Below are 144179 nucleotides of genomic sequence, written 5' to 3' on the forward strand. Positions count from 1 at the left end.
TACTTATAAAAGTTTTCTGGTGGATTCTTTAGGGTTTTCTATATATAAAATCATGTCATCTGCAAATAGTGAGAGTTTCACTTCTTCCTTTCCAATTTGGATCCCTTTTATTTCTTTCTCCTGCCTGATTGCTCTGGCTAGGACTTCCAGTCCTATGTTAAATAGGAGTGGTGACAGTGGGCATCCTTGTCTGGTTCCTGTTCTTAGAGGGATAGGTTTCAGTTTTTCACGATTGGGGATGATATTAGCTGTGGGTTTCTCATATACGGTTTTTATTATGTTGAGGTACTTTCCTTCTATATCCATTTTATTCAGAGTTTTTATCATAAATGGATGCTGTATCTTGTCAAATGCTTCCTCTGCATCTATTGAAATGATCATGTGATTTTTATTCTTCATTTTATTAATGTGGTGTATCACGTTGATTGATTTGTGAATGTTAAACCATCCCTGCATCCCTGGAATAAATCCCACTTGATCATGGTGTATAATCTTTTTAACATATTGTTGTATGCGATTGCTAGTATTTGGTTGAGGATTTTTACATCGATGTTCATCAGTGATATTGGCCTGTAATTTTCTTTTTTTGTGTTGTCCTTGTCTGGTTTTGGTATCAGGGTAATGTCAGCTTCACAGAATGAGTTAGGGAGCTTCCTCTCCTCCTCAATTTTTTGGAAGAGTTTGAGAGGGATAGGTATTAAGTCTTCTTTGAATGTTTGGTAGAATTCACCAGGGAAGCCATCTGGTCCTGGACTTTTATTTTTGGGGAGGTTTGTGATTACTGTTTCGATCTCCTTACTGGTGATTTGTCTATTCAAATTCTCTACTTCTTCTTGATCCAGTTTTGGAAGGTTGTATGATTCTAAGAATTTATCCATTTCTTCCAGATTGTCGAATTGGTTGGCATATAGCTTTTCATAGTATTCTCTTATAATCTTTTGTATTTCTGAGGTGTCTGTTGTAATTTCTCCTCTGTCATTTCTGATTTTGCTTATTCGTGCCTTCTCTCTTTTTTTCTTGTGAGTCTAGCTAAAGGTTTGTCAATTTTGTTTATCCTCTCAAAGAACCAGCTCTTGGTTTTCTTAATTTTTTCTTTTTGTTGTGTCTCTATTTCATTTATTTCTGCTCTGATTTTTATTATTTCCCTTCTTCTACTGAGTTTGGGCTTTGTTTGTTCTTCTTTTTCCAGTTCCTTTACGTGCATTGTTATATTATTTATTAGAGATTTTTCTTGTTTGTTGAGATAAGCCTGTATTGCTATAAACTTCCCTCTTAGAATCACTTTTACTGTATCCCATAAATTCTGACATGTTGTATTTTCATTTTCATTTGTCTCTAGGTATGTTTTGATTTCTTCGCTGACCCAGTCGTTGTTCAGTAGCATTTTGTTTAATCTCCACGTATTTGTGGCTTTTCTGATTTTCTTCCTATAGTGGATTTCTAGTTTTATACCATTGTGTTCAGAAAAGATGCTTGGTATTATATAAATCTTCTTAAATTGATGGAGACTTGTTTTGTGGCCTAATACGTGATCAATCCTGGGGAATGTTCCATGTGCATTTGAAAAGAACGTGTATTCTTCGGTTTTTGGATGGAATGCTCTGTATATATCTACTAGGTCCATCTGTTCTAGAGTACCATTTAAGGCCAATGTTTCCTTATTGATCTTCTGTTTGGATGATCTATCCGTTGGTGTAAGTGGAGTGTTCAAGTCCCCTACTATTATTGTGTTACTGTCTATTTCTGTTTTTATGTCTGTTAATAATTGCTTTATATATTTAGGTGCACCTACATTGGGTGCGTAGATATTTACAAGTGTTATATCCTCTTGTTGGATTGTTCCCTTGATCATTATGTAATGCCCTTCTTTGTCTCGTTTTACAGTTTTTGTTTTAAAGTCTATTTTGTCTGATATGAGTACTGCTACCCCAGCTTTCTTTTCATTGCCATTTGCGTGGAGTATCTTTTTCCATCCCTTCACTTTCAGTTTGTGAGTGTCTTTAGGTCTGAAGTGTGTCTCTTGTATGCAGCATATATATGGGTCTTGTTTTTTTATCCAGTCTGCCACCCTGTGCCTTATAATTGGAGCATTTAGTCCATTGACGTTTAAAGTAGCTATTGATAAGTATGTACTTACTGCCATTTTCTACATTTTTTTTCTCAGTGTTTTAGTAGTCCTTCTCTGTTCCTTCCTTCTGCTACATAGAATTGATGGTCTCTTTAGTTTGACCTCTGTCTGAAAGCTCTACTCTTTAACTCCCCTCCTCCCTCCTTTTATGTTTTTGATATCATAACTAACCTCTTTTTTGTGCATTTGTATCCATTACTTTCTCATCATGGAAATAGATAATTTTTCCTATTTGTGGTCTTCTCTTTTCCCCTTAAATCAGTCCCTTTAACATTTCTTGTAGCACTGGTTTCTTGGTGACAAACTCTTTTAATTTTTGCTTGTCTGGGAAATTTTTGATCTCTCCTTCCATTGTGAATGATAACCTTGCTGGGTAGAGTATTCTTGGCTGTAAGTTTTTTCCTTTTAGCACTTTAAATATATTGTGCCATTCTCTTCTAGCCTGTAAGGTTTCTGCTGAGAAGTCAGCTGATAGCCTCATGGGGTTTCCTTTGTATGTAACTTGACTTTCTCCTTCAGCTTTTAGGATTCTCTCTTTATCTTTAATTCTGGACATTTTGATTATGATGTGTCTTGGTGTGGGCCTCTTTGGGTTTATCTTGTTTGGGGCTCTCTGTGCTTCCTGTACCTGGATGTCTGTTTCCTTCCTTAGGTTAGAGAAGTTTTCATCTATTATTTCTTGAAATAAATTCTCTGCCCCTTTGTCTTGTTCTTCTTCTTCCGGGACACCTATAACATGGATGTTAGTGCGCTTGATGTTGTCCCAGAGGTCCCTTAGACTGTCCTCACTCTTTTTAATTCTTTTCTCTTTTACCTGTTCAGCTTGGGTAATTTCTTCTAGTCTTTCATCCAGCTCACAGATTCGTTCTTCTGTATTCTCTACTCTGCTTTTGAGTCCCTCTAGTGAATTTTTCATTTCCAGTATTGTATTCTTCATTTCTGATTGGTTCTTTTTTATATCTTCCATTTCTTTGTTGACATTCTCACTGAGTTCATCTATTCTTCTCCCCACATCAGTAAGCATCCTTAACACTCTTTGTTTGAACTCTCTGTCAAGCAGGTTGCTCATTTCTGTTTCACTTAGTTCCTTTTCTGGGGTTTTGTCCTGTTCCCTTACTTGGAATGTATTCCTTTGCCTCCTCCTTTTGCCTCTTTCCCTGTGCTTGTGACTATGTATTAGGTAGGTCAGCTATGTCTCCTGCTCTTGGATAGGTGACCTTATGTAAGTGATGGCTTAGGAGGCCTGCCGTGTGCTTCCCTCAGTTCTCATTGTTCCAGGGGTGACCCCTATGTGGGCTACGTGTGTCCTTCTGTTGTGGCCTGTTTGCTCTCCCTGTAGGTGCCCAGGGAGGCCGAGTAATGCTCCTGGCCAGCTGTTGTAATGCTCAGCTGCTTGTAGTTGTTGTGGGCCCTTCAGTCTCTTTATCAGGTATGGGGAGCCCCAGCACAGTTGGCTGCAAGTTCTAATACCACATTTGTGTTGCAGTATTTCTTTTAAGTGAGTAGGCCTCCAGCATGGCAGGTTTTTATTCTCAGGGCCTTACAATTGCTATAAGCATCCAGCCTTTAGGTCTCTTGTCAGTTCTCTGAGGATTGCAGCTGGGTGGGGCTGGCCTCAGGCATGGGAGCACCCAATTGTTTCAGGCTTTGGAAGGTGGGGCAAACCCCTGTGTGGGTCTTTGAGAAGCACAAGTCTTCTGCAGCTGAGAAGCCCTGCTGCCCACAGGTCCAGACACAGAGTCAACACAGTCCTGCCCCGTGTGCGCGCCCCGACCTCCCGAAGCGGACCCAGTCTCTCCATGGCCGGAGCCCACACACTCCACCACCCCCCCACACTCCCCACCAGCTCCTTGTGCACGCCCCGCCCCACAGAAGTTGGTTCAGTTTCCAGGCTGCAGAGAATCCAGTCACTAATCTATGCAGGCCCACAAGTTGCCTGAGGGCTTGTTGTTGGGTGGGGCCAGTCTCTAGGGTGGGCTGCCTGCCCTGGCTGAGCTGGATTAAATCGGGTGCTCTAGTGGGTGGGGCAGACCCTGGGCTAGCAGGCTCAGGGAGAACTCCAATGGCGTCTGTGTCAGCACGCTCACACCAGGCCACAGCAATGGCCGCCACCAATGTCCCAGTCCCTGGAGAGGTCTCACCTCTCACCGAGATGCACTCAGGGCCTGTCAGGTGAGTCTCTTTTCATCAAAGCACTGTGCACCTTTCTTTCTGGTGATTTTCTGGTTGCTTTCTGTAACGGGTGAGTTTGCGGGTGGGCCCTTTAATAGCCGGTTTTAATGTCTTTGTGAACCAGCTTTTCTGGGGGTACTCCCCAATGTTTTAGTAGCAGGCAAAGTCAGATATTACGCCACTCGTCTCGATTGTGCTGGGTCCACAAAATGCCCCCAGCGGGGGCGCTCCCAGCTCAGGGCCCCGCTCCTCCAGGGAGGGCTGCTCCCGGAGGCCATGAAGCTGGCTGCTTGTGAAGGAGGCGTTTTTCCTCTCCAGAAGGGAGTCTCTGCCTCTTCCACCTCAGTTAGGATTGTCCATTGTTGCAGGAGTTCCTCTTATCCAGTTTTCAGTTCTGTCTCAGGGGTGGTTTTTCCACGAGTAGTTGTAAATTGGCTGTGTCTGCGGGAGGAGGTGAGTTCAGAGTCTGCCTACGCAGCCAGCTTGACTTCTCTCGAGATTTTTGGAGGGAGTGATGGAACTTTATTTTGATTGTGTGTATGGTTACATGACTTGGTACATTTATCAAAACTCAGAGAATTGCACACACATGTATACCAAAAAGAGTGAACTTTACATTACATAAACAGACACACAAAGAAATAAAGTATGCCCGTGATGTCCTTCCTGATTTCCTATTTTTGAAGAAAAAGCTGGAAATTATTTTTTTTTACCTGCTGATAAATAGTTATGGCTTATATTCTAAATACTCTGTAGACTAAACAAAATGCATCTACTGGTAAATGCAAAGTTCATGGGCCACTAAATTGTAACCTTCTTGTAGAGCCCTGTACTTCAATTGTTTCTACAAGGAACTGTCTTAAAATCAAATTTTATTTTTAAGACTGTGTTTTGTTCACTTTATGTCTTTCATATCTAACACAGTGCTTCAATAATTGTGCGTGAAGCACAGAGTGTGTGTATCTGAAGGATTCTTTGCTGACATGTGCATCGACTCTAGAAGTGTACACACAAAGGATTTTATCACATTGTTGCCACCAGGGAGAGGAGACTTGTGGTCAGATGAAAAGGGATGGAGGGGGACTTTTCACTTCATACTGTTCTGTGCATTTTAAATTTTGTAAGACATAATATGATTTAAAAAATCAATAGGATTTCAGTAAAAGAATGTAGTTGGAGTGGAACTTAATACAAATTGCAATTCTGATGCCATTTTAAACATATTGACCTGAGTCTTTAGAAATAAGACTACTAGTTTGCAAAAGTCTATACCTAAGAAATCTATATATGTCATCGAATACTACACTGTGTTGTATTTTTAGGGACTTTCCACTATAGAGGGATGATTAGTGGAAATCAAAGCATATTTTAATACAAGGATATGGAGACGGAAGCCAGATCACCAAGGGATTTGTATGCCATGCTAAGTTGTTTCTATTTCAGCTTGAAGTTAATAGGGCATCATTGAAACCTGTTAAATGAAAATGCCATGATCTGATTTGTCCTTAATAATGATCTATCCGCAGTGAAAAGGATGACTATATTATCGTAGCCCATGTGAGTGACAAGAAGACTAATTTAAAAGATATTGTAAAAGACCAGTCAAAACAAGATGAGAGCCTAAGTTATTAACTTGTCAATGTTACATATAATTATTTAATGTAATTACTTTAAGAAGTTTAAGTGTAATTATGAGACACGATACAGAAATACTTAAAAATTTTTAAGTAATGCCGGATTTGAGAACTACAGAAACACCTTAACTGAAATGTGAAGTCTATGAAGTAATAGTAATCCATTTATTCACAGAGTTTAGTTTTCCTTTATTCCTGAAATTCAACAGAATATGTTTAGAAGTATACTACTAAGTTATGCATGTCTACAACCATATATCATCTATGTCTAAATCATCTGAATTTACATCTATCCATATCTATATTTGTATCTACTTATGTACCTATATTTATATCTATATCTGTAGATATATATTTTAACAATCTGGTGATTCTTGTATTACCTCACATTTTCTTTTAAATGTTTTCTTTCTAAAAGTTCTGGAGAAATTTGCGAAAGTGAGCTTGAATCTATGGACTCACCTATTCTTCCCTTTCCCATTACCCTGTGTTTCTCCTACCATCCTCCCTTCTGTCATGCCCATATAGGTTTTATTTGGTGTATAAGCATAGATACAGCCATTAAAGTCCTAGGCAACCATTGACTGAGAAGCATTTCCATCAAGAATCATCTAAGGGAGTAATTTCTTCCATTTTTAGCAGTAGGTAGTTTTGTTTCCTGTCACATGTACCATCACCTTTTACAAATCTTACTAGACTGAGGGAATATAAATATAATTTTCAACATAAATATTCCAAATTTTCCTATGAGCATGATGTTCCCAGTAAATATGACATTTTCAATATTTTTCATGGCACAAATAGTCTAGGCCACTCCTATTGGGAAATCCTGGTTTCTAGAAGAAGACCTGTGCAGTGTTTCATATTAAACCACCCACTAAAGCTCTGCACACAATGAGACAATTGTTAGCATATGATTTAGGTACCAATAGTCATTGTACATGAGAGCACTTATCACTGTTGTACTTGGATGTCCTTCCGGGGCCTAGAAAACTCGGATCAGACTTTCTGCTGTATAAATCCTAGTAATGTCTAGTCGGACCGTAGAAGATCACAAATCGTCCGCAGAAAACAAACTTCAGCCTAAAATCTGAAGCACAACTACACGTGGAGCAAATTGCTTCTGAGGCCCTAATGTTTGATGTCTTTAATTATCAAGTATTTTCCTATTACACCTTTGATCAAGTTAAAGTTGGGAAAGAGAGAGGGAGAGAGAGAGACAGAGACTGACTTAATTTTAAAACTTTAGGTGCCTTGCCCTGAATATGTGTTCCTGTTTCTTAGTTTTGTTTGCATAAAACAGCTACCCTGTTGCACAAAGTTAATAGGTAATTTGATACTGTTTCCCAACAGTTGACAACTCATTTCATCTTGTTTGGAAATTGAAAATCTCTTTGATGTGTTTATATTTTCCTTTAATTAAAAAGTGTAATGATGAATTTTCAAATTTAGATATGAGTACTTCTAAATAAATGTAACTTACTAAATTCGACTACTGACTAGAAAGTAAACTAAAGAGGGAAAGACTGGATTCTCATTTATAAATATTTTTTCCATATTTTTGTTTTCTTGACATCGTATTTGCTCGGGTGCTCAAAATTTCACATCTTTATCGGAAAAATAGAGCTGGGTAGCTTTTTTTGTTTTAATAAAGGGAGAAATGACTAAATTGAATTTTATTTTAAAAGGACAAAAAGGGCGTGTCACAGAGGAATATTATAGAAGCCTAGGATGGGTTGTTTATGGGGATACAGGCAATGAGATATGAAGCAGAGGAGATGTTAAGAGAAAGCAATGAGAAAATGAACATAAATGAGAAAACTTGGAAGAGATTTTGGATGAAAAAGTAGGAAATTTTTTTTTTTTTTTTGAGAGAAAGATCAGCCCTGAACTAACATCCGATGCCGATCTTCCTCTTTTTGCTGAGGAAGACTGGCCCTGGGTTAACATCTGTGCCCATCTTCCTCTACTTTATGTGGGGCACCGCCACAGCATGGCCTGACAAGCAGTGTGTCGTCTGCACGCCTGGGATCCAAACCTCGGGCCGCCGCAGAGGACTGCGCCCACTTAACCGCTAAGCCACCAGGCCGGCCCAGTAGGAAAAATATTTTGAGGAGCAGATGCCATAATATTTGATGTTTAGGGAGACACAATGACTAGTAGGAAATCTAACTTTAGCTCTTTTTGGAAAAATTCAATAAAAATTTAAAATATGTACATATGTTTTGGATGACTGACAAGTGTCTAGATAATACCAAAATAAAGAGTTTCATATTTACTTTATTATATTTATTATATGATGTTTCAAGTCTTTGAATATCTTCAACAGCTACAAAAAAGCAAACATCGTCCTTGCTTTATTATCAATTATTATTTTGCAAAAATCTTTAGAAAGCTCCTCCTTCCCAAAGGCTCAACTGCTGAAATATTTTAAAATACAAATATAAGTAATTATAATTATATAAAAGTATATAACTATATATATATTTAACTACATATAAAACTACACACACATACATATATATATACGTATATATTTCTCTTCTACTCTCGAACTCGATATATTCCTGTATTCCTTCTGGTTTATTTTTTCTGTTGTTTCTGCTCACAGTGTCAAACACAAAATTCCATCAAATAAATATGTCTATTTCTACATGTTAGTGTTTCATGGCAATATATGTGATTGGCTCAAGATAATGTTTTATATTTGTGAGAAGACGTATTTGAAAAATATTCATTATGAGCATTGTAATGGTTTGAGCCTATCAGGCTTATGTTTTCTAATATTAATTATTTTCAGATGTAAATGACTTATTATCTAAAGTTCATTTACACATATTAAGATACGTTCAAAGAGTAAATAATTTAACTTTATTATTTTTGCTTGATAAGGTCAAAATGAAAGCATCTGGTACAACTTTTGTCTCCTTAAAACAATATATTTTATTAATCATAATTTCAATATGTTGGCAAAATTTAGATTATTGATGACATAATTTTTTTAAATTTAAAGCAAGTTTTCAAAAGTATGTGAATGACAAAGCGGCAAGTACATACTCTCAAATTAATTGTGAAAATTCAAAAATCAAAAGAAGGAAAGCTTCTTCTAGTGAACCTTTGAGTGGCACATGAATATATGATCATACATAACATTCAACACTTTTAACTCTGTTAATTAGTTCATGGACACGTGATTTTCGGGGCTTTATTTTACCTTTCCTGGCGAAAAAGATCGTTCACATCAAACTGAAGAATGACTTCTACACAGAACCCTTACTCTTAGTTTAGGTCAATCACAGTATTATAAATTCTCATAAAAACCATATTACTTTCCTTTAGAGCTCACAATATCAATTGTAATTTTTAATTTATTTGCTATGTATCTCCCAATTAAACTCCACGAGTTCAGTGAAAAAAATCTAAGATCTGGCACATAGTAAGAACTTTATTTATATAAAGTATATATTTTTTTAAATTAAATTTTGGTATAAGGAAGGATTATTTGAAGAATATTTCATGACCACCTGCAAAATGTTATTTTTCATTGTGCCTACGCTATTGCTTACTGTTTCTTATGATGTAGAATGGAAAACCAATGTCTAGGAGTTTAGTGTTGTGAAAATATCTCCCCAGATAAAACTGTGGGCTTCCTTTTAACATAACTATATAATATTGCTTTTAACCTTAGCCTTGGCTACTAGGAAGCTGGGAGATAAAATAAGGGTTTAACTACAGTAATGATCTCATCCTAGGTATGAATACAATTATTTTTTCTCCCTTAAATAGGTTTTTTAACCTTAATTTTAATGATATGTATTTAAATCATATTTACATGTTATTTTGAAGAGCAAAAAAATTAAAGTGTCCATATGAGTCAGTACCAGAAAAGTGTTTATGTTGTTTTCCGCAAAGGATGGGAGCACGCAAGTCACTACAGAGGAAAAGGGATAAAACCAACTATATTTCAGTAGTATTTATCATAATTTCTAGTGAATCCTGTTATATAATAGAGAATTTGATATGTTGCCTAAAAATATTTAAAACATGCAGATTCCAGTTAGCTATGTTTGATAAAGTATTATAAAAAAAGATGTTACAAGGAGGAGAGAAATTCAGAAAAGAATTAACTAGTCTGCAAGCATACACCAAACTGAATAAAGGCACTACCTGATTTCAGTTAGTTGTAGGACTGGAAGAGGCAACAGACTCTTGTCTTCGAATATCAAAATATAAACTTGAAAATGCTTTGAGTGACAAAGACTGATTGATTCTCAATCTCTTCACAAAGAACAGAGCAATTTTGTGGTTGGCATATCTATTTTTAAAATCTCTGAATGAATTAAGTTGTCTCAGAATAAAAGTTTAATTTAGAGTAAGGACCCAAAGAAACTATTCCAACTGTATTAAATAGTTTAGGGAAATTCTAACGGCGTAGCTATCTTACCTAGGCTTGATAGAGTCTGATTTCCCGAATTAATGTGCGATAGAAAAAGAATTGCATGGGGAAAGAAACCAAGAAAATACAGCAAAAATAAAGTTTTATCTAGCAAAGAAGCATAGGTATGGCTATTACAAATAAAGCTGAGTGAAATTTCATGGATAAAAAGCTATGTTTTGGAGAGTTGTATACTCTCAAGGGAATATCTGTGACTTTACAAGACTATAATGACCCTTGGTCAACAATCATATATAGGCAGCAAGCAGACTGAGAAAACTGCCCAATTATGAAAGAAGGAGAATCACTTGATCTGAAGGAAGAAAGTGTGCTTATCTCAGATGTGTCCAGGGAAGTAAAAGAGAATGAAGGTCTCAGAGGTCAGAACAAGACCATGAAGAATATTAACTGGGGAGTTGATTCACAACCCAATCAAGAAACATTCTCTCCTCGCATATAGGAGAGTCCTCAACGGCCCTAGGAAGACATTTCACCCCTGCATTTCCAGTCTCCTCCACTGGAGAAAAATGTGCTTATTGTGGATAAACTTTGCATATTGCAAGAGTGGGGCAGGCAACTTTCCCAAGTATTTGTTGGACCTCATGAAGAAATCGCTGTGCATTAGCCAAAGATTTTAGATTTTGATCTGGTTGGAGAAAATGAATGCGACTTCTAATTATCTCATTTGAGACAAGAGAGAATGTATTGTGCAGTACATTAGTCAGAGTTCTCTAGAGAAACAGAACCAATAGATTGTATACCTATATATAGAAAGAGAAGTATTACGAGGAATTGACTCACGTGATCGTGGAGGCTGAGAAGTCCCAAGATCTGCAGGGTGAATTGGCAATCTGGAGACACGAGAGAGCTGATGCTGCAGTTCAGTCCAAGGCTGAAAATATGAGAACCAATAGAGTTGGTGGTGTAGTTCCAATTTGAGACTGAAGGCCTAAACCAGGAGAGCTGATGGTGTAAATTCCACTCTAAAAGCTGGCAGGATAGAGACTTAAGAAGAGCAGATGTTTCAGTTTGAGTCCAAAGGCAGGAAAAGTCTGATGTCCCAGCTCAATGCAGTCAGGCAGAAGGAGTTCCCTCCTACTTGAGGCAGATCAGCCTTTTTCTCCTATTCTGTTCTTCAACTGATTGGATGAGGCTCAACCACTTAAGGGAGTTCAATCTGCTTTACCCATCTACCAATTCAATTGCATCTAAAAAAAACCCTCTCACAGATACATCCAAATGTTTGACCAACTGTCTGGGCACCTCATGGCCCAGTCAGGTTGACACATGTTGATATGAAAATTAAATATTGGAAGGGTTAGCCACATTGACTAAGTTATTTTGGTTGGTACATATTAACACTTGAATGGGTCCCAGGCATTTGAAAACCAGAGTCCACGGATTAACAATTACAACACTTTCCATGTTGAAGAATACATGCACCTTTACCAATTTATTATTATATCATGACATCGCATATTTTTAAACATAATTTAGGATAAGGCATAATAAATACCATGAATTCAAGTATTTGCCTTTATTTTTAAATACATTCACTTTTTTTGTGTGTGTGTGAGGAAGATCAGCCCTGAGCTAACATCCATGCTAATCCTCCTCTTTTTGCTGAGGAAGACCGGCTCTGAGCTAACACCTATTGCCAATCCTCCTCCCTTTTTTCCCCCAAAGCCCCAGTAGATAGCTGTATGTCATAGCTGCACATCCTTCTAGTTGCTGTATGTGGGACGTGGCCTCAGCGTGGCCAGAGAAGCGGTGCACCAGTGCACGCCCCGGATCCAAACCCGGGCTGCCGGTAGCGGAGCGCACGCACTTAACCGCTAAGCCACGGGGCCGGCCCCATACATTCACTTTTGATAGGGAAAGTGTCAATAGAATGAAACATGTATATACTGAGACTCAAATATAAAATTTAGGAAAGAGCAAAGCAGGCATAACAGTTTTATTTATATGATCAGACTAATAATTATTTAATTTGAGGTTATCACATAAAATGAGGTATGAGACTCTGACATCACATATTTATCACGTGTCATGATACAATAAAAATACTTAAATTGCAATTTAGATGGCTCATAGTAGCTGTTCTATTTCATATTCTGAAAGAAAAAAATGAAATTGGTGGAGGTAATTTCATCATGACATGTACCTTCCCAATATTCATTGGAAAAAGGTATTTTTAGCCAAGTTTTTCAGTTGCCTTTGATTACCCAATTCAGATAATAGAAAATTTAATTGAGCCATGAGTATAATTTTCTGTTAAAGTAGTTGTGGTTGTTACTACACTTAATACACTCTCAATCTGAAATTCTTCTATTTTTCAAATTTGGCACCACTATAAATTGTACTCATTTGGATTTTCTAATATTTCACTTCTAAATATAATTAAGAGGTAATGAGGAAGAAGACAGACGTACTCTTAAGAAGACATCCTGTTAAAGATCAAAATAACATAAAGAATTCACATTTTTCAAGTCACTTCAGACTCTATATAGTTTTAGCAGCAACATTTAAAACATAAGCTTCTGTAAAATAGTCATAAAAGTAATAAAAGGGATTAATCTGATAAAAGAAACTCAAAAGCTCACAAAAAGTGACAAATTCATCACAATTCTGAAACTATCTCTATATTCATTATTCAATATCTCAATTTTCACTTACCCGTAATTACTCAATGCATTCCATGTGCTATGTTTTATGTCAGGAGAGAAACCATTGTAAATATTAAACAAATTATACATGTAAAAACTTTGCATATTGTAAGAGTGGGGCAGGCAACTTTCCTGAGTATTTGTTGGACCTCATGTAGAAATCGCTGTGCATTAGCCAAAGATTTTAGATTTTGATCTGGTTGGAGAAAATGAATGCGGCTTCTAATGGAAATACTTTTCCATAGCTGTTATGAGACATACAAGGGAATGTAGTCTAGATTTCAAAGATGTGCTGGATACCCTGAAGAAGGGATCCTTAAGCCAGGACTAGAATAATGAAGAGAAATAAGACAAAGAGACAAGCAGAGGGAAGAACATGCCCAAGGCCTAGGAGAGATGAACAAATGTGGTTCCTATGAGCAGCTGAGCCATAAGAAGTGTGTTTCGAGTGTATCTGATGAGGGCAAGGGTGGGATGAGCCTCCAGACTGAATGTGCAGAGTTTTAGCTTTATCCTAAAAACAACAGGCAGCCATTGAAGTGTTGTTATCTAATTAACAACTTGGCATTTTTAACATAATTCTGCTTTTTGGTTGGGAATGCCTTTGAAAAGGTCAAAAGCAAAAACATAGATACCTGTTACAGAAATACGTGTATAGTTCAGATGGCTTGAACTAATTTGGTAGCAGAGATAATGTAGAGTGATTTAGGGACCAAGTTAGAATGAGTAATTAATTGTGTATCTTTCAAGTGAAAGTGGGAGGTAAGGATGAGGGAGGTAAGAAAAAGTTTTGGGGTGAACTTTCCAGCTTTCTAGTTAGGCTTCCTAAGAAGAGAGTTATAAAACAGGGATTATTTTAGGAGGAGCAGTCTTGCAGTTGTGGAAGATCTAGAATTCTGTTGTTGTATCTCTCTATCCATGTTCAATCTTAGAAGCATTTAGATCATTCACTTAGTATTTTTAATTAGGATGGTGGATATAATTGTTTTGATCCTAGAAGATAGACGTAATCTGAAGAAATGCATTTGGAAAATTGGGTACATTAATAGCATTTGAATTCATGGGAATTGATAAAATGACCTAGGGTAAAGAAAGTACAGTGAGAATTGTAAGACAAAGTTTAAAATTTTAATGATCTCCAGCAATTGAAATTGAGTGGGTGAGGAAGAACTTATATAACTGGTTACAAAAAAAAAAAAAATGCCTGGTCAGAGATATAAAAAGAAACTCAGGGGAACAAAATGTTATGTGAAACAAAGATAATTTTTATTAAGGAGAAAGCTGCCCATTGTGTCAAAAGCTGGTGAAATGTCAGGGGGGATAAAGATTGAAACATTTCTATTGAATTTAGCAATGGGAAGATTTTGGATAATCTTGTTTTCTGCAGCTTCAGTGAATTGAAGAAAAGGGAGGTTCCTGGGAGACATGTTTGAACTAGTAAGAAGTTCTTTAAATGAGTTGTCTAAAAGAACAACACTGAATATTTTGTTCATATTCTGGACCAAGAATTTATGCAAACGTTGGGACTGTCTCTATTTGCAATAACAGAACGCCCTCAAGCTGATTTGCACAAAGAACGTTATATGTCTCATTGGGCTGTTCTGGTGAACAACCCTACTGCCACTATTTGCAGTCTAGAACTGATCAGGCTCAGAATCAAATGGACACCAGATCCTTTGCTGCTTTTGGAAAATCAAATGATTTTACAATTATGCTTGTTGCAAAACTGGTGGCTCAGGTGCAGTCATCTCCTCATGTTGACAGCTTTAGCCTCCACATTTCACATGGGTGTGTGGAAATGAGGGTCCTAACTAAATGTAAACCTTGAAACTATCGGCATGAGTACTGAGAAAGCCAAAATGCAGTTTCTCCACAGAGGTCCTGGTAGAAGCCACATTCTAGGAGAAATTGGGAGTATTTGGGAGAAATGAATTATAAGAAATTGGAGAGGAATATTTTGAATTAAGAATTGACCCAAGTTATTACAATACCAGTAAATTCCTGAGGCAGAGATATGACGTTGACAGGCCATCCCGGAGACTACATGTTGAGGGTTTCAAATGGGTCAATGTGTTTGGCCAGCTGTACCATGAGTCCAAAATAATGTGGTGAATTCCAAGGATATACCATTTGAAAGACAAAGATCTTGAATTGTAGTGATAATTAGATATTTTGCAATAAGAAATTTAGACTATGGTTTTAGACTCAGAAGAACAACTGGTTAGTGGTGCTAATTATACTAAAATTCTTCAAAAATCGAGATAGGTATTTCTGTTTATGAGATTCAATAATGAAGAGAAAGGGGAGGAGGGAAAGGGAATGACACTAACCACTCAATGAATAGCAGAGAACAACAGAGTCAGAAATATCAAATCAAAACCCACTTGGGGTTGGAAGTTGATGTTGGAGTGGTGAAGCCACTGGAAGTCAAGTTTACAACATGAGTGGTAGTAAGCTTATTGCACCTAAACCTATGTGTATCCCCAAAACAAGCTGGCCTCGAATCTTATTGATCAAATAAATGCACCTGCAAAATTGCTAACGGTTGAGCTATACAATCACAAACAGATTAGCTATAATCTGTTCAACTAAGTATACCCCATTGTAGGGTAAACATGCTCTATAGGAGACAGGTCCAGAAAAAGGCATAAGAAGACATTAATTCAGAATATTGTTGTAGCAATCGAGGGGGACCTCACACCATGGAATGACAATTTCCCAGAGCCATATAATAAGCAGTTATGAGGTTGGACATTGGGGCTCAGTGAAGCAGAAGTTCTCACTCTTGGTTTTAATTGTGATGTAAAGGGACTTTTTTCCTAAGCAATCTGCACCCATGCTATAGTACAGGCATACGTCAGCAATATTACAAGTTTGGTTCCAGACCACCACAATAAAGGGAACATCTCAATAAAGTAGTCATCCAAATTTTTTGGTTTCCCCAGTGCACATAAAAGTTATGTTTACACATAATATAGCCTATTAAGCATGCAATAGCATCATGTCTTAAAAAAATGTACCTATCTTAATTTAAAAATATGGCTAAAGACTGCTAACCATCATCTGAGCTTTCAGTGAGTCATAATCTTTTTGCTGATGGAGGGTCTTGCCTCAGTGTTGATAGCTGCTGACTGATCAGGGTGGTGGTTCCTGGAGGCTGGGGTAGCTGTGACAATTTCTTAAAATAAGACAACAATGAATTTTGCGGCATCGATCGACTCTTCTTTCACAAATGATTTCTCTGTGGCATGCGATACTGTTCGATAGCATTTTACTCACAGTAGAACTTATTTCAAAATCGGAGTCAATCCTGTCAAACCCTGCTGCTGTTTTATCAGCTAAGTTTATGTGACATTCTAAATCCTTTGTTGTAATTTCAATAGTCTTCACAGCATCTTCACCAGGAGTAGATTTCATCTCAAGAAACCACTTTCTTTGCTCATCCATGAGAAGCAACTCCTCATCCATTAAAGTTTTATCACAAGATTGCAGAAATTCAGCCACATCTTCAGGCTCCACTTCTAATTCTAGTTCTTTTGCTATTTCTACCACATCAACAGTTACTTCCTCCACTGAAGCCTTGAACTCCTCAAAGTCATCCAGGAGGGTTGGAATCACTTTCTTCCAACTCTTGTTAATGTTGATATGTTGACCTCTTCCTATGAATCCTGAATGTTATTAATGGAGTCAAAAATGGTGAATCTGGTGTAGCGGTTAAGTGCGTGAGCTCCGCTGCTGGCAACTTGGGTTCGGATCCCAGGCGCGCACGGATGCACAACTTGTCAAGCCATGCAGTGGCAGCGTCCCATATAAAAGTGAGCACGGATGTTAGCCCGGGGCCAGACTTCCTCAGCAAAAAGAGGAGGATTGGCATGGACGTTAGCTCAGGGCTGATCTTCCTCACACACACAAAAAAATAAGCTGAGTCTTCTCCGGAAGGTTTTCAATTTACTTTGCCCAGATCCATCAGAGGAATCCCTATCTATGGCAGCCCTAGCCTTACAAAATGTATTTTTTACACAATAAGACTTGAAAGTCAAAATTACTTCTTGATCCATGGGCTGCAGAACAGATGCTGTGTTAGCAGGCATGAAAACAACTTAAATCTTATAGTACATCGCCATGAGAGCACATGGGTGACCAGGTGCATTATCAACGAGCAGTCAGATTTTGAAAGGAATCTCTTTTTCTGAGCAGTAGGTTTCAACAGTGGGCTTAAAATTTTCAGTAAACCATTTTGTAAACAAATGTGCTGTCATCAAGGCTTTGTTGTTCCATTTACAGAGCATAGGCAGAGTAGAGGATTTTTGGAATGATCAGTGAGCATTGACTTCAACTTAAAGTCACCAGCTGCATTAGCCCTTGACAAGAGAGTCAGCCTGTCCTTTGTAGCTTTGAAGACAGGCATAGACTTTTCCTCTCTACCTGTGAAAGTCCTAGATGGCATCTTCTTCCAATAGAAGGCTGTTTTGTCTACATTGAAAATCTATTGTTTGAGGCTGGCCCAGAAGCATAGTGGTTAAGTTCGTGCACTCTGCTTCGGCAGCGCAAGGTTCGCAGGTTCAGAACCCTGGGCATGGACCTACGCACCACGTATCAAGCCATGCTGTGGTGGTGTCCCACATATAAAATAGAGGAAGATGGGCACAGATGTTAGCTCAGGGCCCATCTTCCTCAGCAAGAAGAGGAGAACTGACAACAGATGCTAGCTCGGGGCTAATCTTCCTCACCAAAAAAAATAATAATAATAAAAAAGGAAAATCTGTTGTTTAGTGTAGCCACCTCCATTAATTATCTTAACTAGATCTTCCAGATAACTTGCTGCAGCTTCTACATCAGCACCTGCTGCTTCACCTCACACTGGTGTGTTACGGAGACGGCTTCTTTCCTTAAACCTCATGAACCAACCTCTGCTAGCTTCAAACTTGTCTTCTGTGGCTTCCTAACCTCTCTCAGAATTGAGAAAAGTTGGGGACTTGCTCTGGATTAGGCTTTGGCTCAAGGGAATGTTGTGGCTGGTTTGATCTTCCATCCAGACTACTAAAACTTTCTCCGTATCAGCAATAAGGCTGTTTCGCTTTCTTATTATTCACACGTTCACGGGAGTAGCACTTTTAATTTCCTTCAAGAGCTTTTTCTTTGTTTTCACAACTCGGCTCACTGTTCGGCACGAAAGGCCTGGCTGTCAACCTGTCTTAGCTTTTGGCCTATGGCTTCCTCACTAAGCTTAATCATTCCTAGCGTTTGATTTAAAATGAGAGACGTGTGACTCTTCCTTCCACTTGAACACTTAGAGGCCATTGTAGGGTTATTAATTAGCCTAATTCCAATATTGGTGTGTCTCAGGGAATAGGGAGGCCCATGGAGAGGAAGAGAGTGGGAGGGAACAGCTGGTCAGTGGAGCAGTCAGAACATACACGTTTATCCATTAAATACACTGTCTTATAAGGGCACGGTTCATGGCCCCCCAAAATAATTATAATAATAACCACAAAGATCACTGATCACAGATCATCATAACAAATATATTAATAATTTTAAAAAGTTTGGAATATTGCAAGAATTACCAAAATGTGACACAGAGACATGAAGTGAGAAAACGCTGTTGGAAAAATGATGCCGATAGACTTGCTCGATGCAGAGTTGCCACAAAACTTCAATTTGTAAAAAATGCAGTATCTGTGAAGCGCAAGAAAGCACAGCACAATAAAATGAGATACGCTTGTATCTGCTGTGACAACGCCTGTCTGAGGAGTATAGAGAAGAGATGTGGCCTAGAAGACAAGAAATCCTTACGACGTAATTGAATATGCTGAGTTGTCAGTGATATTCCTCTTTCCACAGAGACTGACATCATAGAATGAGGAGATAAGATTGGACAAAACCCAATCTCATGATATCCTTTCCTTAGTTTGAGGATTAAAGAATACAGGTTGGGCTCTACCTATGAAGGTGAAGGATTTTGGTGGGAATACCCATTCCTAAACTGTTATGCAGCTGTTTTTCGTTTCTTTGCCTGTTTTAGTCAAAGGCAGCTTCCTATATCTATATAAATTAAGATTTGCTAAGAGTGTCTCCTGAAATAAGGGGAACTAAGACTAAATCAGTGTTCCCAGAGTGTTATCGAGAACTGCTAATACAGTGTTGACCTAAGTAAGAGAGGCCAAGGCTAAGGTGCAAGATGACCATATCTGTGAAGTTAGCTTGAAAATTCTTCTTTGGTGAAAGGAGAGTCGCTGTCCTCTTTCTTCAACCATGTTTTTAAGTCTCTTCACTTTATAGGACTTTGCCCTTTGCTGAGAATCTGCAGGCTGAAAGGAAATGAAATGCTCCATGCGCGTTCAGTTATCGCACCACAGCTCCTTATCGATTCAAAATTAAATATGTGATTCAATTTTATATATTTTTAACTAAGATTTCCCTCCAAAAATTGCTCTGGGGTTAGGAGAAAAGGAGAATCTTGAGACCCTTTGATGAGGCAAAGTGTCTTGTGACACAGAGTACAGTAAAACTTATTTATACTTTAGAGACATCAGAAAAGTAGCAGATCTTTCTTTAAAGAAGTGAGCCCTACTAGGCTCCTTATAAGAAACAAGGATTACCTTTGACAGTAGTTACTGTGTTTGTAGAGTTGAACGTTAATAATTGATCCCATTCTCTCTTGCTTTCCCAAGAACCTCAAGGTTAATCATCTCTTTTCTGTCATAATTCAACCACTCACTTCCAACAAAGCCATCTTATTAGCTTTTAAATACATTTATGTTTATTCTAATATGTAATTTTTTTTCTTTTTTTTGCTGAGGAAGATTCACCCTGAGCTAACATCCATTGCCAATCTTCCTTTTTTTGTGTGTGAGCTGCCACAACAGCATGGCCGCTGACAGATGAGTGGTGTAGGTCTGTGGCCAGGAACTGAACCCAGGCCGCCAAAGTGGGGCATGCTGAACTTAACCACTAGGCCACTGGGGCTCGCCCCTAATACGTTATTTTTGCATATACAACTTTTTCTCACATTCCATTGGCTAAAGCTGTTTAAATGAAGACTGGTTGTCTTCTTAGCAGTGAATTTTATGAAAAATATAATCACCTTTTTGACCAATTTGATTTCAGTTGCCTTCCTTCACTAATGAGTATACTCACAATTATTTTCCATACATGAGACCTTATTCTCTAGACTTTATTCCTCATAGCTTAACAGCCATCAGCCAACCTCTAGAACTTTCTTTGAGCTATTTGTTTTCCAACTAAAAGATACAATGTGAGTGCTTTAATCCATGCATAATTTATAAGGCTTGTTGACAATTTACCTTTGTTTTGCACTATTCAATTTATCTTTCTTTAGTAGTAAATGAAAAATAGTTATATCTTTTCAATCTGCAATTTCTGGAATTTAGAGAATTCCTCTTTTATCTTTGATTGTACAGCAACCAAATCTTATTGGTACTGAATTCCTTCTTTCATTTTCTTAGTAAACCTAGCCTATAGACACTAAGGCATGCTTGAAACAGTCTTCTTAAAGCTCTTTAATAAACTACAGGCTCAATTGTTGCAGTCGGTGACTCTCCAGTTATCATAAAAATTTTAACAGATGCCTTGGGCTTGGGCATAACATGATTCTCTATGTCCAACCTCCAGTAACAGTTTTCTTGCTATCTGCTGCCTGGTCCTGAAGCCAATGTCCTCCTATTAGGTTTTAGTGACTATACCACTACACTCCTTATACAATTTTCATACTTTTAAACTCTTACTAGATTATGCTATTGTAACAAATAACCTCAAAATCTCAGAGGCTTAAAACAAGTGGGTTATTTCTCACCTGTGCTATGTTTCAACTGCAAATTGACTTTGGCTCTGCTCTTTGCTGCTCAGTTCTGCTCCATGTATCTTCTTTATTCAAGAACCCAGACTGACAGAAGAGCCCAACACTATGCCATGCTGTTATTGTGGTGGAGTGGATAAAGCCATGGTAGAACCATAAAAAAGATTTTAAAATTTCTTTCAGAGTAATACATATTTATTGTTTTTATATTTCATTGGCCAAAGCAAGCCATAAGGTCAAACAATGTTAACAAGGGAGGGAGATAAGTTCCTGCCATAGAGAATCCGTGCAGGTGACATGGAATTTAGTGGAGAAGTGTAACTATCCTATACAGAGAGTTGTCAATAACTGGGAACAATAACATAATTAGCTATAGCAGGTGTCCATTTAATGTGTTACTGCTAGTCATACTTTGAGTCTTATTGTAAACTTTCAGTAAAACAATAAAGAGTGAATATTTTCATCTCAACTTTCATTGAAGAAGCCACTGTTTCTGCCAAACCAGAAAATAGCATGTCTTTATTCTTCCTTCCCTCATGCCCACCCACTTTTCCTCTGCCTGTCCTTTCTTCTTTCCTTCTCTCTCCTGTTGTCACCGACGATGTGCCTTGAGAAACTCAAAGGTGGGTTTGGAGGCAATTAACTGTTTTTCCAGGCTGTTTCTTTTCCTTTTGTGTGTTAAGGAGATGTAACCACCAGCCATCCTGAAACTGACCAAGCCTCACCACAAGAGCTATGCCCATGACCTTTGCCTTATCTTTAATGCAAAGATCTCTCCAGGAGGAGCTTAGGCCTCATTATGTGGAAGCATGTTCTCCAACTGAGCCTGTGCAAGCGAATACCCACCTCTCCCTTTTGAATATTCATTGACCAACCAAATAAAAGTTCCTGCTTTCCTTTGTTCTGGGATGCCATGACTTTGGAAATGATTCCTCATGGCCTTCTATTTGCTGCAAATACACTTTACTATGTGAGACAACTCCCACTGGTGTAGAGTCTTCTTTAACTCACCAGGAGGGGAGCCCACTTGGTTCGGTATCACTGTCTTTCTTTATTAAGTGTCAAACACTTGAGCCAAGTACATGTAAAAATGATTCAAACATAGAGGAATTCATAGTTTAAGGAGAAAGAAAGCCGCATAACCATGGAATTATATGGACTTTCCAGAGAGGCAAATTATTTAAAAGAACTCTGTAGAGAATATTGTGAGGAAGTTACCTTCCTAGATACACCACTGATGTTTTCTTGATGTACTTGAGAAACTGAACTGAAGAAAATCTTCTAGTATTTTCAAAGGACATTATAAAGACAAATATATCCCAATGAGGAACTGCATATGATCATAAAAATGCAGATTAAACAATAGGACTAGACAACAAAAGAAAAATTCAAAACAGGCCAGAAAAAGACTCTCAACTAAAAATTTTCACCAATTAATAGTGTAAAGGAATGGATATTAACATTAGAAACTCATTGTATAATAGAATTTATCTTTTTCTATAGCAATTTGTTACATTAAGGGTTAGCAAACTATAACCCATGGGCCAAGACAAGCTATCTGCCTATTGTTGATATAAAGTGTTATTGGAAGACAGCCATGCTTATTTATTCATGTATTATCTGTGGATGTTTCCATGCTGAAATAGCAGAATTGAATGGATGCAACAGAGACTGTATGGCCACAGAGCCTAAAACATTTGCTGCCTGGCCTTTTACAGAAAAAGTTTGCTAACCCCAGGTTTATATGACTACATATTCATATGTTCTTATTCCAAAAATAAATTATCAACAGAGTTCTTTTTTTTGCATTATTAACAAATAATTTATTTATCTTAATGAAGTCTGAGAATAAAAAATAACCAAAAATCAAAATTCAATTATTCTTAAAGATAATTTCTTAACCAAATCTAAATATTGCTTTTAAATTCTGATTTGCGAAGAGGACAACCTAAAAAGCCAAAGCTGCATATGTAATGTCAGTTTATACAAGATTGTCTTTGTCTTATGCTACAGACTACTCAGTAGTTAACCAATGAATTTACATGATATTTGACACCACAAGTGAAATTTTGAAAAAAAAATTGAATACAAAGTAGCGTGGGAAATCTGAATGTGATACAGGTTTGAATATCACCAAAAAGATAGTCTAGTAAAGAGGATAAGACCAATACACCAATAGCAAGTAAATATTTGTACATGTTTTTTAAATATATAGATACGTGAAGGAAATCTAGTAATTGGTGGGATTAGCGATACATTTTTTTTTAACATCTTAATGTTGGAGCTGTCATTTGGAATGAGTTCAGCGCTCTGCTTAGAGGGTCAATTAAAAAATATGATTTTATTTGCAAGGGAAAATGATAAAATAGGAAAATTATAGCATTTTTCTCATTTTTTTACCAGTAAAATTCAAGACACTGTCATAAGTTTGCAAGCTGTTTTCATACTGATTGCTCTATATTGCATCATCTAAATTATACTGAATTTCCAACCCATTCTCAACAGGAGTTCTTCTGGCCAGAAAAGACTCTGAAAATAGATTACTGATAGAAAACAGCAATCAATATTAACTGTTGAATGTGTAGAAACATGGAAAGATTTTATATTTTTAAAATGCATTCATTGGTTAACTAAAATAAACATCTGCTAAGAAATTAGCAGATGTTTAGTCATTAAATATTTCAAGGTAGTTTTCAATCCAAACATTAGTAAAATAATGCTAATATTTCATTTTTAAAAGGAATGTCTTTGAAAAGGTTTGTCTAGCATATTTTAAATCTATATGTATACACACAGAAAAAAATAAGAAGTCTGGCATTTCCCTGTCACAGAGAATGAGTGTGCTTAACTAGATGTGTGCTGCCTTGAAGAGATCCTGTGTTTTGTGAGATATCTAAGCTTACCAACTGCTCATAAACAAATCTACCCTGCGTGTGGGTTTTCTTAAACTGTGAAAGATCCTTTCCACCATGAAGATTTAATCGCATTTTAAAATGCCAACCTTAGCCAATGTAGTTAGTTAGGCATATTTAGACTTTCAGAGAGTGAAAACGAAGTTAAAAAGAAAAAAAAACTTTCTGCTGTTGTCTGAGGGCATTAAAACTTCAGTGACAGGACCAAAGACTAAGGAGTGTGACACCAAAATATGCATTTCTGACTTTAGATTCGGGTCAGCATACTTCAAAAGAGACTTAATAATGTAGCAATTTCTTGGATGACATAGGCATGCACCCCAGTCTTTGGTTCACAGGATTTGTGAGAATTGAGGTGATAACCCAGCAGGAAATAGAAGAAACAAAGTCAGAAGCCCTGAAACTGTTTATTCAGAATGCTTCTCTTCTACTTGCAAGTTTCTTTTCTATAAGAAAAAAAAACTACTTTGCTTCCTGATTGGGAGTGTAGTATGTGATGACTATAAATAATTTGAAAAGTAAAAAAATGTATTCTAAAAATATAAAATCTTTCCATGTTTCTACACATTCAACAGTTAATATTGATTGCTGTTTTCTATCAGTAATCTATTTTCTCCCATTAAATGTAATGGTAATGAGTACAGGAAAAAGATTTTCCACTTTCATTTAATTTTTTTTTTTTTTTACAAATGACACTAAGCTCCATCTCTGTCTCTCAGTCTCTCTGGAGTAAAACTTTGAAATGTCTGTGACAAGATGTTAATTTGGAAATTTCCTGTGAATGTCTTACATAGCATAGGTACCAGATTCCAAAGTGACTTGGGAGACTGGCCAAATTCAAATTTCCAAGGAAACAGCAAAATATTTTATTTTCCCACACTTTTGAAAATCGTCACTTAGATTATGGATAAGATCAAGAAGGGATTTTAAAACTGTGCGGTTCTGAAGATATGTCCTTGAAGAAAATTATTGCCATTTTCTGAAAGTCCCTCCAAACCCCAAATCAACAGTCAGCCCCAAGAAATGAAGGATGAAGGTGTCGTCTGACCCCAAGCTTGATGAGAGCGCCTTCAGGGCGATCACTCAGAAAATGGGAAGGTTATGCCGTGCAGTCATGTGTTTACCCAGGAATGATTTCGGACACTTGCCTGAGAAATCTAAAGGTACCAATCTGTGGCTACCTGCATGTTGGGTAGAGAAGAGAGGAGAGAAAGAATGCAGGCTATGAGGGGGTTGTTGCTGACTTCATAAATAACTGCTCCTCATTCTAACAACTATAAACAGTAACTGAAACATGAAACCCAGGGATTAGTTATGGAACTCAATCTAGCTATGTATGATAAGGGGCATTTTCAAAGGGATCTTGCCTCAGACTGTCTGCTAGGCCAGGATGGCAGGACTATACAGCAGGTCTGTGTGAGGCAGACTGTAAGCAAATCACTTATTCAGAGGGGAGCAGGAGAAGCCACTTGAAGGAGAGGCACTACTTCAGAGTGAGGAGCCTCTGAAGTGCCCACTAGAAAGAGCAGAGGCAAAATGAAAACGTGGCTAAATGCTTTTCTCCTCCCACTTACCATCACCATCTTTGAACTCTGGCGTGGTATGAAACAGCTTTAGTGGGTGGAGGAGGAGGTGGGCAAGAAAGAGGGAAGAAGGACCATATTCCCTGTAGGGAGTGCAAGTGGAACCCTCCAGCTTCTGGAGGTGAAGTGAGAAATCGCACCATTGATCAAGGACTGAAGTATAATTAACATAATGGACGAACATGCTCATTTTTTGGAGAGTGTGTTTTTAAACTTAAATGATCTGTAAGTCTATTCTATAGTCTAATATTGATCAAAAAGCCTTTGGCCTGCTGGAGTTTTCATCCAGTGGCATTGAAGGAGTGAGGAGGCAAATAGGTTTTAATGGTGTTCTTTGGTCAACTCATACAGCCTATCAATCACCATATATACATTTATATATATATATATATATATATATATATATATATATATATATAACTTACTGAAGCCAAGTTTGATGAGCAGATAATTGTTCTCATAGGTTAGCTATGTGATCATCTTCCTATGTGGAGACAGTAACCACTTTCAGGATTTTTGTTGTTAGTGACATAGAGTGAATTCTGACTCCTAGTGACCCTGTGTACAGCAGAGTGGAACTCTGCCTGGTCTCTTTGCGTCATCCTCTCACCTTTGGTGCTATATCACACGATGCTCCCCTGCTATTTGTAGGGTTTTCATGGCCAATTTTTTTGGAAGCGGGTGGCCAGGTTCTTCTTCCTAGTCTGTCTTAGTCTAGAAGCTCTGCTAAAGCCTGTCCACCATGGGTGACCCTGCTGGTGTTTGAAATCTCGGTGACATAGCTTTCAGCATCTCAGCAACACACAGCCACCACAGTATGACAACTGACAGACGGGTAGTGTGCTTTCCTAACTGCGAAATAAACCTGGATCCAGGCGGTAAGAGTGTGGAATCTTCACCGCTAGACTACTATTCTTGGTATATTAAGCATTTTTATCATGAATAACTGTTGAATTTTTGCAAAATTTTTTTCTACCTATATTAAAAGGATCATATCCTTTTTCTTTTCCCTGTTCACATGGTAAATTACGTTGTGTTTGCCAAATGTTAGACTCCTTTTCACTCCTGGAAAAATACTACCCTAGAAAAATACTTCACTCCTAAAATAAATACTACTCAGTCCTGATGTCTTCTTCATTTTACCTTTATCGTCAAGTTCAATGTTTCAATTTTTTAATTTTTTAAAGGATTTTTTTCTTCTATGAAGCATACTGATCTGTAATCTCTCTCTCTCTCTTTTTTTTCCTCTCTCTCGCTCTTTCGCCATCTATGACTCTCCCCTTATCCTCCTCCTCCTCCTTTTCAATATCTTTGTCAGTTCTCAGTATTAGGGTAATGTTAGCCTTCAAAGAAAAAAAGAATCGTTGCGATGTGATACTTTATCTTCTAGTTGCTGAAGAATCTTACGTTAAGATGGTGTTATTTTTTCCTGTAATATTTCAATAGAATTTACCATTGATATCATCTGGACCAGTAATTTTTTTTAAAAGCTTTTGATAACGTAATCTGTTTTCTATTATTAAGATTTAATGTCAATTATGGTAAACTGTATTTTTGAGGACATTCGTTCATTTCATCTACAATGTTGAATTTGTTGGTGTACATTTGTTCATACTGTTTTCTGGCTAATCTTTTAATGTCTGCAGAATCTGTGATAATCTCTTTCTCATTCCTGAGAATGACAGTTTATGTTCTCTCTCTCTCTTTTTTTTTTTCTTTTTGAAGAAGATTGGCCCTGAGCTAACATCTGTTGCCAATCTTCCTTTTTTTTTTCTTTTTTCTCCCCAAAGCCCCAGTACATGGTTGTATATCCTAGTCATAGGTCCTTCTAGTTCTTCTATGTGGGATGCTTCCTCAGCATGGCTTGATGAGCAGTGAGTAGGTCTGTACCCCAGGATCCAAACTGGCAAACCCCAGGCCAAGCAGAACATGGGAACTTTACTGCCATGCCATCGGGCAGACCCCTCTCTCTCTTTTTTTCTTCATCAGTTTAGCTAGAGGTTAGTCAAACTCCAAATCACCAGTTTTGACTTTAATTATCTCTGTTGTCTCTCTGTTTTTAATTTCATAGATTTCTGCTCTTATTTTTAATTTCCTGCCTTCTACTTAGTATATATATCCTGTGCACTTGAAAAAAGATGTATTTTGCTCTTTCAGAATGGAGCAAAGTGGTTGATAATGTTTTCTCTTCTGTATTGATTGTTTTGTCCAGTTTTTTTCTCAATTACTGAGAGGGGTATTGAAATCTCTTACTTATAGTGAAGAAGTATCTATTTTTATGTATTTTGAGGCTACCTTGTCAGACACACACATTTATAATTATGTTTTTCTGATAAATTGTCCCTTTCATCGTTATGGAGTGCCCCTTTCCCTTTCTGGTAATACAGTCGTCCGTCAGTGTCCGCGGGGGATTGGTTTCAGGACACTCCTCCCTCCTACTTGCCATCTGCGGATGAGGAACCCACGATTACAGAGGGCCAACTGTACTCTTAAATTGAAATTTGTGTTGTTACATATTAAATTTTACACTCTAATCTTCTTAAATTGTTTACATGATGCATCGTTTTTTGCCTACTTACTTTCTACTCGTCTATGTCTTTAAAGTGTACTTATTGTGGTCGGTACATAGTCGAATCATGCATTTTAAAAGTCAAATATGTCAACATCTGCATTTTAATTGAAGTGTCTAGGCTATTAATATTTAATAGCCTAATTGACTAATTTGGTTAGATTTACTAACCAATATTACGAAGTAGCTAGATTAAGGAGTATCATTTTATTTTTGCTTTCTGTTTGTTGCCTCTGTTTTTTTAGTTGTTGATTATGTTTTTTGTTCTTCTGTTCCCCTTTCCTGCCTTTATTATTATTTGAATATGAATATGAATATATATATATTTTTTTTACTTTGGGAATTCACTGCTTTGATAGATATTAGTACCACCTGGTAAGATCCTCTCAGTAGGATTTGAAGGCAGTCTTTCTCACATGTCTTTTCCAGAAGAGGTTTGAAGTTATCTGAGACTTGACTCATTTTGGTTTAGGTTTCTATTTTTTATTTGTTTTGTTTGTTTTTTACCTTTCCTGTAAATTGGGGCAATATGGATGAGGAAGTTGCTGAGTAAATCTCAAGTCTTAGTGATGCTCTTCAATGCGTGCCCTGTGGAAGAATGGTTAGGTTGCAATTTCCCACATAAAATCAAGAAATTTTTCATACTGTCAATGCCAGAGACTTCTAGCAAGGAAGATAGTCAACTCATAATGAGAATAAATACGTGTTAACCACACCATATTTAAAACCATTGTAGGCTGCGGTTGTATGAAATCCATTTGGAAGTCTTCAAAAGCGAGAGGTTTGCTTGGGTTCTTGTCCAAATTTTGTTATGATAATTTTACCAGCATTATGCTGGCGACGTCTGAGGCATGATCCAGAGACACCCTCGCTAAGTCTGTAAGAATTTCCCACCAGTGTTGTTCGAGCATAGTGGCCAATTTGACTTTGCTGTAATGGACAAATTTATGAGAAATTTTAAAGATTTCTGTTTGAGATCCTCTGGTGCCATCACATGGCCACATTGAGATTGTTAGGGATCATCCTTATATAATTTGCACCCAGATATTGTTTTTTTTTTTATTCTGGAATTGATTAATGGCTTTCCATGACCTTTTTGAAATCCTCAAAATATGAAGTTTTGGGGTAACACAGGGGCCGCGATTTTAGTGAGAGTTGTCTCTTTGACATAGCTAGGGCCCTTTCTACTTCTCCGTGTTACATCTCCGTTCCCCTGCCCTCACACACAGCATGGTTGTTCTTTATAATAGCCACCTCCTTGGGAAATATTAGTATATTTTAGACTTTTTAATCAGTTGAATATTTTAAATTGGGGTTCCCACTGAAGTGAAAAAACTCCCTTGTTTTCAAAGCTTTCCAAAATTCTTATTTACACCCAAAATACATATTTTTCTTCAAATTTTTGGCAATTTCTTATGAATGGAATAACTTACAAGTTTTATATCAGGTCTTATTCTAAGGATGAGTTGAGACATACTATGGTGTAACCAACCTGATAATATCTTATTTCAGTCATAAGATAAGACCCATCAATAAAAAAAAAAGATAATAGATTTTTTAGAAGATGTCCAATAAATATGTTTAGTGTGTGGATAGCTCTTAGACAGAGGGTAAGTAGTCATGAATTTCATACCAGTATTTAAAACATTAAAATAATGGGTAGAAATGTGTGAAGGAGACTTATAATTGAATTCCATTGGAGATAAGTTTACTTGATGAGAATGTAGCCTCTTATCAGTGAGCAATGAAGATTGCACAGTGTAAGGGACCATCAAGTTTGAGGGATGCCTTAAAACCAAGTTGGCAGAGGATTGCATTAATTTCGCTATAGCTGCTCTTTTCCTAAGACAAGGTCAGTAGACTTTTGCCAGAAGGTCAAGAGAAAGAGTGTAAAAAGCTTTTGGTCTCTGATGACTTCCATGAAGTGAGAGTACCAAGGGATTATCCAGGATATTCATAAACAACAACAAATTAACTTTCATGATAGTTACTCAGGCCCAGGGGGGAAGATTGTTTAGAGCTAATTTTAAATCACAAAATATCTCTCTGATGTTCAGGCAGCAAATATACATCTCGATCTGTTTTCTAAGAGTCGAATATTTTATATCCTAATGCGGAGATTCCAGGTTTTATTGAATTTTAATAAAAACAGATTGGCAGAGTTAGTAATTGATTCCCCCAATATCCATCCACCTTACGTAGCAATAACACAGTTTGAGGAATTGAAATTTGCTCAAGGGTTGGGACTAATTTGTCTGCTATTGCCACAACTGGTTCAGGATGGTGGGCAATAGCTGGCATTTCATTAATTAATTTTACATGTCATTAAGTACAATTCATTAATTCTTGAATTTCATTAAATGCAAGAAAGGTTTACTTAAGTGTTTTGTTCATTTTCTTTTTGGAAATCTTTTAATTGAAAGATTAGGGAAGGAAAACCAGATATTGCTACCTACAGAGCAACATAATCAAGCATTTATTTCTATTTATTCAAGTAAGACTACAAAACAGAATGCTTTTCCTCATCCATCAAAATAGGGTTTTGTGGAGTTTTTTTCTAATTTCTGAGACAAAAATCAATAACATTATAAGAATACTGGAAGACTGACTTTGTCAATTGCAAGTTTATCTATGCTGGGAGAAATACAAATGTGTATTTCAGGACCAAACCCCTTGCTTTCTACTTGACACTTTGTTTCTAATACTTATTTGTGTTTTCTTAATATTTATACCTCAGAAGAGTAGAGACTCATCATCTCCTGATGAAGAGCAGCCTTGGTAAAAGTCACTCCTTTACCCAAAGAAGAAGACAGAGAAAATGTTTAACATTGCTGTTAAGGCTGCAAGCCATTTTCTGTTTTCAAGATGTGAAGGCTAGAAATCAGCTTTGATATTCTTTCTCTTTGTAAAGCCACTAAATGTGCCTTTTATCTATGCAAATATAAAACAAATGTTCTCTTCTGAAATGGACTTATTGTATAAAACTGGGGCGTGTTGGAGTAAAAACTGCTTCCGTGAAATTGGAGATAATTTTTCATACTGAAAAATGAGTTACTTCTCTTGGAATCGTTATTCATTTTGGGACTATATACATATTTATATATACATATGTACCTCTCTACACACATATATATGTATATTTATATATACATATTTTCGTGGTACCATGTTACAACTTATTATTTCTGCTTGCCTATGGGGTATGGGTATCATTGTGTGTATTTGCAATTCCTCATATGATACGGAAGAGTTACTGTCATGAAGCTATGGGCAAAAGCTATACTGTTGAAGTGCAGGTTAAGGAGAAGAGATTTAGAACATTCTGAATAGAATTGAGAAATGCACTGATATTTAAAGAATGGAAACATTGGGAGATTGCACTTGTAGTGTAGACTTTGGCTTTTATTAGCTTTCGTTATGTGGTTTCTCAGGCATTGAAACTTCAAGGAATTTGAAGTAGAAGGAACTATATGGTGATGTAACATAAGAGAGAGCATATACAAAAACAAGAAAGCACTTTTGTAGTGTTTTCTAGAAATAGTGGACTTTATGAACAAAGGAGATTCTCACAGGTACAGAACAGAGAATATTGAGTGTACCAGTGTGAATATTGCATAATTTATAGCAAAAGAGTCAGAAGGTCTTGAAGTATTTGGGATAAGAGGAAGTATATGACTAACCTGCATAAAAAATATTTTGCAATTCTGAGCCTATTTCTTAGAGTTATCACAATATGCCTTTGTTGACATTGTCATTAATTTCATATCAAAGTAAGAATGATGAAAATTATATGCCCTCTATGTTATATTTTCTTGAATCTCATGATTTCTAGGTCCACCACTCACTAAGATATGTCCATAGTGAAATTAGCTAAGTATTATCAGACTCAGTGTCTGAGCCTGTAAAATGGGACTAATGTACCTACCTCATAAATTTGTCATAAAGAATAAATATGACAGTATCTGTAATAAGCTTAGCAGAGTGCCTTTTTATGGTTCATTTTGTTATTTTTCTTGTGTTATTATTTTTAAATGATTTATCTATACCTGAGAGGATAGCTTGAAAGTAAAAACAAATAACCAATTATATAGGGGTTCTAAGATACGGTACAAAGATAAATAAAAATAGTTTGTCTCTACTTGTGTCTGAATGATTATGAAATATGACATTGATGGACCATAAGAAGACAGAATTGGGCAGGAGTAAGGCACAGTGAGAATTTTCAAATGATACTTCCCACCATGTCAAAGACCTCACACAATGGAAGCCTCATTTTAAGTCTATTCTGGGAACTGTGCCCAGCACACATAACTCACACACACAAGCTTTCTTACAACTCCCTTTCCATTGAACAAAGGCTGCCAGGGGATTTTCCACTCCACGGAGTTCTGTTGAGTTTTTACCTATAACTATGCATTATGTCAGTCTCTTCGCAGGTCAACTGAAGAGTCCTGGGAAGCTTTTTCTATACCCTGTGTGGTCTAATTCTGTAACATTTGCTGAGTGACACACAGGTCTAAAAATTGAGTATTAATAGCGCAAATGAACAGCTCTTCTACAGCTGTCAGTGATAACCACACTTTAAAGAGTTTTGTTTTTTTCTGTCCACAGTCTTAAGAAAAGCCAGCTAATCAGTTAGATGATAGGGTTCAGGAAAGACGAAACTGTGGACTAAGATCTCATGTAGCCATTAAGGACCTTTTTGGTCCCCGCTGCTATCTCACGTCTGTCTATGTAATACCATATATAGCAACATTAAAATAAAAATGATTTGATTAAAATGTGTAGTAATCAAGAAATAGCAAGCTGTTGCATTCACAGCATGTTGTGATAGCTAAGTAAACGCACGTTTGCCCATTCTTTTTAAAAACAATAGGTTTTATGCCATTAAGTTCTACTAAAGCTGTGGGTCATCTTAATGCTCTTTCAAAATGGGAATTCTATAACAGTCATCTACCTTTACTTTCACAAGAACCTCGATATCTAAGAGTTAGCATATTGTCTGTGTATTTAAAGAGTTTCCAAGAATGGAAGATAAATTGATCATTATTTTATAATCATTTTATGCCTGCCTCCACTTAAATAAGACAAAGGATCTTGCTGCTTGATAAACATGTTGTTAATACATAGAATGTCATGGTCATGTTCTACAAAGAAGAGACACAGTATTTATTGGACGGACAAATCTTATATATTTCCCCATATATTTAAGTAAAAGTTAATACTACCAGTGAAATAAAGTGTTGTAAAATGGCTGTGCATTTGATGTGAGGATTTTTAAGAGCATGATTTTAAAAAAATGTCAAATAAGGCTCTTAGAAAGGAGTGAAGACCATCAGGCAAAGATTCCATTCAAATCCTAGCTTGTGAAATGTAAATTAACCAGAATCTGGCACTTCTTAATGTGGGACTCAGGACAATTTACTTAACTCACTTTGAAAAACATGTTCCTAATAATTAAGTAGGTGTGATGACATTAATGTCTTTCTTACAGAGATGTTTTGAGATTTAAATGTTACAAAGTTCATATAAGTACCTGTTAGAGTAACTAATACATTGTAAATACTCAATATATATTGTCTATTTTTGCAACTACCTAGCTCTTCTATTCAGGTAAACCTCTTCAGTTCCTCAGCTCTCCATTTTGTCAGATGTGAAACGAGGAAGTTGATCTACATGATCTCTGAGGTCTCTCTCATTTCAACTATAAAGTTCCAATTTATATTACTTATCTACAAATGAAGTATTCTATTAATAGTCCTAACTTCATTTACTGGTAGAACGTGTCTGTGTGTGTTTGTGTGTGTGTGCTTTTACCAACATATTTTAAGATAGTGTTTCAGGTAAAATTAGAACTGATACTCCTGTTATAAAGAGTTTCTCATCTTTCATGTTATAAACCCTCAAGACAGATTTGTAGGGGAAAATAGACCCAATTCTGTGATATCACATGATCAGAATTTCCAGGAAAATATTTTCTTATCATTGGGGTTGCATGAAAGTTTCACATCTTATATGGAAACAAAAATTATAATCCTGGGCTATTAATCTAGATCCTCAGAGAAGCATGCCAAGAAGTAATTAAATGTTCAAAGAATTTATCAAAAGAAATACCTGTATGAAGGAGACTAAGGTGGGGACCTTCAGATTACACAATGCAATTCTGACCCCAAGTAAGGGAGAAAAACAAAACAAAAGTAGTATAGACTACCTTTCATTCTAAGGAGGGTTCTTCAAAGTCAGGAAATACTCAAGCCAAATTCAGTTTACAAAGTAGTCTTTACTTTTATAGGAGAGGTCTGCTTTAGGATCTCCACTGCACTTCATTACGGGTATTGTGGCCTTAGCACAAACATGGAAACTGATTTTAAAGTATAAGCCAGGGCCCTTGATCAACTGTACTCCTTATTGGAAGATGTCTGTTAGTGTGCTCACACGGCCATCATGCCTGTTGTTACTGCTTTCCAGAACTCTCTTATTGGTAGCAAGAGGCTCGCAGGATCTGAGAGTAGTGATGAAGTCGGAGACTGGCCTGTGTCACTCTGTATCATGAAAATTTGTTCAACTTCTGTGAAAACTACTATTGTCCACTGGCATCATGGGAGTAAGATACATGCCACTTTAAACCTAATTCAAGGAGTGAGAACTTTCTCTGAAACTTTCTATAAATATTATTAAGATTAAGATATTTTCCCATGAAACTTCCTCAATAATTTAGCCCATCCTGTCACTATAGCAACTCATATTTTAAAAAAATCAAAACTAGCTTTGCTGCCTTTTAAATAGCTCGCTATTCCACTATAACTATGGCTAAAATATTTTTATATCACTCTGATATTCTGTTTATAATATTTTAGTGTTATACCACTTCATTTATATATGTGACTTTCCATCAATATCCAATAATCAGGAAATCCCACACTGACTAACTTTAGCAGCTATCATTTGTCAGACACTATAGTAGGAACAGTTACTAAAAGGATACATAATGTACCTGTCAGCCCTCCAAATGTTTCCATTTGTGTTGATTACAGAGATCTACCAAATCCCTTCAAATCTGTTTTTTTCTTGTTTTCTTCCTAAATCTTAATATTTTAGAATTAACATATTTTGCCAGAAATGCCTCTTTCTTTTTGAATTGATTGTATTCAAAGATGGCAAATATTTGATATAATTGGACTAGAAACATTTAGAACATTTAGACACTTGATTAGACTTAGAAGCAGCTATGATTTATAAATTTGAAGTGTGATACAGGATATTCATAAGTGTAGCATAATATTTTCAAATGGAATTCTTTTCATTATCAGTTTATTTTCATTATAGAATTTATTCCACACAATGTTTGCAAGAGCTATTATGAACTATAATTTACCCAGGGTACTGAAGTGAAAGTCGCATAAATAGTAAAATATAATGGAATAAGCCAATATATCTTTTTTATGCCAGAAGATTCCCTTTACATTGATGTTCAATTTCTTCTTGCTCTGGTGCTTGGTCTTTAGGAATTTTACCACTATTAAGTAAATAGATCTGAAATCCATGCACATATCGTGTAAGCCTTGCTTATTAACTATTAGTACAACAACGTATATACACAGTGAATTGGCAAGTTTGCTATATCGTTAACTGTAGCTGTGAGAGAACAATATTAGCTAATTCATAATAGCCATCTCAAAAAGTCTCAGTCTTTCAAGTCTTAATTTCTTAGTAACCTGACATCGGAGAAAAATTCCATTACGTAATGAAAATAATTATTTATCACACGTTTAAAAACCAATAGCCTGTAGCTAGTGTGAAATATATAATATAAATTCTAGAAAAACACAATATAAGATTAAATTGGAATACATAGAATAATGGCATTCAGGCTCTTCTAAAAACCAAGTCAAAAAGAGAACACACAAATAACAATGAACTCCTTAAATATAGACTTCCATGTAAAATTAAATATAAACTATATAGAAAATGAAAGCACAGTTGGTGCAATTTATTTCAGCCTTGCACATAGGTTTGTATTAATTTCCCTTTTGCTCCCGCCTTCTCACTGGTGCCTGTTTCATGGGTGGTTTATAATTCATCATTACGTTCAGTGAAGCATATGTTTCCTTCTACATGCACGAAATGAAATGCCTGTTTGGGGACTACAGAACTAAATATGGGCCTTTCCTTACTATCAGGGTATTATTTTCAGAAATCTCTGTGAGCCTGCAGCTGCAGCCACGTCTTTCACAGATCATCAACACTGTCAAATGCATTTAGGAAAACAGTCAAGTGGGCATAGGCAATTTCAGCAACATGGTAAGAGTTTTGTCTGATTTTTAACTGCTAGAAAAAAACTGCAGGATATTTTAGTAGTGAAGAAATCACCAAAGTGGTATACACTTCATTTTCCCACTTCTCTGGGTTCAATATGCCACAAGGAAGAAATATGATTCTACGTTCTCCATCTTGTAACAATCAGCATGGGGAAGATATTAAACTTACTATGAAAAGAATAAGATTGCATGTTGTGTATGTAAATATTCCCAACTCAATGCTGAACACAAGAGACATACATAAAAGGAAGTGATTCTGTAAAGTTGTATGTAAAGTCATGGACAGAATGATATGAGGTAAGTCTAAGCAAAACTGAAGCATGAATCATAATTTTGTTATCAGATAAGGTGGAAGCATAAAATAAGACAAATCGTTAAATATGAAAAAGGCATTTTCTAAAGTTAACAGGTGTAATTTAAAATAAAATACAATAATTTAAATTATTTATGAGTCAAAGAACATAGCAACATTAATTTCATAAGTTATAAAGGAAAATAGAAACATTCAAGTAGTTAAATTCAATTTATTTTTTAAATTGAGGCATATTTTACATGCTGTGAAATTGATGTTTTGTGTTTATAGTTCTATGAGTTTTCACAAATGTATCCAGTCATGTAACTACCAGCTCAATCAAGATACAGAACAGTTCCTGACCAACCCCTCTCTGTTCCCTCATGTTACTTTGTACTAAAGCCCTCCCCACGACCCCAGTCCTTGGCAAACACTGATCTGTTTTCTGACTCTATAAATTTGCGTTGTCGTGAATGTCGTGTAAATGGAATCATATAGTATGTGGCCTTTTGAGTTGGGCTTCTTTCATTTAGGAGAGAAGATGCCTTGAGATTCAGCCATGCTGTTGCCTGCACGTAGTTGCCGCTGAGGACGCTGATCTTATATACATGGATTCCATAAATTCATTCAGAGATTTTTATTCTGTAGGTTGAAGTTGGGGCATGAGACTATATTTTTAATAAATGGACTGAGATTATTTGATACAAGAGGGCTTTGGAATATACTGTGAGAAGTCCTGCACTAGGCAAGGGTCAACTACCCAAACTAATTTAGAAGACTGCAGGTAGAGTTAAAGGGGTAGAGACTTAAGGCTCCTGGCACTCTACCGATCCCAAAGCTAACAGGGCCTTGAGGGAGCATGGACCCTAGTCTGATTGATAAAATGCTCTTGCACTAATAAGATACCCCACTCTAGAAGAGAGGGTGCATCATTAAATCACAAATCTTACATGTGGCAAAATATAATTGTCTCTGCAAAAAGGCTGAGTTTATTGTTACAAGCAATAGGAATGCCTGTTATTAGAGAAGTAAAGGAAGTGTATTAGAATTACTTTATTTGTAATAAACTAGCTAAACAAAAAATATAATTTATCACTTCTTGTATCTGGGGTGTTTGGGATTAGGATTGGCAAAAGGCACAATGGGACCTGGAGATTCAAATATTTCTTCTTTTTTTCTTCCTCTTCCTCTCCTTGCCCCATATGATGGGTAGGATTGTGCCCCTGCCCCCTAAAGAAAACAGAAATGTTGAAGTCCTGACCCACAGTACCTCAGAATGTGAGTTTATTTGGAAATAGGGTCATTTCAGATGTAACAAGTTAAGAGAGGTCCTACTGAAGCAGAATGAGTCCCTATTCCAATATGACTGGTGTCCTTATACGAAGATGACCATGTGAAGGCAATGGCACACGGAAAGCACCACGTGATAATGAGAGCAGAGGCTGGAGCTGTGTAGCTGCAAGCAAAGGAACGCCAGAGATTGCTAGGAAACTAGAAGCGAGGAAGAGGAAAGGAAGGATTCCCCTATAGGTTTCAAGAAAAGCACAGCCTTCAGAACACCTCGATTTCAGACTTCTCGTCTCCAGAACCGTGTGAAAATAAATTTCTCTTGTTTTAAGCCCCCAGTTTGTGGTATTTTGTTACAGCAGCCATAGGAAACTAACATATCCCAATACAGATAACCTGGGCTATTTTCTATCAATGTTAGCTTTATTTTCATGGTTTCCTTCTGAATAACAGAGAATGGGGAAGCAGGAGGAATGATCACAGAATGTTCCAGGTTTATATCACTTTTGTTTTTTGTTTTGCTTTTGTTTTTCTTTTTGTTTTGTTTTGTTGTGGTCCCCAGAGAGGAGTGAGAATTTCCTGCATCTAGTCTCTGCATATAAAATTCAAGGAAAGAACCAAGATTGGTCAATCAAGGTGATTGTGATGAAGGGGTATTATTATCCACAGACTGAGACATTTGTTCTCCCCTGTAACAAGAAGAGGAGAAAGGTAGAGTTATTTCCAGCTCCTCTAGAACCACATGGAATAGAGGTCTGTAATCATATGGGTAAATTTTGAGTGGGACTTATGGAAAATTACATTCTTGATTCAGAAGTCTTATTGAACGTTCAAAGTATAGCTATATAACTAGATAGATAGATAGATAGAGAATAGATAGACGGATAGATATGTATATCTACATAGACATACATGTACACACACATACACAACAGTGAAACAAATGCATTTTTACTCAAATTCTAGGTTACTATACACATTGCTGTCTGTTATCGTTTGATCAAGAGAGTGGATGACCAAATGTATCATTATTTACATTTTACAGATAAACTCAATTGAGGCATATAGTGAGGATTCTCTTTTGCCCTAAGAGCAGAGCCTAGTTATGACAAGCTTTGAAGTCGGAGAGACTTCAATTCTAATCCCAGCTCTTGTCATCTGTGTGGTCTTCCATGAGTAACTCACCCTCTTAGAACTTCAGTGTCTTCTCCATGGTTATCGGGAATATTCAATAAGGTACCTAAAGTATTTAGCAGAGTGTAAGTGGTTAGCAAACGTCAGCTAAATTTTTTATCATTTTAATTTCCCATTTCCAGATGAGACAATTGCTCCGGATTGGATTATGTTCTTATTTTTTTTGGTCATGTGTATCTGAAGTCAGAGCACGGAAGTGAGGAGACAAACCTGAGGGGGAGGAATTTGTCTCAAATTTGGAATAATGCGAAAATACTACCATGAGTGCTGAGACTGATGGTATAGAGCTGTTCTCTTAACTTTGTAGAATTTTGGTCAATTATGGTTCAGATCATTCTTGGTAGAACCAGAGAGCTGAATTTTGTAAAGCACAATTTCATGTCACAGTAAGTTCTCTTATTGACTCTTAGCATCAGAAGCCATTGTAGAAATGGAAATTTAAGTAGCTTGTGCGCTCTGCTGTCTCCAAAGAGCTCCCAAAGTCCAAGAGGAGACAACATTCACTTGAACTACCCATTCCTGCTGACCATGGGTGATGTTGTGATGCCATGGGAATCCAGAAGCAAAGGGCTAAATAAAGCAAAATCTCTTTAAATCTCCAGAGGGGAACTTGGGCTTCTATCACAAAAACCTTTAAGTCTGTACCCACAGACATCTGAAGCTTCTCCCTTTGCCTTTTTTTTTTTTTTAATGAAGTTTTATTTTATTCATTTATTTTTTTTTGTGAGCAAGATCAGCCCTGAGCTAACATCCATGCCAATCCTCCTTTTGTTTCCTGAGGAAGACCGGCCCTGAGCTAACATCTATTGCCAGTCCTCCTCCTTTTTTTTCCCTTTTTTCTCCCCAAAGCCCCAGGAGATAGTTGTGTGTCATAGTTGCACATCCTTCTAGTTGCTGTATGTGGGACGCGGCCTCAGCATGGCCAGAGAAGAGGTGCATGGGTGCGCGCTGGGATCCGAACCCGGGCGCCAGTAGCGGAGCGCGCGCACTTAACCACTAAGCCACCGGGCCGGCGCCTCCCCCTTGCCTTTTTATTTAAAGAGTCAATACATTTTCTCTTTTGCTTAAACTCTAGATGACCCTATTGACTATAAGATGATAATAACAAGGTATGCGCATGTTTATAATTATGATAAAATCATATGTGTTAAGGGAATAAACATTCATCACTCTTCATGTTTCCATATGGAGAAATTTTCCTTAGATAGCCTCTCTTTCCTCTCCTCTTAATTGCTCTGAAATGTGAAGATGCTTATCAAATCTGTGTTTTTAATAAATTACCTGGTTAAAAAAATGTTGTTTTTTTTTTTTTGCTATGAAGATCAGCCCTGAGCTAACATCCATGCTAATCCTCCTCTTTTTGCTGAGGAAGACCGGCTCTGAGCTAACATCTATTGCCAATCTTCCACCTTTTTTTCCCCTGAGAGCCCCAGTAGATAGTTGTATGTCATAACTGCACATCCTTCTAGTTGCTGTATGTGGGACGCAGCCTCAGCATGGCTGGAGAAGCGGTGCGTCGGTGTGCACCCCGGATCTGAACCCCGGGCAGCCAGTAGTGGAGCACGCCTACTTAACCGCTAAGCCACAGGGTCGGCCCCCCAAAAAATGTTTCTAAATAAGAAAAATTATTGAATATTTAGGGGCAGACCTGGTGGCATAGTGGTTAATTTCATGTGCTCCGCTTTGGCTGCCCAGGATTCGTGGGTTCGGATCCCAGGCGCAGACCTACACACCACTTGTCAAGCCATACTGTGGAGGCATCCCACATACAAAATACAGGAAGATTGGCATGGATGTTAGCTCAGGGGCAATTTTCCTCAAGTGAAAAGAGCACGATTGGCGACAGACATTAGCTCAGGGCCAATCTCCCTCACCAAAAAAAAAAAAAAAAAAAAAAAAATTGAATATTTAGAGACACCTACAACTTGTGTTCTTAGCTCTAGTTCTTGTTTAAATATTAATTTTATTGATTTGAGAGTACACTTGGAAAAGACATTATAAATTTGGTCTTATATATAAATATTTATTTGCTTAATTTTTTATATTAAATTTATTTGTATGTTTCCAGTGGATTTAAAATAGTCTATTGAGCCATTCATATTTCCCCCATAAGAAACTCCATTTGAATTCAAAGCAAGCGTGAATGATGTAAAATTTATTCCTGCAGATATTATAAATATATACATTGTAAAAAGAAAATGAGCCCATTCTCACTTAAATCTTATTTTTCCTCATTTGCACGTATCCTTCTTTGCCTTCTTCTTCCATTTTTAATCTTCCTCTCCTGTCCTCACTTATGCAACTTAAAGTTTGACACACACGTAAAGAGGACTTACAAAAAAAAAACTAAGAGTAAGAATAGCATATGTGTAAAAGAATGGCTTTTTAAACTAGACTGAGGATCTTAGCTCTAACACTTCTGGCTGAAAAATTTTAGCCAATTTTCTTAATTTCTCCATGACTCAATTTGTTTTGACAATTGAGTTAATATGTGTTCACTTAGAAGAGTGTCTGAGATATAGTAAGTGTTAAATAAGTGGTAACTCTTATTTAGCGGGATTAAAGATTAACATCAAGAAATATGAGAAGATGGGCTTAATTTTGAAAATTACCATAATTAAATGAAACATTAATTCACACACAGTAATATATTTGCATATATCATTACGGTATCATCAATTCATTGGTAGCAAATAAAAATTAATTTAGAAAATGTTTTGCATAAATATATAAGAACAGTTTCATAAATGTTGCAAAAATAAATGAGAGTCAATGAGATACCACTAATCACTCATTTAAAATGGTTGTAATTATAACCATTGACAATATCAAGTGTAAGAGAGTTTGTGAAGGCACAAGAACTCTCACACACTGCTGGTGGGATTGAAAATGGTGCAACCACTTGACAACTGCTTGTCAGTTTCTATCAAGTTAAATATACCCTTATTACATGATACTGTAATTCCACTCCTAGGTGTTTAACAAAGAGAAATGAAAATATATGCCCGCAAAATAATTTGTACATGAAAGTTCACAAAACTTTATTCATAACAATCAAAAACTGGAAATAACACAAATCCCTATCAGTATGAGAATAGATAAATTGTAACGAATTTCTTTAAAGGAAATACTTCTCAGCGATAATATGACATGAACTATTGATGCACTCAATATGAATGAATATCAAAAACATTTGCTGACAATGACAAAAATGTCATACATTTTTATTTCACTTATATAAAATTACAAAACACGCAAAACCAATCTATAGTGACGAAAAGAAGTTCACTGGTAGCCAGGCCCCAGAGTGGGGGTGTATTACTGCAAATAGGAGTGCAATAATGGGAAAGTTCTATATTCTATATTAAGATCATTGCAGTGGTTACATGCGTGTATGCATTTGACAAAACTCATTGACCTGTACGCTTAAAGTGGGTGCACTGTATTGTATACAATTTAAACCTCAACAAATGACAAAAAAAGTAGGACTATACTCAATATTAAAGATTATAAGGCAAACAAATATGACTTTTTAAATTTATTTGTGCTATGATGGGCAAGAAATGAACTGGGCTTGAAGATAGTGATTCTGACTCAATAGAGAAATCATTGTATTAGGCAAATTAGGAATACAGAAGGCTTCATTTGCTTTATTAGTAAAAATCACCTGGCCTCATAGCATTTTCCAAGTATTTCTGAACATGTTTTCCAAAATTTTTTAATATTTTAAGAATTGACCCATATTGTTTTCCGTTCCCTGCTTTTCTTGATTCACCACACTACTCTTTCTCTTGATGGTGGTTATGAGATTACCACTCCGTGTGGAGCACAGTAATCGTCTCAGGATTGACCTTGCAGCATCCTTTCTGCCTGAGAGGGAAGAATGCTGACTGCATATCTCTGTCACTACTCCATTTCATGTATATGGCAAAACAGTTTTCATTCCTCCTAGGAAAGTAGAAAACAGCTTATATCCTCTATTGAGAAGGCTAAGTAATTATGGCAATGACGTTCCATATCGAGTAAATTCCGAGGGCTGGGGATCCTTAGGGATCCCTCAATACAGAGCATTTCTGTTTTCTCCTCAGATCCTGACCAAGCTGAGATATGAAATACTGAGTAAATATTAAGGCCAGAATATTACCGTTATTATGGATAGACCCAGATAAGAGGACATAGATTAGCATAAAAACAAAATGGACCCTCTAACGCAGAACTGGGGAGACTTAGCTAGGCTGTCAGAGGTAGTACTGGGGATCAGTGAGGCTTAGAGACCAGCATATCAAACAGAGAAGACATATTTTCTGTGGGCAAGCTGAATCCCCAGAAAAAAAAGCATCAGTTATTCATTTGAAATTTCCAAATCATTTCCAATCATTTCTTTCCACCACACAAAGGACAGAGTAGAGAAAAAGGAAAGTGAAAGAAAACATTCAGAGTGGTTAAATAGTATTTCTCCCATGGAGAATATTTTCATTTCCCCCTCAAGATCCAGTCTCCACTCTTCTCCATCTAGATGAATCTTCCAGGAGGCTGAATTTATGGACTAAATCGACAAGATTCCTTGATCTCTGGACCCACGGGGTTTGGCTAACGGGAGACACTGGCAGGAGACAGGAGGGCAGATACAGCGTGAGAGTGGCTGATGGCTTCATTTCTCTACAGAAATCTAAAGCTCTTACCTGTTGCCCTTTCTAAAGCTCCAGCTCCAATTCTTTCTCTGTATTAAACCGTATTTTACCCCTTGACCCTTCTTTCCTACAGATAGTAACATCTCTCCCGGTTTGCCATAACCCTGGCCATTCAGTTAAATAATCCCTTGTTTAAACTCTTCATGATTTCCTGTTAGACTGCCATTTTTCTTTTGGTTTGTTTATTTTGTTTTGTTGCCAGCTACTATATTAAAATGGCAGTTTATTCCTGGTTCTCCTCATTACAACACAATCAAATCATAACATCCGGTCCTTTCAGGATCCTCTTATTATTCATATGACAGAGAGAAATTTAGATGTCACCATGACTAGCAAACACAATAGAAATTTGAATACTTGACAGAACATAATGATATGCCAATGGAGACCTGGTTATAAATATGAGTAATTTATTAAGTATCTGGCATCAAATAAGGAAAATGTAAATTTCTTTTTAAATGTCAGTTTGGTCTTCTTACAGCTGGCCTGTAGCCATGATATGCTGATAACTGATAATAGCCGTAGACTACACCAGTGTTTTCTGGATGCTTTAATTTAGCCAGTGCTGTAAAAAGAAATCAATGCAACTTCGGAGAGCATTCTATATTCATTATTTTCTGGTCCAAGAAATGTGAACATCACTCACTTAAGCCCACAAATTCATCAACTTACATTTTTCTTTGAAACAGTTTATAGAAATTTGCATAGAAAATGTCATTTCGGGCCGGCCCTGTGGCTTGGTGGTTAAGTGCGCGCGCTGCGATGCTGGTGGCCCGGGTTCGGATCCCGGGTGCGCATCGAGGCACCACTTCTCCGTTCATCCTGAGGCCGAGTCCCACATACAGCAACTAGAAGGATGTGCAGCTACGACACACAACTATCCACTGGGGCTTTGGGGGGAAAAATAAAATAAAAAAAAATTTTTTTTTAAAAAAAAAAAAAAAAGAAAATGTCATTTCATGTGATACTTTGCAGTTCCTCAGTCACGATATCTTATCACTTTAAAATATCCATTCTTTTTATCAGATGTTGCTACATGAAAAAAAAAACATTTGATATACACAGACAGAAGGCCAATAAAACAATATCTCTTGTCTTTGCCACACCGATTACAATATGGTTAGAATGATTAAAACTTCATTCCAAATACAGATAAAAGTAAAGAACATTTTTATTCACAAAAAGACATTTTAAGTCCTTTGTAAATTTTAAACATTAGATGATGTCAATTTCCATACCCTTAAGGCAGTTTCAGTATGAACATTATCAAGTCATGCAGGTTGTGTCTCCCTTCTAGAAAGAAGTTAAATAAACTCGTTTCATTACCATATTCACCGCTAAATTCCATGAAACATTAGCATCTGTTCAGAAGTGAAGCTTTCCCTGGGGCCATGTGCTGGAGAACTCTGTGTGCCCCAGCGAATCTGAGAGAAGACTTCAGAACTCCAAAATGTCTCCAAAGTAATTTCCTTTTTAGCAGTGGGAAGCCTTGGTCTGAGGAAGAGAGCTCTTTGAAAAAATTTCAGTTTAATTACAAAGATTAGTTATTTTCATCCAAGTCACCATTTAGAGCAGCATTTTTTCTGTTCTATAATTGCATCCCCTAATGATTCACTTAATAGGTGAGATAGATTGAATGTGTGTGTTCAATGAACAACTTATCAGAAGAGATCAAAGCAGTGGTGTAGAGACTAAATTTAACAATTTTTGCTGAAAATTTAATATTAAAAAAGACAGTAACCTGGAGAACTGTGTGGAAGCGCTAAATATTTGCTAAAAGAAACTTAAAAAAGTAGCAGATAGACAGCTGGCTGAAACAAGGAAACATTGAAATTGAAATCAGAAAAGCAGAGTTTCTTATAAGGCCAATATTAACTGATAACATAATTTTTGGTGAGTTGATTTTTGTATTCTCTGACTCTGCTTTCTCATCTACGTGAAGAGGAACTGTTCTAGATTATTTCTCAGGTTCTGCTCAGCACTTACATTCTGTAATTCTACTGGTAATTAAGTTATAAAGAGACAACATACTTAATTTAATAATATAGTCTCTATCCCACAGTTCTCTTTCTCTTTTTGCTTTCATTTTCATGGGAATCGATAGTGATGGAAATGTGTAAAGGAAATGATGATAGGGTATAAAAAATTTTAAAACTTGAGGACATATGGTTAAGTTTTTAGTCCATTGTTCATTGAATATAATCAATTGGTCCAGCCACATTGGTTGCTTTCTGGTTCTGGGGAAGTGTGATGTTCACCCACTTACCTAAGAGCACTCAAACTATTTCTAGAGTAAATTCTCTCCAACCCTTCTTCACCTGAAAGTACCCCACATTTAAACTATAAGTCTAAATGTCACTTATTCAGGAAGAATGCAGACACCACCATCCCCTTCCCACTGTTTGTACTAGTTAATTCACTCATATATTTATCATATATTTTTAAGGAAAATTTAATAATGTGTGTATGAGTTTCCTATTGATGCCTTAGCAAATTATCACAAACTTAGTGGCTTCGAACAGCATAAATGTATTATCTCACAGCTCTGTAGGTCAGAAGTCTGATACAGGTTTCTTAGGACTAAATCACGTGTCTACAGGGTTATGTTCCTTTCTAGAGGCTCTAGGTTAGGAACTATTTTCTTGCCCATCAAAGTCATTGACAGAACTTGGTTCTTTCATCAGACTTAAATCCCCATTTCCTTGCTAGCTATCAGCAGAGAAGAGTTTCCAGCTTCTAGAGACCACTCACATTCCTTAGCTCCTGTCATCCTTTCTCCATTCTCCATCATGAAAGCCAGCAACTATGGGGCCAGTTTCTCTCTTACTTCAAATCCCTCTTTTTTCCACCTCATCTTTCTCACTCACTCAAGAAAGATTCTCAGTTTTAAGGACACAAGTGATTAGATTAGGCCAACCTAGATCATCCAGGATAATCTTCCCTCTCAAGGTCCTTAACCTTAATCACATCTATCAAGTCCCTTTTGCATTATAAAGTAACATTCTCACAGGTTCTTAGGACCTATAATGTCTCCCAGGACATCTTAGTACATGCATTAATCTGGTTACTACACTTTGGAATAAGCAAAAAAGATTACTTGGTATTCTTTCAATAGAATGCTGTATACTTTAGGGACTTTCTAAACCTATAGGGATATGTTATTTCCCCTAATATCATAATTTATAACAATCTAGCTCAGATTAATAGTAATTTCAATAATATTTAAAAGTTTGCTCTCCTATAGAGCTCTGTTCCACACTCCTTTACGCTATTTTTAATAAGTCATGTCTTTATACGTTGTGTGCACATCAACATAGATTTGTAATGATTACTTTATGAAGTTTTCTTTAGAAAAATAGGAGTACTCTTTAAAAATGAAAACAGTGAAGCCTAGAGAGATATAACTTGTCACAGTTTAGGGGAAAGAGCTATGGAACTTAATGTTTTTATACCTAAAATGATTGAATTTCTAGATTGAAAAAAATCTACTAACTGCTAAGGAAAATGGATGAAAATAGATCTATATGTAGAAAATTATGATATTTCACAGCATGGGAAACTATGGCTTTGGGAGTGGGAGACAGAGAGAGAAAGAATAAGAGATAGGGAAAGCAAGAGAGAGAGAAGACACATACGATGTATAATAAACAGAATGGCTTCAGCCTTTCCTGGGAAACTCTGGAGGTCAACAACCAAGCAATGTCCTCAAAGTTAAAGAAAAGAAAGAACATTTGGGTTAAAATTCAACACCCAAGCAAACAGGCAATCCAAAATGAGAATTAAGAGAACATAACCTAAAAAATATTACCTCTTATGCATTCTTTCTCAAGACGCTGGTAATGGAAGCACCAAAATGAGGAAGGCAAAGAAAAAGGAAAAAGAACATTCTATCCAAGACAGACATGAATAGAGTCGCCAAAATGGCAGTAATGCACAAGACCCAGCTAACTACCAGCCCAGATTAGAAGATTAGAGCTGATAGAGATGCTTCTTCATGTATTTAAAACTGATAGATTATTTGATGCTAAATAACTTTACAGAAAGTTGATATTATTGGTGAAGAAGTTGAAAGTCTCTGTCTGTGGGAAGGGAGAAATGGTTGAAGTAAGGAAAGGAAGCCATTGTTTTCATAACAAACCTGTTGAGCCATCTGTCTCTTAAATTAATGTACATGTGTAAATATAAAAAAATGAAATGAAATAAAATGGGAGAGAAGAAAACAACATAAGACTTAAAATAAGAAATTGTTAGTGTGACCTTTTCTTCAGTTGAGTACATTAAATTTGTAATTGTAAAGTTAATATATTCATATTTTAAAACAAAATACTGAAGTACTTAAGTAATTCTTATTTTCTCACAGTTAAGTAAAATTTTGGGATGATATTGCTTGTAAAAAATAAATATAGCCTTACACAGAGTGATTCTACCCTCAATTCTGGCTATTGAATGAAAACTCCTTAATTGTATGTACATTATTTGCAATTTTTGAGGCAAAATATTAATGAATACATAATCCTTATGTCAACTTGACAAAAACAGCTGAACTGAATGGTCTCCTCAGGCTTATTATACTATAATTCAATGAAAATTACCAAAAAGTGTTTAGAATAATTTTTGAGTAACAATTCTTAGACATTTGGATAAAATAGGCAAAGGTTTTCCTTTGATTTTAAAAAGTGAAATATTGAAACATTTATAATCAGAAGAGTTTGCTGAAATAACGTGTTTTGGTTAGCTGTCCAAAATTTTATTTATGCATAGTACTCATTCTCTTTATTCTATGAAAAAATTTTTCTTCCAAAAAGATTCTCCTAGCGAGCTTGTGGAATCTTAAATCATGTTAATGATTTAATAAACATTCAAAATATTTTTCTTATACCAAAAGTTCTTTTTTCAATACAGAGTTGTATCTCTCCTTGAGATTTAAAAACATACTCAGAAAAATGTTGCTGGGAACCACGATGAATTTTCCACTTCTCTTGAGTTGCCAAGAAATTTAGCCAAGAAATTTTTGGTCTTCTTTGCAGTTAAACTTCTTTCTTTGCCCAATGTTGTTTCCACCTTTTTCCTTTCATAGATATTGATTCATACTAAACATTTTATACTCCAAAATCTGTTTCTAAGTCTGCTTCTGGAGAATCTGATCTATGAAACTATCCTATCAAAAGTAGTACCTTCTGGCACTTTCTATCTCTGCAAATATTTATTTCCATTTTTAGTGTATATCACAAACAGAAGCACCGTCTACTAAAATATCTGTGGTTCGTTGCTGTCTTTAATTCTATTTGTCCATATTATTTGGGCTGTGAAAATTTTTCATTTGACTGAAAAGAATCTGTTAGCTTTATGAACCTTTTGTCACTTTCAATAAATTAGTACATGTGTAAATTATTTTCTCTTATATAAAATAAACTAATATACACTATTCTCCTTCAGATGTTTTTGATGCTATAACATGCCCAAAAAGCAGTTTTTAAGAATCCATTTGAGCTTTTTGGTTCACACCAAATTTTTTGTGAGACCATGAAACAAATTAATGTAGACATTAACCAATTTTATGGAGATTTTATGGAATTGAGTTATTGAGAACTATTATACACTGTGCGTTCCATTCTAAGAAAGTAATTACCAACCTCATAGTATTTTAGTATTCTGGATTTCTTAAATTTAACTACTGTTAATTAGTTAAAGTTAGAAATTAGCTTGTAAATTACAGTGAATTTCCTGAATGTTTCTCAATTTGTTGGATTTGTTTATTAATCTCAAAACAGTTGTCCGTCTCTATAATGGAGAACATGTTTCCGATCTGACACAATTCTCAATTTTGATAGGCAGATTACTCTTTGCTATCACCCAAACCTGACTTCTGTAGAACATTCATTATCCTGATTCCTCTAATAAGGGGTCTGCAAATGTTTTCTTAAAGAACCAGAAAGTAAATATTTTAGGCTTGTTAGCCAAGAGGAAATATTTAAGATATTATGTAGGTACTTATATAACCATTTGTAACGTAACCAATTAAAATTATTTTTAAAAAATCATTTTTTATTTTTGCAGACTGTACAAAAACAGGTGTTGGGACAGATTTGGCCATCAGGCCATCACTTGGTGAACACCACTTAGATAAGAGTGAGCTGTTTTGGGGTATCCACTATGTGTTAAGATCAGAATCTATTTTGAAGAGGAAACGAAATATAGGTTTTTGTGGATCAGAAAATGTAAACTATTATACAGGCTGTGCCTCTGAATACTTATCCTCTCCTTTCTCTTTGTTGTCCAAGTACAATATTCTTTTAGTCAATTGTTGAACCTCCTGGATTCTTTCTTAAATTTTATTTTTCTATTTTCTGAATCTTTTGTCCTTTTTTCTCTAGTTTATGAGAAACACATTTAACTACATTTTCCAAAAACTCAGATTAATTTTTCTTTAGTCTACTGTATTTTTAAAACCTTATTTTGAAATAAGTAGAGATTTATGAAAACTTTTTAAAAAAAAGGTACAGAGAGGTTTCATGCATCCTTCACCTAGCTTCTCCCAGTGGTAACATCTTGCATAAGTATAGTTCTGTATCAAAACTGGTACATTGTCATATACACAATCCACAAAGTTTATTCATATTTCACCAGTTTTACAAGCACTTGTGTGTATATCTGTGTGTGCACATGCGTGTGTGTAGTTCTATACAATTTTATCACATCTGTAACTTTGTATAACCACTATCACAATCAAGAAATAGAACTGCTCCATCAACACAAGCCTCCTCTGTGCTATCTTTTTATAACCATACTCATCCCCTCTTCTCCCATCACTAACCTTGACAGGCACTAATCTGTCTCCATCTCTATAATGCTATTTCATGAACACTGTATAAATAGTCACACAGTACATAACCTCTTGAGATGCCTTTTTTTACTCAGAATAATTCTCTTGAGATTATCCAAGATGTTATATGTATTAATAGATTGTTCTTTTTTTTTGTTGCCTAATAGTATTCCAAGGCATGAATATGCCACTGTTTGTTTTGTCACTCACCTGTTGAAGGACATTTGGCCTGTTTCAGTGTTTGGTTATTACAAATAGAGCTGGTATGAACATTTGTATACACATTTTTGCTGGAACATAAGTTTGCATTTATCTGGGATAAATGCCCAAGAGTGGTAGGCTATCATATTTCTAATATCTAAGAACTTGTTTTATTCTCTTAATCTATCCATTGTCTGACATACTGTTTTTTTTTTTTTTTCTCATGGATTATATTTTTTCTCTGATAACATAAGTGATACAATTATGGAAGTCTCCTTCTAACAGGATCTCTTTTCCTTCAAGTCCGTTTTATTCGTTCACTTGTTTGATCTCTTTCTTGCTTGTAGCTTTCCAAAGATATCTGCTGATGCTTGTATTTACGGGTGGGTTTCTACAAGCCTAATAGAAAGCTCTGTACCCACACTTTTTGCACACTGGCTATAATATTTATGGCAATTCATCAACTATTACTATCTTTAGTTATTTCCTGTTGAACTTGGTAGATTCCCAAGAGTATTTTCTGCTAATTCTTTGCCTGTAGAATATATAGAACTGCCTGTTAATAGCTATGGAAACTAAGTATGGGGAGAGGGTTGGATGTCTCACCGTTAACTATGTAAGTATTCCTTAAATCCAAACTTTCCAAGAATTTATTTATTTTTGCTCAAAATATATAGGGATCCCTCTGTTCAGAGAATTCTAATCTTTTTTTTTTTTTTGGCGTGATGTTGCCAGAAGTTTTTCCATTTTATTGGCTTTTACCAAGCTTCAATTTTAGCTTTACTTTGCTAACTCTCATTATTTTACTTTTATTTCCTATTTTATTTTTAAGACAAAAGTATATAATGATCACTGCCCTGTGATGTGGCCATATTGGCTCTATTTCAGTTGGACCATCCAGAGAGAGTGGCAGAAATCTGAAGGATTATTTTTCAGTTTTAGCAATTACCATCAGAGAGAAGGGTGGGTACTGTACCAGGACATATATGAAGGTTGGCATGTAAACTATGATTTTGCTCCTGGTTTGGCTCAGGGCTCCATATTGTTCCTTTACATTAAAAAAAGATGAATAAAGTCATGTAATTTGAATGAATATTACAGGAAAATTAGTGAATGAATATTCAGTGTGTTCTTTAAAAACTTATATCACGCAAGTGGCAACTGATAATTAATGTCTCAGTTGTATCAGTGCTAATAATTGTATGACTTGACTCTCTTTTAATGAACCACAGCTTTTAAAAATAAATAAGTCCTTATTAAGCTTACAAACCTAAACTTTTAGTATATCTTGGAAATAATTAAGTTTAGTAATATACACTCTGTAAAAGGTAAAAAAGTAAAATGGCACGTTTATCTTTATATCCATCAGTGATTTAAATTTTAGTTAACACATTTATACATTCTTTTTGGTATTAATAGAAATTAATAGTTAATAAGTTGAATCCAGAGGAATGCAATCCAAAAGGATACAATTGTTATTACTAAGAAAATAAATTATTTATATATCAAACATTAACTAGCATGATGTATTATTAGATTGAATATATATATATCAGTTAATAAAATGTGTGTCTTTCTTAATTCACTAGCCAAAATATCCAACAATACAATTATTAGATTTTTGCAATCTATTAAAACTATTAAATAGATATATTGAAAAATACAGCTATATGACAAGTCAGTGTTCTGAGTTTTAAAAATCAGAGCATATTAAAAACTGAAACATTTGATGACAGAAAGAACAATAGCTACTTTGCAATCACAGCTTTTGTCAAAAAGTAGCTCCCTAGCGTTAAAGGCAATTTTGTTCATTTAAATATTTTCTCTTTTCTCAAATCCAAAAGTCACTCAGTATGTTCAGAATTAGTAGAGGCTTTGTCTGAAAATATTAATTAGTTGCTTAGAGCATTTTATTGCAACTTGCTAAATATAATCAAACTGTCTAGAAACTGAATAATAAAATAAAATTGAATTGAAATTGTTAATTTAACCAATTAGATAATTTTTTATGATGTGTTTATGAGGCAATGTTTTTCATATGACTAGATTTTAGCTTGGCCTTTTGGATAAGCTTTTTAAAAATCTGTTGGTTCTTGAATTGTAAATTATTGGATTGTACATATAAATTATTTATAAGACTTAAAATCATGTTATGCAAATAATCACGTCTAGATTTAATTCATTTAATTAAGCCTAAAAAAAAGTCAATTTTGGAAATGTTAAAATTTTTCCAGTTTCATGGTTCCTTTTTTATTTTTTTTAAGCCAGAACAGCTTGTATTTACATATAAATTATGTAAGCATAAGTTATAAAATATGCTTGCTAGAATTTGATAATATGTGGAATAGAAACCATTTCTGGCACAATGCTTTCTTTTATTCTCATCTATCTTTAAGAACCAGGACAACAGAGATCTTTTGTGTTTTACTAATTTCTGCATAAGTTGGGGTTCACACAGCACCCAAAAATAGTACACAATGGAATAAACATTTGTTCAATGAACAAATGATCTCAAATATCCACAGATTCTCTCTTCCTCAACTAAGAATTCAAATATTCTAAAGTTAAACTTTTCCTGAAAGGGGCACCTAAGCAATAAGACCTTTAAAAAAATTCTATACAAACCGAAATATGGGATGAGTTTTCCTCTGTGATTTTGTTGCTTCTGGAGCTAAACAGTTTTATTATTTATTTATTTGTTTGTTTATTTTACTTAATTAGTAAGGGAAAACAAATCACAGTAGTTTGTTGACTTCCTGGACAAATCACAAAGTTCAATACCCTTATTCAACTTATCTGTATTTCTTAAGTGCAAACTTGATGCATATCATTGACATAATATTCAATCGCACTGCTGAGATTAGATAGGAAAATGCTAGAGAAGGAGCTTTTAAAACATTGTATTAATGAAAAAGGTAAAGAAACTCTGTTAATAGTAGCTTCAGTCATGCCCCCATCCCTTTGTATGATGTGTTGTTTTAAATTCTATGCTAGCTTACCAATTTTCTCCTACATACATTTGGACTGCATTAATTAAACTACATCACAGAGAACTTACTTATAATACATGATAAGAACTTAACTACATACTAACTAATATTCCTGGTATTTCAGGTATTATGATGTAATGAGGGACAAATGCTCAATAGCATTTATCGAACAATTTTTAGTGGCTTAAAACTCTAACAGGAATTATATATGAAAAGATATAAAATGCAAAGTGCACATGAATATTTATATAATACAATTTTGATATTTTTCGTAAGTTCAATGATATAATCAAGTACAAATTTCTTTGGGACATTAGAGGAGATGTGGGACAACCTGATTCTGAATTCTAGTTCCCAAATTTTAGTGTGGTCTTGGAGTAAAAGAGGGGGTATTAATTGCTCTTCTATGATAACAGCAAACATAATAATAGCAGCATTATATGGTTGATATCTACTATAAGTGTAGCATGAATACTAGCTGAGCCCTTGTTGGTCTCTAGACACTAATGAGGCTCAAGAATCTCCCCCATAATGACTTTAGCCACACATTGCATCGATGCTTATTTTTACCTCTTTGGTTCTATACCAGAGCATGTTGTCTCTGTTACTTTTCATTAAATTAAATTTCAAATTAAACCCTTTCATTGATTTCCATAAGGAATCTACTTCCATAAAGCATAGAGCAGTGTTTGGAAAATTTTTCTCACAAATAAGGACAATTTCCGCTTCTATTTCTTCCATGGGATCTGATGAATCTCATATTACTTTTTTGATAAAAGTTAAATGTACTACATTTATCTTAGCATAAAAGCTTTTATAATAAGTACTATGACCATTTAAAGATATCACAATGAATATATTAAATTAAATAACTCATTACTTAGTATATAGCATTAATTATTTAAACAGTGATTCTGAATTCAGAAGTTAAAATATGTCGATTAGGGCCAGCCCTGGTGGCCTAGTGGTTAAGTTTGGCACTCTCTGCTTCAGCGGTCTGGGTTCAGTTGCCAGGTGTGGACCTACACCACTCATCTATCAGTGGCCATGCTGTGGCGGCAACCCATGTACAAAATAGAGGAAGATTGGCAACACATGTTAGCTCAGGGTGAATCTTCCTCAGCAAAAAAAAATATACATATATATGTCAATTATACCGTATAAAAAATATTTTTTCAAAATGCCTTATGAACCTAGCCATTAAAAGTAAAATTCTGAGGCCAGCTCTGTGGCCTAGAGGTTAAGCTTGTGCACTCTGCTTCAGTGGCCCGGGGTATGCCAGTTTGGATCCTGGGCACAGACCTACACACAGCTCATCAGGCCATGCTGAGGTGGCGTCCCACAGAGAGCAAGTAGAAGGATATACACTTATGACATACAACTATCTACTGAGGCTTTGGGGAGGAAAAAAGGAAAAAAATGGGAGAAGATTGGCAACAGATGTTAGCTCAGGGCCAATCTTCCTCAACAACAACAAAAAAAAGATGAAAAATTTTGGCATATTAGGTAAACTAACATCAAGAAGGAACATCACAAAATTGGAAAATAACAGAAGAAAATGGCTGACAAACTAAGTAAATTTAATAAAGACGAGAAGGCAGAGGAAGAGGGCAGAGGAGAGCAGGAATGGTGTGGAGGAGGTAGTGTCACTACCAGAAAGCAGAGATGTGCCAGGTGTTTCTTTCAACCAATTAAACATGCATAGATCTCTGAGACAAAAAGGCAAAAGCAGCAACATTTGGGCCGTGTGTATTTATAGAATATATTCTGAATCGATCAGTGAGTTTAAACATTCAATCAATTTGATAAATTAGCCATTCTTTTTATTGACATCATCAGTTACAAAAAGCAAAACAATGGAACCAACTAGACCTAAAAATATAGATACAGGAGCATGAAGATCATGATCATATGTTGATTGACTAAATGTCTGTCATTATTTATATTTTGTGTTATTTAATTGGCCTGAGTATTTTTCTTCATTCTTGTATCTGCTTATCAAGTTACAAAGATACTTTTCTGCTTTGCTTTCGCACTGTTTTCATTAGAAATTAGAAGATCTTTGAAGGCCCTCTTTGTAGTACAGACATGAGATAATTCTGTGGATTGAGGGCAACTTTTATTTTTTTTGACTTTTTGTAATCAGAGATCTCATTAGTGTAAGAGATGAATGAGGCAAAATTCTTTTTTTGTAATCATTTCTTTCTCCTTTTTTGTTTTTCTTTATCAGCACATACATAACTTTGAAAATACTAGCTCTTTTTGCTGGCAATTTATTCCAACGAATTATGATGTTGTATCTAATAACTAAGTGAATAGTATTCCACCTGCTGCTATCAAAGATGCCCAGACCATTCTAATTCGCTATGGATAGTATGATGTTGCTGATGTTATGTAACAGCTCTTGGAAATTTGTTCAGTTGACATCTCTTCCAGCTGTTAACCATTTTTAAGATGGCTAACAGAAGAATTATATCATTTCCTCTATGAAAAAGCTAACTTTTGTGCTTTGGTTCTTTGTTCATTTCATATTTGTATAAAACCGCCAGTCCCAATTATACTTAATTAAGCACAAGTCTATGGCATGCCCCCCTGCTGGACAGTTGTCCTGGCCATAAGAAACAATGTCAAAGGAATATAACTATCTCAATGTTGCAGGGAAGATATAATTATTTTTACTTCATTTCATCACCACCTAATATAGAAGCAAATTTATTTTGAATAAACACTAAGATTTTACGTAAACCTTTAGAAAGGAATGGTTTAGAAATGGTATAGAAATGTATACTTTCAGAATAGACTTGAATCAGAGGTATGGTAAAACACAAGCTCACGAAGTTTTGTCATCTAGTGTATTGCTCTCATCCATGGAGTTAGAAGATTTCTAAGCAGATAGGTAAAGGAGTTCTGTAATTTCCTTTTAAATTGCTATCAAAATTCTGGGAAAGAATTATTCCTACTAAATATACCCAAATCTCAGGTTATTTGAGAAAGTATTAGAGACATATCATTTCTTAGATTGAAACAGTTAAAAAAGAAACTCTCCCCATATTTACACTCTCTGTTTAATTTCTAAGACTATACTCATTAAAATAGTCATAGGTGAACAAAAAATTACATCCACAAAGTGATGTTGTTATCTCTTCTATTAGAGATGTTTCTTCATCAATCCAGCCACTTCAAAATAAAACAGATATTAGATTTCCACAAATAAGCTTTACACAGAAAGAAATGCTCAGTCCTAAAGCCATAACAAAGTATATGTCATTACTGCTCAAATTGTCATAAGATTCAGTACCTCCCATAATTATGCATGCCCTTATTGAAATAATAGCAAATGCTTATTAATGAATATTGATTATGGTTTAAATCAGTAGTCAGAGTTTATTAAGCCATAAACATTGAAGGAGAAAGTCACTGCAAAATTAATAAGAATTACTCTAATGTGCATGAGCAAAAGAGTAGAGACAAGGACTGAATGTAGAATGCTCAATATACTTGAACCTTCCATTTTAGGTACATATGGCTTTCCAATAGATCTTTGGTATTAGATGCATTGTCCAATATTTGAGATAAGGTAAATGTTAGTGGGGCCATTCGTGGATCTCAAGAAAGCAGAATGGGCTACATGCTGGAGACATAGTAATAATTTGACTAGTGATGGATTGTTTTCAATTTTCTTGTTATTTATTTTTTTAAACGATAAAATATAATGTTTGAGATTGGGTTGATTTGATAAAGTCTATTTGTGGAAGTTCTCTCTCTTTTTTTAACTATAATTTTCTCTTTGAGATAGAAAGCACGATCTTAATTTGAGCATATGTTTGGTAGGATGTTGCAGTGATGTGCCCCAGTTTGTTCATACCTCTCTGTATCCACACTCTTAGTCAATCACACCCACAGTGAATAGGCTGGAATTTACTTACTTGGTCCAGTGGTATAACAGCAAACACAACACAATCAGAAACTGGAGAAAAATGCTAGGACAATGGAGTTGGATCTCCCTCTTGCTGTTCTTAGGATCTCTGACACTACTTCCATGAGCAGAATCCTATGACATCATTACAGAAACGTAACCCAGTTGACTGAGGTACCCTAACTGACAGCTAACAATTACCAGAAGCATGGTCAGCTCACAGTTGGCCACAGACCAAAGACACGGAAATAAACCCACCCAAGAGAAGACCTCACCAGTTAAGCCCAATCCAAATTGCCAAACTGAGAGAATCTTGATCAAAACCAATGGTTGTTGTTTTAAGCCACTAAATTTTGGGGGTAGTTTGTTATGTAACCTTAGACCATTGACATGGAAATGGGTACCTAGAAGTTAGGTGCTATTTTAACATAACCTAAAATGAGTGACGTTGTCTTTGCTATAAGGTGGCAAAATATTGAAGTGACTGCCATAGTAAGCAGGTAAAATGTCAACTACTAATACATAGTGGTGGAACAACTAGAAAACCATTTGCCTCTGAAACATGGAAGATAAAAAATGGACCACCGAGTCTAGGCAATGACATCTCCAGACAAAATGTTCAAGAGGTAGGCTGGTTGCTTTTAAATACATCTATCTGGGGGCCGGCCTGGTGGCTTAGCGGTTAAGTGCACACGCTCCACTGCTGGCGGCCTGGGTTCGGATCCCGGGCGTGCACCGACGCACTGCTTCTCTGGCCATGCTGAGGCCGCGTCCCACATACAGCAAAAGGATGTGCAACTATGACATACAACTATCTACTGGGGTTTTGGGGGAGAAAAAAAAAAAAGGAGGAGGATTGGCAACAGATGTTAGCTCAGAGCCAGTCTTCCTCAGCAAAAAGAGGAGGATTAGCATGGATGGTAGCTCAGGGCTGATCTTCCTCACACACACACACACACACACACACACAAAAATATATATATATATATATATATATATAAATACATCTATCTGATAAAGTACAAAAAAGGAGATAAGCTAAGGTAAGTAGTGACCAGTTAGCAAGTAAGATTTTAAGGGAATATAGAGGGGATAGGGCATGACTGGTTGAAAAATAAAATTCTTTCTTCTGTCCAGTTTATCTAGCCTGAAGATTGTTATGGCTGAATCGTGTCGCCTCCAAATTGACATGTTGAAGTCCTAACCCCCAGTACCTCAGAATGTGACTGAATTTGACGATAGGGTCTTTAAAGAGGTAATTAAGTTCAAATGAAGGCATTGTGATGGGCACTAATCCAATATGACTGGTATCCCTATAAAAAGGGGACATTTAAATACAGACAGGTATAGAGAGAAAACCATGTGAAGAAATAGGGAAAAGATGGCTATCTACAAACCAAGGAGAGAGCCTCAGAAGAAATCAACCCTCCTGACATCTTAATCTTAGATTTTTAGCCTCCAGGAGTGTGAGAAAATCAATTTCTGTTGTTTAGACCACCCAGTCTGTGGTGCATCCTTATGGCAGCTCTAGCAAACTAATATAAAGATAAATAAATAAATAAAAGATTCTTAGAGCAAAATATAATCTAGAGGAGCACATCTAATCAATGGCTTGGCTGTGAGATCCTTTGTTAGGACTTCCAAAAGAAGAAAATCGGTGCTTCTTAGTTACTCTCAATCAGAGGGTAACTCTCTAGAGCTCTTGAGAGATTTGATCCACTGCAGCCTAAATCACCAGTGTACCAGTCAGTAAATCTGGAAAAAGAGGAAATTCTCCAAAAGGATTTTCAATGTGGCCTTTGAGTTACAGAATCTTAGAATTCAAATTAATAAAAACCCCACCAAGTTTTCAATGGGGTTATGCAACAAACATATTAACAGTCTCTATTAAAAGATAGTGAGACTATTCAAAATCCAAAAATCCTCTTAAATTGCTCTAAGGGACTGTTTTCCAATGACCTCTCCAGAAATAGCTAAGGAGAGTGAAAAAGAAAAGACATGTTAGAGATTAGAACCAGGAACTGTGAAAAAAATATGGAGAGTCACTCCCTGGAAACAGAATAGGGTCTGGTCAAGGAGCATCTTTTTCCCTGAATAGACAGCTATGACTTATTTGCCCAATTTGATTTCAGAATTGCTATGGGTCAGAGAATGCGTATGGTTCTTTTTTTTTTCTTCTCCTCAAATAGGAGCATTTCCTGTGGTTGTTCTATTTTTGTATCACCATCATAAATTGAATTTGCATAGAGCAGGTAACATGTCTTTTCAATGTGGTGTCTTATTCACTTTCATTATAACAGTGTGTTATGAGATTCAGGACTTGAAGCCTGATGCTTTGATTAAATGAGAATTTTGGTGGTGTTGTGAGAGAGTGAGTATACTTCACATGTGGCAGACAGGTAAATCCTTGGTGCTAGAGGCAGACTAAGCTAGATTTTTGCAGTATTAGCCCCCAGTTTATTAATGGCTTTTGTATCTTCTATGTGGGTTGAGCCCTGACATGTTGATTACAGGCTTTTCCATCTCATGTGATTTGGACAATGAGACAATAGGAAACACAGCATAAGCAAAGACTTGAGCATTGCTTGTGTGTTGGGGCTTGTCCTATCTCTTGATGTTCTTAAAACCTGCCCCATGACGACTATGTGATGAAAACTGCGGTAATTTGCTAGATGAAAAGAGAACATTGGTCCAGTAACTCTTGTCGTTTCAGCCAAACCTAGAAATTGAGCCCTTTCATTAACCAGCACCTTACCACTTGTATGTGAGCCCAGCTGAGATAGACGCCAAATTGCCAAACCACAAAATTGTAAATGAATTAATTAATTAATGTTATTTCAAGGCACTAAATTTTGGTGGGATACATCATAGGTAAGGGAGAAGAGGTGATCAAATTTGAAGGAGAGATGATATAAAGCACTTTTCTTATTTATTAAATAAATTATTTTTATTAAATTGAATAATGTATTATTTTTAATTGGGGAAAGCAAAAATGTAAGTGGGAAAATAAGCTTTATTCTGAAAAAAAATTGGGCAAAGTAAACATTTGTCTTCATAATACATCTTGAGTGTCATTAAAGATTAAATTAGCATTGTAATAAACTCCTTAAAATAATCTGTTTTAAATATAGTTAGTTTAAAAGCATTTCTTTGTATAACATCATCTTAAAAATGATAAAATCCATTTTCTTAAGGAGGTTTAAAATATTACATATCATTGTGAAAAGATTTTATTAAGTCAAAAAATATATTCAGGAAGAGTGCAGAAGATATATTCTATTCAAAGCTCTGCATTTAAACTGTCTATATTTGTTCATCTGTAAATGAGGTGATTGAAGTAGATTTTCAATGTTTATTCTTGGACGTAATATTTTATGATTTTAAATACCTTTAAGGTATTTGTATTCAGTCACATGATAAAATGTGCCATCAAAAACTAGGAGACTTATAAGGAATTTTACAACAAACGTCATTAAAATAGCATAATTGTTCTTTAACATTCTTATTGGCTTTTTTCTCTACATACAAAAGGACTCACTGGTAATTTATTATTTCTTTTATATCTAATCCATTCTAATATAACAGAAAATATCTATTCTTCAGAACATCAAAATAAATCCTATTTTCCTAGCATTATATTTCTTATATCTTTTTTTAAATTAAATGATCAAATCATGTTTATCTTAAGTATATTAGAATGTTAAAAAAGAAACATTGTAAGTAAATATACCATATTAGCTTATGGAAAACAAGTATATTCAAACAACCGCTAAGTATTCATTCATGGTTGGTAAATAACTTTGTAAAACAAATTAACAGAAAAATAGGCTGTAGGGAGAGATAATCATTTCTACTTGTTTCAGTTTTTAATTAACCACAATAATGGTAAAAGAGCTCTTCACCCTTATTATTGTAGTACCTCCCCACCCACACAATCACACGTGCACAAATATACATAGACACACACAAAGCCAAGTGAACGATAAGAATAATTAACCAAGTCTAAGACAGTTTAATTAATGTGCCTATGTCTCAGCACCACCTCTGAAAATTAATCAATAGATGGATCCACAGTGTGACTTGTTCCTTGATATTTTCTTTAAAGGGACAAACCATGAAAGTCCACTTACCTTCTGTTCTACTCTATGTCTCATTAATTTGGTTGCACAATGGATATATCCCCATACTTTCTATAAAGATGTACTTCTATATATCTATGTTTAGTTAACTTGAATAAATATTTAATGTTCCTGTGCACTTAAAAAGAAATAGGCCAACTTGAAATAAATCCTAAACAATTCTGTCCTGTTCTTTAAAAGAAGTGTCTAAATGTGAAGTTCAAAAAATGCACATTGTTATGTGTGCATAACCATTTACAATAGATATTACATCTATGCTGTCTCTTATTTTCACTTTATGGATAAGATCCTAGGATCCTAGAGAAGGTTGCCCAACTCTAGATAAGATCCAAGGTTATCCATCTCGTAATTGGCAGGACTAGGTCTGTTCATGGCTTTCTGAATCAGTTTGTATTGCCCGTTTTCTCTATGTAATGGGAACAATATAGATATATATGACATTTGCCTACCAAATTAAATAAGCAGAATTTTCAAGCTAGAAAGATGCAATACTAATAATGCATTAATTTGCAATATTTCCTTGTTTGTAATGAGTCCATCTAGGAACTCATTTGTATTTCACACTCAAATACAAGTATTTTATTTGCATAACTTTTCATTTGTAAAACGATTTTCACAACTCATTTCTTCATTCTCTTTAAGGCATCTGACACATCTTGATGTCCTAACACAAAGCTGTGATTAACTGATACTGCTAATTACAGAGAGGTAAGTGATAGATATTTTCTAGGCATGGGTCTTACGAAGCCTCTCAGATTATACTACAGAGTCCCATTTATTTAACCTATATGTGAAGATTTATTTTTACTGATTCCCAGTTAAAATTCGTATAAAGAATCACAAGGAGAACAGACCTAAAATTCCCAATGACTTTTGTGAAAATTTTGTGACCATTGGTTTTAGATCTTAAATTAGTTCCCTCTGTAAAAGGGACTCAATCACCAGAGCTCTATCCAGATAATAACAGCCATCATTCATACAGTGATTACTGTGTTCCTAGTAGTAAATACGATTGTGACAAGACATGACTCACTGCCTTCCAAATATCAGTTCTCTCCTTCCTCCCTGTCTGATTTGGTTTAGGAAGGACCATGGACTCATCTAAAACTATTCACATGCCTGGCTGTATCACAGATAATGGTGCGTTTGCTGTGTGCACAGTTCTGGTTGAGGAGCTAAATGGTTTCTGAGAGAGCTTTTGCCTTCCTGATACGGGCACTTTTGTCTCTTTCTCCAACATGAAGATGCTATAGCCATCCTGAAATCATGAGTTAATGATCCTAAGTACGAAAGTGAACCGAGAAAGATGAAAAATGGAGCTAGAGCCCAATTTTATAGTGTTTGTAGCATTTCACAGTGTCTGTAGGGTTTTCTGTTATTTGTAGCTAATTAATAGAGCTGGGGATACGTTGCTACATTTATCCTCACAATCACAAGATGAATTAGATATTATATTACCAGTAATTTGCATATTAAAAAAAGGAATAAGTCAAAGAAAAGTTAATTAATGGTTCAAGTTGCCCCCAAGAAGTGCCAGAAATGGAAATTTTATATGTTTTTATATATTTATACAGAAATACATAAACATATTTATAAATGTATTATATTTATGTATAAATTTATATACACACACACATAAACACACACACACATAACATTATGATTCCAAACGCAAGTCAACTGATTTCCACAGGTTTTTCTCCATTTGTGTCCCAAAAAGAAGAAAAAGCTTTGTGGTCTTTAATGCAAAGGATATGTGAAAGCAAGAGGTTAGGAGAATCATAGAATTGTATGATTATAGAACTAGGAAATACAAACTCTAGGCAGGGCCAAATAACATAAAGAGAAAAATCAAACAAACATCCAAGAGAGCTGACATGAGAAGGTTTATGCTTAAATGTCTGTGTGCCCCTTCCTCCTAACTAGCTCACAAATTGGAAAGTATATAGAGTTGGTAGCACCACAGGCTCAGAAGCTAGATTGGCTTTGTTTTAATTCTATCCTACAGAGTATCCTCTCGATTTAACCTCAGTAAGTTACACACTACTTAATCACTTTCGCTCTCAGATTCCTCATACGTAAAATGGAAATAATTAGAATATCCACCACATGGCTGTTGGGAAGAGTAAAATGAGCCCACATATGTAAAGAGGACATATTAAAACCTATACAATTATTATAGATTGAAAATTTTCATTTATCTATATATTTCACAACATATTCTACAAAACTCTAGGATTTCTAATGTTAACAAATGCTGCAATTAAAAAGAAATTAAAAAGAATTCTGGGGCAAAACGAAGACAGAAATTTAAGAAGAAACAAAGTTAAGTATGTGTAGTTTATGGTGTTGCCCCCAAATGATTTGATTGCACATTTGTTTTTATGCTATTGGAGACATCAAGGAGCACAGGTATTTCTTCAGAAAGTAAAGGTTCATTGAATGGGAGAATATGGTAAAAAGTACTGTAAGGAATGTTTCCAAGTATGTAACAGAACACAATGTTGGTCAAATTATTCTTCCCAAGGTCCCCTTTCAAAGGAAGATAGAGTACTTCTCTACAAGGCTCCCAAAAATGTTTAAGAATGAATCTTTCCTGCCTTGTATGAACTGAAATTGTGGTAACAGTGCAGGAAATGTTTGATTTACCTCCATGTAAAGTGTTTTAGCTCTATTTTAAACATTAACTGTCAAAGCATGTATTATTTGGTTGGATGTCAATTTCAAAATGAATGCCTAAGTTACTCAAATGAACAATTCAAGCATATTGTTTGAATAACAAGAGCTTTAAAAACAATCAAGTTCAGGACAAAGGCATTGTTTTAATCATTTATTTCATCAAGTCATCCATTGTCTCAGAGAGGGAGCCAATTAAATGTGAAGTAGCCATTTGGCAGGCAGAAAATTAAGTTTATGAATGTGTTACTGAACCAGGTGGGCTCGCCTCCTGGTGAGTTAAATAAGACTCTACACCAGTGGAAGTTGTCTCAAAGCAAAGTATATTTGCAGCAAACAAGAGGCCATGAGGAATAATTTGCAAAATCATGGCGTCCCAGAACAAAGGGAAGGAGGAACTTTTATTTAGTTAGGGAATGAGTATTCAAAAGGGAGAGGTAAGTACACTGCAGTTTATGGTAATGAGGCTTAATCTCCAATTAAGGAGACCTTCAAATTAAAAATAAGGTAATGTCATGGGTGTCATGGGTGCAGCTCTTGTAGGGAGGCTTGGTTAGCTTCAGGATGGCTACTGGTTATCTTCTTAACATGACAACAGTTAAATGCTTCCAAACTCACCCTTGAGTCCCTAGGGGCTCTAGTCAGTAACAAATGCATTTTACAGTATTTATTTTTGATTATAACAAAACATGAGTTTTTTTAAAAAAATAGGCTGGGAGATCACTTATGATTTTCAGTATCAAAATCCATGTTAAATATTTCTAGAGAAAAAATTTCTCTAAAAACTTAAAAAGATTATAAAATTAAAAAAAAATGAAGTTCATTTAAATTTCTGCATGGCATGATTTTTTTTTCTGTTCTGCCAATTTAAATAATGTAAAATAAATAATATAAGGAATAAAAATTAAGATTTCCCTCCAAATGATGCACTACAAGTTATTATCAATTGGTTTTATGTAGCTTTGGTCTTCATAATGGATCATTAGATAAATTTGCATTGAATTCAATTTATAATCACACACATTCTCATTTGTTTTTAGCATCACTTACAAGCCTTCAAATCAGTGCAGATTCACGTTACACCCATTTACTAGGTGTGTGAGAGTAGTAACTATAATTATACCATCAACAAAAGATCATTATAACATATTTATATAACTTAATATAATGTAAAGATTCTATACTCTTAATTCCAAAATGGGTTTCCAGAATCCTAGAGATCCATGAATATAGCAACTCTTCAAGCTACTCAATATTTCTGTATTAAAACAATCCAATGAAGATGTTTACTAAACAAGACTTCTGATCAGTTTGTGATAATTGATGAAATTACACTGAAATGTAAAATTCTAACCAAAAGCAAATAAAAAACAAACTTGCAATTTCAGTGTACAGATATATAATATATATCCTAATTCATTGGAAAAGAATAATTTGATTATTCTTAAATTCTGAAGTAAAATTTGTGATTATTTGGTACCTTAAGAAAGAATGGATTTAGATTAGTTTTCATAACTATTGTGAAGTTTTCTGAACTCAAGAAATAATCATATTTAAAATTGCTAACTTTCTGGGAAAAAAGTAATTTTATTTTTCCCCCAAATGGCAGGGTATGTATCAGCAATTTCTGAAAGCTTAAACTGCAACAGTTAGTAAAAAAATTACCTGTGACATTTTCTCTGAGTCAGGGTTTTTCAGCTATAAAATACTTACCTGTCAGTGCTATGACATTGGAAATGGTTTACCCTAGGGGAAAGAGCAAAGAAATTGTTATCTTTTTGAAAACCTTAAGACTAATCTTAAAGATATCCTTGTTACCTCAGAACACATCATTGTGTGAAATTTAAACAAAAGGTGAAAGTCGCATTTTACCAGTGTGGCTTCCTTTGGATAAAAATGTAACTATGAAACACTGATTCTATATATCAATACCATCCCAGTTGATGGTGAGTTAAGCTTTCAAATTTAGTTGATTATCCTATTAAAACCAAAGACCATCAGAAACATATTGAAAAGTAATTGGATTATTGAGCTTGATGCAGCAAGAGAGGATGCTCTGTGAGGAACTCTGGGCAACACTACAAGGTTTAGTGGCAAGGAGTTGTAATCTTTAAAGAAGGCAAGTTTCTGTAGAACCAGATTGCCAGTGGTTTTATTTGGAACACACCAGTGTGAAAGATCTGGTTTTAAGAGTTCAAGCTTAGATACTCCATGACACTGTAGGGGGAAGAGGGAGTATCTCCCTCTGCCCTTTTTTTTAAGGTTCTTATGGCTGGTCAAATAATTAACAAGACAGGTTAGCAGGAGAAAATAATACCAAGTTTAATAACATGTATACATGGGAGAAAGCAGGGACACTGCGTTTCTCAACACAATAGCAGAAATTCTCGTCTTAAATACCATGTTCAGCCAATGACAAAGGAGGATTTTGGGGGTGGGGGGAGTCAGTTACAGGAGATTACCACTAAAGCACAGTAAACAAGAGTAAGGTTATTATGCAGCTTTAAGGCCTCACCTTCCACATTGATAAGCCTCTAGAAATGAGGCCATCCCCCTCTCTTCTCAAAACAGAGAGGGAGATACCTTTACAAATGGAGATTTCCCTTATAAATGTAAATGATTGTCTGGCAACTCCTCGCAGGGTCATCCAGAGAATGTGGCCAGAGAGACAGAACTTCTGATAAGAGGGGCTTGTTGGTGCCTTTTCTATTGTAACCTCTATCCTACATTATCTTTACAGCCATCATGATAGATCTGTTCCAGGAAGGAGTTACTATGTCAAATTCTTTAGGCAGTTAGTGGGGGAGGTCAAAGGTCCCTAGAGAAAACAACCAAGGTAAAGAGATAGATTTCAGGGTGGCCAAATCTTGATCTCCCACAATACACATCATGAATTACTTTGTTTTGGTTTATCTCTTTTGAGAGTCAGGATGTAGTTCAATTTGAAAATTGTGGTTTTTAATTTAATCCTCGGTTACCTTTCACAGTCTTGTTGGCTGCAGATCCGCTTTTGACTTTTTCCTGCCACCATCTTCCATAATTCTTTAACCTAAGCTGAAGGATAGATCATTATCTTTTGAAGCCCGGACAAATCCAGATCTGCACTGCAATGCAATGTTCATAATCATGTACCATGTCTTTAATGGATGTTGTTTTGACTATTATCAGCACCTGCCCTTATTTTTCTTTCCATTGGAGGGTCATATGTTGAATTATCTGACTTGATAGCAGTTGCTTGTCACTCAAACAAGGATTATTATTTAAGTTTGAAACATGGTACATATGTCCTATAATCTGCTTAGATCTTCTTTATATTCAAGTGATGTTTAATTTGATATCAGTTGTTTCTTGCCAGTATCTGAAGAAATAGGCCCAATCTCATGATTGCCAACCGTAAGGGTCTTGGCAGTTCCATGAGTAAAGGACAGGTATGTCAGCTGATATTACAGAACCTTGAAGTAGTAGATGAAATGGTATAAAGGGCAAACAACAATGAGGAAAAATAGAGAAGTGATCTGAGTCTTTTCTCAATGACCTTGGGTGAAGCAGTCTACCTCACCCACTGTTTGTTCCCCCTCGCCAAAGATCTAGGGTTAGTTGTCTATGTTTGTGAAACGTTAGCTTCTAGAGATTTCCTAGAAAAAATTGAGCTTATAGGTTCTAATATTTACAAAATTTCCAATTTTTATTGGAGAATGTTATTTTAGCATAGAAACACGTTTTCCAGGATCAATCCCTTAGAGTTTTACTGTTCAAATGTTAGCATTCCTTGATAAGGTTCTCTCCATTGAATTTCAAGTTCATTTTTTCTTAGAGTTATTTCCAAAGGACTCAACGGCCAAGTCAAAGACCATGTAAGAGCTGATTAGGCTTGTGAAGGAAGGTGATCCATACCTCTTGATAAGTGGTAAGTCTGAACAGCTTTAGGTATTTAATTGCTAACCACTTTGTCAGAATGGAGAACTGAATCCTCTACTGAAGTATCACATAATTTATAAGATTAAACCTCTAGACATTTAATCTATTGCACAAACTAAACTATGAATGTCCCTAATTTATAAGCATATTTAATCCGGAGTATTTTTAGATAGTATTGAACCTGACTTTGCATACAAAATTGATTATGTTTCATTTAGCCAAAGGACATGTTTTAACTAACCTTTGGTTAAGTTTTCCTTTAACTGAAGGACACAATCATTGCAACATAGTTATATTCATGTGTTTTATATATACATAAATGATCTTGCATTTTCTGTTTCAGTGTGTTGGGGTTTTTCCCTTTCTTTTATCATAAGTTAGTAAAATAAAGGAATCCTCAAAATACCGTCTGTTTTTTTGAGATAATTAAAACTTGGAGAATGCCAAGCAATTTTAATCATTCTTGATACCATTCTTTTTATAAATTAAAGTGACAAAACTTTATTTTGTCTAATATCTATTCAGGAAACTCAAAGATTTTTGGATGTGAAAGATGTACTGACATTTTCATTATTCTGCATTTAGGGCTTGAATCTGGGAAAGGCAAAATCAAGACGGATAGTAGTAGGGGCCGGCCCGGTGGCGCAAGCGGTTAAGTGCGCGCGCTCCGCTGCGGCCCGGGGTTCGCTGGTTCGGATCCCGGGCGCGCACCGACGCACTGCTTGGCAAGCCATGCTGTGGCGGCGTCCCATATAAAGTGGAGGAAGATGGGCACAGATGTTAGCCCAGGGCCATCTTCCTCAGCAAAAAAAAAAGAGGAGGATTGGCGGATGTTAGCACAGGGCTGATCTCCTCACAAAAAAAAAAATAAAAATAAAAAAATAAAAAAAATAAAAAAATAAAAAAGACGGATAGTAGTCAGAGGAGATATGCTTAAGGCAAAAGTTACAATGTGATACTTTTAAAACACAGCTGTAAATGACAATGACTGCTAGAAAATGTAACTTTAAAATAAGGAACTTTTATAAAAAATTAATTTAAATTATATAAAAAAGCAGAAAGTGTTAATAGCACATTTCAGTGATTAAAAGAACTGCTTCTCCCTGGGTACAGAATGACTTGTTCATTTTTAACAGGAAAAAAACCCAGTTTTACACTTTTTCATTACCATCCATACTCACTATTTAAAGTATTTATAAGCCTTTCTTCCTTATGAAAAACTCATCACAATTAACTATATTTTTAATTTAACACATTTAATTGCACCTTGCAAACTCAGTATTTGCAGGTATTACAAAAGTAAGCAAATTAGTACACTTCCTTTCAGATATTATACCTTAATATACACTTTCCAATATATCTTTTAATGTCTTCTTTCATATTCTAGAACAATGAAGACATTTCTTACTTTAAGAAAATCATTTCTCATTTTTTAATGAACAAAAATAAGAAACATTCATTATTCTATTATTATAATGTTCATTTTTACTTTCCTTTAAATAAGAATATATGCATTAACATAACTTGAAGTTACTTACACATCTGTCCACACAAAGAAAGAGATAAACTCAGGGAAGCTCAAAATTTTCAAAGAAAGATGAATTTATTACAGAATAGCAGAGGAATTACAATTCAGGAAAGGCATGCTATAGCAAGCTACAGGTGAGTTCACTGAGGATTTGGAATAGGCTGTATTTATGGGCAAGGACCATAAGGAGGGGAGAGTTCAGTCAGAGTCTGTTAAAATCAAAAAGACACTGGCTCTGAAAATTCCCCAAGCAGAGAAAACCAGTCCAGTCATATAAACAAAGCTCAATTCAGCTTATTGTATGAGACCAGCACAACCTGGGTCATTTCTTGTTCACACCTCTGGAAACCATAAGAAAAATTTTCCAAGGCTTATGTAAGGCAACCCCCAGACAACTCCTTATCATTTAAGAAAATTCCAATAGTATCAGTTTTTCTGTAGATCAAGCATATAAGGGAAATTAGTCTATCAGTCCTTAAGTTTTATTTTTCTGAGAGCACGTGCATGAGATTTTCCATTTTATATCCTCCAGTTCCATTTTAGATTGAAATTCTTTCACACATTCATTTCATATAATGTATTAAATGAGAGTACAGGAATATAAAAATTATGTTGTCCAAATATCCAAAAGTAAATTATCAATTAATATAATATTAGTTAAAGGTCTTAAAGTTAGCTAAATATCTTGAAATTACTATTTAAGGTGACATTAAGTCCTACTTGTTTGTAGTGTTATATGAATTTATTTTTTTAAATGTTGCTATTCTAAGTCATTTGCATTTTAATATAAATTTTAAGAATCACCTTGCCAAGTTCCAACACTTCTGCTGTAATTTTGATTGAGAAGCATTAACTCTTTAGGTCTATTTGGGAACATATGACATCTTAATGAATTTGAGTCTTCCAATCTTAAAACAAGGCATATCTCTAAATATTTACTCTTCTATAATATTCTTCAGCAATATTTTGCAATTTTCAGTGTACAGGTCTCGCGAATGTTTTATTAAATTCATCTCAAAATAGTCCATGCTCTTGGAGATTCTATTTTAAATGCAATTGAATTATTAATTTTGTTTTTAGATTGCTTATTGCTACTTTATAGAAATGCAATCAATTTGTATATATGAATGTGCATCCAATCACTTGCTTAATTCACTCATTAGTTCTGGTAGCTTATCTAACTAGATTTCTCAGGATTCTACATAAATGATAATGTTCTTTGAGGATAGGGACAGTTTTGGTTAAACCTTTCCAATAGTTTTGCCTTTGATTTGCACTGGATAAGAACTCTAGAATAGTGAGAAATGAAGTGGTGAGAGTTGTACTACTTCTTGTTCCCAATCTTAGGATTTCAACATTAGTCTCATTAGTCAACAATGAGTCTTTCAACATTAAGTACAATATTAGCAGGTTTTTCACGGGTGTCCTTTATGTGGTTGAAGAAAGTCCCTTTTATTCTTAGTGTTCTCAAATTTTTACCACGAATGAGTTTTGAATTTTTCAAATACATGTTTTCTCATCTTTTTTCTTGATCAGTTTAGACAGTTTTGTAACTTTTATTGATCCTTTCATAAAACCTGTGATATAAGTATTGGAAGCTGTAAGTTTATATTTAAGCATGTTTTAGCTCCCTCCTGTTAATTTTGATATATCAAGTTTTCATTGTCATTCAGTTCAATATTTTCTACTTTCCCTTGTGATTTCTTCATTTACCCTTAAGTTGCCAAGAAGTGAATTGTTTAATTTTTAAATATTCAGGACTTTTCTTTAGATGTTGTTAGCATATATAATTTCATTGTAATCAAGGAACATATTCTGAAATATTTTACTGTTATGAAATCTATTGAGCCTTGTCTTATGGCCCACGATGGACTTTTATAGTGAACATTTTATGTGCATTTTTTAAAAAGTGTAATCAGCTGTAATTGGGTGTTGTGTTACATATGTCAAGTTATTTAAATTTTCTGTAATGTTTCTGAATTTTTGTCCGATTATTGTATCCGTATTTGGGATGAGGTATGAAAACCTTCATCTAAGTTTGCATATTTTTCCCTTTAATTCTGTCATTTTTCTTCATACACTTTGAAGTGTTTATTAGGTGCACACACGTTTATAACTGTTATATATTCCTAATGTATTGACACTTTTATTGTGATTAAGTGCCTTTCTCTGTCTCTCTTACTACTTCTACCTTAATGACAATTTTTCCTGATGTTAATAAAGCCATTCCAGCTATGATATGATTCATAGTTAATGGTATATCTTTTTCCTTTCTTCTGCTTTCACCCTATTTGTGACATTTATTTAGTGTTTGTGTGCATCTTACAGACAGCATATAGTTGAGTCTTGTTCTTTTTGGGTTCTGATAATCTCTGCCTTTAACATAATGTTTATTCTGTTTACACTTAATGAAATCTGTGACATGGCAGTATTTAAGTTTGTCATTTGCCTATTTGCTTTCAATTTATTTTATCTGTTTTTGTTTGTTTGCTCATTTGTTTGTTTCAACTGTCTCCTTTCTTAGTTTTTATTACTTGAATATTTTATTTGTATTCTATTTTGATTTGTTCCTTGGTTTTGTTTTAGCTTATTATTATTTAGTCATTACTCTAAAAATTACAAATTTAATGGGAGGCAATATTATTATATTTAATGTATTACTTTGGTTTAAAATGGGAAACTTGATAATTTATAATTTTATTTATAAACCACCTTTATTCTGTGCTCTTATATCACATATATTAATTCTACAAATGTTATAAACCCCACAACAAGTTGCTATAATTTTTGCCTTAAACAGCCATATGGCTTTTAAAGAATTTAATGACAGCAAAGACGAATCTGTGTGTTCATGCATACTTTCTAGTTTACCCACATATTTACTACTTCTTTGGCTCTTCATTCTTTCATTCTCCACCATAGATTCATGGTGCCAATCAGTGTCCTTTCCCTTCAGCTTGAAGATCTTCTGTCATTTCTTGTAGGCCAGGTATGCTTGCTACAAAACCTCTCAGGTTTTATCTGAAAATTTCTATAATTTTCTTCATTTTTTATGGATAGTTTCAGTGGATATAAAATTTTTGTTTGCAGCTTGTTGTTCTAATGCCTCTGGTCTCTATTCTTACTGTTGTGTATGCCATCTCCAAACTGCTGTTGAGACAATCTAGTGAATTTTTCAATTTTGTTAGTGTATATTTCAACTATAGTGCTTCCATTTTTTATAGTTTATATTTCTTTATTGACGTTGCCTATCTGTAACTCTTTAAGACTGTTTTTCTTTTAATCATTTGACCACATTTTTCCTTCATTTTTTGAATGTGTTTATAATAACTGCTTTGGTATTTTTGTTAAATCAAATACCTGTTCCTGCGCAGACGTGTTTTCCACTGATGTCATTTTTTTTTTCCCTAGATCATGGATCACATTTTCCTAATTTTTTGCCTGTCTGGTAATTTTTGGTTGAAAACTGGCCATTGTGAATAATATATTTCTGACAGTCTGGTTTACATTATGTTCTTCAGAGCATTTTTTGTTGTTCTTACAACTTCCAGAGGCAAATATACCTTTTTAGCCTTCGTCCTGATGCTCCTCTCTGTGTATGTGTAGTTTGGCTACATAGTCAAGGATTGGACAGAGTATATGCTCAGTAATTCCCTTGCTTATAGAGAGTCCACATAATTTTTGGCTCCTCTCCCAGTATCAGGTTCTGTCTTCTAGCACATCAATAGATCAAGGTCTCAGCTTTCAGTCCCCTGAGCTGAACACTAACTGGGGACCCATTCAGTTTAAAATAACAACAAAGACCCACCGGTATTACCAGGTACCACTCTGTCAGTGGCAATTTCTTGTCTGGTCCTACTTTTTGCCCTGAGCCCCTGGCAACCACTCTGTGTGTGTACTTTAGTGGCCATATATGGATGTAGGCAGAGTTTATATTCAGAATTTGGATATCATGTCTTCTGAAAGGTGTCTCATTTCTAGACTTTTACTTTTTCAGCTGCTTTTCATCCTCAAACTATGTTCTCTGCTGACTCTTGCTAGTTAGGCTGTGATTTTTTGCCGTTCTGGTGATTATGGTCAAAGTACCCTGAGGCAAGTAAACCACAGACAGACCATTCTTGTTGCAATATTTCAAGAGAAACTCTTCTCTGTTTTTAGTCTGCTTTAGGGACATTTATTAATATTTTTAAATATGTTTTATATTTATACTCAGATTTCATAATTATGATCTGTAGGAGGGTTCATGTAACCACTTTACTCTCTTTTGTTTTGCTACAACTGACATTGACTCTTTCTAACATTTGGGGAAAAAACCCTATAAAATTAGCTCAGCAATTCTCTAGACTGAACTCTCCATATTCTAATAGGTCAACCAACAACTACAAAACTAATATTTTGTTTATATTCTATGTAAACAAATATAGATTCCTTATAAATCTGAGCCCCTTAATTGTCTATCTTTTTATCTCAATACACTTAATTTCACAAGGATGCTCTGAAATTAGTTTTGAGTGTCACAAATAGTTCTATATTTTTTAATTTTGCATTTCAAATATCACTTGACCTATTTTGACTTCATGCTTTTTGGTTCTTGATTTCCGCTTATTCCACTTATTTTATGTAATAAGTTTTTGTTAATTTATTAATACACATTGTTCATGCTTCTTCATTACTTCCCAAGAAACAGATAATTTTACTTACTTATCATCCTTACACTATACAACCAGAGGAAGGAATAATTGAAAATTTCTGTCCTGAGACACGAGCCAGAGAGGGCAATCGTCTACAGAAAGTAGATGAAATTCCATCCATATTACCCATGAATATTGGAAAGAAGGAATCACTTGGCCCAGTCCTGTTTCCATCATATAGATTCATTCATACTTTGGTTTCTAACATGCCAGATATCTTCCACACGTTCTGGTTTCTTGACAGGGAAAATCCTTAATCTTAGAATAGGAAGAAAGGAAAGACTTTTCAAGCACTTTCCTGTGGTGTCATCAATTTTTTTCTTCCTCACTGTGCTATTTTCTAGAGAATCATTACTCAAATTCTCTTTCCAAACACACATCACAAATGTAGATTTCAGATTCAGTGGTCAGCTGAATATCAATGATTGCTTGGGATATTTATTGAAAAACAAAACAAAATAAAACAAAAAACAATTATTGATCCATACAAGAGCATCTTTATTCAGTGTTCAAGTATTTGAAGAGCAGAACCCAAGAAACTAGAGTTCCAGGGAGGTGAAATTACTTGTTCTACATCACAAGATTATAGGATTTATTTAGTAGAAGAGTCAAAAGAGTTTCCAGATATCTGCATGAACTACATCAAGTTGTTGATTTTCTCAGTGCTACATTACATCTCATTAGAGACCACTGCTCACAATTTTATGCTTTACTTTTTAAACAACAACAAAATGAATGGGTGCTTCTAACCAGCAAAACATTCCAGAAACTAGGATTGACTTTTGAAATGTATATTTCAAATAGTTCAGCTTTATCTGCATAACTCCCTCCTTTTTCACACACACACAAAATCTTATTTTTATATATCCAGATGAAAAACGCCGTATATAACACATGGTCCATTGTTAATAACATCATATAGCCTGAAATTAAAGTGGCAGTCAATGTATGTTACCAAATTATACAACTAAACACATTTAAAATGAAAATATGTAGTAATGAAATAAAATAGTTTATTCTGTGATGACACAAGATAAACAATATTGATTCAAAAGCTAAAGAATAGTGTGTACATTTTGTTTTATACTTGCACTCTTTTTCTGTAACACTAGCTGATAATAAAATAATAATAATAATGATATATTTATAAAGCACCTTATAATTTTATACGGATTGCCTTAATTAATGAAATTTCTTTGCAAGGAAAATTAATACTAAATTAAGGGTCTAAACATAGCCTAAATATTTAGCTTGAAAATTAATACTTTATGCGGTCTTAAATTACCTTATAAAATCCATATTGGCAAGTTACAAGCAACACCTTATTTAATGGAAATGAACCAGTGACATACTATTTTCTATGCTATTCATTTTCTAGGGTGATTTACTTCTAATGTATAACCACAGATATTATTTTTCATAGAATTACAGAGGGACTCTTAAGATGCATTAACCTAAAGTGAACTAATCAAGCTTTACCATCTCTAATTTATGTGAAGCAATTCATCTTCTTGAATATTTTACAGTCGCTGCTGTTCAGTACGCATTATCTAATTGTGCCTACCAGATGCAGAAAAGGATAAAGCGTATGCTGAAGATAAAAACCGTGTATTATACTAATTGTAATCTAATTTTTAAACTATAACAAAACCAGAGATCTTCACATAAGAAAGTCTGATTTAAACTTGTTTCCTGAGCATGTTATATATTTTAAAATAATGGATATAACTGATTTGGGAAATATAATTTCAAGGCCTTGGGGTCCCTGTTAACAGAAACCGTATCATTTAGAATAATTTTCAGCATGAAAAAACATTTGCGGAAAAAATTATAAAAGAAATAAATCAGATTTAAATTACCCAAAATTGCAAAGCTGTAATTTTGTGTGCTCACATCTTTTATTCTTCTCCAGCTCTGACAGAGTAATCTCCTGATAATATTTTAATAGATAGATTTCTAAGCCAGTTTGGAGCAGAAAGTCAAAATTCATTTTGTGAATCAGATGCATTATAGTTTAAACCCTTGGAGCCTTTAATTATTCTCTTTTTGCTAAAAATCTGCATTTTTCCTTTTTGTTTCCATTTCATTATGGTATTAAAAGGGAAACTCTGGATAAGCCACTATTTGTATGAATACTAACTTACCCAGAAAGTATTTTTACGTTTAAATAAAATTCATTAGGTACTTTGGAAACAACAATAAAATCTTTTTTACTGGGCATGCACTCTTCCTTGATAATTTTACATTTGTTCTAAAATTTTGATTTGGAAAACTACAAAACTCACTAATTAACAATATCATTTGTATAACAAAATACTTTGACATGTAATTCTGTTATTAATGTGTTTTCACGTTGTTTACTCTTATGTTTTGCAATTTTGTATACATTCTTTTTACCTTTTTTTCTAGTCTAGCAAATTCTATAACACTATATGGACTTTGAAGCACAGTAGAAGAGGAACATTCTTATTTCATGTAATGAAAGATATTTGATACTTCTTATCTTACTTTCCCTGTCTTTATCAATGGCTCCACTAAATGGTCCATGATAGAACCTGAGGATTATTTTTAGCTCTTTCTTCTCATTTATTCCTAGCATCAAATTGGTTACCAAATCTTGCAGATCCCAGCTCTTTAATAAATAAAAAACTCAAAGTCTCTTTTTCATTTCTACTGCTATTGCCTTGGTCCTAACCCTCATCACTTTATCCTGCATGACTGCAATAGCTATTCATCTCTTCTGGCCTCTAGTCTTGTCACCATCCATGAATTCCTCTATATTGCTGCCAAAGGTAATTCTAAAATGCACCTACAACCATCTCACTTCATTGATATCATCTTGATGAATCTTATTAGCACCTTATTATATTCAGGTCAAAAGTCCAAACCCTTTACCTATTACACAACAACCTTCACATTTTACCCTGTACCTGATTTCGTAGCCTTATCTTCTGTCAGGTTCTCAGGTGTACTCAGGACTCTAACCACATTAATAATTTCTTGTCGTGTTTCTTATTTGCTTTAAGGAATTGAGAGCCCTCTGCTATATTCGCATAGAATATGCTAAAGAAATGTTAAATGAAATTATTGTCAAAATACTTATTCAAAATTACCCTTTGAAATAAATGTGTTTAGTATTTTTTTTCCCTGATTACAAACTTCTGTCCCATGTCTACTTCACTTTTCTGTAGTAAAGGGTTGGTTATTTATGGTTCTTCCACTGGAGCATTGATGTTGCAAGAGCCATAAATCCAGATGGATAGGAAGCATCATGAGCACAGACTCAGCATCACAAGACACAGAACAGGATTTAAACAAAGAAAATATCATGGTAGAAGCATGGGGTCAGATCTGTCCAATAACAGAGTGAAGAAAGAAGCAAAGTCAAAGGAATTAGTTATTATATCCAGAAGATATAGCAAACATATCAGCAGGTGTATTATTGTGCTAGGGCTGCCACAGCAAAATACCACAGACTATGTGGTCTCAACAACAGAGATGTTTTTCTCACAGTTCTGGAGGCTAAAAGTCCAAGATCAAGGTTTTGGCAAGATGGGGGTTCTCCTGAGGACTCTCTCTTTGGCTTGAGGATGGCCATCTTCTTGCTACATCCTTACACACCATTTTCTCTGTGTGCACACATCCCTGGTGTCTTTTCCTGTTCTTATAAGGAAACCAGGTCTGTTAGATTAGGACGCCACCCTTGTGACCTCATTTAACCTTAATTAAATTAAACCTTAACCTTTTAAAAGCCCAAATATAGTCCAAATATAGTCACATGGGGAGTTAGGGCTTCAACATGTGAATGTGTGGGGAGACATAACTTAGTCTATAACAGTAGGTTATGGTAGAGAGTACAATATGTTCTAGAACATTCTCAATTATTATCTGGCTCAGTGATCTTAGTCAAGTACTTCTTGTATTTGATATCAATTTCTTCAATTATAAATAAGAGGCTCGAACCAGATCATTTCCCAACTCCTTTCACTTGCAAGGATTAAATTAGAAATTAGAATTGGTTGAAGCATAAGAATTTAAGCTTTATTTATTCATTTATTTCCTTTTGTGAGTAGCATCTTAAAGCTGGGCATCTAAGCTTTAGATGTTCTCTCTGTGGTAAATGGTCAAGCTTCTATAGGACTAAAAGCATCTCTCTTTCACTATGGACTGCTATTGAGACATCTGCCTCAATGGACGGAGTTGGCACAGATCTAATACCAGCGAGCCTGTGTTGGTTTAGTGACTGCATAGTAAGCATTATCATTTAAATCCATTGCTCATGATATTCTGTCGTTGTATAAATATTCCAAGAAAATCTTAGATTTCAAGAGAACATTACAATAAAATGTTAGAACATAAACATCTGCTGGTGCATTGACAAATATCCATAAATTTATTTATGTTATGGGTTTAAGACTTGGAAATTGTGTTTAATAAGACAACAATTATTCAAAGAAAAATGTCCCTATGCTCAAGACATTGAGAAATCTGAAATAATGAAATATGCATTAATCAAAGAGGTACACATTGTGATGTTCACATGTGATAAAATAATTTTCACTTTGGAAAATAATTCAGACTCATTTACAGTGTACATTCCCTTATGGCATGTAAATTTTTTTCAGGAATTTTATATACACATAATTTATCACGAACTTATCTGTTAAGTAAAGTGAAACATGTTTCTACTGTTACAAATTTCCCTGTGAGGGCTTGACAGGGTTTTTGCTATAAATCACTTTTTAATGTAAGTAATCACTAAATAATTTAAATACTTTTTGGATTTTAACAATCAGAGAATATTCAGTGCACATATCATTTTGTTAATGAGAGTATTGATGGAATAAGCTATTATACTGTTAATAACTGCAGTAATTCTCACAGGAGACAAACTGATTTTATACAACATAGGCTATTTTATTTGTATAATTATGAATTTATATCTTTCAAAGGTTAAGTATATTGTCTAAGTATGACAGTTTTTCATGTAAATATTTCTATATATTTCATCTTTAAAATTGCTTTGCGTTATATGCGCTGACTTACCTGACTCTTTGCTGTTATAGTTGGAAAGCATGCAATTTACTTTAAAAACTACAAATGTGATGGCACAGATGGATGCTTTAATTTCCTAAGCTGTATAATTAATCAAGACTTTTCCAATTACATTGTTAACTGGTTAACATAAACATTGTTAAATTCTTTTCTAAATCTTAATCACTATTTATCTGGCCAATACACATATGGCATACAGGAAAATTTGCATCACACATATGCTGAATAGTTGATAAACAGTAGTTGTAAAAATTAGTAACCATAATTTTGAAGTCAATTTTCTTTTTGGTTTTTGTTTGTTTGTTTTATTTCTCTCTGTTTTGTTTCTTTTGTAAGCCAATACCATTATACCAAAATACTAAAATGCCTCTGTCTTACTTTAGGAATTCTGTGATATTAATATTTTATGTGTTATGTTACAGATCTGTTTTATACAGTTGCTTTACTTCCTGCTATTGCTAAGAATAAGGGTTAATAGTTAAACTTTAGGACGAGAAAACTGTCTTTGAAGCCCTGCTGCTCTATTAAGTTACTCTTTTGCATCTTTAGGCAAGTTATACGCTACAGGCATATCTCATTTTATTGAATTTTGCTTTATTGTGCTTCACAGATATTGTGTTTTTTACAAATTAAAATTCTGTGGCAAACCTGCTTCAAACAAATCTATCAGTGCCATTTTTCCAACCGCATTTGCTCCCTTTGTGTCCTTGTGTCATATTTTGGTAACTCTTGCAACATTTCAAACGTTGTAATTATTATTATATTTGTTATGGTGACCTGTGATCAGTGATCTCTGATGTTATTGTTGTAATTGTCTTGGGGTGCCACCAACTGTACCCATATAAGACAATGAACTTACACTGATAAACGTCATGTGTGTTCTGACTGCTCTACCAATTAGCTGTTCCCCGTCTCTCTCTTTATTCTTGGGCCTCCCTGTTTCCTGAGACACAATAATATTGAAATTAGGCAGGTGAATAACCCTATCATGGCCTGTAAGTGTTCAAGTGAAAGGAAGAGGTGCATGTCTCTTGCTTTGAATCAAAGCTGGAAATAATTAAGCTTAGTGAGGAAGGCATGTTGAAAGCTGACACAGGCCGAAAGCTAGGCCTCTTGCACCAAACAGTTAGCTAAGTTGTGAATGCAAAGGAAAAGTTCTTGAAAGAAATTAAAATTACTACTCCAGTGACCATATGAATGAGAAGAAAGGGAAACAGCCTTATAGCTGATATGGAGACAGTTTTAGTGGTCTGGATAGAAGATCAGACCAGCCACAGCACTCCCTTAAGCCAAAGGCTAGTCCAGAGCAAGGCCCTAACTCTCTTCAATTCTGTGGAGGCTGAGAGAGGTGAGGAAGCTGCAGAAGAAAAGTTTCAAGCTAGCAAAGATTGGTTCATGAGGTTTAAGGAAAGAAGCCGTCTCCATAACATAAAGTGCAAGGGGAAGCAGCAAGTGCTGATGCAGAAGCTGCAGCAAGCTATCCAGAAGATTTAGCTAAAATAATTAATGAAGATGATTACACTAAACAATAGATTTTCAATGTATATAGAACAGCCTTCTATAGGATGAAGATGCCATCTAGGACTTTCATAGCTAGAGAGGAGAAGTCAATGCCTAGCTTCAAGGCTTCAAAGCTTCAAAGGACAGGCTGCCTCTCTTGTTAGGGGCTAACGCAGGTGGTGACTTTAAGTTGAAGCCAATGCTCATTTAGCATTCCAAAAATTCTCTGCTCTGCCTGCGCTCTGTAAACAGAGCAACAGATCTTAGACGACAGCATATCTGCTTACAACACGGTTTACTGAATATTTTAAGCCCACTGTTGCGACCTACTGCTCAGAAAAGATTCCTTTAGAAATATTACTGCTTATTGACAATGCACCTGGTCACCCAAGAGCTCTGATGGAGATGTACAGTGAGATTAATATTGTTTTTATGCTTTCCAACACAACATTCATTCTGCAGCACATGGATCAAGGAGTAATTTCTTCTTTCAGGTCTTATTATTTAAGAAATCCATTTGCTAAGGCTATAGCTGCCAAATATAGTGATTCCTCTGAGGGATCTGAGAAGTGTAAATTGGAAACTTTCTGGAAAAAACTTAGCATTCTAGATGCCATTAAGAACATTTGTGATTCATGAGAAGAGGTCAGAACATCAACATTAACAGGAGTTTGGAAGAAGTGGATTCCAATCCTCATGGATAAGTTTGAGGGGTTCAAGACTTCAGTGGAGAAGGTAACTACAGATATGGTAGAAATAGCAAGAGAACTAGAATTGAAGTGAAGCCTGAACATGTGACTGAATTGCTGCAATCTCATGATAAACCTTTAACGGATGAGGAGTTGCTTTTTATGGATGCACAAAGAAAGTGGTTAAGTGATTTCTTGAGATGTAATCTACTCCTGGTGAAGATGCTGTGAAGATTGTTGAAATTACAACAAAGGATGTAGAATATTACGTAAACTTCATTGTTCCAACAGAAGCACGGTTTGAGAGGATTAATTCTTTCCAATTTTGAAAGAAGTTCCACATGTGGGTAAAATGCTATCAAACAGCATTGCATGCTACAGAGAAATTGGTTGTGAAAGGAAGAGTCTATCAGTGCGGCAAACTTTATTATTGTTTTATTTTAAGAATTTGCCACAGCCACTTCAACCTTTGGCAACCACCACCCTGGTCAATCAACAGCCATCAACATCGAGGCAAGACCCTCCACCAGCAAAAAGATTACCACTTGCCGAAGGCTTAGATGATGATTAGCATTTTTTAGCAATAAAATATTTTTTTTATTTAAGGTATATACATTGTTTTTTAAGACATAAGGCTATGGCACACTTAATAGACTACAGTATAGTGTAAACATAACTTTTATACCCACTGGGAAACCAAAAATTTGTATGACTCACTTCATTAAAATATTTGCTTTATTTTGGTGGTCTTAAACCAATCCACACTATTTCTAAGGTATGCATCTACACATGCTGTTTTGTAATCTGTTTGTATCCGTGTAAAAGACTATCATTGAAAAATTTCCCCGTTAATGAATGAACATATCAGTACCATCATTTAGTGGTCACATAACCTCTCTGGCATGGTTAAACATAATATTCTAATCACTATTCTATTGTTGGACATTGTAGAGTATTTGAAACTTGGCACCTTTTAAATAGTATTGTCATTTTGTTGGTCTTATTTTCTTGGATATTTAAAAATATTTTTTCTTATGTATTGTATAGCAATTAATCCTGCTGTGACATATAAATTTTCAGATATTTTTCTAATACTACGTTTGCCTTTCAATTAGTTAATATTCTTGTTTTTGAAATACACCTAGTTTATTAAATTTTTCAATTATTTATATTTTAGTCAAATCTATCATATTTTTCTTTGAAATTTTCTGATATTGGTTTATTGTTTAAAATATGTGTGTTCCAAAATTACATATAAAAGACATCCACTTAAATTTTTCCTCCTTTTCATTAATGATTTTCTGTTTTTCCTTTTTTGTTACAAGGGCATTAGGAACATGCTTGTTACTATGGTACTTGGGATAACATGTGCTATGGACTGAATGTTTGGGTCTTCTCAAAATTCAGATGTTGAAAACCTAATACCCAAGGTGATGGTATTAGGAGTTGAGGCCTTTGGAACATGATACGGTCATGAGCATGGAGCCCACATGATGGGATTAGTGCCCTTACAAGAAGAGAGACAGAGTGATGAACTCTTTTTCTGCCATAAGCTGTGACTATTTGGGGTCATTTGCCCCATTTGTGATTTTGTACTTATATTTGATTGACTTTAATTTGTAATTTGTTTTTGCTGAGGCTTCTTGCCAGAAATTACTTTAACCTAAGTACTTAGATGGAGATTGTCCAGATTCCACGTATAGTGTGAATCCAAATCCCCAAGTGTGCATAAGGGCACAGCTATTGTTACAAATTCTCATGGGAGATGTTTTTCAACCTTGGGTTAAGATCAAGAAAGACACATTGCCTTGATTACTATCTTTAAGGAGTGGATTTTTTTACCCTACCATTTTACTGTGTATGTAGATCTTTAAGTTCTCCCACCTGTGCTTCGTAATGTGTCTTAGTTTCACTCCCTTAGCTTATGGGAACACAATTTGTTTCTTATATCCTGGGCTGCTGTAAACTCTGATATTGTCAAATCTCTTTGGGTTTTGACCAGTTTTAGCTCATGCACATGATCTTCATTTTGTACTCTCCTTATTTTCAGTTTTATGAATTTATTTCTGTAAGCTTAGGCTAACTATATATTTAATAGGTTATTTGTTGCATTTTGTACAGCATGCTAAATGTTTTTAAGAGGAATCTTCTTTTGAAATATATAAATGGCCATAATGCCAAAGGATGAATTCTTTTCTTTTTAAAAAGATTTCTCTTTTTTTCCCCATTTAAATTCCTCCTCAAATGAGTTTTGGCTTTTAAATAATGATACATTTGAAATAATGGTGCCAAACCTCTTAATCTCAAGTTTGTGTGCCTGATGTGCAGTAAGGTAATCACTGAGACACCAGTGTTTGGAGATAGAGACAGTTTCATTCAAATTGGCCACAACAAGAAGGTAGGAGGATAAATCTCTCAAATCTGCCTTAACGAAAGAAGAAAGCAGAGGGTTTTATAGAGCTAAGGGGCTTGGGAGGAGGAGTTTTGGAGAAACAAAAGGAAAAATCCATATTTCTTTCACTCCAGATAAGCCCTTGGGCAACCAGGCTTCTGGGTGTCAATGGGAGCTGGGGCTGGTTGTCTGGTGATTGTAAGTTCCTTAAAGGCATCCTTTTTCTTCTGTAAAACAAGCTCATAAACCCTTGTGACCCTGGAGTCACTCCCCAAGTTAAACAAGAAAACAGCAAATTAACAACATTAATTTCTTTTCATCTGTGTCTGTGTTGGCAACAAGGTCAAAGGGTAATCATGTTCTTGTTGAATATTTACAATAACCCTCAGGTACCTGGCTCCAATAATGCTAGCATGGATCATATATAACTGATAAAATACATTTCTCTAATTAGAATAATTTAATTTTATATAATTATATAATATAATTTTATATATATTTATGTTATATATTATATATGGGCTATAAATATTAATTATATAATACTAATGTAATATATATTTATATATGTATACTCTGTGTGTGTGTTTACCTTAAAGCATCAGAGATTAGAGTGATCCATTGATAATCACAATCACAGTCAAAATAATAATGCTGTTTAAGAGTGCTGAAATGTATTAATTTATTGTTATAACCATGTTAAGACAAATGCTATATCATTGCAAGAAAGAAAATGAATTTGATATAAAATTCTCAAAATGATCCTATTGTATCATTTAGGTTTTACTCTGAAACCTGTAATTCCAGATGGTAATAACAGTTCACACTTCTAAAATACTTTTGTACAGGGAATCAATGAACTTTAAAAATAACAATGTAAGATTTTACACATAGGAATATTATTTCTATTTTTGCCTGTTCAAAAGTTTCCTTATTTAATGTAATTTTAGTGATTATATAATGTTACAAGTTGTAAAGCACTTTCCCTTTTATTTAGTTTTTATTGTTATAATCACTGCCGAGGTAGGCAATTACAGAAGTTATCCCCAAACTTAGAGATGGGAACTGAGACTCAGAAATTACGTGAATCATAGTTAGTAAGCTGAAGACTTAGGACAAATCTGGGTCTTCTTTTTGCATTCCAATAGTATTTCAGTTCTAATTTTTATTTTTAATGAGACTGAAATATACATAAAGGGCTCTACTTTTAATAAAGCCCTACTGAAGTTTTTGCATTTTATATTATGGTCAGACATCCGTTAGTCCAAGCAATGTGGGCTACCTGAATAGAAAGTGCTTTCTTTATCTTGACAATATAACCTTATTCACAGAACTGTGACTCTTTTCTGATACGGAATACTTCACCAAAACAATAATGCTCTCTGTTTCAGTGTGTTTTGCTTGTGAAGGTTTTAGCTGCAGTTTATCTATTCTATAGACATGTTGTTCTTATAAAAATAGGTTATTTTCAACATCAATAAGGTTTCTGAGTGCTTGATATTTCTTTTGTCCTCTTTAGCTATGTCAGGTGTCTCCATAACAAAGTGTAAAAGACCTATTGGAAATTTGGCTTTGCTTTTTTCTATTTCAAGCTTTTCTTTTCTTTTTTTTTTTTTTCCTATAAAGGAATTACAGGCGCTCAGTCACAGTATAACTACCTCTGACATTGATATGGCAGCAAAATCTCCCAATAGAAAACTTTGTAAAAAGAACATCAATCCTATTTTGGACAGAGACCCCATGGAAATGAGCCAAATTCTTGATTTTAACCCTTCAAAGATTACAGGCATCAGCCTTAATCTTAGCTATCCCCACATTTACTAGCCTGAGACATCCAACTATTTAAAAAAGGAATCTGGCAAAAGCATGTGTACTATTGGGAACAATCTGATCACCAGGATTGGAAAATTGACTCTAATATGCAAAGTTGGTGGCAGTGATAATTGCAGGGTTTTTTTTCTCTTTTTTGTTTTCCCATTCCATTATCATAGTTTATTTCATATTCTCACCGTCCTACTCTGATTAGGTCATCTGGTATCACGTTGAATAGAAGTGGAGAGAAAAGGCATCATTTTTTTCTTCTAAATCTCAAGTGAAAGCTTTTCATTTTTCATCATTAACTAAGTTGTTTTCTCTATATTTTCTGTAGACCTTATTTACTCAAGAAATTAAAACACGAAACTCTGACTTACTAAAGTTTGATTTCTTTCCTTGACCTTTGTGGGAGATCAAAATTGGCCACCCCAAAATATGTCTCTTTACCTTGGTTATTTTCTCTGATGGACATTTGACCTCCCCAACTAACTGCCTAAACAAATTTAACTCGGAATATGGCTAGAGTGGCAGGGTCCTTGCTAAACACATTTTGACCAAAGCTCTGTTTACCAAACATTTACATATGTAAAGGTATCTCCCACTCTGTACTGGGAAGAGGGGGGAATGACCTTATCTCTAGAAACTCTTATCAGTAGGGAAGAAGAGGACTTGAATCTACATATCGCCCCCCTTTTTTTTTTTGTGAGGGAGATCAGCCCTGAGCTAACATCCATGCCAATCCTCGTCTTTTTGCTGAGGAAGACTGGCCCTGAGCTAACATCCGTGCCGACCTTCCTCCATTTTATGTGGGACGCCGCCACAGCATGGCCTGGCAAGTGGTGCATTCCTGCGCGCCCGGGATCCGAACCCAGGCCACCAGCAGCGGAGTGCAGGCACTTAAATGCTATGCCACAGGGCCAGCCCCTACATACTCTTGATTGCTGTGCTATCTGGTAATCTCTGATAGCTGTCTCCTTCCCCACCCCCAACATCCTCCTTTGTCTTTATCTGAATCTATTTAAGGTGAAAACCTCTGCCATTTGCCGAGAAACTCAGTTTCCCTGGTTTCTCCCATGTATACAAGTTATTAAACTTTGTTTGATTTTTCTTCTGCCATTTGGTCTCATTTGAATTTAATCTGTAGCCGAGCCAGGAAGGATCCAGAGTGGGTGGGAGATACTCTTCCTCCCCCTTCAACTTGCTTTCCAAAACTGCAAGTAGTTTATAGGACTTTGACTGCATTTATATCTTTCCAATTTACATGCCAATTATGTCAGGTATCTTAATTTTATAAATGTGTATTTTTATATCCCATAAGACATCTTTGTTTTATACAAGGAACATTCACTTAGATTTACCTATATATGTGATTTTCAAATCTGCACACTTATTTATTTAATCTTCACAATTTTTTGAACCTCAAGCTTCTATCTGGTATTAGTTTCCTTCTATCTATGTAATTGTCTTGAAATTTATTATACTGTATATCTGTTTTGTGCCAGTCTCAGTCTATCAATAACCAATGTTGTGTTTAGACCAGCCCTTGTGGTTCTTATTATGATTGCAAGATGCTCTTCAGCAATAACTGTCAGGAAACTTTGAAACACATAAAGTTTATTATCCACAGGGCCTGGAAATTACACAGTATGTCCGGGACAACACAGTGAGGTTGAAGAGAAAGAAGGAGAGAGAGAGAGAGCTCTGGTACAGGCCTGGGGTTCTGCTTTTACTGAGGTCAAGGGTGGGGGCCTAGGGTTTGGAGGGCTCATCCTTTATTGATAAATTTAAAACATAAGAGTTCAAATTTAAAACATGGGAAGAGAAAAAAAAGGAGTTGAAATGGTCAGTTATTGAAATCAACCAAGGTCTCTAAAACAAAAGAACCTCAGTGGGACGAAGCTGCCTGGCTCTTTATTTAGTCCTGTGGCTGGCAATGTGTTTGTTGTAGATAGCAGTCTTTGAAGTGGATGCCTCTTTGAAATGGAGGCCTGCCTCAGCAATCAAAGCTTAAGTCAGGTACTGGCATTACAAAAAAGAAAAAGAACTGTCAAGATTTACACTACAATATCTTTTGATGGTGACTGTAATTTGGTTTGTTCATTTAAAAATGTCTTTATTTGCCCTCATTTTTGAAAGAGATTTCTCACAGCTAGATGGAGAGCTGTTTTCTTTTAGGATGTAGAAGCGACTGACATAGATCCATTGACTTCTTTCACTGATTCTGTTAACTCAGTCCTTGGAATAATTATCCCTCACTGAAGCAAATGTATCTTTCCCCACGCCCCACCTTTGGCTTTTTTAGGGTATTCTCTTTGGCTTTGATTTTCTGCAGTGTCATTATTAAATATCTAGGTGTCATTTATTTTTACTCATGCAATTTGGGCTTCTGTGGTCTTCTTGAATTGGTTGATTACCCAGTGTTTAGTAGAAGAAAATCTTCTCTAAAACAAATATGGAAATAAAAAAATAAATGAATAGAAATTTCTATAAAATGGAAAGTATGTCCTAACTTTAAATATCTAACATCAATTGTCGCCTAGATATAACTTTAAAATTTAATGACATTTAAGATAATGATAATTAAGAACTTGAAATACAAGATCTAACTTGTAAATCTAAATAATCAGTAACTTGAAATATGAAATCTAAATTTTTTATTTATGTAATCTGAATTATTGATATAATTTATATAATGTAAATTATTCTTTTGTAGATATGTGTCTTTTTTTAGTCTAATTTATGTAAAATTGGATATTGACTACGGGATACAGGAAAAAAATATCTTTTGAAGAGAAAATCCCTGTGAAATAATAGACTGAAACCAGAAGTTGTAGTTTTCTTACCTTTTAGTGGTGTGATATTGGGCAAGCCATATCTCAGTTCTCTCTCTTCCTCTCTCTTTCTCCCTCATTGACTCCTCCCTTATCTGTCTCAAGATCACATGGGTTGCAGGAATCCTTCCAGCTATAAGTGAACTTTTTTTTTTTTTTTTTGGTGAGATCAGCCCTATGCTAACATCTGCCAATCCTCCTCTTTTTTTTTTTTTTTTTTTTTGCTGAGGAAGACTAGCCCTGGGCTAACATCCATGCCCATCTTCCTCCCTTCCAGCTATAAATGACGGTAATCATTGTGCAGTAATATCTACCTTATTTTGCTTTTTTTCCTCTCTCCTTTGTTAACGGCATAAATCAGAGCTACGTTCATCATGAATATTTCTCAATGTTAAGGTAATGTATCTCTATAAAAAATTAATTTTATCTATGGTTTAATTGAAACCATAAGGTGATGAACAGAAGAATGGGGATTATCATTATTTTCTGATAATTTTTCTTTAGTACCTTTTCTATTTGAGATTGGTTCTGAATGGTAAACAAATAAAAACTATGTATTTTCCATTTGCAAATATTTTTTCCAACTCACAAGCAATATAAACCAATAAGAGGAATTACAATACAAGTCAAAGTATATTGTAATAAGAACACTGACAGGGAAATGTAAGGCTTCAGAAGAGTTGATTATTTTGGTGTGAGAAAACCATACAAAATTGAATGTATAATACTGAAACAGAGGATATTATGTCAACAGAAAGATATGGAGTCGATTAATGTCCAGGAAAAATAACTAAAGTGAGAAATGGGTGAATAATACTACAGTCTACGTGATGTGCAAGAAATGACATGCCATTTTAAAGTGTAGCTGGAGCAAATGTAATGTAGAAAAATAGAGACCACTAGTAGGGATAAAGGCATTTGGATTTGATTCACTAGGCAACACAGACTAGTGAAGGTTTGTGATTGCGTGAATAAACCAATCACATATTTAATCTAAAACGGTTGATGTGGTAGAAAGATGGAAAGAGAGAGAGAGCCTGGAGGCAAAGAGATTAGTTAAGAGGTCTATTCAACAGATCAGGGAAGATCTAACATGTATTTCAACAACATTTGTACTAACTAGAAAAATCTTGCATGTAGATGATTAGATTGAATCAAGAGCTAACTTCCAGGTAAAAATTAGCCTCAAGTGATCTTTTCACATGTAACCATTGATTCATTGACAAAACAAATGTTTTGAGAGCTAGTAGACTAAATTTAGAATGAAGTTGCTGCGAGGTATTTCCTGTTTTAAAGTAGAAGTCAAACACAATGGCACAGAAACAGAACACAGCCTGCAGAAGTTTTGTTTGGCTTGCATACTGCCAAAATAAATAAATAAATTTGAATACTTTTAGAATAAAAATGGTCTCCCTAGTTCATTAAAACTCATCAACTCTCTATTGTTCTATTTTTGTCCAAATTATGATGTTTATTCAGTGAGTTTTATTCCGACTACTCTAATTGAAAGTGCAATCATTCCCAACTTTGTCCTTCAAAGTCTATACACCTCGCTATACATTTTAAATTATTTTATTATTTTATAACTTTTTATTTTTAAATAATTGTTATCTCAGAAGAAATTGCAAAAATAGTATCTAGAAATCCAGGTATACCTTGCTCAGATTTAATTTGGTTTTTCTTAGCACTTACATAATAAGTAATATAATGTAATTATTTAATATCTTATTGGCTATATTTTCTTTCCCCAATACATCCCACTAGAAAAAGTCCACAATAGGAAGAATCTTTGTTTTGTTCACTCGTATATAGTCTTGAACACTTTGCCAGCCACAGGGGAACTTTAATATATATTCATTGAATGTGGCTAATATAATAATAATAATAACTTATGTTGACATGATGTTTATTATTTTTCATACAGAGTTCAATAGCACATATATATTGACTCACACCACAAGAATCAACGCTATGAGACCAGTACTAGCAATATCCTCACAGTTATTATTTGTGGGTCTGAGCTCAAAGTCAACTGCTTTTCATATCTCTGATTAAAATGCCCATCATATTTGCTGTTTCAAATTTGGTATAAAATATTATAAAGGCTAATGGCACTTTCTAGGCAATGTAAGACATTTAGGTTTTAATGGACTTGATATCTTCTGTAAATTTACTGTCAAATACCAAGTGTGATGGGTAGGTGGAGGATGTGTATTTTTTCTTTCATCTTATTTTGGCCAGACACACAGATTGCCAACAGGTACATGAAAAGGTGTTCACCATCACTAATCATCAGAAAATGCAAATCAAAATCACAATGTGATGTCACCTCACATCTATTAGAATGGCTATTATAAAAAAGATAGCACATGCTGGCTAGGATGTGGAGAAAAAACCCTTGTGCACTGTTGGTGGGAATGTAAATTGGTACAGTCACTAAGGAAAACAGTATGGAAGTTCCTCAAAAAATTAAAAATAGAATTACCATGTTATTCAGCAATTTCACTTCTGGGTATTTATCCAAAGGAGATAAAAAGATATCTGCACCTCTATGTTTATTGCAGCATTATTTACAACAGCCGAGACTTGGAAACAACCTATGTGTCCATCTATGGATGAATGGATTAAAAAAATGTGCTATATATGTAAGAATATTATTTAGCAATAAAAAAGGAAATCTTGCAATTTGTGACAACATGGATGGACCTTGAGGGCATTAGGCTAAGTGAAATAATTCAGAAAGGGAAAGACAAATACCATGTGATCTCGCTTATATACGGAATCTAAAAAAAAAAAAGTGAACTCATGGATACAGAGAACAGATTGGTGGTTGCCACAGAGAGGTAGAAGACAGGGATGGAGGATGGGAGGAATGGGTGAAGGTGGTAAAAAATAAAGTCTACTTTTGATCTGCCCTCTTTAAATTCGGAAAAATAATGTATTTTAACCAGGCATTGGAGAGCACAATGGTGAGATACTTACATTATATGATTCCCTTACTTGTAGTCCTCCCTAGTTGTGAATTCGTGTTTTACTGTATAAATTGATGTCTCGATATGTCATGCTTAAATATATTTTGTTAAAGAGGACTATAAATCTTATTAATTTGAATGTATTGAGATGAGATATGTTACTTTGCAAAGAGTCATCTAGGATAAACAAGCTGGCACAGGAACAAGGTTTTGTATCTTTTCCAGTTTCTCTAGTTATTCAGATTGCAGCAAATGTTTCCAATGATAAATTCCTTTCCAATTCCCACTTTGCCACATAGCTATATTCTCATTCTTAAAGGAAAATAAGATGTTTATTTTTGTGTGTGTGTATATATGTGTGTATATATATAGTATAAAATTCTATATATATGTGTATATATACATCTATATGTAATCATTTGCATGTGATAAATTGTCATGTTATATTTGATCTTGAACTATGATTGTGTGGGTATACATAGCAAAATATTGCCCATAGTACACTATTCACAAGAAAAGCATAAAAGATTTAACATTCTAAGTTTGTCCTTCTGAGTTTCTGACATTTGTATCACATCCTCTATTAGATAAGGTCTCTTGATTTTGAACAATGAAACTAGCCTTTGGGAAATTTTAGTGAAAGAAAACAGTAAGCAGTTATTACAAGGACATAATAGTTTTTCACAGAACCAAATAAAGGGATTAATAACAGTTGGAAAGAATATATACCTATCTACGTATATTACAGATATATAACTAATAATTCAGAAACTGCAAGAGCTTATCAAAACCCTTTTGAAACACCATCTTTGGGTCACTTGTAAACAGCCATCTAAATCTACTGTGTCTTTACTCAGAATTCCTGTACTCAGGTGAAAAAGTCCCATTGGCGGGCTTGGACAATCTAGAAAACATGGTGACCACGCCTCTTCTGTTACTGTGTGCATTTGGCTTGGAGAAAGGGTGTGATGTCCTGATTGATTGTCTCAAACAAATCACATGAAACAGGAGCAGAGACACTCATTTAAGGAGTAGTGTTAAAAGACAAAAGAAGAGCACAACAATGCATCTACTAGGGGTATATTCCAGATTTGTTTTATTCCTAAAATATGAGCTCTCTGGTCAGCCACTTAAATAGATGTTGAATTTCCTTTAAACTTGATGGTGTCTTTTCTCTTTATTTTTCACTCTTCACTCTTTAGTCACCTTGTTCCTTGTTTTTTTTTCTCTCTCTCTCATATCTTGGGCTATTTATAGATCATGGAAAGAGACAATAAATGGTAACGAACTGCTCCTGCCAAAACCCATGTAATGTAATCTCGAAATTTCTTCTTGCCAGAAATGAAATTTTACTGTAGGTTTTTCTTCATTCTCAGTCACTAAACTGGTGTTATTTTTTCTCAGGTCACTTTGTTACCCAATTTACTTTACATATAGGTAAAACTATCTTATAAATCATTGGATTATACATTATTACAATCCCATCCTTTAGCATCTCTTCTTGCTGCCTCTATTCAGCCACTTCATTGTATTAGCTTCCTTTCAGAACAATGAAGATAGAGGAAAATTACTATAGAAAGTGATTGCACATAATTTTCATTTGGACCTCTTTGCTAAATTGAAATTCAGATATACATGCTCCAAATAACGAAGTCATGGTTCTACGGCATCCACCCCATTTTCATCTAAGAAAATTAGGCCACCTTACTTTTACCTGTCAGCTAGTTCTGAGATTTACCAGTATCCTGATTCATGCATGCTCAAAACAAGTCCTACAGGTCAGTTAGTTCAGATTTCCTATTTTTGTTCCTACAGCTGCATTTGTCTCTGGCCCTTGTGAGACTGACAAAGAATGGTCACAGTGTTATAGAGAATATTGTCCTCTTCTCTACACTTATGCTTCACTCCAAATTTAGGCGTAAGACTATCTCTAATTTCTTTCGGAAAAATTGGAATAAGGTTAGTTCATTTAATGAGACAACACTAAAGACTTGCCCATAGCAGAAAGGAATTACAAAGAGAAATAACTTTCAAGTACTACATAGTCTTAAACCCATCGCAGGTCTCTTTCCAGGCCACCTCCTGGCCTGGCTTTTTGTGTCTCTCCACTCGGTAAAGGAGAGCTCGCCTATTCCTCATGCCGCAGTCATGGAAGTGTCTCAGGTCTTTCTCGTCATCTGTTAGCATGTGGGCCAAACTAACTCTGCACATTAGAAGGGGGAAGGAGGCTTTTTTCTCTCTGTTCATGTTGCGGTCTCTCTCACAAAGTAAGATTTGAGATCCTAAATTTTCATGTGCCACAAATGACTGTCCACTGGAAAGTCTCTTTCCCTTTGAGGAAAATAACCTGCTTTTACCCAGAGGAATATTGTCAGTTGCCACGACCTTGAAAAAGGGAATCATCAGCAAAGCATTTCCCAAAGTCTGGGTGTTTAAAGTGAAATTCCATAGGGTAGTCTTTTTTCTAAAAAAAATTTTATATCCATTATATAATATTTCTTCCAGTACTAGATAAAGAAAAATCCTTTTGGATATATTTTCACTATTTTCCATCCAAGCTCCACATCTGCAAAGAGTTGTACAAAGGATAGCACCCCCCCAAAAAATCGACATAATTTATAAAAATAAGGCAATTCACATTAACATTGAGAAATAGAAATGGTTTCTAAAAGAATATCATGTGCGGAGGGAGAATCCTGTTAAAAGTTTACTAAACAGAACAATTAACTTTTTAAAGTATTTGTATTTCCAGTACTTAATTTTTATCAAGCTTTCCACAAGAACATTGTGTAGTATATTCTTTACATTTCTATCTGAAAAACTAAATCATGTGGCTAAGTTTTAGAAAGATAATAAACATACATTTTTAAAAAAATCCTCTTTAGATTCTTGTCAAATTTTGGGCACAGGAATGAGAATTACATAATTTATTTAACTATGAAGTGGAAAATTAAAGATGGAGAGAAATCAGGCAATAAGTAAAAATTCCCAAATACGTAATAATTTATACATGAACTAATATAAATACTATATTAAATTATGCTAATTAAACTACTACTATATTAAACTATAACTAGCATAAATACTATACTAAAAATTATAATATTTCATATTTTAGAATCTACTCTAGTAATTTGTACAACCAGCTTGAATATACCTGGAGGTTAGGATTCAGATATTTCTGGGGGAGGATTGTCCTCCAGTGTCTTTTCATGGAGGACTCAGGGATTTTCTTGGAAGACGAAAATAGAAGGAAATTTTGAGAAGAGCATGGTGGCTGTCCCTTATGTCTGTTGTTAGCTTAGTCTCCTTTATTATGCCTAACTTTTAATGATAAATGCTGCAAATGAAAGTCAAACCAAAGGAGATGCTTCAATAATGACATATAATAAATATTATTGGATGAGGAGGGTGTTAAGGTTTTAATGCTTTGATATTTATAAAATTGGGGAGGAGGGTGGCTCGGAAGAGGGCACAGCTGAAGTGAAGTGTCAGCAGAGACAATGGTGGCTTCGTCAATTATCAGGATACACATACATTCAGTGGTGGAGAGATTTGGCAAGTATAGCAGCTGTGACAGCAGCACAGTGCACAGACTCGGCCCCGTATCAGTTGGACCCATGTCCTGGATCTGCCACTTGTTATCAGTATGATCTTGGACAAACCCCAGTTTCTTCATCTATACGTTGATGACGAATTGATGATAGAACCTAGATCCCAAGGAGGCTGTTAGGAGATCCTGGCCAACTGTCAAACACAGTGACTGATATATGGTAAGTACAGTAAGTTCTCTGCAAATGGTAGCCATTAATTTCTCTCCGTTCTCAGCAGTGCCCTTGGAGAAGGCAGCAGTATCATTGTGACAGTGGCTAGTTTTCTCACCATTGGTGCTTCATCAAGTGAGCTACGTCTCACCAAAACCTGGCAGCTTGTGCTTTCAGTAAGGTGCCCTCACAGGGTTCTGGGTTGCAGATAATAACGCAGCAACAGAGATGAAATAAGAACAGAGAAAGAGACAAGTGAAAGTGAAGATGGCAGGAAACAGCCACGTTCCTTCAATTCAACCATAACATCTCCTTTAAAAGCTTAATCCGATGTCTGTGTTTTTGTTGCCTCTATTTTCTTAGTTTATCATTTTACACTATTTGATATCTGGAAGTTTTAAATTTCTGTCAATCAACATTTTCGTTCCTTTGTGGTTGATTTTATTTCTTCTAATTTCTAAAGTTTCTAGGCTAGATGTTCAAAAAAATCAAATATTTTTTAATGTTTCTGATTTTCTTTCTGGCTTTTTTTATTCCAACAGTAATAATTGTTGTTGTGTGACACACTACACATCTAAATCAATTATTTTCAATATAGTTTTTCTTCTCTATGAGACTGATAGTAAGGATACCTGCTAGCCAGTTAATACCAATTGATTAAGTGAATGACAGCATCATTTTCGGGTAGATATATAAAGTTTGTTATAGCTATTTATATGTTTTTCATTTAATATGTTTTTCATTTCACTACCACACACACTTACTATATACCCATAATTGTTGGTTCAAGTTTTCATTTCCCTAACAAACTTTCAAAAAATACTACTTTATTATTAAGTTGTAAATATGTATATGTTTTCATTTCATGAGGCTTATAGATCCTTAAAGGAAACACAAGAAAGATTTCCAGGTGTCTTTATTTTTTATCTTCCTGGATGGCTGTGTTCTATTATTTTAGAAAACCTAAGTAATCTATATCTGTGAATATTTTATTTTTTCAAAGTGATCATCTGTAATCACATTTAAAATATATAAATAACATACATTTTGAATGTATTCCCTCAACAGGAGGCATAGAACATTTTATAGATGCTATAATTTAGCATCTATAATCACATTTTATAAATTAACATATGGCTATGAAGAAATGGTATTTTTATGTTTAAGTGGAATGCCGTGTTCAAGGCCAAGTAGTTGTCTGTGGTCTTGGAAGCATTCTGGAATCCTTTCATAAGGATTAAGTAGTATAAGGGCAAATATAAATTGAAAATAAGAGGCTTAATTTTCCCTGTTGAAAATAAGGGAAGAAACTTTTCCCCATTTCCCTTTCTTAAAGAATTTATTTTAGAAAACTTGTTAAGTTCCTTTTCCATTTTTTTGAAATGTATGTAAATCTTTTTAAAAGCTAAATAAGCCTCTTGCCAGCTCCAGCACCCAGAAATGTCTTTTTCAAGGAACTGGGAATGACCTCTTTGAAATGTAATCAAGAAAGAGAGTGCCCCCATCTTCTGGTTTCTCTGGGAAGGTAGGAACCTAACTTCAGCTGGCAACTCTCCAAAATTGCAAAACTACCTCTTGTCATAAAGACGTGAGAAGTTCATTTTTCCTTTCTATTACACTAATTAACTAACACAGAAGATCATTCCAATTTCAATGTAAATTTAGGATGGACTATGTGTGATAAATGGGGCTATAAAGTCCTCTTACTGGCAAAAGTGTTTTATTTCCCTTGAGAACATGTATGTCATGGGTTGTATTTGCTTGGCTATGTAAAGGGTGATATTTCTCTCTGTCCTTACAATCTTTTAGTGGATTGCCTATAATGATCATAATATTCTGGCTTAATGCTTATCCAATAATAACAGTGATTTTTTTTTTCTATTTATTACCTTTGTGGAAAGATTTTCTGGATTAGGAGAAGTTTTTGGAATTATATTTCCTCAATAGGAGGCATTCTGTGTTTCACAGAATAACATAGGATAGGAAGAAGAATGGATTGAAGATAAAAGAGCCTAAGAGAAGGAAAAGCAGTTGTAAAACCATTCTAAATATCAAAAGCAAAAATTAGTGTAAAAGTGAAATTTTCTTGACCAAACATTCTTCTTTTACTCTGAATTCGTGGAGTAAATAAGCATCAACTCACGCAGGTAGCTAAGGGAATATTTCAATATCAATATATCACTATCAAAGATATCAATATTTAACTATACCAATGATCATAACTACTCAGAAAAGTTTAAAAGCAAAGTAATTCAGCACCAATTGACTGATGCATTTTGGTTAAGATTTTCCAAAATAGAATGATACAAAAAATTAGAATGTATTGAATTTTTTTATATACTGAGCTCTTCTACAAAAATAACAGTACCCATTACTGTCATTCCTACAAAATAATGATCTAAAAGTGTTCTTTAGCCAATTAAATTACATTCACACAACCAAACAAGGATGGCTAGGAGGTGATTGAAATTATCCAGAATAATCATCAAAAGTCTAATTCTAATGTCTTCACATTTGCTACTGTGCTTGGAAGTTGTTTGCTATCCTTAAAAATCCTGAACTTTGAAAAAGTTTCAACTATGATTGTACACATAGAAAAATATTAACCCTTTTCCTAATGCTAATGAAACACATTTAGTGAAATGGATGATTTCCCAGAGCTTTATACTTTGGTGAGTACATGATCCTTATGTTTATGTCATTTTTAAAAACAGCTAGTGGCAGCTCCTTTCACCTTGATGCTGAGTGGCTGTTGAGAAAGCTTCTGTGAGATTCACTAACTCCACTGCCTCCAAGGTGCCTTTAGGAGGTCCATTAAGAGCCACGTTATAAGGCATTTCCAAATATGGTTCAGTTAGATAGAAATAAATGAATTAAAAAGTAAAATTTTTGAGTTTTCAAACTCTGCCTTTTGATTCATCTTTAAACAAGAATATATTTTATTTTTTAAAAAACTGTTGTTTTGCAAAAAACATATCTGAGACAGGGCTGTTATCTGAAATATATAAAGAACTCCTCAAACTTAACAATAAGAAAACAAACAACTCAATTAAAAAATGGGCAAAAGACCTGAGCAGACAACTTACCAAAGAAGATAGACAGATGGCAAAGAAGCATATTGAAAGATATTCAACAGCATGTGTCATTAAGGAAATGCAAATTAAAACAACAAAGAAATGCCACTATATACGTCTTTTAGAATGGCCAAAATCTGGACCACTGACAACACCAAATTCTGTTGAGGATGAGGAGCAACAGGAACTCTCATTTATTGCTGGTGAAAGTGCAAAATGGTACAACCACTATGAACAACAGTTTGAAAGTTTCTTACAAAACTAAACAGATTCTTAGCATACAATCTAACACTCACTTTCGTTGGTCTTTACCCAAAGAAGTTGAAACTGATGTCCACACAAAAACCTGCACACAGATATTTATAGCACCTTTATTCATAGTTGCGAAAAGTTGGAAGCAACCATGATGCCATTCAGTAGCTGAAGGGATAAAGAAACTTTGGTACATCCAAGCAATAGAATATTATTCAGCACTAAAAAGAAATGAGTTATCAAGCCATGAAAAGGCATGGAGGACTCTTTAACACATGCCACTAAGTGAAAGAAGCCAAGCTGAAAAGGCTGTATACTGACACAGCAAATCTATGATGGCAGTTAAAAGATCAGCGGTTGCCAGAGGTTAGTAAGGAGAGAGGGATGAACAGGAAGATCCCAGAGGATTTTAGGTCAGTACAACTATTCTGCATGATACTGTAATGCTGGATACATGTCACTATACATTTGTCAAAACCCATAGAATATACAACACCAAGAGTGAACCCTAATGTAAACCATGGGTGATAACGACATGTGAGTGTAGGTTCATCAGTTGTAATAAATGTACCACTCTGGTGGGGGTTGTTGATAGTGGAGGAGGCTGTGTGGAGGTATAATGAACATATAGGAACTCTCCTTACTTTCTATTCAATTCGACCGTGAATCTAAAACTGCTCTAAAAAGTAAAGTCTATTAAAAAACACTATATGCACAAAATTTTATGTAACTCTATTAATATGATATTACCAATAGGTTTATTTTCATTTTTTATTTTATTTTTATCCCCAAAGCCCCAGTAGATAGTTGTATGTCATAGTTGCACATCCTTTTAGTTGCTGTATGTGGGACGCGGCCTCAGCATGGCCGGAGAAGCGGTGCATCGGTGCACGCCTGGAATCCAAGCCCTGGGCCGCCAGTAGCAGAGCACGCGCACTTAACCGCTAAGCCATGGGGCCGGCCCGACCAATAGGTTTATTTTTAAATGCAAACTTTTCTTTCCATTTTGCTCAACTTCTCCTTCCCCTTTGATCTACCGACTAAAAAATACTGCTTATAATTCCAAATGAATTAGAAAAATTCAAATTTATTTTTTGAAGGCTATATAATATTGTAGGGGGATGGATATGCCATATTTATTTTCAATTACCCCTCTATTACTCAGCATTCACTTTGTTGCCAAGTTTCTTCCTACCACAAATTGGGCGGCAATGTATGTCCTCGCAAAGAGTTCTTTATTTCTAAAGATTGGCAGGAGTGGGTTTACTGGGATAGAGACCATGTGCAATTTCAATACTAAAAGTTTTTGCCACAATGCTGTCTGTAAATCTTACTTATAATACCAGCACTGAATAACAATAAGCTTTCTCTATCTCTCTTATTCATCAGAGCCACATATTTGCTTTAAATCTGCAATTGTCTTTACTCTACCTATTTTACATAACTTCTCATGAATTTTTCCTGACTTTAGACTCTAGCCATTTTGAAGTTTCAATTATGTGAATTGCCTCTTTATAGCCTTTGTCTATTTCCTATTAGGTTGTTTATTCCATTCTTGTTAACTTGTGAGATCTCTATATAGATATTAACCTTATCTCCTTCATCTGCTTTAAGTTTTATTTCCCCAAATTAGTCATTTAATAACCAACTGGGTTTATGATACTTTTTTTCCTAAGAAATTTGGCATTTTAATTAAATAGGCATTTCTCACATTCATTTTATGGCATTAGTATTTCTGTCATATTAAGAAGTTCCTTTGCCTTGTCCACGAACCTTCTATATATTCTTAAAATATATAGTTGTGTTTGCGTATTTAATGTTTTAATTTGAAATTTATTTCTACCCTGTGTATAAGCTTTTCATTCAGGTTTAATTTTTTCCTGATGGATAAGCAGTTAATGCCAGCACTATTTAACTATTTATTAATAGCATTTACTTTATGCATTATATTGAAATATTTCTTTAAAACATACATACATATACATACACACATATATATGTGCACATACATATATGGTGTAAGATAGATATAGATATAGACATATCTATCTATCTAAGGTTATATCTGGGAATTCTTTCTTCAGTTTTGCTAAACTCTTCACTCTTCTCGTCTCAATATCCAACTAACTTATTTGTAGTATTGTTTATTGTTGTTGTTTTTTATTTGGCATCTGATACGCCACTTGAGCACTTATTTTTCAAATATTTCCTTGTTCTTTTCAATGATATTAATTCTTCTCTTTATATTTTAATATAGTTTTATCCAATTCCAAAAATTGTACACTTTTGGAATTGCATTTGATATGTTGAATTTGCATTAAAGACATACAGTAATTTTAGCTTTAATCACTCTTGTGATTATTTTACTTTTACTTTACATCTTTGTAGCTTAGTAGCAATTACTATTAGTTTTCCCATGTTTCCCATGTGTCTGGCTGTCTTACCCCAGTCACTCATTAAATAAGGTTGTTTTTTTTTTTACTTGAGCCTCCTAAGTTTTCAATGAACACATTTATATTATCAGCAATAAGAGATGTTAGTCATATAACTTCCCCCAAATTCTATATTATCATTTCTTTCTTTATGATAGTTACTAGATCATCCAAGACAAAGTAAAATAATCATAGTCTCAAGCACCTCTGTCTCTTTTGTGATTTTAATTGAAATATTGTTAATGTTTTGCCATTTATGATACAGCTTTCTTTCTTTCTTTCTTGGTAAAGGATATTTATGTATTAAAAAAAGTTTTACTTTTATGTTATTATACATTTTTGGTTAGAGAAAAGTGCCTGAATTTTATTAAATAACTCTATCATTTATAAATATAAACATATTTTTCTACCACCTAATAGGTGATAAAGCAAATTATGTTCATTATATTTACCTATATGAAATCACATTTTCATGCGTTACCCATAATTGGTGAGAGTTTATTTTTCTTTTGGCATTCTTGGATTTTAATTGCTAACATTAGCATTTTATTTAGAATCCTGAACTGGTTTTGGTCTCAGAGTTTGTTTTTGTCTATTTTTAATAGTAAACATATGCTAGTGTCATAAAACAATTTGAGGTTCTTTCCACTTTTCTCTGTGGTCCTAGTAGTGTAAGAAATATTGGAATAGTTGTTCTTAAAAGTTATATACATCTCCAGGTTTATCCATGTTGTCACAAATGGAAATTGTGGAAATGTTGGTGAAAGGGCACAAACTTTCAGTTATAAGATGAATAGTTCTGGGAATCTAACGTACAGCATGGTGAGTATAGTCAATAATACTGTATTGTATACTTGAAATTTGCTAAGACAGTACATTTTAGTGTTCTTACCCCAAAAAAGGGTAACTATGGAGGTAATGGATATGTTATTTAGCTTGATTGTGGTAATCATTTCATAATGTATACATATATCAGATCATCACCTTGTACACCTTAAATATATACAATTTTTATTTGTCAATTATGCCTCAATAAAGCTGAAAAAAATTTAAAGAATAATAGAATCGCAAAAAGGAGAGAAAAGTTTGATAAATCTCATGTAGGAGAATGTAGATTTATTTTCAACCACTTTTCCCCTAAAAAATGATAAAGAATATATTTATGATTCTCAGAAAAACAAATTTTTAAAGTAAATATTATGTTAGAAAAAGGAACTGAAAAGTTAGATATGGTAGCAGGCTCCTTTTAGAAAATCCTTGAAAATCCACAAATATATTGAGTACTTGTTCCTTCATTCACTTAAGAATTTATCAAGAATGACATGCTTGCTGTTTAGTAAATGTTGAGAATACTGAAGTGATTGAAATGTCACTCTTGTCATTGTGTTCACAGTAATGTGGGAGGAAACATATTAAAGCAATTAATAGAATTATGTCAGAGAAGTTATGGGAGAACAGCAAAGAAATCAACTATCTTTGATCTAGTGAGTCTAAGAAGGATTTTCCCTTGTTCTCAAGGTTATATGACTACGCTCTTGGCAAAAATATTGGGCTTCATTTGCTAAATTGGTATTTATATGGATGACTTTTATACCAAAAAATTACACATAATTTAAGAAACCAGTTAAATTATTTGTCTAGATGGATAAAGGAACTTTAGTATAAATAATAATTTCTCACAGCTTTTTCTGATATCCATTTCAATAATATATCAATGTCCATGAGATTGAATATTATGGAAAATTTATTTCTAGAAGCTTTATATTAAAATCCATAATATTCCTGAAGTTTAATTTTTCTTTGTTTTCCCTTTAGTCAAGCTTGTGAACATGTGTATATGCACAGATGCTTGTATATGTGATACACATACACATACATATGTGTATATTTACAGAATACCAGAAATACATCTTAGAGATGGCTAAGTTTATAAGTATTTGAGAATATATAGTCACCTAATGTAAATGCTGATGTTCCTAAGTTTAAACTAAACTTTAAATATTAACATGAACAAAGGAGGTAAATTTCTAGAAATCAACAGCATACTTGAATGGTTACAGAGTCTTCATATACAATGGATAATTTTGCTGGATTCATTCCATTACATGTGCTCAAGTTTATTCACTAGCTATTAAAAGACTGTGGAGAAAATAAAAAAAATTCAGAGAAAATAAATGGCAATAATAAATGGATTAAAAAATTCTTAAAAGGAGAGATGAAAGAAATTTAGGCAATTGTCTGGAGAAAGAAGTCTGTCAGAGTATAAATTAAGAGTTTCAGAGGAGTTTCATTCCTAAAGTTTGCTTCTGGTTCTGAGAATGTATATAAATTAAAATTATAAAAGATGAAGCAAAGTTTGGTAAATAATAGTTATCCTTTTTTTAATCATGTTACGTAGATGTCTATATATGATTGTGCATGAATACACAGATTTGCTATATATGCACCAAGAAGAAAATATTGATCACTAGCCATAACCCTGTTCTCAAACCTTGACCCCTCAATCCAGCTGCTGAATTACAATTTCTATTTGAACGTCTCATAGGCTTCTTACACTTCACATTTTCAAAACTTGACTTTTGGTGCCCCTTCCCCCAAGGCTGTCCCCTGCACAATTGTCCTGTTTCACTTCATAGCAACTCCATTGCTCTTGTTGCCTGAGGTGAAACCTTGGAGTCATTTTTGTACTTGCACTTCTTTCTTCCTGGGCATTAAATCCATCAGTAAGTCCTATCAGGTCTACTTTGAACCAAATCCAGAATTTAAGTTCTTCCCGTAATCTCCACTCTTACCTCTTTAGTCCAAGCACCATCATAGTTGACCCTAGTTATAAGAATGCCTCTTAAACTGTCTCTCTGCTTCCACTCGTGCTCTGCTGCATTCTATTAATCACCAAGGAATATTTTAAAAGTGAATGTCAGAGCACGTTTCTCCTCTCCTCTGATCCAGAGTCCTCTGGACTCACTCCCAGTAAAAGCCCAAGTTCTACAAAGGTTTACATTGCCCACCACCCTACATCTCTAACCTTATTGCAATTACTCCCCTCCTAATACGTTTCTAATCCAGTCATGCTGCTCTACTAGCTGTTCCTTAAGAAACACACCAGGCATTCTCCTTCCTGTGGGCCTCGGCATGTGCCTTTCCTTCTGCCTGCAGTGTTTTCCCCACATTGTCAAATGGCTTGCCTTTCACTTTCTGTCCTCAAATCTCACTCTACAAATAGGCCTTCTCAAATCACTGATAGAGCTGCCCTATATAAAATAATACTCTGTCATTCTTAGCTTCCCACACCCCTCTCTCCTTTTCTTTGTGTCATTTGTTGTCATCTGCAGTATTATATATTTTTGTTCTTTCTCGCTCTAAAACATGAGCTCCAGGAGAACAGAAATTTTTTGGTCCTATTACGTACTCTATTCTCAGGGACTGGAATTGTGGCCGGCCCATAGTAAATAGTCAAAATATACCTGTTGTGTGAATGAATATTTAATTGTCCCTAGATCCTTTCTTCATTCATTGCAAAAAATGCTTACCGTGTAATTGATTTGTTTCAGAAGCTAAATATAGTATAAATCAGTGAAGCTTTTACACAAAATCTGGGTCATGACTCTCGATGAAATAACTACTTTAACTGAACACATAGCCTAGAGAGTAGAAAATTACAAAATAATTTTTCTTGGTACATAAACAGCTGCATTATAATGGTATATTGAAGACATCCATAGAGAATTCAGACAAACCGAAATCATCGTTTCTGCCTGTCAAACTAAGTGAACGGACACCTTGGATGAAAAATAATCTATGTGATTCTGTAACAAGATTCTGGGCTTCCGGAAGCCAGTATCAATCAATTTTGCATTTGTAGTGCATAGCATATTTTCTAACACATGATAGTGTTTATACCAAAAAAAAAGAATTGGTTGAGTCAAAGAACACTGGTATAAAAAAAAGAACCTTTTTGTTTAAATAGAACTTAAAAGATGATTAAAAACACCTCAGAAATACAAAAGATTATAAGAGAATACTATGAAAAGCTATATGCCAACCAATTCGACAATCTGGAAGAAATGGATAAATTCTTAGAGTTATACAACCTTCCAAAGCTGGATCAAGAAGAAGTAGAGAATTTGAATAGACCAATCACCAGTAAGGAGATCGAAACACTAATCACAAACCTCCCCAAAAATAAAAGTCCAGGACCAGACGGCTTCCCTGGTGAATTCTACCAAACATTCAAAGAAGACTTAATACCTATCCTTCTCAAACTCTTCCAAAAAATTGAGGAGGGAAGCTCCTAACTCATTCTACGAAGCTGACATTACCCTGATACCAAAACCAGACAAGGACAACACAAAAAAAAGAAAATTACAGGCCAATATCACTGATGAACATCGATGCAAAAATCCTCAATAAAATACTAGCAAATCGCATACAACAATACGTTGAAAAGATTATACACCATGATCAAGTGGGATTGATTCCAGGGATGCAGGGATGGTTTAACATTCGCAAATCAATCAACGTAATACACCACATTAATAAAATGAAGAATAAAAATCACATGATCATCTCAATAGATGCAGAGAAAGCATTTGACAAGATACAACATCCGTTTATGATAAAAACTCTGAATAAAATGGGTATAGAAGGAAAGTACCTCAACATAATAAAGACCATATATGAGAAACCCACAGCTAATATCATCCTCAATGGTGAAAAACTGAAAGCCATCCCGCTAAGAACAGGAACCAGACAAGGATGCCCACTGTCACCACTCCTATTTAACATAGTATTGGAAGTCCTAGTCAGAGCAATCAGGCAAGAGAAAGAAATAAAAGGGATCCAAATTGGAAAGGAAGAAGTGAAACTGTCACTATTTGCAGATGACATGATTTTATATATAGAAAATCCCAAAGAATCCACCAGAAAACTTTTAGAAGTAATAAACGAATATGGTAAAGTTGCAGGATACAAAATCAACAGACAAAAATCAGTTGCATTTCTGTACACTAACAACGAAGTAGCAGAAAGAGAAATTAAGAATACCATCCCATTTACAATTGCAACAAAAAGAATAAAATACCTAGGAATAAACTTAACCAAAGAGGTGAAAGATCTGTACACCGAAAACTATAAAACATTTTTGAAAGAAATTGAAGAAGACACAAATAAATGGAAAGATATTCCGTGCTCTTGGATTGGAAGAATTAACATAGTTAAGATGTCCATACTTCCTAAAGCCATCTATAGATTCAATGCAATCCCTATCAAAGTTCCAACAACATTTTTCACAGAAATAGAACAAAGAATCCTAAAATTTATATGGAACAACAAAAGACCCCGAATAGCTAAAGGAATCCTGAGAAAAAAGAACAAAGCTGGAGGTATCACACTCCCTGATTTCAAAATATACTACAAAGCTGTAGTAACCAAAACAGCATGGTACTGGCACAAAAACAGACACACAGATCAATGGAATAGAATCAAAAGCCCAGAAATAAACCCACACATCTATGGACAGCTAATCTTTGACAAAGGAGCCAAGAACATACAATGGGGAAAAGAAAGTCTCTTCAACAAATGGTGTTGGGAAAACTGGATAGCCATATGCAAAAAAATGAAAGTAGATCCTTACCTTACACCATGCACAAAAATTAACTCCAAATGGGTTAAAGACTTGAATGTAAGACCTGAAACTGTGAAACTTCTAGAAGAAAACATAGGCAGTACGCTCTTCGACATCAGTCTTAGCAACATCTTCTCAAACACCACGTCTGACCGGGCAAGAGAAACAATAGAAAAAATAAACAAATGGGACTACATCAAACTAAAAAGCTTCTGCACAGCAAAGGAAACCATCAACAAAACGAAAAGACAACCTAACTATTGGGAGAAGATATTTGTAGTCTTTTTTGATGCTAAGTCTTTGAAATCTGGGGTGTATTTTGCACTTACTGCACCTCTTAATTTGGACTAACCACATTTCAAATGCTTGTTAGCCACATGTGGCTAATGGAGACCATTTTGGACAGTGGAGTCCTAGTGTATTTCAATATACCAATCCAGCTTTCAAAATTTTTCGTCTTCACAAATTACTCTTACAACCATCTCGATTCTGCTACTCAGCCATAAGAAACGATGAAATCCAGCCATTTGTGACAACATGGATGGACATTGAGGGTATAATGCAAAGTGAAATAAGTCAGAGGGAGAAGGTGAAATACCGCATGATTTCCTTCATTAAGTAGTAGATAATAACAACAATAAACAAACACATAGGGACAGAGATTGGATTGGTGGTTACCAGAGGGGAAAGGGGGAGGGAGGAGGGTGAAGGGGATGATTCGGTACATGTGTGTGGTGATGGGTTGTAATTGGTATTTTGGTGGTGAACATGATGTGATCTATGCAGAAATAGAAGTACAGTGATGTACACCTGAAATTTTTACAATGTTATAAACCAATGTTACTGCAATAAACCAATGTTACTGGAAAAAAAATAAAGAATGCTTAAATTAAAAAAAAGAACCTTTTTGTTTAAATAGAACTTAAAAGATGATTAAAAACTAAATAGAAGTAGCTATAACTATCATCATAAATCTTTCTATTTTTAATATTTAAATACTTCAAAATTATAAAAATACTTTAACAAAGATTTTATAATTTTTAAATATTAAATATATTGTGAAAAAGGAGATAGCGATTATAGTTCTACAAAATGAATAACAAAGGAGCATTTGCAGTTAAGACTTTTTTTTTAATTGGATGTAGTGTTGGGTAATAGGATGGAAAATAGAGTGATGGAAAGTTCACGGAACACAGATGCAAGAAAAGAGTTGAGGAAATTGAAGGAGAGTTACATAATTCACTAAAATAGAGTATCTAAAAAGAAGTAGTAGAGAAAGGTTGTTTGGGTATTCGTATCTTTTATAGCTTCCAAAATGACTCGTAGAATGCAAATAAACAAAAATATAACGTTTTAAAGATTTTATTTATTTTATTTTTCCCCCCAAAGCCCCAGTAGATAGTTGTATGTCATAGCTGCACATCCTTCTAGTTGCTGTATGTGGGACTCGGCCTCAGGATGGACGGAGAAGTGGTGCCTCGATGCGCACCCGGGATCCGAACCCGGGCCACCAGCATCGCAGCGTGCGCACATAACCACCAAGCCACAGGGCCGGCCCCAAAATATAACGTTTTAAATGACAGATGATTATTTAAAAACAATCAAACAGAAAAAGTGGTTAAAATAAATGAAGACAAAATAAAATTCATAAGAACTACAGAAAATAAGGCAGATTGAGAAAAACGTGTTTAAAAGAATTATAATACAGAAAAACACTAGGAAATGAATTGAAAATAGATAAAATAAAATATGAAAGTAATAATATACTATTGTTGGGGGTAAAAACAAATGCCAGAGATTAGCCTTAGCATGGTTAAGTACATGGACATGTTCATACATACAGACATAAGTATAGATACACACAAACATAACACATACACATATACATATCTTCTGAACTTTGGGCACACATATCTTACTGCCAATCTGTAACTGGATATCAGTCTTACAGTCATGTTAAATTTACCACTTACCATTTCCTAATCCCCAAATCTGCTCTCTCCCATTGTTCCTCTCTTAGGGGATGATAGCACCATCCTCTGATAGCACCAACTACCCAGTGATTCAACCAGAAACTGAGCACCCATCTTTGACTTCTCCTGATGTGGCTCTTTACCAGCAGGTAAACTATATGGGTCGGGAGATGGAGGAGTAGAAGTAAGAGTGACCCCATTAACCATCACTCTTAGTTATTTACTTGGGGAATCTGTGCTGCTCTCCATTCTTGCAGTTTTCAGCCTGATAGGTTTAGAAGATCAGCTCACAAAGACAGAACACTTCCATCGGGGAAAAGAGTAAGAGTTCCATTAACATGAAGATTTAGCTGCCACCCAGTTTCTTCACACTTTGTGCTAATAAACTAACAAGCAAGAAAAGGAGTTATCTTCCTGGGAGGGATAATTGATCTGGATTAATGTATCAGGATTAATTATGAGGGAGTAGAATCGCTATTAAAAAACCGGTAATGTATTTTCACTGAATGTATCCCCTGGAGTATCTCTTGGTGCTCCTTTAATTCAATTCTCATGCTGAATCGAGGAGTGTAGGTGCCACCAGCTGAAGAGGGCATGTTGAAACAAAATCTCAGAACTCTCAGAGAGAAAAGCCTGAGTCACTCCCCCAAAAGAACCTCCCAGATAGTGAGCAGTGTTTGCTAAGGGTGAGGGGAACCCAAGATGATGATTATCAGTTGTAATGTCAAGACAAGCAATAGCAGAAAGGGCAACAGCAGAAAGACATCTCTCTGTTTAGATTCTCTAGGAAACGTGAGGAATGACAATTTTTGAAGAAGGATTCTCAGCCAGAATGTATGTACTAATTGAAAGTGGTCGATCTTAGTGGTGCAAGTGGTGGACTCTGGATTCTGTACCATCCAGATACTCCCATCAGAGTGGAAATACTTATATCCCTAGCTGCCAGGATTGTTGGCTGGTGATATCTTACACTTAAGTTCCTCTTTGGAAATTGCTCACAGGGGGCAAGCTATATCCGTTAAGTGGTTGGTGTCACGGCGTAAATATCTGGCTCCCTCACCTGAATTCAGGACAGCCCCAGAGCGCCCTATGAGATCACCCGAGGCTTCTTTTGCAACTGCATCAAATTCAACTTTTCATTCTGGCCAGAGCTGCTTCCCCCATTCCCCAAAGGCATTGTTACCAGAGCATTCCTTAATAAACTTGCTGTACACAAATATCAAAGTCTCAGAATATGTTTTATGTCAACATATATGAAGGGCACATATGAAAATAATATCCTACTGCTACTTACACTTCATTGAATTACCCACATAAGAAGAAAAATTACTTCTCATAATTAGGATCATCTATCCTTATAACTTTTGGTTTGAAACCTGTATTACTCGGGGCATAGTTCAAAGTATTGTAACAAGGAGTCTATGAAAGATTGTGAACATCAAAAGATGCAATTTTATTTTTCTGTCTTCTGATGTCCAGAGACTGGCTGTTGAGGGTTAGCGGAACAACGTGCTTGATGAGAGCATCCGGTGACCCAGACTCTTCTTTCCTTGTGTTCTGCTTCATTAACCCACAGTTGCCCACTTGTGGTCTAAGATGGATATTCCCGCTATTGCCCCCATGACTTTTTTCCAGACGGTAGGAAGTAGTAAAGGGAAAAGGAAGGACGTGGTCTTTTCCTTTAAGGGCATGATTCTTTAGGTGCATACAATATTTCCTCCAAGTCACATTGGCTGGCCCCTCAAACGGTGTCCTTAAACTGCAAGGCAGTCTGGGAAATGTAGCCTGTAGCTACATTTTAGCTATTCCTAGATAAAATTTCTATTATTATTGAAGAAGAATTAAACCAATATAGTGGAACAGCTAGCACTCTTGTCACAGATCTCATATTTGTAACTATTGTTTGATTTTTTTTCTCTAGGTATCTTCAGGTTGATGACATTTCTCCTGATTCTTTGCAGCCTAAGCTTTGTACCATATCACAGTTTCAGTTGTTTTGGAGAGTGACTGCGCATATAAATAACGGCCCCCACTCTTATTTGCTTAAAATTAATTTCAAATATTTCGTTTAGCTTATGAATTAAATTGGATGGTATAAATATACTATCCAAAATTATAGAAGCTTATTCACATTTTTTACCTAATACTATAATAAATAAAAATAAAATTAATTTCATTCACGTAGACTCATAGTCAATACATCTATTTGTTGTTAGTGCTGTGGAGTGGATTCCAATGCCTAGCCACCCTGTATATGGCAAAGCGACCCTGCCCAGTCTTGTTGCACCATCCTCTCACTTTCTGGTGCTATATCGGGCAATGCTCTGCTGCTATTTATATGATTTTGATGGCCAATTTTCTCTAAGTGGCCAGGTTCTTCTTCCTAATCTGTCTTAGTCTAGAAGCTCCACTGAAACCTGTCCACCGGTGGATGACCCTGCTGGTATTTGAAATCCTGGTGGCATAGTTTTCAGCATCACAGCAACATGCAGCCGCCACAGAATGAAAACAGACAGACAGGTGGTGTGGTTCCCTGATGGGAAAGTGAACCTGGGCTATAGCAGTGAGAGTGCCAAATCTTAACCACTAGACCACCAGGGTTGGCTAATATGTCTATATTTTAGAGTTTTACAGTTGTAGTGAGGTTAGATAAATAAAAATAGCATGCTTACCATGCTATATAAAGAGGCTAAATAAATTATTGACTGATGGAATCTATTTCAAATTTCTATTTCAATTTTCAAGGTGGAAAAAATAACTGGTCCTTAATCACTAGCACTCATATTTAATTAAATAGGGCCTACACATGTTGATTTTTTTTAAAAGAATGAATGAGAGAACTTTCTTGATTTTACCCAAATATTTTAAAATATGATATACCTATAATTTTCAGAAACTCATTGTATTTAATGGGGAAGACATTTAAATACATAGGAGCTTTGAAATAGATTTATGCTAACATCAATCAGATCAATGACACCAAATTTAAAATATATACATTTATATATGAAAGTATGTTTATATATATATTCATTGCTTTCATTTGTTTGTGTACTCTTGCAAAGTTCATTTACTATAATAATTAAAATTATACCTTAAAGTATAATTTAAAAAGAGGTTAAATGCTTCTGAAGAGGTTTTATAGAATACTATTTCTAATACATTCATTCTAGTATGTACCAGGAATGCTTCTAGAAGCTGGAAACATATACAGAGAACAGAAAAACCTCCTTTGTTTCACCAACCTTACATTTCAGTGAATCCATCCCAGCGCGTGCCTGGGATCTGAACCCGGGCCGGCAGCAGCAGAGCGCATGCACTTAACCGCTAAGCCACAGGGCCGACCCAACATTATTTTGTTCTTAGAAATACATTTCATTTTATTTCATTGACTGCATGTGTGTTTTTTTTCTCTCAAAAGCATCTTGATTCTAAATCTCAGCTTTCAAGTTAAAAAAATTAAATTATAAATTTTTTTTCTTGTGATGAGAACATTTAAGATCTAGAAAAAAGATATAAAAAACTTTGTAACCGTGTGAGGTGATGGATGTTAACTAAACTTATTGTGGTAACCATTTTGCAATATGTTCATTTGTCAAATGATCATGGTGTACACCTAAAACTAATACAATGTTACATGTCAATTATATCTCAATAAAACTGGAAAAAAAATTAAGTACCAAAATATCACTTGCATCTCAACTTAAAGAGCACAACTAATATCTGAAAATTTAGAAAATATATTCATTATTGTTTTAATTAAAAAGGTTTCCAACACAGATTGAATTTAGCTTGCTTCTGTTTCTCCAGTAACTTGTATATATATGCAGAGAGAAGATTAATGTATGTATTAGGTGGAAAGATTATGTCAGAATACAATGACACTAAGCAGGGGAAGAAATGAAGGTCATCAAGAGTTGGAGTTTAACAGTAAGATAAGAAAATCACAACAAACAATAATTCAAATTTTTCCACTTGCCAGCACATTTATGAAAACATTTCATATTTTAGCACATATGATTCTAATCATAACTTCATAAGATAGGTACTATTGTTCTTCCCATTTTATTGATGAACAAATAGAGATCTACAGATGTTAATAATTTTCACAAGATCGTATAAACAATACACCGCAGAGCTGGGCTTCTAACCAATGTAGTCTGTCTCCAAAGTCTGTGGGAAAGAGTTATCCTCAATGCTAAATGAGAAAAATCTCTGTGTAAAAAAGCATTGTGTACAACTCACGGTTTTAGAGCCAGAAAACACAGGGAACAAAATGGGAGACCTGGAATGATGTAATTCTTCTAGAACAGTGTGGATATGAATTGTCTTTCTGGGCAGTAGATACTAAACAAGAAGCTGCAAAAGAACTGAGAATATACATAATTAGATTTATTTTAAGAGTCTTAGAAGTGTATATGGAATCATCCTCAGTTACACAGCTGGGCACTCTAGATGGGGAATGTTTGTAAAATTAAGTGACTGTACAATCATGTAAAGTTACATGTAAAGTCTTCTATCTGGAGCTAAGTTTTTACACAAGTATGACCACAGAGCAGCTAAGTTAGAAGAGGATAAGGAAAACTTTAAATACTATAATCTGGGGTCTTTCTTGTGCATCTCAAAGGAAAAATTGGAAAGGAAAGAACGAGGGCAATAAGACATCACTTTTCATTGATATTTATTTGATATTTATTGATAACGGTAAGATAGGTACAACAACTCATCTTAACATAGGCTATATTACTGCCATATGAATCCTTGGGACTAGGATGGGGAAAACTGATTAACACTCTAGGTTTTAGAATCTAGAACAGCAGCTCACAAACGAGCTGGCAACAGAACCCCTTTATACCCTTAAATATTTAAATACATCTTTTCTACGTATATCTTTCAAAATTTACCATATTGGGAATTAAAATTTAGAAATATTTGAACCTTTTATTTTATCTTATTAATTATCTTATTAATTCATTTTGAGTAACTATAACAAATGTTAACAAAAATAACCTATTTAAAAAAATACATTTTCCAAAGCAAAAATGTTTAGTAAGGAAAAGTGGCTTTATTTTCATTTTTTTATTGCACATTTCTTTAATGTCTGACTTATTATAAGACAACCAAATTTTCATATCTGGGTATACTCAGTCTTTTGTGATATCATACATCGTATAGCTCCTGGAAGACTTCACCATACACCCCTGGGAGATTGAAAACAAAAAAGGCAGTTACCATCTTAGAATTATTATGAATTTTTTTTCACCTCCTGGACCTGTGAATTATAGCAGGGTCCACACTGAGAACTGCTGGAACAACACCCTGGCAGAAAGTAGATGTTTAAATAACGCTTTTGAAAGAATGAATGTGCACCTGCGTGGCAACTTACCATAAGTTTGTCCTGAAATTGCATTAAGTGTTATCTTGGGAAACAGTAAGTTAGACTCCCTGTGTTCAGACTGCCATGTTCATCAAAACTCTTCAGGCTGAGAACTCTTGAGAGAATTGACTACCCTCTGTTGTTATGACCTGAATCTAAGGGTAAGAAAAAATGACTGAAGGAAAGAATAAGTGATATAAAACTTCAACACAAATACGCAGGAAGGAATGTCACTGGGCTAAAAAGCTTTTTGAAGTCTTACTAGTAAAATAGTTCGGATTCTAGCCTACAGGATGTAACTCTCAAAAATGTCAAAGGCTTGTTTCAATATAAATAACATTTTATTGGCCATCTACTACTTGTATGTTATAGCACATATCATTAGGCATTATATTAAAGTTTGAGATATGTAATGCTAATCAGTATACATAATCCTAAAATAGAAACTACCAAACCTTAATATATATGTATATATAGTACATACATATATACACACATACATATGTATATATATATAAATTTTAAGTGAGCTTAAATAAATTTAACTTAAATTATGACAAAAAATGTTACTTAAGATTTGAGACTAAAAGAAAGAGATCAATTTCTTACTATAGAATCTTCACGAAATAGTCGTTTAAAAATAATGACTTTTTGTTGTGCCATTTTCCTTTCCCAATGTAATCTCTGGACTAATATAAAATATCAAAATCTTAATGTCTTCTATATCCTGGGAAAGGTTCTTTACTACTTCAACCTTTTCAATATTCCGTATTTTGATTGCCCTGCCCTTCCACTCCACTTACAGTTTACAGCCTCAGTGAACTGTGGGGAAGAAATTAGATTGCCAGGAAAAAAAAGAAAAATCCCAAAATGCTAAGGGTTAAAGGCGTCAGCTGTAAGTATTAAATTGTCTTATTTTATTCACCAATATTAAAGACTATTAACGATTCTGGTGGTCATATTTTGGGACAGATTTTGAACTAAACAAAGATAACTCCATTATGATTTAAGGTGGAGAAATATATGCGTGTGTGGGGAGGGGGGTGTAAAGAACTAGCACTTTATAGAATAGAGTCTATTTTCTATTTGGTTGTCAAGCTTGTGCAATATTCTCAAAGCAAGGATTCAAATTTAAATGTACAGAGGAGCAGGCACCACTGCTATGTTGAAGAAACTCTCAATCTAAACGTATCCGGTCATGATCAGGGGGATGTAGATGGTCTGTAAGGACTCTAAATAGCAGCTGTAATGGCCTAAGTGAAAAAGAGAATGTGAATATGCGTGGCAAAGAAAACTCTTTCAAATACAAGGCAGCTTCATGCACTGTAACATTGATGTTGATTGCCGAGAAAAGGCCGTTATAATTAGATCAGAAAATCAGAGACAGAGGCGCTTGATTTGAATAGCTTTACACTAGGCTGAAAAGAAGAGAAGATAGGAAATTAGAGCTGTAGAAAAAGTTACCTACAAGCCAAGCTCTTCACTTACATTCAAACTTGCAAGAAACAATCATATCAGACAAAGAACGCCTGCAGGTTCTCCTTGCTCACAAATGCATTCATGTGCGTTCTATCTTCTGCCTTCTCCTCTTCTCTCTTTCTCTCCATGCATTTGCAGATGCTTATATCCATCTTCATTAAAACTCAATCAAGGAGGGGCTGGCCCTGTGGTACAGCAGTTAAGTGCGCACACTCTGCCACAGCAGCCCAGGGTTCAGATCCCGGTGCGCACTGTTGCACAGCTTGTCAGGCCATGCTGTGGTGGCGTTCCATATAAAAGTGGAGGAAGATGGGCACGGATGCTAGCCCAGGGCTAGGCTTCCTCAGCAAAAAGAGGAGGATTGGCAACAGATGTTAGCTCAGGGCTAATCTTTCTCACAAAAAAAAAAAAACTCAATCAAGGAGAACATTTGTATTTCTAGCAGTGAAGCAGTTGTCATGGCTTAGTAAGCAAACTGCTTTCTTCTGTGCACATTATTGTAATGTAACTCATAGAATGACATTAGATAAGACACTTTTTTCCATGTTGTGTCTAACCCAAGAGATTTTAAGGAATAAGTGAAATAAAATGGATATGTATGAGGACTTAAAGATTGATAATTACTGTGCCTATGGAAACTTCAGTAACTCACGCATGGGAAGACAGCGCTTTCTGGTAAGCATATGCATTCCAAAGTATACTTTTTATTCCCAGAGAAATAACGACACATTTTCTCAAAAGAATAACACCCTTTGAACTATTTATTGGGGAAAGAAAGTTCATATTCCAATTCCCTTGCTAATCCGCAAAATTCTTCCAAAAACTATAACACAAAGTGTATATCTTTGCATCTGTTTGCAAAAAACATGTATAGGAAGAGGAATATTTATTTATTTATTTATTTATTTTTGTGTAAGGAAGATCGGCCCTGAGCTAACATCTGCCAATCCTCCTCTTTTTGCTGAGGAAGATTGGCCCTGGGCTAACATCCGTGCCCATCTTCCTCCACTTTATATGGGACGCCGCCACAGCATGGCTTGACAAGTGGTGCCTTGGTGCATGCCCGGGATCCTAACCGGCAAACCCTGGGCCACCGCAGCGGAGAGCGCGCACTTAACTGGTTGCACCACCGGGCCAGCCCTGAGGAATATTTATTAAAGTGAAATCGTTCATATTAAAGCACGCAATCATGTCAGAGTTGTGCCCAAGGTTGCAAAGAAAAAAGGTGTTAGTGTCCTGTGTTGTCAGTAAAGGCCAGATCCATTGCTTTATTATAGACTGCCAAAAAAATCATAGCCTCTTAATAGTGGGCTACATTGTCAAATGAGAAATTAAATATACAGTTATATTTTCTATGAAATGCTTTTAGTTCCAATTCTTTTAACATTTTAAAGATTAAACAGAGATAGCATCCATCATTATAACTTTAAAAAATATCAACATTTTTCTTTAAGAACTTACCACAAACTTTTCAACATAAGTAATTTCTAATCACTTTATATCGTAAAATATGAACAGACTTTCTTTTGATAAGAACACATCGGTATGAATATTCAATTATATATTTTTATTAAATGTATCCATATTAAATATGTATTTTATCATAGATGGACTATAAAACAGAGAATCTCTCCATACATAAACCGCTATTAAAATAATTATTGTTAGATCTTTAAAGATGCCATCTGGGACAGGTCCTGAAACTCAGATATCTATTTTTGTTTTCCAAAACATATATACTAGCTGGTTTTTCTGTGAGATAATAACAAATAAAAACATCCATTATTAAAACTGCTGCACTAAGTAATTCATCTCAATCCTACCATCACTGCTGTCTCTTTCTACCATACTCAATTTCTTTCCATCCCTTAGCTTTATGGCCAGCTGGAATAACCATCCCTCCTTAGTCCTGTCAGCCAGTATCTGAGTACGGGGGCAGATTATTAAAAAAATCACAGACTTTATGCTATCATCATCACCACTATACACTTACTCCTGTTTTCTTAGAAAGATAAATTGTCATAAATTGCATACTTTGTAAGTTAAAATATGTCAAAAAATAGTAAAATTTTTGTGAAGAGAAAATAGGCCTTAAAAATAAATTTGCATTAGGTTTCTATGCTGAAAATATGATGATGATGATAATGATAAGTGGAAAGCATTTAACCAGTGTTTCTAGGCTCTTTCTTATTCTATTCTTCAAAATGATTTCTTGTTTCCCTACAACTCTATCTTTTGTGTGTATCCCTTGTGGTGGAACGAGAGTTTTACATCTTCCCACAGTGCAAGAGAATCATGAATTGCTCAGAAGTGCTCTCTACCTGAGGCACGAAGGCCCTTCTTTGCTGGAGCTGAAAGAGACTGAGGAGAAACAACCATATCCCTCCCACTTTTCTGCGTCCTTGGATCTGTAGTGTCCACACATTAACACTTCAGATAGTTGTTCACTCTCAGATCGGAGCAGTCCTCCCAGAGTGAGCTTGAGTAGAGAGAGTTACTACTGTAAGAGATAAATTCCTAAAAGATGCTATGGCTTTCATAGAGAAATTCAGACACTGCCTACAATAGCCCATCAGGAAGGTAGCCGGCACTGTATATTCAACCCCAATTGCCTCTTCCACCAATGTCCTCATAGTCACTCTTATAGCTCTATCAAACCAGAAGCTAGGGTGCGAGGGAAGGTAGGCAGAACATAAAAGTCAGGGTCCCAGAGCACAGAGCAGAGTGGAGGAGAGTGCACAGTGAAATCGAGCGTCAGGGTGGGGGAGAAGGAAAACTGGAGGCCACTCTAGGAACAGAAACACTCGGGCATGAAAATTCTTTTATTCTCTTAAGTAATAAAATCTCCCTTTACAAAGTCATCTATTCTCACCCCTCTAGGTAAAGGGCATTAAAAGGAAGAAGCAGTCTCCTAGATTCTGGAACAGGGTTAGAGACCAGAAGACTAGCTTCAGAACCCTTGAGTGATGTTACTTAACTATCTCCTGACCTTGAGTGACAAAGGCACAATTTTACAGTAGACTTCATTTTCTACTGAATCTGATTGATGGAAAAGCATTTTGTTTTTCTCTCTGACAACCCCACTTTATATTCCAGTGAAGAGTCTCTGCAAACTTGCAGAAAACTAAATGGATTGTAGCTGTCAGAGAAAGAGCAATTTGTGAAGTGGTGATAGCTGCAGTGATTTTGAAGACGTTAAGTAAAAGTTGTCCACCTATCCATGCATAGGATGGTGGAAATGCGAACCAAGATGTGCTGCTTCTAACCAGCTCAGGGTCAAGAAATCACCTACCAAGTGGGCTTCTTGTGCCTCACCAATCATGTCTTCCCAGGTAGATGCATTTAAGTGGATACTTGGGCCAAGGAGATCTCATCTCATCCCTGTCCGTAAAGCAGGGATCTGAATTATTTTAATCATTAATGTGTCCCTTAAAACTATAAATACCAAATGATATTGTATTCAATAAGGGTTTCAGTAGGGATCATTAGTTTAAAAAGGATGTAAAAAGGATGCATATATCAGAGGACTGTCATAGATTGCAGACCAATGTTATTTCAACTTAGTGAAACCATGCTACTTTCACAGTTAAGGACTCTAAATCCATTAATTACATTCATCTCTGAATGTAATTAAGACCTGAATTCAAAACTTAGATAATAACATTTTTGGAAAGGCAAAGTCAATTTACTAACCTATTTGCAACTCTAGGAACATGCAGATACATCAAACTTTCAACTCTAAGAGTGCAGAAAATTGGCTAGCATGCTATTGCCCCATCATTGGTTTCCAATACATGTTTGTTGAATAAATAAAGAAGAAGAAAAAACAAAAAAAGAAAATACTCACTATATATAATGTCCAAAAGGACAGAATTTTGTCTGACATTTTTTTTTTTTTTTTTCAAATTCACTGCTGTATCCCTGGAGTCTAGAATAATACTTGGCACATAGAAGGTTGTCAGTAAACACCTGTCAAATAAACAAGTCCTAGACTCTTTCTAATTATTGTATGCTTGAATCAACCCATTTTCTAGCTAACTGTACAAAAAGTTCATGCATTTGTTCATACGAAGTTGCAAGAGATGTGTCTGTGTGTTCGAATCTCCTCTGATTTTTTCATGCTTTGTGTTGCACGAATCTGGCTATTTGACTCATTCAAATCAGCCTCAATCTTCACATTCCCCTTAGTGCAAGAAACAAAAGCTCAGGAAGCCTTATTGCTGAATGGTTTGTCATGTTTTCTTGGAGTTGCTTTGCTGGCAATATTTGTTCACAGTTACATAAAATGAGAGTTTGGGAGAGCAGAAACACAATTGATCAAAGGCTTCTCTGGGGCAGCTGCAGCCCTGTTGCAGACTGTCCTCAGTTAAAAAGTGTGAGAATAGTGTTTCTGCCATGTTCCAAGTGTGAATATCTCTAGAGAAAACAGTTTTGTACTTTGAGAAACCAAAACTTAATATTTATTGACTTTTATGCATTTTAAATGTTTGTAAAGTTATGATGTCACACGCTTCTCATTTAATTACCACTTTTGACATTTCAGGCTGTCATGCCCAGGTAACAAGAAGGAAACAGATGCTCAGTGTTTCACTGAATTAACTTGATGATTTTTGTTTGTTTATTTAAAAAAAATGGGTAAAGAGGTATATTACTAGGGAATGTTCTATTATTCTCTCAATTTATGTTGCTTTTCTTCAGTTTCTCTCCAATCCACACATCTACACAGACATATTAATGTAAAAGATGTTCATCATAATGATGGTAATAGATATCATTGAAGAGATACACTATATCATTTATTCTTGGCATTGGTTTCAGTTTTACATCAACTCATATATGTAGAAATATACAGTTTTTTCCCCGTGTACTATTCAACTTGCTCTTAATTTTTCTTTCACACTCAGTACCCAGCAAAACAAGCATTATATTTAGTAGTTAGGTCCATTCAAAATAATAATCACTTCTGATTTAACTCAGTAACTCTTAGATTTACTCAGTCTCTCTTTTGGTTAAATATTTAGTTTTCCAGAATTTCTAAATGATTCCTTTATCCAAGGTTATATCTTGGTTCATGGTATTTGCTCTGTACTATGTCTTTAGACTTTGGTCTCTAGCCTTACTAAATCTATTGCTGAAGTATCGATGTATCCTCTGTTTGCACAGTATCTCCTTTTAATTGTAGCCTGTTCTCAGTCCCAGCTGAACTTTGTTAAAGTAAGTAGGTTAAACCCAAGGTGGAGTCACCCATGCTAAGCCCCATGTCAGCAAACCAAAACTTAGAACCAGGTTTCTATGTTAGGCTCTCCAAGAAAAACAAGATCTAGGTCAACTGATCAGCCCTTGCCTGATCAGCACAAGTTACCTAACCCAGCACTAGAGTTCCCCTATACACCACATAAGGGAAGTAGTCCTGCTTTAGCTTATCGGCAAGTGCCTAGTATAAATTCTTTATTCATTCTCCCTTTGGTCTATAAAAATCTCTCACCTTGTACAGCTCCTCAGAGCTTCTTTCTATCTGCTAGATTGGATGCCGCCTGATTCCTGAATTGTTGAGTAAAAGTCTATTAGATCAGTAAATATTTTGTGGAAAGATTTTTTTAACAACTTGTACGTAAACTTGCAGGTAACTCACTAAACCAGAACTTCAGAGTCTCCTCTACATCCTGTAGGGGGAAGAGGGAGAATCTCCCTCTGCCCTTTCCCTTAAGGTTCTTCTGGCTGGCCAAATAATCAACAAGACAGGTTAGCAGGAGAAAATAATACCAAGTTTAATAACATGTATACATGGGAGAAAGCAGGGACACTGCGTTTCTCAACACAATAGCAGAAATTCTCGTCTTAAATATCATTTTCAGCCAATGACAAAGGAGGATTTTGCGGGTGGGGGGAGTCAGTTACAGGAGATTACCACTAAAGCACAGTAAACAAGAGTAAGGTTTATTATGCAGCCCCAAGGCCTCACCTTCCACATTGATAAGTTACTAGAAATGAGCTCACCCCCCCCTTTTCTCAATACAGAGAGGGAGATACCTTTACAAATGGAGACTTCGCTTGTAAATGATTGTCTGACAACTCCTCGCAGGGCCATCCAAAGAATGTGGCCAGAGAGACAGAACTCCCGATAAGATGGGCTTGTTGGTGCCTTTTCTATTGTAACCTCTATCCTAAATTATCTTTTATAGCACTCATGATAATAACCCCTTCCTAAAACAGATTTTTTTGGTTTTAAATTCTTTAGGCAGTTTGGGAGGGTAAACTCAAATATTTTTCCTGAGCTCTCTGGGTCCTTATTGTCTTCAGCTCTAAATAATCCGCATACCAGAGTGGTGCTTCCTGGGGCAGCTTGCCCTGAGCACCATCAATCCTATAAGAGCAAAACGGAGTGGGGGTGAGAGTTATCAGAAGGGGGAGAAGGATGTGGGGGAATACAGGGGGTGAAAAAGCTCTGAGGCTCTCCAGCCTGCTGTTTCCTGACCCCTTTGTATATCCTCGAGTTCTCCATTTGTGAGGTCGACTTACTCCAGGGTTCCAAGGGAGAAATAGGAAATTAATCCTTTTTGCTATTTGAATCCATAAGTTTATGGGGGTTAAGATATTTTTGTAACTAAGACTTTCAAATGCTAAGATTCCAAGCCTCAAAATGGATTAGTGTCCTTTCAGAGAACTTCCCTACAAGAAATTATTTTACATACTCACATCACTGCTTCCTTATCATCTGTATCAATTGTATATTGCAACATTAATGTTGCATGACAACCAACCATGCAACCTCAGCGGAACAGAGCAATGAAAGTTTTTTGTGGCTCAGGGATCTAAAGCTCTTATCTAAAGGTCACGAGGCTCTGCTGTTTAAGTGTTGGAAGGATTTTTATTGATCTATGATAGTTTTGGCTAAGACCCCTGCAGCCTCCTGACTCTGGTCCATGTGTTTCTTGTGCTTCACCTGGGACTAGCCTGGGCATGTCCTCCTGATGTTGATAGCAAAAGGCAAGAGAAGGAGTAGAAGTACTTACGTGCTCTTCCTTGTCTCTGTTAACATTTCAAAGTGAGAAACTTGGCTGATCCTAGAGTCCAGAGGTGGTTCAGAAGAGCCTTCTCAGTGTAGAGTGCACTTAAGATTACATGTTAAAGGGTGTACATGGCCTTCCTCTATCTAGAGAAAAAGGCAAAGAGTTAGAGCCAGTAATGCAATCAACTTAGCAAATCTTTTTTTTTTTTTGGGTTAGAAAGATGTCCATACTTCTTGAACCCTTCATCCATAATTATTCATTTTAAAGCACTATGGCCAATGTTTTTCAGTCTGGGTATACTCAACTAGGAATTCATTCCGGAGAAAGTGTGTTTTTTTTTTTTTTCCTTTTTTTAAACAACAATATAATTTAGCTCTTGCAAGTAAAGTGACTTGTTTTGGGGAAACGTGTATATTTTCTCATCCATCGATAAACTAATTCAATCCGATAAATTCTATTGTAGCAGCTTCAAACTGGTCTTTATGATTCCACTCTTCCTTCTCTACATTCTTCACATGGCAACAAGAGTTATCTTTTTAAAACATAATTCAATTTTTGTCACTCTTTCTCAAAATCCCTGCATCGTTACCCATTTACGACAATTTAAAATCCTTGCCGTAACTTAGAGTGCCCTTCGGGACCCAGCCCATCCCTGCTTCTCCAGCTCCATCTTCTACAGCTTCCCTCCACTGTTACGATCCAGCCCCTCTAACCACCCTATTTCTACAATCTCACCAGTTGACGTAATACAGTCTTACTAATGTTATTCTGGCTTTCTCATTTTTTTCTTCCTAGTGAATGGAACGTCCTTCCCCAAACATTCATGAGAAAAATGATCTTCCCTAACTACTATATAAAAATAGATCTCTGTCATTATCTTATTACCCTAGTTCAACATTGATGAAAACAAGATAATTGGGCTAATTTTGTCATATTTTAATTATATGGACAAATCACATAATTTTCTTCTATTTTGTTTATCTACTGATTAACCTCTCTGTTTAGATTTAGGACACCACTAGAAACACTGCAAAGAAATGCTTAAATGTCCACAATCTGATAAGAAGTTCAAAAACTAGCCAATAAAAAGCAAAGGCATGAAAAGTTTAGATAATTATCTAGAAGAATGGAATGAATATTATAACTACTAGAACATCTCAAAGCAATAGAGAGTAACAAAAAAATTTAAATGATTTGAGAGTGTTATTTCTGCAATATTTGTCCTAATGTTGAGGGGATTCATTTCAAAAGAATACTTCATAAGTGATGGTTGAGAAACTTGAAACTTTTCTAGTTTTCTTTCTAGCCTCAAAGTTACATTTGTACTGCAATCTACAGTTATATGGAAAGGAGAATTTGTAAAAGGTGAACTTGGATATTTAGCAGAGGAAAATTTCAAGCAAGTGTTGAAGGTGTAGCCTATTTTGTTCTTGCTGCTTATAGTAAAATGAGAAAAGAAAAAGATAAACTGAGGGAAGAAATATTAACCAAAAGAGAACCAGGACTTGATGTTTTGGAAAATTTTCAGCCCATCCAGATTGCAAAATCCACTAAAATTAGAAGATTTACTTTTAGAAAAATGTGCTTTGGAGAGAAAGCTAAGAGTGTGGCTACCTTTTGTTATTGCCTCAGTAGGAATAAAATGTCACAGTTTTCAGTTATACTGAAGTCTCTTTGAAGAGATTAGGCGTGTGACTCATGGATCTCCTCAGATATCTCAGCAGAAGCTAAAAGTTGAGGTTGATTTTCTAGGAATGACATGTGGAGGAGACTTGTATTTAATGGAGTAAATTCCTGTGACATACATGGGAGATCCACACATTTTGAAAACTTTATACCCTCAGAACTGCAGCTTAGATTGAAAGTGACAGAGAGATGGCAAAAGGAAAGAAAAAAGCAGATTTCCAAAATTCTACAGGCAGAAAACAGGCTGATAAAACTGTTTAGCTAAAAATATATGCTACCTCTCATGAAAAAGGAAGGGTGACTCTGTGGGTGACCCGCAAGCCCAGAGTAGAGCTGTGAGCCACAGAGGCCCTGAAACCTGGAAATAATTGATAATAATTGAGTTTGTCTGGCAGCCTTAAGAAATTGTTTTGGGATGGACAGTGGTGTGTTACAGAATATGGAATATTGAACATGTTGGCAAAGTGTTTTTGCCATGGTCTAATCTTTATAGGAAATAACTATTGTCATGAGGAAGATTGATGGGCAAAGAAGAGTTGAGAAATTGGGTGTCTTAGTGGAGATGAAGAATATGTTTATGGAGAGTAAAAGATGCAAGGAAATTTAAGAGAGAGAGAGAGAGAACAGATAAGGCTAGGGACTGATTTATTAGAATTCAGGATATCATCCACTATAGCACTGGGAAATACCGTCACCTGAGTAAACACTAGTCTATTTGTAGTCCTTAACAAACTTCTTTTCACTTACCTAAACCTTGTCTATTTATTCTTCTTCTTGTGAAAGCACTGCTATTAAAAAAAATTCTACCCCCTTAGGTGATTTCTTAACACTATTTAAAATATAATATCTACCACTAGCTATGTTCTAAATACCTAGTACTAGCACTGTTTATATGTTTGTATATATATGTTTACACATATACATATGTGCATATATGATATGTAAATATTATGTTTACATATGTATGCATATATATATACATGTGTTATGTATATATTTATACATATTATCATTATACATAGTATTTATAATTATATATATTATTATTTTTGGCAGGGCCTCTATCTACCTAAACCTAAGCTATAGATGTTGTTTTTCTGGCCCATAGGAGGCTAACTGAGTTGATGGGAGAGGGCCACCACCTTCCCTGTGTCTGCATGTGTTTCCATGTGGCCCCAGTTCAGTGATAACTCATTGGTGTATAGCTGTTTGGCATCTTCTGGGTCTTACTACTTTGGGAATACCAGTATGAACATGTGGGGTGAGTAAGATTTCTCTGACAAAAGGCAGCATACAAAAGATAAGAAGTAAAGGCATAATCATTATACAATTTTATAGGCCCCTATGAAACAACTTTGCATAATTTGTTCATATGGGAGACTCCAGAGATGCTAGGATATAAAACAAGAGGTTATGGGTGTCACAGGATGCCATGTCCACAGAGACAAAGACAAGGTTAGTCTTAAGCTAGCAGCTGTGGCTATGAATGTTGCTGTGAACTCGTTTGTATCCACAGGCCTGTGAAGACCTGGGAAAGTGGATTAGTAAAGAACAGAGAGATAATGTGTGTCTTATTTCCCTCTTAAGAGTGTCAGCTTTAGGGGCTTAGAATTTTGCCTGATACTGGAGATGAATATTTCTGGGTATCAGTCATTGGTTTTAAAATGGTAAATATAACTATGGAATGAAATGTTTGGTTTCTTTTAAATTAATTTTAAAAATTAGGTAGTTGGTGGAAAAGATGCTTTGAAAGAAGAATCACAGTGGCTATACCTATACCCTTGCAATTCCCTCACATCCTTCACACATCCAATGTGAAGAAGACTGCATATCTTCTCTTCTATGATCATGTACCTCGTGGTGATTGGCATCGTTCTGGTTTGTAATGACTTGGAGTTGAATATGGCAATTAAACATTTTGATTTGTGTTATCTACCTTTCTGGATAGATGAATGTATCACCTGATATATTTTTTACATTAAAAAACTTATTAAAATATGATGACTGTTATTTAGAATGTTTAAATGCAGTCAGAAAATAGTTTGACTTCTAAAACATACTTTACTAGCTGGAGAAACAGCCTGAATGTCATGAAATAGCTTCATTGCAAGTGGAGAAGATAGCAATGTCAATAAGTCCAGAAAAGCAAGGTTTGTTACAGGTAAACCATAATGTAGTAATCTTAGCAGATAATCAAAAGCTGACTATAAGTAGAAATACATTGGGTCTTGGCAAAGAACTTGAAGAAAAATCTTTCAGGTGGAAAAAACAAGTAGGCAATTAAATAAGAGGCTAAGCAAACACCTGGTTTAAAATGCCCTCAATTAAATTGAATAAGGAGGAGGCAGCCCCATGGCCGAGTGGTTCAATTTCTTCGTGCTCCACTTCCACGGCCCAGTTCGCGAGTTGGGATCCTGGGTACAGACCTACTCCAATCATCAGCCACGTTGTTGTGGTGACCCACATACAACGTAGAGGAAGATTGGTACAGATGTTAGCTCAGGGCTAATCTTCTTCAAGCAAAAGGAAAAAAGAGGAAGACTGGCAACAGATGTTAGCTCAGGGCAAATCTTCCTCACACAGAAAAAAAATATTGACTAAGGAAAATATATTTAAGTTCAATTGAGTTTTCAAAAAAGTGAATAGTAGCTAACAATATATTTATCTAGCAAAATTTATTTTTTTTGAAATATTCCCACATTTACCATATTATTCAGCATTAGCCCAGGCTACAGAACTACTCTTTAATAACAATACATAACATATGTTAATGGAATCTAGAAAAAGTAGATACTAAAATTAAAAAAAATTGGTGAATAAGGAACATCATTATCATATTACTTTTATTATATGTATCATAACATTGCTTATTATATCTACTATATTATTACTAAAGTATGTCTTCAATGAGGACAGGGATTTGTCACATATACAAGGTCACGTGTCACATAACAACGTTTTAGTCAACAATGGACTGCATATACGACTAGGGTTCTATGAGATCACTACCATATAGCCTGGATGTGTAGTAGGCTATCCCATCTAGCTTTGTGTAAGTACACTCTATGATGTTCACACAACGACGAAATTGCCTAACGATGCATTTCTCAGACCGCATCCCAGCCGTTAAGCAACACATGACTGTCTATGAAAAACTGAGGCTTTTTAGTGTCTAGACAAAAAATGTTTTTTATTATATACTCAAAAATTAATTTCCATATGAAGGAATAAATAGGTGTAAGATGAAACACATAGCAGAAGGCCACCTGTATGAGTCACAAACAGCTAGGGGACTCTAATAATACAATAACTTTCTTAGATAAAAATATTTAACTTTTTCACTTAAGAGAGAAAACAAAACCATCTTTTGCTCCTTAGTGGAGGCAGGGAGCAAAAAAGAAAGTTTGTAATAAGAAAATCCTATAGTACTTCTGACTGATTTTTGACTGCTATTTCTATATCTTTATGTTTAATAAACATAGCTTGAAATTTAAGGAGAAATTGTTTTGTTCCTATTACTGTCCTGGGAAATATACATAAAAGTTCTCATTTCATCTCGGCTTTCAAGTGGCATTTTGCAGAAGTTTATATTTATCTGCTTCAACTTTACAGAAAGAAAGTAAGCCGTTGATCTGCCTTCCTTGTGCCACTACTACAAACTCAGATGACACCTAGTCCCTTAGGTCTCCTTGGAACTTTGGTCTCCCACCAAACGTGATGACTTTACTTTAAGAGAGAAAAAATAAGATTTCCCACAATTGTGTTCATTCTGCACATTTTTCTCAAATCAGTGTAAAATCCAGTGATAATCTATGCCAAAAAGAGATTTTTTTCCTCCTGGAAATAAGTGAAGCTGGCTTATGTGTAAAAGCTTTTCTATATTTAATTGCTTTATATTATACACTGTTTATGTAAACACTGTCACAACAAAGGCTGTCACAGCTCTTTGATAGAAAATGCCTTTTCTTTAAAGTGCTCAAATATGTATTCATGAAAATATTTTTAGAGCATCTTTAAGAACACACTGTCTCTTGATTCTCATTGGGAACTTTAGTCCATTGAACTCTTCTTATTTTCTTTGTATTGTTCTCCCCACTACTCCACAGGTGCACAGGAAGGATGTGTTTCCTTCTCGCCTTATCCTGCACAACAGGTGCATAACATCTCCATTGGCAACTTGCTTGATAGACCTTCAACTTGAAAATTTGCTCTATGGAACCATTCCCATCTCCTGCCTCAAACTACCACGAAATGGTCTCTTCTTCACAACTCTCCAAAAAATGCTATTACTAAGACGACTCATGACCTCATTGGTAAACTATTCATCGACAAAACACTTGATTGCTTTTTCTGCAATATTTAACAATGCTGATTGTAGAGGAGGAAAAAGTTTTCCTCAACCCTCTTAGAATCAATTGCTGGGTCTGATAATTAAACTGACAAAGACAGATTAACAGGAGAAAAGCACACAAGTTTATTTAATGTAAGTGTTAAGTGATATAGAAACTTTAAAAGGAAATGAAGACCTGAAGAAACAGTTAAACCTGAGTGTTTTTATGCTAGGTTTGATGAAGAGTGGACAGTCAGGGAAGAATAGGACAGGTCAGGGAGTATGAGGTAAGTGTGGTAAACTGAGGGAAACTTAGCAAGGCCTGTTTGTTAGCATTCTTCTCAGTGTTCCTTTGTCTTCAGAGATGAGGAAGCTCTCTTCCTCAGGTATAGGGAGGGCCCTTCTCACATGAGGGTTTTATGACCTGTTTCAGGAGAGAAGGGGAAGTTGCGTCAAAATGAACTTCCTGGTTGGAAGCTCAGCTGTTGATTACATAATTTCCGCTAAAGGCCTCCATTCCTATTGCTCCAGCGATCATGGGTGTCCTGCTGGCTTTCAAATCCCAGATTAACATACCTGACTCCAGAGTCTTTGCTTCCTGCCTCATCAACCTTCTTTCTCCTCTGTATTTCCTGTTTTAACGAATGACACTGCCATCTGAATAACTACTGAAAATTTAGATTTCATACCAACTGATCATTTTTCAAAAAGTGGATGCCGTGTTCTATCAGATTATCTTCTACAACAGAAAGCAATTTTCTCATCCTTATCATCACTACCAATTGAAAACTGATTTTCTGGTCTCTAATCCTAACCAAAGTTGATAATTCACAATATCATAACCAGTATGCTGTTCCTACATCATAAAACTTATCATAGCATATTTGTTAATAAAAAAATAGTTCAGCATTGTCCCAGTTACTTCAAACATCTTTAATATAACCTGCAAAATACTTCATAATTTGGACCCTTCATTCTGTAAACCTCATCCTTTTGATCCATTCTTGCTGAATCCTCGTTTTTTGCCATACATCTCTACATTTGCAATTGTTGTCTTTTATGCTTGGAATGTTCTCCACAATCCACTGCCTCTATTTTAACCATGTGAACCTGAACTCATGTTTTCACTTTCAGATCAAGTGCTATGTTTTTTATCAAGAATACTCTGATATCTTTTTTCCTCCAGAGTAATAGGGTAACACATAGAGTCTTATATTTTAAAGTTTAGGTATCTGTCTGCTTCTCTCTCTCTCTTATGAGTTTATTTGGCCCTCATCCTTAATTTTTTGTTTCCAGTACATAATAACATAACACATTCTTAATAACATGCTTCTTGATAATATGTATGTGTTTGTATATGTGTGTGTATTATTAAAGAAAATGAAATATTCATTCTGACATGTTAAGAAATGGCAGCTTTTCCATAGGTGTAGGCCCACTGCAATGAGACTTTGTAGAAAGTAAGGGAGGGACATTGAGCTTTACTCCAAATACAACAGGGAAAAGTGGGGATTACGTGGCTGAAGAGTGGGAGAGAGGGATCAGTGGATGGAAAATTACCCAGAGGAAACATCAGGGGTAAGAGAGGATTCTAGCTAACTGACCTGACTGGATTCTTGATGAAGGCAGGTCAGGGTGATCAGACACCACCTGGGGGATGGTGGGGATGAGGAACCTGATCAGATACAGAGAGTGATCAGATATTGAGGATGAGGGATTCTGGCCAAATTGAGCAGGATTCTTGCTAAAATTGGACAATACAGAGACTAACATGGAAGCCCAAAAGTCAAGGCCTAGTTGGGAAGAAGATTCAGAAGAACCTGACTAGGATTTGGTCAAGGAGAGAGTTATATATATATTAGTGTGTATATATATATAATATAATACATCTTTGTGTTAGATCTATATATAGATATATTGCATATATAGATATATTCTATAACTATATTAGATGTATACATAAAGATATATCTCTTTGTATATTATATATATCTTTATATTATATATGTATGTGTGTATATATATAATAAAATCTTTAATGCAAAGTTGGCAATTCTAAAGTGACTTATTAGAAAGAAGGAACATGTAAATATATATTCTGAAGCAAAAATGTTCTTCTTTCTTCCAATGACATTTAGGAGACAAACTAAATCAGTATTTTTGTAGTATAGTTTTACTTCGTATAAAGAATAGTATTGTTATAGCCATTTAATTTTCAGATACTCTTTAAAACATTTTGTTGAATTGAGACTATGATTCCCAATTAGTGAATGTTGCATATTAACTCAAACCAACTTCTGAAAAAAATATAAAATAAAACAAATATAAAAAAATAAATAAAACAAAAAAACTTGGCTCATGAAACGAAGTCAAGGGGCTTTCTTCAAAACAAAATTCAAATCAAATAGTATCATCAAGTGTTTGCCTTTCAGCCAAACTATTATACACACTTATACACACCTGCACACTCATAACTGCACACATTCTCACAAACACTCTCCCACATACCTTTCTCACCATCAACTCTGCTTTTTTCTATGCTAGCCTCTTTCTCAGGCAATTTCTTCCACATTGTGAAAATTCTCTTTGTCACTTAAGGCATATGACATCTTTAGCACTCTCCATCAGAAAAAGAATCCTGGCCCTGTTTGAGTTACTTAGCTACCCACGGTACAATTACTGTATCCAAGGAGATGGGACGTACAGAGGTAGGCCAGCTTGGGTCTCTTATGCATCTTTACGGCATGAAATTCAGGTCATAAGATTGGTAGCTTCACCCTAATTATATGGAGAAGGGAGAGGCAGTTCCTCAAAGAAGGATACAGGGAAGACAAAACACAGACAATATACATTTCATGGGTTCATTTCCCAACTTCATATCTTGGATAAAACTGATAAATTCATAGATTTCTTTTAACATAATCAACGACTATAGGAATAAGTTACTCCCAACTACATTTGATGAAGCCATACTACTTTTTGTGTGTGTGTGTGAGGAAGATTAGCCCTGAGCTAATACCTATTGCCAATCCTCCTCTTTTTTGCTGAGGAAGATTGGCCCTGGGCTAACATCTGTGCCCATCTTCCTCTACTTTATGTGGGACGCCTGCCACAGTGTGGCTTGATGAGAGGTGTGTAGGTCTGCACCCGAGTTCTAAACCTGTGAACCCCGGGCCACCATAAGCGGAGCACACGAACTTAACCACTATGCCACCAGGCAGGCCCCCAAAGCCATACTACTTTTATAAAAATAACTTGTGCATTCTTCAAAAGATTTAACCTTCTAGCACATAAGAAATAATGCTATATTTCTTATATTCCAGAATCCAAGGTAATTAAGATACATGAAGGTAGCATTATTTCAGTCATTCAATCCAACTCACATTGAAACCAGAGAGGTGTCTATGCTTTACATAAAACACATGGAGTAGCTTCTACATAGCTTGTCTGAATTATTGGTATGTGTCAACTTATAATTATTTCCCCATTCTCTAATCATTCCTAAAAGACAACGTGGCATTAGACTGAAGGCTCTGATCACTGTTAATATACAACACCTCCCAGCAAGCTACAAAATATCATATACCTGATAATTATCACACCCTCCAAAAATAAGCGTATCATACAATACAGTAATGTTAAATATTTTTAAAGACTAAGGAATACTAATCAGATAAGTAATATCAGAGCTAAGAAAAAGCTGGTTAAACTTAATAGGATAACTCTGTGTTAGTTAAAAATAAAAGGGCCATTTGTTATGCGTCATGTATGAAGAGGAAAGCAGGTGGTTTAATTGTGAATGTGAACTTCTTGAGCTTGACATTCATCTCCTTGGTGCATAATTTTTTAAAGCAGTAATCCATGCAATACAATACAAGGATGTTAAACTACATAAACTCACATACACACAAGATACCAACTAAGAGCCCCATTCAATTATGGATAAATTACCAAAAGAGTTTTGCCATAGAGAAAACCTATTATCTTTACACTAAATATGCAAATAATGCAATACACTTATTGAAAGAGGAAAGAATAAAGCCTGCTAGACGAAATGTCTGTCAGAAAATGTCATGCATTTCCATATTCTTATCAAACTGCCTTGATTTCATTATCAAAAGTAATAATGCTATTCATTTTTGTAGCTATTAATCACCATGGCAGAGGAAAGTAAAGTAAAATAAAAGGCTGAGGTCACACACATGACCTTGGTTGTTTCTACCCAATATTCTTCTTAACATGCACATGTCCTCAGAAATGACATTTAAAATACAAAATATTCCTGATAAAATAAGGAATATAAAAAGAGTACTCTATGATAAATATTTCAAGTAAGAACACATGTGGTTTGCCAAATAAAAATTCTGCTGTCTCCTTAACCATATATATCCATATTTTCTAGCCAAAGAGTGATTTTTACTAAAAAATAACTAAAAATTATTTACCTCTCTTTTTAATGCAAAATCTTATATATTTATGTTTATTTTCTTCTTTCAAGATTTAGTCTTCCTTAAAAACATTCCTGATCATATTATTCTCTGTAAAAATGCCCTAATTAAATAACCTAATGAGTGTGTGTGTGTGTGTGTGTGTGCACGCGCACGTGTGAAAGTATAATCTTACTTCACATGTTCATCTTTCATTCATCTTAGCTTTTTCCCAGCTGGATTTGTTTTCCTCTCTAGACTCATACTACAGTTTCAAAATCCTTTGCCTTTAGTTAACTTGTTTAATGAATTGGAATATATTTTTATCTATTGAAATATGTCTAATATGACAAGAAAAATATGGTAACACATTCTTGATCACTATTAACTAGAAATGTCTGTCCTCTGAACTCTGATAACTCTTCACCTCTACTTCCATTATCACTTTACATAAATCTGTATTTTAGGGAGCATCTACTCTTTGCTAGGCCATGTACTTAGGCACTTTTGAAACAAAGATGAAGAGGATTTGAATCTGATTTACTTTGATTAGGGAATTACAAGCCTGTGAGAGAGACAGACACCTATAGAAATAACCAATAGGATTGATTACAAAATGCTTGTAAGGGTGCTAAAGAGAAAGCAATTACATCTGCCTGGAGTTTCACAGAAGGTCTAAAGGAAAGATGACCTTTATGCAAGAAATATCAGCCAAAGAGAAGCACATTGGTACAAAATGGAGTCCCAGCACCTCAGAATGTGTGGTGGGAAGAGCACAAGTAGTCCATAGCTAGAGTGTAAAGAACACTGTGTGCAATATGGTGGTGGTTGGGAGAAAGATGATAATAGATGAGACTGAAAACATAAGCTGGAGCAAAAATGCAGTGAGCCTTATTCTTTATGCTAAGTAGATATGACATTATTATAAAAGTCAACAACGAGAACCTCTGTAGAACTCTCTATAGAGGATAGACATGGTATCATCTAGAAAAGTTTACTCTGGAAGCAATACAATCGTCCCTAGGTGTCCACGGGGGATTGGTTCCAGGATCCCCACAGATACCAAAATCTGTGGATGCTCAAGTCCCTTATATAAAATGGGGTAGTATTTTCATATAACCTATGCATATCCTCCTGTATACTTTAAATTCTCTCTAGATTACTTGTAATACCTAATACAATGTAAATGCTATGTAAATAGTTGTTATATTGCATCGTTTAGGGACTAATGACAAAACAAAAATGTCTTTACATGTTCAGTACAGATGCAAAACCATCGTAGGCCTTTGGATACGCAGTTGGTTGAATCCATGGATGCAGAACCTGCAGATATGGAGGGCCGACTGCACTGCTCAAGACTAAACAAAAAGGGCCGGCCCTGTGGCTTAGCGGTTAAGTGCGTGTGCTCTGCTACTGGCGGCTTGGGTTCGGATCCAGGCATGCACCAACGTACCACTTCTCCAGCCATGCTGAGGCTGCGTCCCACATACAGCAACTAGAAGGATGTGCAACTATGACATACAACTATCTACTGGGGCTTTGGGGAAAAAAAGGAGGAGGACTGTCAATAGATGTTGGCTCAGAGCCTGTCTTCCTCAGCAAAAAGAGGAGGATTAGGATGGATGTTAGCTCAGGGCTGATCTGCCTCACAAGAAAAAAAAAAAAGACTAAATAAAAAAGGATATAGGATCAGAGCAACAAATGAGAAAAACATTGCTTGCCTTCATCCCATTAAAAGATTATAAGATTATAAACAAATGAAATGGAAATAAACAATTAATCAACAGACGTTTCATCTCTAAAGCTGACAAATATGCTGATTGCCTGGTAGGGGTTAAAAAGAGATGGTGTCAAAGTTTCCTCTCTAGGTTTCTTGTTTCAAGAGTTGAGTAGACAATGGTGTGACTAAATCCACATGGAAATTCAAAATGAGGTTGCCACATAAAGTGGCAAGAGAATGGGAAAAAAGAATGGGAATGCTGTCAACTTTTAGCACATTGAGTTTGAAGTACCTGCTCAAATTTTTATATAAACAACCAATAGATAATTATAAGTTTATATGACAAGAGGATGTTCCAATGTGTTAATAGTCTAAGATAACTCAGACAAAGTAGGAATTATTTACACTAAAGAGAGTGAATAAAGGTAGAAGAATAGGACTAGACTAACACGTTACTGTATGTGGCAGGCACTCCTTGTTTCTATCTCTTGCCCATTTTCTTTCCAAAATAATTCAGATTTTATTTGGAGCATACATTTTCCAGACTAAAAAAATAAGACAAAGAAGAACTGATTCCCTTGGTCCCTCCAAAGGGCAATAACTATCTGAAATAATTCTAGCCCATAATAGGTAAGAAGGTATGTTCTGGGTGGGGATCTCAGAAAAATTGTATTCCTAATAAAAAAGGCCAAACTCATCTATCTAAAAATGGTGACCATCATACCTTTCTCAGTCTTCTCTGAAATGTTAAAATGGTTCAAGACATAGAACAACCGACTTGTGAACACCGAAAAGAAAGCCACATGCTAAGGATCATGTGTAAAAAATAGAAACCTAGCAGCTTGAGAGCATCAAAGTGTTACTATGCAAATTTGAGTCACCAGTATCTGACTTTCTTGTTATGTGACAAAAATAATTCCACTCCGGTCTTAAAGATAAAGGTAATGGGTTCTTCCTCTCCCCTGCCTGGCTTCCTGTCTTCTGACAGGAAACATGAGGTCTCTGGATCAGAGAACAGACAATTTATTACTCATAGAGCATCTCAGTGTGGGTTTCTTGAGCCCCAACCCCCATAGGATGATGTAAAGAAGGCATGATGTTGCCCTCTATATGTAGCAAGGTTGCATGACAGGAGAGAAGCTCCAAAATTATAAGACTGAGAGCTTATATAGGTCCCTGGCACAACTTCCCCGCCTCCTCTCAAGAGACACAGAGGAAGAAATTAAACACTTTACTCTGGAAAGTAAACAAATCCTCCCCAGGAAGGGAGGGAAAGGTCTCTAGCTCAACCTAGGATGTAATACAGTAAATCCAGAGGAGATAATTCTCTAAATCTCTCAGGAGCCATACATCACCTCTAGATTCCAAGGTGTATTAGTTTTCTCTTGCTTCTGTAACAAATTATCATACATTTAATTGCCTAAAATAACACAAATATCTTACAGTTCTGTAGGTCAGAAGTCTACTGCAGATTTACTGGGCTAAAATCAAGGTGTCAGCGGGATTACTTTCATTTCTGGAAACTCTAGGGAAGAATCCATTTCCTTGCCTTTTATAACTATTAGAGTCAGCCTCATCCCTTGGCTCATGACTTTCTTTTATCAGCAATGGCTGATTGGGTCTTTCTCTTATTGCATTACGGTGACTCTGATATTTCTGTCTCCCTCTTACATGTTTGAGGATGCTCAAGATTATACTGAGCCCACCCAAATAATATAGGACAATATCTGTATTTTGAGATAATCTGATTAGCAACCCCAATTCCACCTTTAATTCCTCTTTGCTATGTAATAATTCCCAAGTTATGGGGATTAGAAAATGACTTTAGAAGCCATTATTCTGCCTACCACACATGGAGTGTTTGCTATTCAATCATCTTTAAACCAAATTTGCCAATAATCTACTCAGAAAGCCCACATTGTGAAAAAAGATGAAAATATTCAGACGATTGTTTTTTAAAAAATTAGCATATATATGGTTTATAAAGCTACAAGACAAAATGAGGTTAATTAGGGAGTAGTTGCATATGGAATTACCGATAAGGTACTTCAATACTAGAGTTCACAGAGATGAGGAGGAGCTAATAGAAGAGACGGAGAAGAGAGGAAGGGGTGTGAAGGTTAAGGATGAGCAAAAGAGTGTGGTGTCTTGGAAGCTAAATGAAGAAAATGAAAGAAAATGGAATGATGTAGTTTTTCAAATGCTGTCAATAGGTCAAGAGGGATGTGAATTATAAAACAACCATCAAATTTGGTAGCATGAAAATAATATACTATCTAATATAAGACATTGGAATAGATCATAGCTTCAGTATTTTATATAATTTATCTCATCCTACTCATATCTTCATCATGCTATCCCTATTAAATTTGGTTTTTAATGATAAATAACAAGTAAAGTTAAAATGTTGAGTTAAGCCACATCTATATCACATTTCACATTTATACTGTAATCCAACTTGTCTTGATCACAAAGCTCACTATTTAGAGAAAATATTTTAATAACCATATGAGACTAATAAAACAAAAATAATTGAGAATTATAGATAAAGCTTTAAAGAACAAATCACAACTATGATGACTGTAAAATTGCAAGAATAATATAACAAAAATCTCACAATGCAAAATGTTAAGCCACACACCGATTTTAGGTTTAGTTGTAGAAATTCAGGCAGCATAATTTTATTGGGAAAATTGGGGAAAAAAACTGCTGTTTACATATTGTTAGCTCAGTAATGTTTGTAATTTTTGACAAATGCTATCACTAATTTAGCAGTTAGTTAACCGTAAGGAACCTTTATTCTTTTACTGTAGTTATTGAATGTAGTGATGGAATACTTGCTATGGGTTATTGCACGTGGAGGTAGTTAAATGCCACACATATAGTTCTTGCATGTATTTGCTTGCAAATAAATATTTTCATGCTTCATAATATAGTATATATAATGACCTCTAAAACGCATTCAGAGGACAGCATTTTCAACAACTGTTCTTGCCACTTAGATTTACAATTTTAAAGCCAAAAGAAAATTATAATGACAGTCTTTGGTGAGTACTGGGAGAATGTTTTTCTTTTTTTTCTTTTAACAGGTGGCATTATTTGAAGTGAATTTCTGAAATTATTTTACGTGTTTTAACAGAAAGCATTTGTGTTGCCTATAGTTATTTTATTGCTTTTAAGATTCTAAATACTAGGGACTAGAAAGGGATAGATATCCTTGACTTCTTCATGGTATTGTTTTCCACAAATCTTAATTTAAAGAAGCAGGCATAGGGGAAAAATAATGGAGTGGAGATTGGAGATTAAAGAATAGAAATGGAAAATGACGGCCATATATTTCTTTAACTTCACTCTCATCTATTGCCATCCTTCTCCCAACCGCCACCATATTGCACACAATATTCTTTGCGCTCTAGCTATATAATACTTCTGCTCTTCCCAACACACGTTCTGAGGTTCTGGGCCTGCATTTTTCTATCAGTGTGCTTCTCTTTAGCTGGTATTTCTTTCATAAAGGTCATCTTTCCTTTAGACCTTCTATGAAACCCTCATCAGATGTAATTGCTTTCCCCTCAGCATCTTTACAAGCATTTTGTAATCAATCCTATTGGTTATTTCTATAGGTGTCTATCTCACAGACTACTATTCCCTTAATCCAAGTAAACCATAGAATTATGGTCTTAATTACAACTGCAAAATCCTGTTTACTATACAGTGTTTGATATCCCATCATGTTTATAGGTCCCACCCACACTCAAGGAAAGGAGTTTGTATGGGTTAAGTAAAGTATACCAAGGTGTAGGAATCTCAGAGCCATTTAAGAAATCTACCAGCCAGAATTTGAGCAGCAAAAATTAATGCCTGTAATGGATTGACATACATCAAATATGTATACAAAAAAACAAAACAAGATAGCATAATTATACTTTAAAAAACTAATTTGTCATCTTCTGAGATTCCTAGGAATTCAATGAATTCTTTGGGATATTGATAAATACAAAGAAAGAAGCAATAAAGCATTTTTTCTACCTTCCATATGCAATTTGATTTCAAAATAACCAAATAGCTGATGACAGAAAGTCCTTTATTAAAGAATTCCAAGTAATAAATTCAGAAAGAATGACAGAATTAGAGTGTTACCTTTTTGCAAATGTTAATGAAATAATGGACCTAGGAAACTATCATTGATCACTATTAAACTAGTCAGTGAAAGATTCATGAGGAAACTGTCAATAGATACAGCTGACAGCACCTGAACTCACTGATCCACACTAACAGCACCAAAATTGGGATAAGCAGACAGTATGCACCTCCTGAATGATGCACTAGAAAGTTTACAAGATGGTCTACACATTTATTTCTCCCAGTGAATTGGACCTGACTGTAATCTAGCTCTAAATGCCATTTTATGGAATTATGGGGATAAAAATGTGGGGAACACTATGATGATGCAAATTGCCAAATCAAGAATGAGATAGTCAACAGGACAAATGACTAATTTCTTCTACAAAAAGTGACATAAGAAATGAGAATTCCTATGAACTAGAAGAGATTTAAAAGACATAGCAACCCAATGCAACGTATGGGTCAGTCTGGATCCTAATTCAAAAAGTGAACATAAAGATACATTTATGAGATAATTAGAAAAATTTGAACATGGACAAGAATTAGATATTAAGAAATTATTTTTAATTTTGTTACATACATTTTATGTTGATAATAATCCTATCTTTTAGAGTTACTCACTAAAGAGTCTACAGGTGACATAGTAATATAGAATTTGCTTTGAAATGGGGATGGATAGATAAAACTGAATTAGTAATATGTTGACAACTTCTGAAGCCAGGTGATGGCTAACGGGGATCAGATCCGTTATTCTATTTCCTCTAGTCTTGTGTATGTTGAAAAAATAAATCCATAGCCAATGATTTGCTGAATTTGGTTCACTGGCCATAATTTGCTGAACTCTGTACCAAACTAATATCAACTGATTGGTTAGGATTTATTAAAACCAATAGGGGTAGCAATTCAGGTTTTTAAAATGTTATTTGCACTACCTTGTGACAAACTCTCTTGGATTTTGCAATTATAAAATTCATGATATTAATGACTGCCCTGAAGAATCTTGCAGACAAGAAATGGTATAAAATATGCACACACACAAACACACATACAAGAGAACAGTTAATTTAGTTTTTTTTGTATATAAACAGCCTCGAAATATTCATACTGATTTGTGCTGCAACGCTTTTATTTTTTATAGATTTGAGGTCTCACTGCAAGTAAAAAATTGATATTTTCTCCCCAGATATTTCTGGTCATTGAATCAACTTGAATTATACTGCCTATTAATTGTAACTCAGGCATTATAATCAGTTTCTCAGGTGTGGCAACCAAAAAGGAAGATATATTTTTATTCTGTTTAGCTTAGGTTTTAAGAACAAATGGCTATTAGGCAACATCAAGGACAATTAACCTAATGTAATGAAAGTTCAAGATGAAACAGTAGTCTTGTGCCAGTAAGCTAATTACTGAACATGGGGGTATATGGATGCTTGGGAGATGAGAAGGGATTCCTTGGCAGGAAGGAACCCAAGCACCTGCCAAAATGTCCACACACCAGGTGCCAGAACAGAGTTTGAGAAATTGGTCCACTATCCACCCAACAGGAATTCTTGTCTAAGTCTTAGTAAGCACGTATAAACAGAAATAGAAAAAGTGGTCACCTAGAGATACTTGACATTTTAGGCCATCACTCTTTTTATTTAACTAGACAAATTGACGCCAAACACACATAAACACTTTGAGTGAGTATAAGATAGTGGAAAAAGATTCTCCACACCTTATCAGAGCAGTTTTAGTATAAAGTGTCACTGGCAAATGTTATCTGGGGACGTGTCAGCAGGACGCATGAAGCAACGCTATTCAGGGGGGCAGGACTGTGGCCCCTGTATACAGCCTTCCTGGCAATATCAACGAACATATGTCGTGAGGGGAAATGGAGAAAAATTGACACAGTATAAATTTCATGTGATTGTACAATTCAGTAATTTAGAAGTAATTGGAAGAACCAGGGTAGAATTTGGAAAGGAGGACAGAGAAATGGGCTCTATTATATTTCCATTATTCAACTCCAGCGTCCAAAAGAGCATCCAAGTTTCTAAATACGAATTGTTGCATTTGCTATTTCATCTGTATTGTCTTTTGACCCCATTCATGGGCTCTCTCAGATTCCTCAGAAACCATCTGTAAATTATATTTACCTGCATATGATTTATGTTAGCTACCATTGCTTTCATTTTTCTCTTAAGACACATGGTTCTACCCTATCCAATTGATATTTATTCTTTGATTTTTCCACGATAGGTTTTTTCCTGTCTTTCCTCAAATTATAGCCTGACATCTTCATTAATGAAAAGTATATATTAGCATATGCTTTTAAAATATTAGGTCAAGTTCTAATATCACTCCAAATTTTAACCCAACAACAAAATTGAAAATTGAGTCTTTCACTGTAATTGGAAGGATTCTTTATGGTTGACATATTTGCAGTAGTTAATATACCCACATAAGAAATATTGCTTATTTTTTTAATCCATCATATAAAAGAGCCTTTAAAAAGTCATGCTTCTATTAAAATGGAAGCAGCAACAAGTTTCTAGAACTCTGCCCAAAAGAACTCATATTTTGATTTTGTTTGTTTTGCTTTTCTTGTTTTTTGTTTTTGTTTGTTTGTTTAAAGTCTAGAAATCTAGATAAACCAAGCATATTTGTGCCTGAAATTTCTGGTTTTCCCTGTCTCTGAATTCTAGTGTAGATAGTTCCCAAGCACATTGAAACATTTCTATCTGTTAGGACTCAACTTCACATAAACATCACTTTTTAGTTCTGTTTTATTTAAAAAGAAAAATAAATATTGCAACAGCTGTCAACCCCACTGGTAATCTATTTTCAGAAAAGGCTCATCATACTGTCCAAGAAGAAAAAATCTTTTAAATGTATTGTCACTCAAAAGTTTTCAGAGTCCTTTTAATATTTTACCAATATGCTTACCCAGTTCCTAATTATTTTTGGATCCTGCTGAGTAATTTTCTCAGCTTCTTAGTATGGTGATTTGCATTCCTTCTCACATCTGGGTTCTTTTTCTGCTTCTTATTTTATATTGTTTGGATTGACATAGGAGCTTCAATTTTCTCTTCTTAAGAAGACAAGATAAAACTTTTCTTAAAAATGAAAATTTCCTGCAAACTTCTAAGTTGTCTCTAGATGTCTTATGTTTGCATGCTTAAAAAATGCAGCAGAAAGTATTGTCTTGTTTTTCTTTGTCAGAGAAAGCTGGCTCTTCGGTTTTGAAAAAATAAAATACATTCTCTTAGTTTTCTTTAAAGAGGGAACTCATGTAATTTATTTTTAGATTAAACAGATGGCTTCCAGACAGTGATGTAGATATCTAAAGGAAATTCATGAAATATATTTATTTTTCTTCTGAAAGCATTTCCAATAAGATATGAAGCTATCTTTTCCAATATAAGGTTAGATATTTTTAATCACTTGACACTGAACTGTAGTGCACTTTACCGTAAAGGATTTCAAACATACCAGATGACAGCTATGACGATGATGATATCCACCTGCAGAAGGCTGCTAGTGTTTCTTTTTGTTATATTTGATATGTAAAATCTCAAAATTAAATAAGATCACTGTGCTTCAATGATTTAATTAATAGAAAATTGAACTAGGAGTTAGGAATTCTGACCTCATCTCTACCTAAGTTTAGGAAATATCACCTTAAAGTCAATCCTCTATTATTTATAAACTTATAATTACTTATGTATTTTCTTGTGTGTTATATATTCGTTCCTACTGACTTGGGAGCTATATATGGCCAAGAGCCACACTTTCCCTTTTTTCACCAGTATTTAACTAGTTCCTACCGTAGAGAGAAAAGAACTTTCTATAAATGATTGCTGAATGAATTAATGAATCTCCAACACTGGAACACATATTTGATATCTTATGGCCATTAAATATCAATACTAAATCACTATCAATTTCTTTTGTATTTTGAACATAAAGCAAAATCTTCTTAGAAGGATTTAGATTCCAAGGCTTTGAATCCCATCTTGGACAAATGTCCAAAATATTTGTTTCTCAAGGTGCCTATCTGTATAGACTATTCAAATATAAAACTGAGTGTAACTCAGTCACTAAGTCTAAAATTTATTTGTAAACATTCAACATAACGAACCATTTGGGAATAATTCAAAAGGAATTTATAAGCAAGTGCTTAACAAGCTTGATATTGAAATGACTCGAGGATTAAAATACTAGGAAATCTTAGGATGGAATTGCAAACGTCATAGAACAAAGTTAAAGCCATAAGCACATAAAGCAATGAGTAGATTTAAGTATCCATGCAAGTGCTCTTTTTTTTTTTTTTTTTTGGTATCTGTAATTATAGTAAAACATATTGTGGTGAGTTATTAAATAAAACATAGAAAATTGTGTTTGACAAATTTGTAAGGGAGATCTCTTCATATTAATTAATGATGTATATGTAAGCCCTAAGAGAACCACTATGTTTTTTTTTTAAGTGTGTATAATAAGCCAATAATTGAAGTAATACAGAATTATAAAAAATGCTGAATAAATCCCAAAGTAGGAAGAAAAAGTGGGGAAAAGAGCAAAGAACAGATGGCATAAATAGAAAACAACTACCAAGATAGTAGATTTGAATTTAAATAAATCAATTATTTATTAAACCCAAAGATCTAAACCATCACATTAAAAAAAAAGTAGATTATCTGATTGGATACAAAAGTAAGACCTCACTATATACTTTCTATAACAACTCACTTTAATTATAAAGGCATAGATATATTAAAAGTAAGAGAATGGAAAGGGCCAGCCTGGTGGCATAGCGGTTAAGTGCGCGCACTCCACTGCGGCAGCCCAGGGTTCACAGGTTCGGATCCTGGGTGCGCACTGACACACTGCGTGTTAAGCCATGCTGTAATGGTGTCCCATATAAAATAGAGGAAGACGGGCACAGATGTTAGCCCAGGGCCAATCTTCCTCACCAAAAAAGAGGAAGATTGGCATCAGATGTTAGCTCAGGGTTAGTCCTCCTCACACACAAAAAAAGTAAGAGAGTGAGAAAACATACATCATATACATATTAATCATTTATGTATTT

The 144179-nt window shown here is 35.1% G+C and overlaps 1 long non-coding RNA gene across 2 annotated transcripts; it reads left to right on the plus strand.

The window, feature by feature from the left end:
• Nucleotides 1-4179: 4179 nt before the first annotated feature.
• Nucleotides 4180-111092, plus strand: LOC147913446 (uncharacterized). 2 transcript variants are annotated; one of them, XR_015548671.1, is made up of 5 exons: nucleotides 4180-4300; nucleotides 62412-62477; nucleotides 68260-68352; nucleotides 109002-109103; nucleotides 110876-111092. It is a non-coding gene; the product is annotated as an uncharacterized LOC147913446 (long non-coding RNA). The 2 variants fall into 2 exon arrangements; XR_015548672.1 differs by lacking the exon at nucleotides 110876-111092 and adding an exon at nucleotides 109956-110669.
• The last annotated feature ends 33087 nt before the right edge of the window (nucleotides 111093-144179 follow it).

The sequence above is a fragment of the Ceratotherium simum genome, chromosome 27, assembly GCF_057802395.1.
Source record: "Ceratotherium simum simum isolate JZ-2026a chromosome 27, ASM5780239v1, whole genome shotgun sequence".
NCBI classification, from domain to species: Eukaryota; Metazoa; Chordata; class Mammalia; order Perissodactyla; family Rhinocerotidae; genus Ceratotherium; species Ceratotherium simum.